The sequence below is a fragment of the Podarcis melisellensis genome (assembly GCF_964234715.1).
Source record: "Podarcis melisellensis genome assembly, chromosome: 18".
Lineage (NCBI taxonomy): Eukaryota > Metazoa > Chordata > Lepidosauria > Squamata > Lacertidae > Podarcis > Podarcis melisellensis.
Window position 1 is genome coordinate 861,176 of NC_138536.1, and position 136,660 is coordinate 997,835.

General features: G+C 52.8%; 10 protein-coding genes across 14 annotated transcripts in view; 6 read left to right on the forward strand and 4 right to left on the reverse strand.

The window, feature by feature from the left end:
- LOC309360889 (tetraspanin-33-like) overlaps positions 1–3,455 on the reverse strand; it is an 8,123-nt gene extending 4,668 nt beyond the window's left edge. Inside the window, exons 1-4 of the mRNA XM_081895856.1 lie at positions 3,211–3,455; positions 2,879–2,936; positions 1,384–1,508; positions 887–961 (exon numbers count right to left, since the gene is read on the reverse strand). Of these exons, the coding sequence (XP_081751982.1) occupies positions 887–961; positions 1,384–1,508; positions 2,879–2,936; positions 3,211–3,267 (315 nt within the window). The 5' untranslated portion in view covers positions 3,268–3,455. The remainder of the gene's footprint in view (positions 1–886; positions 962–1,383; positions 1,509–2,878; positions 2,937–3,210) is intronic.
- A 2,926-nt stretch (positions 3,456–6,381) lies between these two features.
- Positions 6,382–14,779, reverse strand: TMEM38A (transmembrane protein 38A). The gene is made up of 6 exons (XM_081895840.1): positions 14,579–14,779; positions 9,977–10,133; positions 8,657–8,841; positions 7,716–7,803; positions 7,298–7,415; positions 6,382–6,666 (listed from the first exon to the last, which is right to left on the reverse strand). Exons 1-6 carry the CDS (start codon positions 14,700–14,702, stop codon positions 6,445–6,447), a joined length of 894 nt encoding a protein of 297 aa, XP_081751966.1. The 5' UTR covers positions 14,703–14,779; the 3' UTR covers positions 6,382–6,444.
- Positions 14,780–16,725: 1,946 nt separating this feature from the next.
- On the forward strand, positions 16,726–21,004 carry SMIM7 (small integral membrane protein 7; the record flags this gene model as incomplete). 2 transcript variants are annotated; one of them, XM_081895983.1, is made up of 5 exons in its annotated part: positions 16,726–16,837; positions 18,452–18,493; positions 18,863–18,915; positions 20,500–20,590; positions 20,870–21,004. In XM_081895983.1, the coding sequence occupies exons 1-5, from the start codon at positions 16,812–16,814 to the stop codon at positions 20,883–20,885; spliced, it is 228 nt and encodes a 75-aa protein (XP_081752109.1). In that variant the 5' UTR covers positions 16,726–16,811. The 2 variants fall into 2 exon arrangements, with proteins under 2 accessions (XP_081752109.1, XP_081752110.1); XM_081895984.1 differs by lacking the exon at positions 20,870–21,004 and having other exon boundaries at positions 20,500–20,594.
- A 5,634-nt stretch (positions 21,005–26,638) lies between these two features.
- MED26 (mediator complex subunit 26) lies at positions 26,639–36,174 on the forward strand. The gene is made up of 3 exons (XM_081895618.1): positions 26,639–26,831; positions 30,025–30,099; positions 33,211–36,174. The coding sequence occupies exons 1-3, from the start codon at positions 26,757–26,759 to the stop codon at positions 34,873–34,875; spliced, it is 1,815 nt and encodes a 604-aa protein (XP_081751744.1). The 5' UTR covers positions 26,639–26,756; the 3' UTR covers positions 34,876–36,174.
- A 2,854-nt stretch (positions 36,175–39,028) lies between these two features.
- On the forward strand, positions 39,029–48,590 carry SLC35E1 (solute carrier family 35 member E1; the record flags this gene model as incomplete). The annotated part of the gene is made up of 6 exons (XM_081896023.1): positions 39,029–39,479; positions 41,992–42,062; positions 42,889–43,026; positions 43,757–43,882; positions 45,016–45,261; positions 45,538–48,590. The coding sequence occupies 6 exons, from the start codon at positions 39,029–39,031 to the stop codon at positions 45,793–45,795; spliced, it is 1,290 nt and encodes a 429-aa protein (XP_081752149.1). The 3' UTR covers positions 45,796–48,590.
- A 1,716-nt stretch (positions 48,591–50,306) lies between these two features.
- Positions 50,307–66,777, forward strand: CHERP (calcium homeostasis endoplasmic reticulum protein). 2 transcript variants are annotated; one of them, XM_081895447.1, is made up of 18 exons: positions 50,307–50,396; positions 52,467–52,640; positions 53,507–53,691; positions 54,269–54,406; positions 55,409–55,560; positions 56,424–56,535; positions 56,632–56,721; positions 58,375–58,609; positions 58,710–58,894; positions 59,589–60,018; positions 61,267–61,505; positions 61,654–61,787; positions 62,559–62,645; positions 62,905–63,057; positions 63,979–64,089; positions 64,194–64,288; positions 65,392–65,577; positions 66,114–66,777. In XM_081895447.1, the coding sequence occupies exons 1-18, from the start codon at positions 50,360–50,362 to the stop codon at positions 66,116–66,118; spliced, it is 2,748 nt and encodes a 915-aa protein (XP_081751573.1). In that variant the 5' UTR covers positions 50,307–50,359; the 3' UTR covers positions 66,119–66,777. The 2 variants fall into 2 exon arrangements, with proteins under 2 accessions (XP_081751573.1, XP_081751572.1); XM_081895446.1 differs by having other exon boundaries at positions 56,424–56,721.
- Positions 66,778–66,791: 14 nt separating this feature from the next.
- On the reverse strand, positions 66,792–73,312 carry LOC309360758 (uncharacterized protein C19orf44 homolog). Of its 3 annotated transcripts, none has more exons than XM_081895614.1 (8): positions 73,270–73,312; positions 70,836–71,405; positions 70,097–70,397; positions 69,675–69,748; positions 68,443–68,908; positions 68,014–68,112; positions 67,599–67,768; positions 66,792–67,101 (listed from the first exon to the last, which is right to left on the reverse strand). In XM_081895614.1, the coding sequence occupies exons 1-8, from the start codon at positions 73,273–73,275 to the stop codon at positions 67,018–67,020; spliced, it is 1,770 nt and encodes a 589-aa protein (XP_081751740.1). In that variant the 5' UTR covers positions 73,276–73,312; the 3' UTR covers positions 66,792–67,017. The 3 variants fall into 3 exon arrangements, with proteins under 3 accessions (XP_081751740.1, XP_081751739.1, XP_081751741.1); XM_081895613.1 differs by having other exon boundaries at positions 73,192–73,286; XM_081895615.1 differs by lacking the exon at positions 73,270–73,312 and adding an exon at positions 73,185–73,259.
- A 246-nt stretch (positions 73,313–73,558) lies between these two features.
- CALR3 (calreticulin 3) lies at positions 73,559–80,739 on the forward strand. Its single transcript, XM_081895730.1, is given in 11 exon segments — positions 73,559–73,713; positions 75,133–75,234; positions 76,004–76,207; positions 76,788–76,882; positions 78,228–78,437; positions 78,754–78,867; positions 79,464–79,607; positions 79,912–80,004; positions 80,359–80,454; positions 80,456–80,462; positions 80,465–80,739. Coding segments are annotated over 11 exon segments (1,245 nt in total). The 5' UTR covers positions 73,559–73,610; the 3' UTR covers positions 80,542–80,739.
- Positions 80,740–82,741: 2,002 nt separating this feature from the next.
- EPS15L1 (epidermal growth factor receptor pathway substrate 15 like 1) lies at positions 82,742–121,054 on the forward strand (the record flags this gene model as incomplete). The annotated part of the gene is made up of 25 exons (XM_081896024.1): positions 82,742–82,786; positions 89,817–89,858; positions 90,428–90,517; positions 91,030–91,077; positions 91,948–92,043; positions 92,224–92,283; positions 92,660–92,785; positions 93,660–93,719; positions 94,758–94,997; positions 96,600–96,757; positions 97,607–97,763; positions 97,999–98,061; positions 99,178–99,266; positions 99,424–99,496; positions 101,563–101,724; positions 102,642–102,839; positions 103,572–103,739; positions 105,143–105,269; positions 105,367–105,432; positions 106,469–106,608; positions 106,753–106,822; positions 107,177–107,271; positions 109,516–109,645; positions 117,477–117,685; positions 120,618–121,054. 25 exons carry the CDS (start codon positions 82,742–82,744, stop codon positions 120,762–120,764), a joined length of 2,859 nt encoding a protein of 952 aa, XP_081752150.1. The 3' UTR covers positions 120,765–121,054.
- A 6,935-nt stretch (positions 121,055–127,989) lies between these two features.
- Positions 127,990–131,338, reverse strand: KLF2 (KLF transcription factor 2). Its single transcript, XM_081895765.1, has 3 exons — positions 131,226–131,338; positions 130,091–131,006; positions 127,990–128,579 (listed from the first exon to the last, which is right to left on the reverse strand). Exons 1-3 carry the CDS (start codon positions 131,280–131,282, stop codon positions 128,404–128,406), a joined length of 1,149 nt encoding a protein of 382 aa, XP_081751891.1. The 5' UTR covers positions 131,283–131,338; the 3' UTR covers positions 127,990–128,403.
- Between the last annotated feature and the right edge of the window lie 5,322 nt (positions 131,339–136,660).

A 136,660-nucleotide genomic window follows, 5' to 3' on the forward strand; every position in this document is an offset into this window, starting at 1 on the left:
TCATCTATATCTATCTATCTATCTATCTATCTATCTATCTATCTATCTATCTATCATCTATCATCTATCTATCTATCTATCTATCTATCTATCATCTATCTATCTATCGTCTATCTATCTATCTATCTATCTATCTATCTATCTATCATCTATCTATCTATCTATCTATCTATCTATCTATCTATCTATCATCTATCTATCATCTCTATATCTATCATCTATCTATCTATCTATCATCTATCTATCTATCTATCTATCTATCTATCTATCTATCATCTATCTATCATCTATCTATATCTATCATCTATCATCTATCATCTATCATCTATATCTATCTATCTATCTATCTATCTATCATCTATCATCTATCTATCTATCTATCTATCATCTATCTATATCTATCATCTATCTATCTATCTATCTATCTATCTATCTATCTATCTATCATCTATCATCTATCTATCATCTATCTATCTATCTATCTATCTATCTATCTATCTATCTATCTATCATCTATCATCTATCTATCATCTATCTATATCTATCATCTATATCTATCTATCTATCTATCTATCTATCTATCTATCTATCTATCATCTATCTATCTATCTATCTATCTATCTATCATCTATCTATATCTATCATCTATCTATATCTATCATCTATCTATCTATCATCATCTATCTATCTATCTATCTATCTATCTATCATCTATCTATATCTATCATCTATCTATCTATCATCTATCTATCTATCTATCTATCTATCTATCTATCTATCTATCTATCATCTATCTATATCTATCATCTATCTATCTATCATCTATCTATATCTATCATCTATCTATCTATCATCTATCATCTATCTATCGTTTTGTTTTCCTTACCATGCCAGAGAAGAGGAAGCCCAGAACGGCGGCCACCACCTGAAGGACGAAGATGACCAGCAAGAGCCAGGCAAACTGGGGAGAGGTGAGCAGAGAATCAGGACCGTGGAGTTGCAATGGGACACCTGAGGGTCATCTAGTCCCACCCCTCTGAAACACAGAAATCTCAGCGGAAGCATCCCGGACAGGTGGACATCCATCCATCCATCTCCACTTAAAAACCTCCACCGCTTCCCGAGCGAGGAGACGCTGCTGGAACATCTCGCTAAGATACCCCTAGGGCAGCTGTTCTGGCACCGATATAATAAAAGCCAATTTTTGCAGGTCGCAAATATAAGCCGCACTTTTCACGGTTGGAATTTGGGGGGGGGGTGAGTGTTAACGGAGAAATCTGAGGGCTCCCTTGGACCAAAAACAAGGACACCGGCCAGGAATACCAGAGCAAAACAGCGGCCAGTTGGAGGGGGGGGCGTCAGGGGTCCCTTTGCCGTACGTACCACCTTCAGGAGCAGGGTGATGTCACGCAAGGCCCCCAGGCAGCCGACGAAGGTGACGCTGAACACCAGGATGCCCACTGCCAGCAGGACGACGGAGGGGTCTGCCAGCAGGGAGTCCACAGTGCCTGGAGGGAGGCAGAAAGGAGAGGAGAGGGTGCCCACCCACCCAAGGGTGCCCACCATAGCTGCCAACTTACAGATTTGAAAATAAGGGACCAGCAGCCTCGGAAATAAGGGATCAGCAGCCAAAATAAGGGATTTTGCTGTTGTAAAGAGTTACACACATTGGTAATAATAATAATAATAATAATAATAATTTATTATTTATACCCCGCCCATCTGGCTGGGCCTCCCCAGCCACTCTGGGCGGCTTCCATAAAAACCAAAAATACAGTAAAATATCTCACGTTAAAAACTTCCCTGGTAGGATTGAGAGATGCTGTCAATCCAGAATGAGGTGGTTGCGGCGCGGCGGCCGCCGCTGAAGCACTGCCCCTCCCCTCCTCTTCCTCCTCCCTCAGGCCGCTTCCTCAGCTGCCACCACAGCTGCCGCCTCCGGGCTCGCGGGCAGCGTGGGTGAGTCTCTCTCCCTCCCCTCCCCTCTCTCGGGCGGGGAAGGGCCGATGGAACTCCTCGCACCAGGACGACGGCGCCAGCGTGCGTTCTCTCTCGCGGTGGAGGATCCCGAGCCGCTGCTTCCCTCCCGAGCCGGGCGAACATGAAACCAGGGGCATCATCAATAAGGGACAGCAGCGGGACACGGCGCTGGGATAAGGGAGTTTCCCGCCAAATAAGGGACGGTTGACAGCTATGGTGCCCACCCACCTGCCAGGTGAGAGACCAGCCCAGAGGAAATGCCCAGCAGCCTTTCTCAACCTGTGGGTCCCCAGATGTTGTTGAACTACAACTCCCATCATCCCTAGCTCGCAGGACCAGTGGTCAGGGTGGATGAGAATTGTATCCCCCAAACAGCCAGAGACCCAAGTTTGGGAAACAGCTATAGGCCAAAAACCACTGTGAGCAATTGAGGAAAGGCACTCCACACATGCTCAGGAGCTATGCAATATTCATCTCACATGCAGTTTTCCCCCCCTTTAAGGGCCAGCAGGGCTGCCTAGGCTTTACCTCTAAACTGCCGTCCCCAATCTAGTGTTCCTAGACCCCCCGAATCCCCCCTTCAAGTGAAGCCCATTGCCCCACTGAAGATGGAACAAACACAAAGGAAATATTGCGGAGTTTTAAAAATCTGGTACAACTTTAAAAAACCGGGGGAGAATAATTGGAGACGAACAATCCGGTTTCTTACCGGGCAGACAGATCCAAAATAATTCAAGGATGGTCATAGATATTATAGAATGTTTAGAAATTAGACGGGACAGAAAGGCAGCCCTAAGGTTGGCAGATGCCGAGAAGGCGTTCGACAATGTATCGTGGAGATTGACTTTTCTGTGAGCCACAAAACGCCAGTGCCAAGCAGGTGTCTCCCCCCACTCACCCCCTTCCTTGGAAAGCCTGGCGTAGATCCCGACGGCTACCATCAGCCCACCGGCCACCTAGAGAAGAAGAACGAGCCGTTCGTGGCATCCTGTTTTTGCAAAAAGGGCGCCGCACACTCATGCCCATGGCTTGCTGTGAGCAGGGCAGGTCGGAGCTGCGCCAAGGGAGAGGAGCCGGCCCCGAACTCCCCGTGGCCCCGAGGGAGGCCCTGGCAAAGACAGCCCAGCCTCTGAGAGCTGGAGAAAGCAGCCTTAGGTGAACTCCTAAGCCCTCGGAGGCCCGCTGCCAACACAGGAGCCGGCGCCAGGCGTGCCAAGGCTCTCGACTCACCCAGAAGAGGTAGCAGGAGGCAAACAAGGTGTACTTGATGACTTGGTTGGTGCGCATGGTTCATGCCCGGCCCTCTGAGCCGGGGGCCACCCTCGGGCAAGGCCTGGTGGCATGCGGGGCAGTGGTGGGCAGAGATCTCCAGCCCCTCGGCTGGGTTTGCATGCCAGGGGAGGAAGCTGGCGGGCGTGGAATGCATAGAGCAGGAAGGGAGAGGCGAGACAGTGCGCTGGCTGCGAAGGGCATGTCAGAGGCAAGTGCCAGCTTGTTCCCCTGCCTAGCGCAAAACAGCAATGACCTGATGAAGAGAGCACAGAAGGGGTTATATTTTCTGACAATCCTCCGGAAAAACCATCTCTCAAAGGACCTGTTGATGGCATTTTACCATTGTACTGTGGAGAGTGGTCTGTGTTTGTGGTTTGGGAGCTGCATGGCCAGGGAAAAAACAATGCTGTCCAGGGTTGTGAAGACTGCAGGGAGAATAATTGGGTGCCTTCTTCCCACCTTGGATCAAATCTATGCTTCCAGGTGCCATAAGAAAGCTGCAGAGATAGTACAGGACAGTGCGCACACCAGAAATGATCTCTTTCAGCTTCTGCCTTCTGGGTTATAAAGACTAGGACTAGCTGCCTGAGAAACAGTTTCTACCCAAATGCGATTTTGGTTTTAAATGCAATGTAAGCTAGTCTCTGGGACGCGGGTGGCGCTGTGGGTTAAACCACAGAGCGTAGGGCTTGCCAATCAGAAGGTCGGCGGTTCGAATCCCCGCAATGACGGGGTGAGCTCCCGTTGCTCGGTCCCTGCTCCTGCCAACCTAGCAGTTCGAAAGCACGTCAAGGTGCAAGTAGATAAATAGGTACCGCTCCGGCGGGAAGGTAAATGGCGTTTCCGTGCGCTGCTCTGGTTCGCCAGAAGCGGCTTAGTCCTGCTGGCCACATGACCCGGAAGCTGTACGCCGGCTCCCTCGGCCAGTAAAGCGAGATGAGTGCCGCAACCCGAGTCGGCCACGACTGGACCTAATGGTCAGGGGTCCCTTTACCTTTTAAGGTAGTCTCTATGGGAGTATATTGTATTCAATTATGGGGTATCAGAGTTTTTAGGGGGCTAAGTAGGTTGGGATAGCTGGGATAGCAGGCTTGTTGGGGTTTGAATGTCTGATGTAGATTTTTCAATTTCTTTGTTCTGTATGGGACAATGACATTAAAGATTCTCGTATCGTATGGCATTCGGAGGCCCTGGGCATCTCCTTCAAGAGAGGAGGGGTTTCCTCAAAAGCCTCTCTGCACACCAACATAAAACATACAACAACTGGGAAGTCGGGAAGCCTTTGCGAGTCTGGATTTGTGCAGGGATTCAGCCGGTCGAAGGCGTTCCCGGGATCGGGGCCGCCGCCATCACAGGCCGGCAGCTTCATGGAGAGCTGAGGGCCGGGAGGGGACCAAACATGAGCAACTGGTCCCCAAACAGAGGTAGCACCCCGTAAGTGGTGTTATTATTTATCGTTTGTAAGATTTAATAATCATGATATTTTATTTATATCTCGCCTTCCCCAGCCGTAGCTGGGCTCAGATTTGTCTCGAAGTGCGGTGGAAATGTGGTTGACTCAACCGAAAACCCACCCGCCCGCCCGTCAGAAGATGCCCCATGGGGGGGTGTCTTTTCCCCCTCTCCAAATTGCAAACAGGAGAAAAACACACAACACACCAGACGGAGAATCGCTTCTCAAAGGCCCTTTATTCCCAGGTCGGCTGTCTGCCCCACGCCTCAAATCTTGCACGGTGCCCACCGGGCATTTATTTGGGCGAGTGAGGGGTGTCGGGGAAAAGGCACTTTCTTGCGGGGAGACTGGGGGTGCCTCCTTTTCATGCCATGGTGGGGGCCGAGGAAGGGGTCGGGGTCTCCGCCCCCCCCCAGGTCTTCCGTTTGGGGCGAGGGCAGCCAGTTCTCTCGCCAGGTCTGAACCCACACAACCCAAGCCCAGGAAAACCCGGCTGGCATCTTCCTGGGACCCAACTGGCCCTCAGCCCGGCTCTCTTAAGCCCAAGGATGCAGGAAGGAGATAAAAAGCACTTTGCGTGCGCTCAGAGACCCCTCTGCGAAGCACAAGCCAGGCCCGGGGTTTTCCGCAGAAGTTCACCGGCGGGTTAGAGCCTGGTGCTGGTAACGCCAAGGTTGTGGGTTCGAGCCGCACACGGGACAGTGGCGTATTCCTACGTTGCAGCGGGTTGGACTAGATGACCGTCGGGGTCCCTTGCCACTCTGCAACTCTATGAAATCTGCTCCGCTAAGCACCCAGTGGGTGAGGCTGCCAAAGGGCACAGGGCCTTCTCAGTGGTGGCGCCCTCTCCCACCAGATGTCAAGGAAATAAACAACTGTCTGACTTTTAGAAGACGTCTGAAAGGAAGTTTATAATGTCTGGTGTTTGATTTTGCTTTTAATCTGTTGGGAGCCACCCAGAGTGGCTGGGGAAACCCAGCTGGATGGGCATGGTAAAATATATTATTATTATTATTTATACTCCACCCATCTGGCTCCCCAGCCACTCTGGGCGGCTTCCAAGAAAAGACTGAAATACCGTAATGCATCAAACATTAAAAGCTTCCCTAAAGTTTTATTCTATTTGGGGAATAATCATTCCCTAATAATAATAATAATAATTAATAATAATAATTCCTACTGGCGGCAAGGAGGGGCAACTGAGAGAGGTGGAAAGGGCAGCTCTGAAATTCCCCGAGCAGCCAAAAACGGATCGATAAATAGATAATTTATGTGGGATTCGGGGCCCCAGGGCTCTGCACGCTCCCCATTGCTGCAATTGCAGCTAGCTCTGGGGAGGGCATACACACACAAACACACAGGCACAGCAATGGCATGCGAGTAGGACGGTGGAAGCCCTTTGCCCAGCGATTCTCGCAGGAACCAGTCGGGGGGGGCTGGAGACGAGTCATTGCCCCACATAATAATGATGGGAGTCCGGCTGGATTCCAGAGGCCCCCCCAAGCGCAGCTGAATCCCAGGCCGCTCTCTCTGTGCCAGGACAGCGACTCTTCCATGGGGTCAAGAAGGGGGGGAGCGCGAGGGTGGGCTGCCCGTTGCAAAAAGGGGTCCTTGTTTTTTCGCCAGGTGGGAGTCCTGGAGCAGCCTCTGTGTCCTGAGGAGTGCCCCCCCCACACCGGGAGTCAGCCGTGGGGTTGGAAGGGTCCCCCGTCCCCCAGTCTCCTTCCTCCTGGGGGGTCTCACTCAGCCTTCTTCGCCTTCCTCTTCCTCGTCCCCTCGTTCAGCTCCTCCCGCGACTTGGCCGGCAGCTGGGGGGGCTGCGGAGGGGGCATTTCGTGGCCCCCTCCGCCGTGGTGGTCGTCGTGGTGGCCGGAGGGGACGGAGCCGAAAAGGATGGGGCAGGCGACCCCTTCGAAGGGGGCAAAGGGGGAGCCGTGGGAGTGGGTCGCCGTCATGAAGACCTGGGGGGGGGGGGAGTCGCCGTTAGCGGTTCCACACCAGTCGCATCCCCTCCAACGTTTCTCCCCTGAAAATAGGGACGTCCTATTCCATCCCCTCCAACGTTTCTCCCGTGAAAATAGGGACGTCCTATTCCGTCCCCTCCAACGTTTCTCCCCTGAAAAGAGGGACGTCCTATTCCATCCCCTCCAACGTTTCTCCCCTGAAAATAGGGACGTCCTATTCCATCCCCTCCAATGTTTCTCCCCTGAAAATATTGATGTCCTAAGGAAAAGCAGGATGTTCTGTGATCAATTCAGAAACCAGGGCAGCTTCTGTAGATCTGATGCTGTCCCTGGAAAATAGGGGCACTTGGAGGGTCTGCCCTCCCTTCTCTGGGGGTCCAGGGGACAATGCAACCCACACTCTTCACCCCCCTGAGCTCAGCTGTAGGTGGGGTCTAATGGTCCCTTTATCCCAGCAAGGTCTGTTTTTTACCAAGATGGCGAAACAAATAACGTCTGTATTACCTTCAAAATTCGCCAAATACAGCCCCGCTTTCGCTAAACCCGGGTGCTATCCCTTCTACCCAGCGGAAAGATTTAATTCTTTTCCTCTTGGCCCCCCTGCCCTGCCCCATGGCCGGAGGCTCACCTTGCAGACGATCATGAAGAGGGTGAAGAAAAATATGAGGGTGGCTTTGGAGACAGGAAGCCAGTGAGCTTGTTGCAGCGTGAAAAGCAGCGCCCCGTACAAGCTGGCTTTGGAAGGGCTGCAAAGGCAACAGAAATTGAATTTATTTTATTTTCAAATACAGTTTCAAATGCCTTTTTCCCCACCGCCGAGGGCCGCATTGCCTTCCGGGGGCCACACAGTGGTGGTGGGCATGGCCAGAGGCAAAGGAAGGTGATGCTACAAAGACTTTGGAACTCCCCGCCTCTTGACGGTCTCCCTCCCTGTGCTTTGTTTCGTACAAAAGCGCCTGCATCGAATCCCTCTGAGGTCTTTGCTCCGTCCCTACCAACCCAGGCAGGCAGCAGCCGCGCCCAACAGGCAGCAGAGCTTTACTCACAAGGTCATGTGCAAGAGCTCGTTTGTTTCCGGTTTCCAGATGCCTCGCAGAAGTTGCTCAAAGTTGGACATGAGAGCGACTCCAGATCCTGAGGAAGGAAGGAAGGAAGGAAGGAAGGAAGGAAGGAAGGAAGGAAGGAAGGAAGGAAGGAAAGATGGAAGGAAAGAAGGAAGGAAAGAAGGAAGGAAAGATGGAGTGAGAGAGAGAGAGAAGGAAGGAAGGAAGGAGGGAAGGAAGGAAAGAGAGAAAGAAGGGAGGGAGGAAGGGAAGGAAGGAAGGAAAGATGGAGTGTGTGTGTGTGTGAGAGAGAGAGAGAGAGAGAGAGAGAAGGAAGGAAGGAAGGAAGGAAGGAAGGAAGGAAGGAAGGAAGGAAGGAAGGAAGGAAGGAAGGAGAGAGAGAGAGAGAGAGAGAAAGGAGGGAGGAAGGAAGGAAAGAGAGAGAGAGAGAGAGAGAGAGAGAGAGAGAGAGAAAGGAGGAAGGGAGGAAGGAAGGAAATAAAAAAGGAAGGGAGGAAGGAAAGAAAGAAGGGAGAGAGAGACACTTAGTGTTTCATTAAAAGTTTTTAAGCTAGAGGTTGGATAACTCTCTGCCAGGGATGCTTTGGTTCTTCTCCTGAGGAGTCCCTCCCAACTCTATGATTCTGCAATTTATTTAGAAAGTCCATAGCCCACCTTTCAGCGGTTTCGGCGGAGGGAAAGGGGACTCTTTGCGGGCCGGACATCCGGCAAGGATGCCTCTCCCCACCCTTCATGAGGGAGCTGTTTGCCGAGGGGAACGGGACTCCAGAGTTTCCGACCCCGCAGGTGGAATCTATAGCATTCTGCATGCCAAGCAGGTGTTTCAGCCGTGAAGCTACAACCTGCCCCTAAGATTAAAGTTTCCAGACTTCATGATCTGATTTAAGAAGGAATTCGCGCAGGGCGGGGCAGTGGCGTCCCACCTTTGACGAACCCGACGATGACCATGATGAGCCAACCGTTGTGGTACTGGTGGTGAGCGTGGTGGACCCCGGCCGCGATCTTGCGGACCCTGACCACCTCCTTCATCGCCACGAAGACCAGCTTGACCGGCAGGAAGCTGACACACTTGTAGAAGATGTTCAGAGGGCAGTAGAAAGTCAAGTACCTGGGAGAAGGAAGAGCGGGAGGTGAAGCCGGCGGGACTCCCTGCCACAAGGCGAAGGGGTGAGGTCAAAGGAGGTCAGGCCAAAGCTCCTGGACCAGTTTCTACACCTGAGCCTCCTTCGACCGTTCCTCATCAGGCTTGGTTTCCGCACCCTTTATCATCTAAGTCGCCCTCCTCTGCCCACCTTCCAGCTTGGCCACCTCCTCCTTCAGCTGTGCTGCCCAGAACGACCCAGCAAGGCAGAACAGAATGGGCATAGCTGTCAACTTACAGATTTTAAAATAAGGGGCCAGCAGCCTCGAAAATAAGGGGTCAGCAGCCAAAATAAGGGATTTTCCGAGGGGCACAGGTTTGTTCGACTTCTGAGCCCCTCCGAGCCAAAGGCAGAAAGCCCAGCCAGCAGCCAAACGAAGCCTCAAGCAGTGGTTCCCACAGCGCAGCAACCCGGCAAAGGGGATGCAGCAAGGAAAACCACCGTCACCTCTCTGCTGGGAAGCGCTGAGCAAAGGCGAGTCCCCAGGCAAGGCGGCCGATTTGATCAGCACAAGGCATGCAAGCTCCACCCCCCAGTCGTTCTCAGACTCCTTATTGGGTGAGCAACGCAGCCAAGCAACACAGTTGGAGCCTCCCTCTGCCCGGGCCGGCAGGGAGGGAGGGAGGGAGGGAGAGGAGCTGCTTCCTTTGAAACCCGGGAAATTTAAGGGACATCATCAATAAGGGACAGCAGCGGGACACGGCGCTGGGATAAGGGACTTTATCACCAAATAAGGGACAGTTGACAGCTACGCAGAATGGGGCACAAAATTGTTAGGGGTGCCAAATTTCAACACCCAGTGCCGCTTCAAGAAAGCTGCATGCTTCTGCCTGCAGAAAGCGGCTTGCGAACCAGGAAGTGACCTCTCTCCCGACAACGGGGCGGCTCTTTATTTTCTTATCTCTGTGGCCGCGATCTCCCGGGCACAGGCAACCCCACACTATGCCACTGCCCCCCTACCCTCTGTGCTCATGCAAGAGGGATTTTCTGCTTGGGGATACAGAACCGTAGGACTGTGCAGCTGGAAGGGACCCCGGGGGGTCATCTAGCCCACCCCACCCCCCGCAATGAGGGGTAGGGAAGGCAGAGACGTGGCCTCACCAGACGGCCGTGGCCAGGAGGACGCTGGCGTTGTTGCTGAAGTAGTCGAGGGGGGCTTCTCCCAGGAGCAGGTCGGCCAGGATGTAGCTGCCGAAACAGTAGAGCATGGCGCAGACCCAGGAAGCGAAGGGGCTCTGGCGGGACAGTTCCACGGCACCTGCGGCGGGGGGGGGGGGAGGAGAGAAGCAAGGCCCTTTAAACATGGGCATCGGATGAAGCTGAGCGCCAGAAGATCGGGGACAGAGTTCACCCGGGGAACTCCTTGCCACAGGAGGCGGCGACGCCCACCCCCGACTTGGGTGAAGAAGAAGAAGAAGAGTTTGGATTTGATATCCCGCCTTTCACTCCCTTTAAGGAGTCTCAAAGCGGCTCACATTCTCCTTTCCCTTCCTGCCCCACAACAAACACTCTGTGAGGTGAGTGGGGCTGAGAGACTTCAGAGAAGTGTGACTGGCCCAAGGTCACCCAGCAGCTGCATGTGGAGGAGCGGAGAAGCGAACCCAGTTCTCCAGATTACGAGTCCTCCGCTCTTAACCACTACACCACACTGGCTCCTATACAACCAAGAATAAATAAGGTTGAATTCTGGATGCAAAGGATTACAGTGGTGCCTGGGTTTCAGAATGTCTCCGTTGACGGACGTTTCGGTTTTCAAACGCCGTAAATGCTTCGGTTTTCGAACGCGCCTCGGAAGTCGAACATGCCACGCAGCTTCCGCTGGGTGCAATCGATCTGTGCCTTTGCAACCAATTTATTTTGTGGCTGTCTGCACCTCGGTTTTCGATTGTTTCAGAACACCGGGACGCATTACATTCGAGAACTGAGGTACCGCTGTATCCTAAAAGATGTGGGAGGAAGGACCCACAAAGGGGAGGATGGAAGTCTGGGAGATTCCTTGGAATCTTGCTTTTATTATTTATACGTGATATATCTCTGTAAAATTTTAATTTGAAAAACCATATGTGTGTGTGTGTGTGTGTGTGTGTGTGGTTTTTCAAGTTCAAATTAAAATACACACACACACAAAGAGCTTGAGAACTTGACCCCTTATCACAGGCATAGGTCAACTCCGGCCCTCCAGATGTTTGGGAATACAACTCCCATCATCCCTGACCACTGGTCCTCTTAGCTAGGGATGATGGGAATTGTAGTCCCAAACATCTGGAGGGCCAGAGTTTGCCTATGCCTGCCTTATCACCTCTCTGTTCTGCGCAACACCTCTCGGCTCTGTCTCTAGTTTGATGCAAAAAGGAGATTTTTTTTGTGTTACTCCTGTGGGCCATTTATTGTGGGTTCGAATCCATGAACCAGGGCGGCGCTTAGCGCCCATGAGCAGCTGCAAGGGAAGGAAGAGGCCCCCTCTCTCTGTGAACCGGATACCCCATCCGCTATCTAAAAATAAATCAGGCAGGGGCCTGGGCCTCTGCTCTCCTCCACGGACACCAGGCCACAAAAGCCCAAACTATCCTTTTCCCGCTTTGCAGAGACGATCCCAGGTCCCCCATTTTACAGGGTGGGGAGGCAAATGCAGGCCTAGATGATGATGAGGTTTGAACCCAGGTACTGTTATGAGAAAAAGGGATGCGGGTGGTGCTGTGGGTTAAACCACAGAGCCTAGGACTTGCCGATCAGAAGGTCGGCGGTTTGAATCCCCGCAATGACGGGGAGAGCTCCCGTTGCTCAGTCCCTGCTCCTGCCCACCTAGCAGTTCGAAAGCACGTCAAGGTGCAAGTAGATAAATAGGTACCGCTCCGGCGGGAAGGTGAACAGCGTTTCCGTGCGCTGCTCTGGTTCGCCAGAAGCGGCTTAGTCCTGCTGGCCACATGACCCGGAAGCTGTACGCCAGCTCCCTCGGCCAATAAAGCGAGATGAGCGCTGCAACCCCAGAGTCGGCCACGAGTGGACCTAATGGTCAGGGGTCCCTTTACTGTTATGAGAATTATAAGGTCTAATATATAAAATAAATGTTCACAAATGTACAAGGCAAATGCATACGTAAGTATATAAACCACGTGTCTGGAATATTACAGGAGAGCAATCCTGAGGCCATTTGGACTCTCCCAAATTGACCTCAAATATTTCTCTGCAAGGAGGAAGGAAATGGAGAAAGCTTTCCAATGGTCTTTGGACTGTAGGGACTTACACCTCCTTTTTCAAACACAGTCTGGCAAGTATCTGTTATCAATATGCGTAAGAGATTCAGGAACTAAGTATTGACCGTCTCCAAGGAATGGCCAGGTCACCCAGAAAAGGCAATTGATAAGGCATGATTGATCAGGTCTCCTGGCAGACAGGAGAGAAGCAACACATTCCCATTTCGGCTGGGGACCACCTCTTTCTGTGATGTATGCGTGATGTTTTGGGGGGGTGGTCTTGAGCTACAGGGGAGGCAATTTCAAAAGTCTATATAGGGGCTTGTGCACCATTGTTCTGGGTTCCTCCAGAATGTGGGGAGTGGGGACCCTGTTGCAACAGTTCAATAAAGACCAGGCTTACTAGCTGCTTTGCTTCTCAATATTCTCTGCTTGGCCTCTGTTATTTTCTCCTACCGATAGAGAACCTACTTAAGGACTCTACATGGGCCCATAAGGGAAAGAGAGCAGTATTTTTCTTCTAGCAGAGCTTGAACAGAGCGGGCCGCATTCTGCACCAAACCCAGGACCCTCCTGCCTCTCCAAAACCCTCCTGTTCATTCCAGGCCGCAAGAAGCAAGCCGTCCATGGTTTCTGGGGGGGAATGCTCTGCCGACGAGGGTTGTGCCCTAGAGAATCCCATCCTTACTGCCCCCCACCAGTCTTGCTGGGTCCTCAGTGCCGAAGTCAAGCAGCTGCAAAGCCTGCTTCTAATTTGGGAAAGGAATGAGGACCCAGGGAAGGGAAGCCGGCGAGAAACTGGATATCCCACAACGGCCAAGAGGCGAGGGCTTATTTTGCCCCCGAGAGAAAACATTGGCGGCCCTCGCAAAGCCGTCCCTGACCAGAACCGATTCTGCGCTGTTATAAGGGGGGGGGGACACTGCTCCTTTCCCCTGATTATTGCTTTCACTTCATGGACCAATGGTCTCGTTAGGGAGTAAAATCTATGGTAAATTGCTATTTTAGGGGTTGTTTTTTAAAGTCTGGAACGGATTAATTAGTTTTGCATTCCTTTCTATGGGAAAGAAGCGCGCCTTGGTTTTGGAACGCTTTGGTTTTGGAATGGAATTTCCGGAAGGGATTAAGTCTGAGAAGTACGGTGGTACCTCAGGTTACATACGCTTCAGGTTACAGACTCCGCTAACCCAGAAATAGTAGGTTGGGTTAAGAACTTTGCTTCAGGATGAGAACAGAAATCGGGCTCCAGCGGTGCGGCAGCAGCAGGAGGCCCCATTAGCTAAAGTGGTGCTTCAGATTAAGAACAGTGTCAGGTTAAGAACGGATCTCTGGAACGAATTAAGTACTTAACCCGAGGTACCACAGTATTCCCTTGTGAGCTGAGGATGCTGGGAGCATCTCTGAAACAAACAGGCCTCCTTCCTGATCGTGACCCTGTGGCCTGAGTCTCTCTGTTGCCCAGGCTGGTCCAAAGTGGGTCCGGTTTCCTCCGCAAGAGGAGCTGGGTGTTAGCTGGGGATCGCCTCTCCCGCTCCGCCCCTGGGGCATGCCCACACACTGCTGCCGACCCACACCCAGGCCCCCTCTGGACACCTGGCCTGTCCTTTCAAGGAAAAAGAGCCCCAACTGCCTCCATCCATCACACCCCAGGTCTCAGCCTGGAGGGTCTCAGGTTTCCCCAAGCCAAGGTTGTCTCTGGCTCCTTGGCGCTGCTGACTGTGTTTCTGTGGGACATTCCCACCCCACACGTCTTTATTTAGAAAGTGCCGAGCTTGGGGAGAAGAAACCCGGCACAGCATCGTCGCCGCCACCCTAAATACACCCCCACCCCAATACAGCAGCCCCCCATGACTGAAATACAGGCTAGACCCTTGGGGTCCCGTTGTATGGGTCTTCCCCCCCCCAAGTCTTCCCCCTCCCCAACTTGGGAACACATACAGGAATCAGCACAAAGCCAGAGGAAGGTGGGTGATTCAGTCTCCAAAAAAATCCATGGCAGGGAAGGAGGTACTTAACTCCAGATAAATAACCCTGGGGTTACAGCACTTGGGTGGGTGGGGGGCGAGTCTCCCTCCCCTCTTATTTCACAGCCCCTGGGATTTATGTTAGTGGGTGCAGACCCTCAGTTGGTTAAGTATTTTAATCGGTTTTTTATTTTTTTATTGGGGAGCTGTCCGCGCCCCCGCTATGCCCATGCCCCCTCCTCTTCCTTAAGCCCCCTTAATCCTCCAGTACAGCTCTGGAGGTTGGGGGGGGGGAGGCTTGGCAGGAGGGTAACTTTAAATCCGCTGTGGGGCGCGGGGATTTGGCACGGGGAAAGATGGTTACAGATCCTTAATAAATCCTTAATAAATCACGCGCCCACCCCCCGAAAAAAAAAAGGATGAATGGGGCTGTTCTGAGCCTATGGTCGGTGCGGGGGTGGGGGTGGCACGGGGAGGGTGGCCTAACCCCGTGGGAGGAAAGGGGGTCGCGGGAGGGGGCGCGCGCGAGGAGGTGGTCTCCTTGCCTTTTTCATATTTGAGGTAGAGAATGGAGACGACGAAGTAGCCCAGATCGAAGACGGGGAAGACGGGCAGGCGGGCGAAGGCGGCGGCCAGGTCGCCCACGTCCAGGGCCCCCACCAGGTCCATGGCGGCGGCGGCAGGTGCAAGCGGGGGAAGCAGGCGCGGAGAGGCCGGGAGCGCACGGGAGCGCAGGCGGAGAGGCCGGGAGCGCACAGGAGCGCACGGAGCGCACGGAAGAGGAGGCGGAGGAGGGGGACGCAGCGCCGGGGGGAGGGGTGGGGAGGGGAGGGGGAGGGGAGGGGGACGCCCCCGCCCGCCCCCCGCAGCGCCGCCCCCGCACGGCGGACCTCCCTCCCTCGGTGGGGCGGAGGGGGGGCACATAGGAACCTGCCACCTTGGACAGTGCCAAACGCCTTGGCGACTATCCAGGAGAGGCGCGTTTTCCCCGGACTGACAGCAGCGCCTTCTCCGGGCGTCCAGCTAACAGGTGAATCGGAGGATGCTGCTGAATTTGGGGGGGGGATGAACTTGGGGGGGGCTTCTGCCCTGGGAGCCCCCCAACCCACCCTTGACAGCCCAGAAACCAGAGCCACCCCTCTCGGAAAGAAAGGGAGAGAAAGGAAAGGGAGAAAAAGAGGGGGTCGCTAAGTTCTCCAAAGGGCGAAGCCACAAATGCGCTCCACGGGAATAAGTGGCTTTGATTTCGATTCTAAATTGATGCTTTTCAAGTTTGTGCATTTCACCAATTCGCTCATTTTCAACGATTTTGCATTCATTTTGACATTTCAAAACCTGACTTCCTTCTTGCCCCGCTTTCTGCGGCTCCTGAAATTAAATTTTCATATATTTTGCATGTCCAGATTAGCCTAACTTGCTCGTTTGCTCATCTTCTTTAAATATATTGTTAGGGGATACGTGGCTTTGCGACCAGAGGCGGCGCTCTCGCTCGCCTAATAATAATAATAATAATAATAATAATAGGCTGATAGGGAGAAGGGACGGGCAATGACTTTGCTGCCACAGGAAGAGAGATAACTCTTCGGATCTGGGTTTCCTGGAAGAAGCGTGTCGTTGGCCACGTGAGAAACAGTTTCCCCGCTTTGGCCTGACTCAAGTGCACGCCTCTTCGGTTCGCATTCTGCAGGGGGAGTGGGACTCCAGATCTTCACTTTGCTTAATTAATCCGGATTAACTTTACCCCACCTCGGATGGCTATTCCACAACTCCGCTTTCGACCCCTGTCGCCGGTCGCGCCAGCCAGGATCCGAATGAAAGCGAGCTGGGGGGTTTTGAACGCGGGCAGAGGCTCCTCCCCGCATACCGGATGAACTCCGGCTAGGAACCATAGAATTGCAGAGTCGGAAGGGACCCCAAGAGCCATCTAGTCTGACCCCGCCTCGCAATACAGGCAGGTGTTTAGAAAGTTGATGCGGATCTTAATCTGTTTAAAGTACGGTGATTTTTACAAAACGGATTTTACTGTTCTGCTTTTTTGTAAACCGGTTGCAGGATTTTTATTTTTTAAGGTTTTTTTAACTATTGTATCCAGCGGCGCGTGAATTTTATGAAATAAGTAAATTGTGAAAAAATATGAAGTAAGTAAATTGTGAAAAATTTTATGAAATAAGTAAATTGTGAAAAAAATGATGAAATAAGTAAATTGTGAAAAATTGGAGCCCGTTAGTCATCTCACGGCTCCCCGACCCTGCTTTGAGCTTTCCTCGTTCGTAGATTCATCTAATCCCCCAGCCATTCAAAAACCCCGCCGTGCATTGGCCACCACCTGGTAGCAGGGAGTTCCACAGGTTAACAGAAATAGACACAGAAACCTAGTGCGATGGGGCTTTTTGCTCTGAGCCAGCTGCCCTTCTCCCCAGTTGCCCTTCCCGTCCCCCAGTTCCCCTGAAACAATCTCCCTTCCTGATTCCTACTTTTAACCGTTTATCATCAGCAAAATCTGAGTTTCAGAAAGGGCATGTGGCTTCACAAGCTGCTACTGAGCGTGCGCAGGCTGCGGGCTGGGCTCCGGCGGGTGGGCGGGGCCTGCGGAGGGGCGTGTCTAACGCGTCATCGGGGCTCCTTCCCGGAATGGGCGAGCGCCACCTGGCGGCCGCGGCGGGGAGATTTAAAAACAAGGGAGGGGGATGCCGCTCGCTGATTGGCTGCGGCGCTGATTGACGTCACTAGGCCTGGGGGAAGCCCTTCTACTTCCGGGTGGAGACTGGCAGCAGCAGGATGCTGGGCGATTTGTTGCTCTTCGGGTAAGTGGGGCGGGGGGGGGAGGGGAAAGATGCAGGGTTGCTAAGCAACGCCTGTCCCAAAAGGAGGGGGCAGGGCAGGAGAGGATGAGCCCCCCCTTGCAATTTGGGGGGTCAATAGGGCGCCCCTGCAACAGGAGCTGCACCTGACGGATTCCTGCCTGCCACGCAGATAGGAGCAGGGGAGGCCAGGAGGGGGGCGATCTTCTTTGAATCATAGAAGAGTTGGCAGAGACCCCAAGGGCCATCGAGTCCAACCCCCTGCCAAGCAGGAAACACCATCAGAGCACTCCTGACATATGGTTGTCAAGCCTCTGCTTCAAGACCTCCAAAGAAGGAGACTCCACCACACTCCTTGGCAGCAAATTCCACTGTCAAACAGCTCTTACTGTCAGGAAGTTCTTCCTAATGTTTAGGTGGAATCTTCTTTCTTGTAGTTTGGATCCATTGCTCCGTGTCCGCTTCTCTGGAGCAGCAGAAAACAACCTTTCTCCCTCCTCTATGTGACATCCTTTTATATATTTGAACATGGCTATCATATCACCCCTTAACCTCCTCTTCTCCAGGCTAAACATGCCCAGCTCCCTTAGCCGTTCCTCATAAGGCATCGTTTCCAGGCCTTTGACCATTTTGGTTTCATTCCCTCCCGACATCTGGCCCTCCAGATGTTGCTGCGCTCTTTGCCCCCCCCCCTCGGCAGCCAGCAGGACCAGTGGTTAGGGATGGTGTGGCGATGGGAGGTGCTAATAATAATAATAATAATAATAATAACACATTTTTATTTATATCCCGCCCTCCCCAGCTGAAGCCGGGCTCAGGGCGGCTAACAACAATAAAATAAGACAACATTTTAAAATCATTTCATTAAAAAATTACTTCAAATCAAATTGATGGCAACCATTGGGTAGCGTTCTGTGAAGATTGCCAGAGGAGGGAGTCAGGCTGTGCCCTGGGCAAAGGCCTGGTGGAACAGCTCTGTCTTGCAGGCCCTGCGGAAAGATGCCAAGTCCCGCAGGGCCCTAGTCTCTTGTGACAGAGCATTCCACCAGATTGGAGCCACAGCCGAAAAAGCCCTGGCTCTGGTTGAGGCCAGCCTAACCTCTCTGAGGCCTGGGACCTCCGATATGTTTTTGTTTGAAGATCGTAAGTTCCTCTGTGGGACATACCAGGAGAGGCAGCCCCGTAGGGTCCTAGGCCTTATAATAATTTATTTATACCCCGCCCATCTGGCTGGGTTTCCCCAGCCACTCTGGGCGGCTTCCCACAGAATATTAAAATACAATAACATACTAAACATTAAAAGCTTCCTTGAACAGGGCTGCCTTCAGATGTCTTCTAAAAGTCCGGTAGTTGTTGTTCTCTTTGACATCTGGTGGGAGGGCGTTCCACAGGGCGGGCACCACCACCGAGAAGGCCCTCTGCCTGGTTCCCTGTAACCTCGCTTCTCGCAGGGAGGGAACCACCAAAAGGCCCTCGGAGCTGGACCTCAGTGTCCGGGCTGGACGATGGGGGTGGAGACGCTCCTTCAGGTATACAGGATCAAAGCCGTTGAGAAAAACCCCATCCCTTGAAAGCTGCTCAGTTTCTCCTTTTCCTTCTCTCTTCCCCCCCATGCAGGACACTGTTGGTCAACGCAGGAGCAGTGCTAAACTTCAGGCTGTAAGTGCTCAGAGGTGGGGGGAGCAGCTGGGCTGGGGAGGGAGGTGGGGTTCAGCTTGGGAGGAGGATCACAGTTCTGGCTTGGAAGAAGGGGTTTCAGGATTTGGGTGCTCAGGAGAAACCACCTTCCGGCCACTTGTTCTCGCAGAAAGCGCCGCGTTCAAGTCTCCAGCTGCTGGGGGCGTGCTCCATTGTCTTCTGAGACGGATGGATGTTGGGACGAACGTAGGTGTTCCGTTAAGCCAGAACTCATCAGTGGAGCTCTCGTCTTCTGTTCATTTGTCCAGATCCCTTTCAAAACGCTTCTGTTTCATGCCAGTTGTGAGATGCTTTGGCTTGCTGTAAATCCTCCTCTCTCTTGCCTCTTAGGAAGAAGAGAGAGAGCCAGGGCTTTGGTGAAGACGTGAGGGAACCCACAACAGGTAAGACCCTCCAGGCAGGCGTGGGGTTGTAGCTGAGGCCTCCATTCTGCGCCCCCCCTTGTTGTTTAGTCGTTTCGTCATGTCCACCTCTTCGTGACCCCCTGGACCAGAGCACGCCAGTCTTCTACTGCCTCCTGCAGTTTGGTCAAACTCATGCTGGTAGCTTCGAGAACACTGTCCCACCATCTCATCCTCTGTCGTCCCCTTCTCCTTGTGCCCTCCATCTTTCCCAACATCAGGGTCTTTTCCAGGGAGTCTTCTCTTCTCCTGAGGTGGCCAAAGTCTTGGAGCCTCAGCTTCAGGATCTGTCCTTCCAGTGAGCACTCAGGGCCGATTTCCTTCAGAATGGGGAGTTCTGATCTTCTTGTAGTCCATGGGACTCTCCAGAGACTCCTCCAGCACCAGAATTCATAGCTTTGGGATACCCCCATGCCAACCATGGAGAAGGGCTTTGAGTCACAGGTGGTGCATGCAATTGGGTGCTGAAGCCTCAAGGTTCTGTCATGTCCAGGAAGAGCTGGCAGAGGCTCTCTGGCCTGAAGCCCTGGACAGCTGCTGCCGGTCAGTGTAGGCTGTTCTGAGATCGGTGGCTAATGATCCGACAGCTTCTTCTGCAAGAGAACCCTTGCATGGCATAGCTTTGCCCTCCGCTGAGCCAACAGGAAACCCGACGCCAAACCACACCGCTGCCTGGTATTCCAGACCGCTTGGCTCCACATTGGTTCTGCAGTTGCTTTATCTAATTCCTCAAGGACGGCTGCGAGTTCCGGACACTTAAGGATCCCGATTAATTCTTACGCTAGAGCCTGAACGTTGACCATTAGCAGTGCCTGGCCTCTCCCTTGAGCCTGGTTTCATGGAGATTGTTCTTAAGAACAATCTTGCAATAAAGAATCCGTATTCAAACAACAACAAATCTTCCCAGCTGCCAGGCGCTTCCCATTTTTCAAACGCATTTCCTCCTGCGTTAACTGCGCCTCGTGGCGTTTCAAAAAAGCGCCTAGAATTGAACTCCAAAGTCAGAAAAATGTTCTAGTGCTGCTTTTAAATTGCATCTTGTTTGATAAACCGGAGAGTCACCCTGCATAATTTTCTCTTCTAACTTCCCCTTTCAGGATTCATATGATTGAATTACTTCTAAGGATTCCCACCAACGCATTACATCTATTGTCCACTTTTTTATATAAAAAGAATGAATTGCAAAGTGCCTTGCTCACCGCTTTGGTGCTTAAAATTTAACGATTGCAAGCAGCCTCAAAGCTGGGGCTCAGGGTTTCTTCAAAACTTAAAAACCAGTGCAGCTTTTAAAGTTTGGTCTCCCATCTTGATTTGAAATGGTGCCCCATTGTACCCCAACGCCGGCAATAAAATCCTCTTTGATCTTTGCAACCGTTGTGCAAAATCTGGTTGTGATCTTTAGCAAGCAGAGAAACAAACAGCTTTCCAAATACTTGTTAGTAGATTAATTAGTTCCCGTTATTGTGCACAAATGTCGTTGTGCATGAAAGGAGTATAGCTTGAGAGGACTGGGGCAGCAATAGGGACACCTGCCATTTTATATTGTTTTATTTTATTTGCACCTAGGTGATAACATCAGGGAGTTTCTGCTGAGCCTGAGATACTTCCGGATTTTCATCGCCCTGTGGAATATCTTTATGATGTTCTGTATGATTGTGTAAGTCAGTGGGGGGGAAAGGGTGTCATCTTCCCGGTTGCGCGGTTGGTTTTGGGGCATTTTACGTTCATATTTATTACTTTCAGCCCCGTACCCGGCACTGCTCAGGAACCGAAGGGCTATGGGGAAGCTGGATTTGAGCCAGTAAGAGGTCCAGATTTCACCTCGGCCATTGGCACACCATGGCTCTTTCTTTTGCAATATTGGGGACAATAACCTTGGGCCTGTTTATAACCGAAATAATCCGTTGTCCATTTTCTCCCTGCTTTTGTCTTCTAGGTTATTTGGGTCTTAAACCATCTTTGGTGGACTTTGCTGCTGGCTATAACAACCTGGGGGGGGGGGTGACTTTCAGCTGGAAGTAATGTCTTGTCCATGAAGTTTAAAAAAAAAAAAGAGCCATGTTTTTAAGCACTGCAAGCGTCTTGGTGTCTTATTTCTTCAAAAAAGAGAAATCTCATGAAATTGCGGTTTCTTTTTGTGTCCAAGCATATATAAAGACGATTTATTTCGCCTGTGGTGGGGGTTATTTAGACCAGTTGTTAAACTGGTTTATTTGAACCATGGTCAGGCCTGAAATGTGCGAAACCTGCCCAGCAGCTTAGCCGTGGTAATTTTGCGGCCAAGAAACCCCAATCTGAAGCCATGGTTTGTTGTCGGCTTTACAAAACGCTTGGTTTTAACCACGGTTTGGTGTGATGGGATTCCTCGGCCGTGATCGGTTCGGCTAGGGTAGCTGGACACTCAAATCGAACTCTGGAGAAGCCAAACCATGGTTTGCCTGTCTCTGGAATGATCCATGGCTTGTTCAGCAAACCATGGTTCTGTCTTCTTCTTCGATCCCTCGTAGCCGAGTCAGATTGTCTTCCATGAACACGGTTTTAGCAGTGAGTCCGTAAGTGACTGTGGAGGCCAATTCTGGATCCACATGTCCTTCCACAGTGGGGACATAGGTTTCCGGGCAGGAGTTGATCCCGGTGAGGGTTTGCCAAGCGTGCCTTCCTCTTAGCACGTTTCTCCCTTGCGTCCTGAGTTCGAGTGTCTCCAAAGCCCATGACACCTTTGGGAAAGGCTGTTCTCCAACTGGAGCGCTCGCAGGCCAGTGTTTCCCAGTTGTCAGTGTTTATACTACATTTTTAAAGATTTTCCTTGAGAGAGTCTTTGAACCTCTCTTGCTGACCACAAACATTACGCTTTCCATTTTTAAGTTCGGAATAGAGTAGTTGCTTTGGAAGACTATAATCAGGCATCTAAAAAACATGACCGGTCCAACTAAGTCAATGTTGAAGAATCATTGCTTCGACACTGGAGATCTTTGCTTCTTCCAGTACACTGGCATTAGTTCGCCTGTCTTCCCAGGTGATGTGTAAAATATTTCGGAGACACCGTTGATGGACTCTTTTAAGGAGTTGGAGAGGAGTTGTTCAGCAAACCATGGTTCTGTATTTTGAAAAGGTTCCTTGCAGCAAGGGGAGTTCGCTTGTCCAAGACTCTTACATAAAGGAGGCAGCCATGACGGGTTCAAGGGAGCTGTCCGGAGCGAACATTCCCCCATTCCACTTCCCCCACCCGGATTATTCCTTTGCCAAGTGACAACCATAACCTGCGTCATTTTTAAAAGCAAACACACCTTTGTAAATCACATATGATTTAATGTTCCCAGTGATTTTGGGGGATTCACAGAAGGGTTTCCTCCCTTTTTATTTTCAGTTCTGCTTGACTGCTAAAACTGAAGTGTCTACTGTCACATACATTTTTATTTTTTATTTTGAAAAAGAAGCCAGGCCTGCCTTGGTTTACTTCAGCGGCAAGGCCAGCGGTGGGTGGGGGGTGTACTTTAGACATGCCCAGGAACACCACGGCCCCTTCTGAATGCTTTTTTTACCTATTACTGATCAATGGGGCACATGTATTTTAGCTTCGGTTCTGCTGGATCAAAAAGTTAAAAATGCACCTGCAACATAATGGATTCATAGCTCTGAGGGAACATCCTGAGAGCAATCGTGGAGAGGGGGCCAAATTTTTCAAAAACGTTGCGGTTTGGCTGGGCCAACAGTTAGGTGGTGTGTTGGAAGTTTAGATTTCTGTGCTGTATTCCCCACCCAAATTGATTTTTGAATTCTGAATTTATTGAAAATATGTTAATATTAATATATTGAATATATATTAAAATTCTTATAACATATATAAAGGTAAAGGGACCCCTGTTAGGTCCAGTCATGACTGACTCATCTCACATCGCGGGGATTCGAACCGCCAACCTTCTGATCAGCAAGCCGAAGAAGCTCGGCGGTTTAACCCACAGCGCCACCCGCGTCCCATATAACATATATAATGCATTAGGATGAACTGCAGTTCTCACTCAGGTCCACCAGGACTGAGAACTGTCGCTCACTGATTGGTCAGTTAGAAGTTACTTCGCATTATATAAAGCAGCCGGGGAGGCTGCAGTCAGTCTGACTCCAGGAGCTACTGCAATAAAGAGCCGTGAATCTAAAAGAGCTGAGATCTTTGTCCGTCTTTCCTACTATTTAACACACACACACACACATATATATATATATTACAAACTATTGAATATATTTCATAGTTTTTAAACGGGTAAATCTGAAGGACGGGACCAACTATTGAATACATATTTCTTTTATACATATATTTTATATTGCGATTAAATCTGAGGGACGGGCTATTGAACATATATATATATTAAAAACTGAGATCTTTCATGTTTAAACAGGTAAATCTGAGGGACGGGACAAACAAAGACATACTGCTTTTATACATATATCTTTCACGTTTAAAATTACGTAAATCTGAGGGACTGGCTATTGAATATATACATCATAGTTTTATATATATGGATTAATGGAGAGGGGTTCCTGTAACTATATATATATATATATATAAAACTATGATATATCACATTTAAACAGGTAAATCTGAGGGACGGGACGAACTATTGAATACATATTGCTTTTCTGCATGTATTTTATATTTTTCACGTTTAAACTGAGGTAAATCTGAGGGATGGGTTTTGAATACATATTACAACAGTAATACACACACATATATAATATATACACATATATATATGTGTGTGTGTGTGTGTGTGTGTGTGTATAAAACTATTGTTATGTAGTGTAGTTTCGCCCTGGGCCAGCAGGGGGATACTGTATATAGTTTTCACTCAGGTCTGTAGATAGTTTTCACTCAGGTCCACGTCAGTTATTTTAGGCAGGAACTCTGGGCTCCCGCTTTGTCAGGAACTGGAGGATGCCTCCTCACTGCTGGCCTCTTCATGATGCACCGGAACTGGCTCCCTAGCAAGACACGGGCTGCTGGACTTGCGGATCTCCTGGGCGGAGCGTTCAGCAGCTTCTGAGGCCACAGCCTCCTCAATGGCTTTCTGCAGCGTGAGGTCTGGCTTGGCGAGGAGGAGATGCCATTGCAGATGGATGTCCTGGACCCCGCAGACGATTTGATCCATCAGGGCATCGTCTAAGTCTCAGACCTCGCAGTGCATGGCAGCCTGGCACAGGGCGGCGGTGTAGTTGCTGATTGACTCCCCCTCTGCCTGGTTCCGGTGGTAGAACGCATGGCGGGCAGCAATCTTGGACGGCTTTGGGGCGTAGTGGTTGCGGAGCTTCTCTTGGATCGTGTCCCACGGTGTTGCCTGGACTGCTTCGGGCGCAACCAATGCTCGGGCCGTCGTGAACACCTCAGGCCCACAGAGGCTGAGGAATAGGCCCCGCTTCCGGTCCTGTGATACTGCTGTCAGCTCGTTGGCTTGGAGGTAGCAGTCGAACCGAGCGAGGTGGGAGTCCCAGGATTCAGAGGCTGACACAAACGGCGGTAGAGGCACAAGTGAAGCCATGATTCCGATGCCGGAGAGAAGGGCGATGGAGGGAGCACAGTGCTCTCGCCAGAACGGTCAGCTCTGAACTGGTTCTGCCCAGTGATTTCGCTCCGTGATTCCGCTCTGTGATTCAGCTCAGTTCAGAGGCTGGCCGCGTCTGGTGTCCATCCATCCCACCTTCGTCGCCAGTGTTAGATAGCGGGTAGACATGGCAGACAACACAGCGATGTCTCCAGAGCAGCTCTTTATTTCGTGAGCTGGAACAGAAGACTGAACAGCCAACAGCTCAGCCGGCCGGCTTTTATAGGCAGCCGGCTGTCAACATGGTAGCAGCAACAACCCAGAGTTCCCGCCTAAAATAACTGAGGTGGACCTGAGTGAAAACTATCTACAGACCTGAGTGGAAACTATCCACAGACCTGAGTGGAAACAGACCTGAGTGGAAACTATCTACAGACCTGAGTGAAAACAGACCTGAGTGAAAACTATCCACAGACCTGAGTGAAAACTATCTACAGACCTGAGTGAAAACTATTTACAGACCTGAGTGGAAACGATCTCCAGTATCCCCGTTGGCCCAGGGTGAACTACACTACATAACAGCCCTCCCCACCGAGATAAGGCGTTAGTTACAATCGTAATGGTTTCCTTATATACAGCACTACGCGTAATGGTTCAATTAGGCACAAAAGCATATCGGTTACATTTCCCATACATAGACCAACAGTGATACATGTCCAACAACATAGTCCTTTAAATAAGTTGGGCGCTTGGAGGTAGCAGTCGAACCGAGCGAGGCAGGAGTCCCAGGATTCAGAGGCCGGCGCAAACGGCGGTAGAGGCACAAGGGAAGCCATGACTCCGATGCCGGAGAGAAGGGCGATGGAGGGAGCACAGCGCTCTCGCCAGAACGCTCAGCTCTGAACTGGTTCTGCCCAGTGATTTCGCTCCGTGATTTCGCTCTGTGATTCAGCTCAGTTCAGAGGATGGCCGCGTCTGGCTGTGCTCTGGTGTCCATCCATCCCATCCTCGTCGCCAGTGTTAAGTTGTGGGTTGACATAGCAGCCGGCACAGCAATGTCTCCAGAGCAGCTCTTTATTTTGTAAGCTGGAACAGAAGACTGAACCGCAAACAGCTCAGCCGGCCGGCTTTTATAGGCAGTCGGCTGTCAACATTGTAACAACAACAACCCAGGGTTTCCTGCCTAAAATAACTGAGGTGGACCTGAGTGAAAACTACCTACAGACCTGAGTGAAAACTATATACAGTATCCCCCTGCTGGCCCAAGGGTAACTTCACTATATAACAACTATGTTGCGTCTTTCACGTTGAAACAGGTAAATCTGAGGGACGGGACGAACTATTGAATACATATTGCTTTTCTGCATATATTTTATATCGCTCACGTTTAAACTGAGGTAAATCTGAGGGACGGGCTACTGAATACCTATTTCAATAGTAATATATACACACACATATATATACATATATAAGATACAGTATAGGTATGTGTGTGCATATATATATATATCTTTCACGTTGAAACTGAGGTAAATCTGAGGGACGGGCTATTGAATACATATTTCAATAGTAATACACACACATATATACATATATAAAATAAACATATATATATATATATATGTATATGTATGTGTGTGCATATATATATATATCTTTCACGTTTAAACTGAGGTAAATCTGAGGGACGGGCCCCTTCCCGCCAAACGCCTCCCTCTCTTTTTTTTCCCGCCCTTTCTCCCCCTCCCTTTCCCGCCGCACTGCGCATGCGCGCCCGGCCTGCGAGAGCGAGAGAACGGCGCCGCCGCGCCCCGACGTCACAGACGCGACGTTCCTCCTCCTCCTCCTCCTCCCGCCCCCTCCCCCGTGCGTGCGTCGGCCTGCGCGCGGCGTCACGGCGGCGTCGGGCGTGTCCCAGGGTGCACCGCGCGCGGCTGCTGGCTCTTGCCCACAGTTGAGCAGCTCGGCCTCCGCCGCCGCCGCCGCCGCCTGGACGGAGGAGCCCCGAGGAGGACGGGCGGCCCGGCCCGGAGAGAAGGGGCCCCGAGGAGGAGGAGGAGGAGGAGGAGGAGGAGCCCGGGCCAGGCCCAGCCCCGGCGGGAGGCGCCCCCCCCCAGGAACATGCGGCGCGGCCGGCGAGTGAGCTGAGGCGGCCCAGCGGCGGGGCAGGAGGAGGAAGAGGAGGAGGAGGCCCGGCAGGAAGCGGGGGGAGGAGGGCGGGGGGGCTCCTCCTCCTCCCGCCGCCGCCAGCGCAGGGCTCGGGGTCGCCGCCTCGACGGGGGGGGGGCAATGACAGCGGCTCCGGGACCCTCCCCGCAGCAGATCAGGGACCGGCTGCTGCAGGCCGTCGACCCCAACAGCAACGTGAGTCGGGGAGGCGGGGAGGGAGAGGGTTAATGGGAGGGAGAGGGTTAATCCAGGGGCTGTATTTTAGGGGTTTGTTGGGAGCCGCCCAGAGGGGCTGGGCGGGGTATAAGTCATAAATTATTATTATTATCATTGTAATATTATGAATGGGAGGGAGAGACAGGGAGAGGGGAGGGTTAATGGGAGGGAGAGACAGGGGAGGGAAGGGTTAATGTGTTTGTGCGGCCGGGGGGGGGTGTAGCGTTTTTGCACGTGGGGATGCGAGTGGGGGGAGAAGAAGTCTGGTATATATATATATATATATGTGTGTGTTTATATATATATATATATATATGTGTGTATATATATATATATGTATGTATGTATGTATGTATGTATATACACACACACACATATATGTGTGTGTGTATCTATCTATATATGTGCACATATATGCATATATATATATATACACACACCAGCCCATGATAATCGCTGCTGCCACCATGGGGGGGGGCGTCTCTCGCCTGCTTTTCCTTCCTGGTTTCTTGGCTTGGGCTCTTAAAGGAAGAGTTGGTCCTGAGCAAAAAAAACCAAAACAAAAAAATCCCACCCCACTCATGCAATAATAACCATGCCCCCCCAAATCTGGGGGTCTCCCACCTAATAATGATAATCATGTCCTTCAAACCTGGGGTCTCCAACTAATCATATTGATCTTAATGTCCTCTAAAGTTGGGGTCTCCAACTAATAATAATGATGCTGATAGCGTACTCCAAATCTGGGCTCTCCCGTCTAATACTAATAATAGTGATAATCATGTCCTCCAAATCTGGGGTCTCCCAACTGGTGTTTTGTGCCCCTGGTCCCCTGCCAGGTGGGTCGCCGTGCAGGTCTGTGGCGAAAGCGTTGAAAAGTGGGTACCCAGATACACGGTTTGGTTCAAAGCAGGCCCTGGGTGCAAAGAGCTGGAAGGCCCCTGCTGAAAGCAGGGCAAGTTGCAAGAGAGGGAAGGGCTGGGGGTGGGTAGGGAAGGGCTTGTTGGTACGGTGGATCACTTGCTTTGCATGCAGAAGGCGTCCAGTGAAGGCTGGGGAATTATTTCCTGCCTGAAGCTCTGGTCAGCTGCTGCCGGTCAGTGCTGAGCTATAGGGGCCCAGTGGCCTGACCTGGGAGGAGGTGAAGGCTGCAGCTCAGAGGGCCTGCCTCCTATGTAGCATGATCTCCAGGTAGGACCTGTGAGCCCTAGGCCCTGCAGTCAATGTAGGCAACGTCGAGTTGGCTGGAGCAATGTCGTGACACAGTGTGAGGCAGCAGCTTCCAGCTTAAATGAGAGCCACGAGGTCAGGAATCTTGCTTTTATTTTTAAGGAAAGGGCCATTGCTCAGTGGCAAGGTATCCCCTTTGCTTGTGGAACTACGCCAGTCTCAACCACCGGTGTCTCCAGCTGCGGGTTTGGGAGACCCCTGGGTTGACATCCTGGAGAGTGCTGCCGGTCTGTGCAGGGTGTGCCAAGCTGGGTGGACAACATGGTGTGCATCACTGCAAGGCGTTGCTCTGGGGCGTTGGGCTCTCCTTCAACGGGTTTCCTGCCGCCTCTGCCAGCTCCTCCTCTCTGGGCTTCTCACCTGCTAACATAATTTCCTCTTTTCTTTCTTCCCATCGCATCCTGCAAAAGTAAAAATCTCCCTTCTGCTGCAGAAATGTCCGGTTTGTTGGCCCTTGGGCCTCCTTTTCCCTCTCCACCCACCCAGGTCTGCAAAGAAGGGGACCACATGTATCCTCTGGGCTTGAGCTTCCTCTTGCAGTTGTTCCCCCCCAGCCCATTCCCCTGCTTTATTAAGCCAGCAGGTGCCTCCCCACATCTCCTTGCCTGTGGGTCCTTTCCCGTGCCCCCGCTTCGGGCCCCAGCACATGCCAGCCTGGCGCTCTTTCCATGTTACTTGGCCCCGGCGGCTTAGATCCTAGCTGTAGACTGCGGCACCTCCTTGCCATATAATGCTGCACCCCCTTTCCCACACGTTCCCCCCCACCTGTCCGTGGTGGCACTTGTTCCGTGCCCTGAGTTTATGGTGTTCACTTTGTGGAGTCTTGCTATTGGGGAGCACTACCTTGGGCTTGTATAGGAGGCCCTGTTTTCTCTAGGGTGGGGTAGACATGTCTCCTAATAGTATAAAGCCGGGGGGTGTTGGCCTCCACATCACCCCTCTGCTTGCGCCTTGACGGCTGCTGATCTTTTGGAATGGGCACCACCACCCTGGCCGCACTTGGCGCAGAGGGGCTTAACCCGGCCACTCCCTCGGGCTTGCGTCTTTCTGAACGACTGCACCTCTTGCACGTCCGTCCCCCCCGCCCTCCAGACTTCCCCCTTCACGCTTTCTGTGCCTGCTGCCTGCGCTTTAACCCCCCCAATTCTCCTCAGATCTTTTGCACGGGATGAAATCGTGCAAGATGCCCAGGGACACAGGAAGATGCATTGTGTGAAGCTAAGCCCTTGGTCTCTCTGTCTGTCTTTCTCTCTCTATTGCGCCTTCTGACTGGCAGTGGTCCTCCAGGGTTTTGGCCTGGGGGGGGGGAGTCTTTGCTCCATCCCAGCGCTGGAGTTGTTGCTTCAGGGGGTTGGGCCTGACCCGAGCCCTCCTGTATGTATGCAAAGCCCCTTTTGATGTGTCTTCGTGTGGTGACGCCTAAAAGAGCCTTGAGCGAAAGGGGGAAAGTTTTTCTCCAGGTGAGCATTCTTGGGGAGGGAACACCATTGGCGAGGTACCTTGGTAGAGAAGGCCCTTCCTCTTTGGTGACCTTTAAGGAGGCTAAGGGCCGCAGTGGCCAGTTTTCGTATCCAGTCGGGCTATGGCAGGAAGAGATGTTGGCTTTTAGGGTCTCCTGGCAGAGTGTCTTCAGGGCTGATTTCTGCCGTTCTCGCTGTGGCTTTACGATGTGTGGGGTGTCACTGGGAGCCTCTTAAGGACCCCGGCCGGTGAATGCCACTGGTGATTGAGGCACAAGTCCAGAAGCAAGGGGTGGTTGTCATTCGGCTTCTGACTCGCTGGGTGGCGGAGGGAGTTGGGGCAGCCTTCAAAGTTAGCTGGATCCATTCATTTCAGCGGGTCTGCGCTGAGCTCTTCTAGCGTCACACGGCGCAGGGTGCATGGTGTTTGGCGCACGCTCCCGCCCAAAGCCTCACGTTTAACTGTTCTCTTTCTCTTCCAGATTCGTAACATGGTGGCAGTACTGGAAGTGATCTCCAGCCTGGAGAGGTATCCCATCACCAAAGAGGCGCTCGAGGTGGGTTGGCATTCACCTCCCGATGGAAATAGCAAAAGCTGCACGGCGCTCATTTTTATTTTAAAAAATTTGTTCCCCATTGATGGTAAAAACAAAAAAGAAACCGCTGAAGAGGTTTACAAAAGATAAAAGGGTGAAGCCCAGAACAAAATGCACAACCGTGCTTTAAAGCGCGTAAAGGTTAAAGCGCAGAAACAGATTTAAATCATCTCAGCTTTCTAAGCATCTGAGCGGGCTTGCCTAAACAGGACCGTTTTTAGCAAGCGCTGAAAAGAGTACGGCGAAGGCGCCTGCTTGATTTCAATAGGCCAGGGAGTATCCGCACTGCCTCTCTGAAAAACAGGGTTCTTTCGGATGCAGAACAGGCACCTGCAGTTGTGCCAATTCCGCCTATCACAGCGTTTTGAGTGGGACCACCTGTTGGGTAGGGTGATCGCACAGCTAAAGTGGTCCCAAATTGTTAAGGTAAAGGTAAAGGTACCCCTGCCCGTATGGGCCAGTCGTATCCGACTCTAGGGTTGTGCGCTCATCTCACTTAAGAGGCTGGGAGCCAGCGCTGTCCGAAGACACTTCCAGGTCACGTGGCCAGCGTGACGAAGCTGCTCTGGCGAGCCAGCGCAGCACACGGAAACGCCGTTTACCTTCCCGCTATAAAGCGGTACCTATTTATATACTTGCACTTAGGGGTGCTTTCGAACTGCTAGGTGGGCAGGAGCTGGGACCGAAAGAAGGGAGCTCACCCCGCCGCGGGGATTCGAACCGCCGACCATACGATCTGCAAGTCCTAGGTACTGAGGTTTTACCCACAGCGCCACCCGCGTCCCATCCCAAATTGTTAAAGGGCTCCATATGCCAATAGCAACACCTTGAACTTGGCCCGGTTGCAAACGGGCAACCAGAGCCCTGGAGTTAAACGCTGACAAGGCCTCGCTGACGTTCAGCAGTCGTGCTGCAGCTTCAGGGTCAAGTGCAAGCTCCTCAGAGAGCACATCGCAGTTAACCCAGCCTTGAAGCGGCTTAGGGAAGTGAGCTCGGGTAAGCACAAGGTTTATGGTCTGCAGGAGCTCCCGCCTGGCCTTATAGCAAACCCCAAAATTGTAGTTGCCTAGACCTTTGCTGGTTTGGCTTCTGTCTAAAGGGTCGGCTGTGGCGTGGCCTGCTTTCTCGCACCCCTCAAAATAAGACTGCTTCGACGCGTCCACCATTTTGCAGCTTTAAAAGCAAGCGTGGTTGCTGTATCCCGTGACAGCGGACTTGTACGGGCTGCGCCTTCTCGGCTGCCCTGGTCTTCCTCACGCAGCTCCTGGGTTTCCAAGCAGCTCTGCAGTTGTGTGACACCCCCTTCCCCAGAACTGTGGGTTCTGACTCAGCTTTGTGGACTAGGATGGGGCTCCCTGTGAGCGTTGGCCGCTTGTCTCAACATGTTTCAGCCCACCTGCCTCCTCCAAACGGGGGAATCCCGTGGAAGCGTCCCCAGCACTCCCTGTGCCAGCGTTGGCCGGAGATACGGAGACTGATTTTCACAGCTGCCTCGCGTTGCTGCGATCCTTAGCCGCTCTGACCGTTTCTGCAAATGCCAGGTGGCTCGCAGTTCTCTTTCCATGCCTCGCGGGCTTGCGATTGTCTCAGTCTTGAGAGGCCTGCTCTGTGTAGGTAGCTGAGGAGACGTGCAAACTGGCAGGAGGGTTCTCTGGAGAACTTAACCCGCTGCCCTGATTTGGTGGGTTTGATTTAGTTGGCTGAAATATTTAGCATGACAAAGCTGAGAGTTTGTCTTGTTCATTTTATGAGCTCAGTCCCCACGCTGCCCAAACGAACTGAAATGTTTGTTTCAGCAAAAAGACACGATGTGTTGATATTGTAGTCAAACTGAAAGCTTTCTCATATTATTATTATTATTATTATTATTTAGTACAGTTGTACCTTGGTTTGTGAACGCTGTAAACTTGGAAGTGAGTATTCCGTTTTGCAAACGTTCTTTGGAACCCGGACGCCAGGCGCAGCTTCCGATTGGCTGCAGGAGCTTCCTCTTGCAGCCAATCAGAAGCTGCGCTTTGGTTTCCAAACGTTTTGGAAGCCGAGCGAACTTCCGGAACGGTTTCCGTTCGACTTCCGAGGTACGACTGTATTAACGGTGGGTTTTAAGACAACACAACAGCAGGTCCTTCCTTTACACTGCGTAGATTTTGAGAAGTGGAAGTGCTGAGAGCTTCCAATTCTAGTATGGCTGTATAAATAATCTGTGGGAAGAGGTGGCAGCAACTTGGATCCTGACTTATGATTGCTTCCAGTTGTCTGTTTCTCTTTTCCATTCATTAGGTTATAGAGTAATTTTCTCAACTGAGGTGCTCCTTAGAATTGGGGGGGGGGGAGGAATCCACAGGGAAAATAAGGCAGCAGCTAATTTCTGGCAAAATCTCCACCGCACCAGTGTGCATATCAACACACTTGTACAACCATTGACCCTTCTTGGTAGTGCGTCTCCCTGCTCATAGCAGTGGTTTTCAACCAGGGTGCCGTGGCACCCTGGGGTGCCTGGAATTATGGTTGGGGTGCCATGGGCAACACTAGCCGCTGTCCTTTGCTCCTCGGGTGCCCTCTCTGCCTTGAGGAGAGGAGGCAGAGGGAACACTCCCCAAGGGAGGGTGTTTGGAAAAGGGTGAGGCTGCCAGCTCTGCAGGCAAGGGGTGGCATAACTGGGCTACTGAGCCCCACAAGGGTGCCGCAGAAAGAATGTTGTTGCTCAAGGAGCCATGGACTCAAAAAGGTTGAAAACATCTGTGCTGTGTGTCCATGTGTGTCACAGGTACCCACCCACTCAGACCCCAAATTCCTCTTATTGGAGGGAGACCTTCCTTGGACAGGAGAATCAGCCTCCTTTTGACAGGTTCACGGGAGCCTTTGCCCGCCTGGCACCTCCCTTGTGTTTTGAAGTACGACTTCCATCAGCCCCGGTTCCATTTGGCCACACCGGCTGGGGACGATGGGACCTGTAGTCCGAAACATCTGGCTGCTGAAGGTGGGGTGATGTGGTATGCAGATATCTTGCAAAGTAACGTCCCCTCCCCACTTTTCTCTCTTGTTCCTTTCCCCCCCAAAAAAACTCCACAGGAGACGAGGCTGGGGAAACTCATCAACGACGTGAGGAAGAAAACCGAGAATGTGGAACTGGCCAAGCGGGCTAAGAAGCTGCTGCGGAACTGGCAGAAGCTGATTGAGCCGGGGGCGCCCAGCGAGGGGGCCGCCAGGGGCCCGCCCAACCCGCCGGGGTCGGCCAATGGCGGCGGGGCCCACAACTGCCGGGTGGAGACTCCTCCTGCGGGGGTCGGGCCGAAGCCCGCGCAAGATGCGAAGGTCCGGAATGACGTCCAGAAGCTGCACTCCCCGAAGCAGTTGGCGGAGAAGCCGGCGGCTCGGAAGAGGCGGGGAGAGCCACGCGATGGCCTGGCGGGGGCGCCTCTCCTGCCTTTGCCGAAGGCTTCCAAGGCCTGCTTCGAAGTGTTACAGAACTCCTCGCCGCCCCCGACGAATGGGATCGGGGGCAGCAGCCCGGACAGCTTCCCCAGCCCGCCGGACGCCGGCCTGCCCGCCGAGCTGGTCGAGGGCGACAAGCTCAGCAAGATCCCCATCAACGCGGTGCGCCCCCACACCAGCTCCCCGGGTCTCTTCAAGCCCTCTGCTTCGTCCCTGCTGAAGGTGGCGCTGTTGGTCCAGCAGGAGAAGGAGGTGGCGCCCGCAGCCAGCCAGCCCAAGAGCCCCCGCTGCTCCTCTTTCAGTCCCAGGCACGTTCGGGCGGAAACGTTTTCCCGGCAGCACACCACCTACTCGCCCAAGGGCTCGCCGCCTGCCCCTTCCCCGACGAGGCCTCCGCCCGCCCCGGACGCTCCCACCGGGGCTCCCTTGTCGCCCCCTGCCCTCGTGCAGCCGGCGCTGGAGAAGCGGCTGGAGGCCCATGCGCCGGCGGGGCTGGAGACGCCCCTGCACGGCATCCAGGAGGCGCCGGCGGGCCGGCTGACGGCGGGGCCCCCTGTGAGCAGCGGGCCGGGCGCCCTCCTGGCGGAGCCCTTGCTGGCGGGCTTCTCGCCGGACGCAGGCCGGGCGGACAGCGACGGCGCCGCCTCGGGGTCGGACAGCAAGAAGAAGAAGAAGTACCGGCCCAAGGACTACGTGGTCAACTTGGACGGGCAGGCGCTGGAAGGGGGGGTCAAGCCGGTGCGGTTAAAAAAGGAGCGGCGGCTGACCTTTGACCCCATGACGGGCGAGATCAAGCCCCTGGCGCAGAGGGACTCCTTGCCCTCGGCGGCCCACCCGCCCGCTCTCCCCGAGCAGCAGCACAGGACAGGCTCAGGGGAAGCCACCGAGCCCAAGCCCCCCCTGCAAAGCCCCTTTGAGCAGACCAACTGGAAGGAGCTCTCCCGGAACGAGATAATCCAGTCCTATTTGAACCGGCAGAGCAGCTTGCTCTCCTCTTCAGGGGTACAGACTCCGGGCGCTCACTACTTCATGTCCGAGTACCTGAAGCAGGAGGAGAGCACCCGCCGGGACGCCCGCAAGACCCACGTCCTGGCGCCCCACAGCAAGCCCAAGGACTTGCCCGGGGTGACCCGGGAGGTGACCCGGGGCGACCTCGACAGGATTTGCGGCCACCACTGGCCGGGCGTGAATGGTTGCTACGACACACAGGGTAACTGGTATGATTGGACGCAGGGAATATCCCTCGACCCGCACGGGGATGACGGGCGCCTCAACGTCCTGCCTTACGTCTGCCTGGACTGAGCGCCGGGATGCTTCTGACGCAAGGGGCAGTTCGGTGCGAGAAGGCAGGTGCGGCGGCAACGGCTGCCCACCCCTCCGCCCCCCGTTGTGCTGAAAAAAAGGCTCATCCAGCAGAGAGAAAGAGAGAGGGAGGGGATGGAGAGAGAGAGAGAGCTGGACCCCGGCAGTTCCTTCTTCCCTAGGTTTCTTTCTAATTATTCTTTTCTTTTTTTGTGAAGTGCTGCTACCAGTCTACTAACAAACTTGCAAAGCGGGAGGAGGCGCAGAACAGAGGTTTGATTTAAACGGCGGCAACGGAAAGAGTTCCAAACTCTTTAGCCAGCCAGCTCTGAAAAAAAAACACAAAAAGGAAAAAAAAGTGTTAGGGTTTTTATTTTATTTTATTTTATTTTATTATTTTCGTTTCAAAAAGTGGAAATTCTTTCCAGTGATTGGCGGGTGCCGAAATCCGAGGGCAGGCAGGGAGGAGGCGGGGAGAGCAATGGCGGGAAGCGGGAGGTTTTAACCAAGAGTAGCCGTAGCCTATTTATTTTTGTCCCTATTTTGTTTGTTTTTTCTTGGAAAGGGAGTAAGGATAATAGTAACAGCAGTGGGATGGTTTGAGATGAAACTGTGCAAAAATCCTGTGGTCCGTAGTTCTTCCTGGCGTCACATCTGTCTCCAGAAAAAGGCATGTGGCTTGCGGTGAGGGGTGCCAGTCTGCCAGGGCAGGCAGGCGGTAGTGCCCACCTTCAGGTTAGCATTCCACAAATATCCCTCCCTTCCTTCCTTCCTCCTTTCTTGGTGGGATCTAATCAGATTTTTGGCTTCAGCCTAAGAAATGCTGCACCACTACCCTTCGCCAGCCTGAGTGTGTCTTCCCGGAATTCTTTCTGCACATTTTCTAGGGAGGGGCGAGGGAGGGACCCCTCTCTCCTCCGCTGCCCCCCCCCCCACGTTAAAAAAGACAAAATCCAAACCGTACAGAGGGTGCTACTTTTGTCCTGTGAAAGGAGGGGAGAGATTGGGAAAGCCTGTTCTGCAATGCTGGAAAATACACTTGTTACCATTCCTTTTTAGATAATTTGTTTGCCTTACGGAGATCCATCACAAAAATTTATTAAAAAAAAAGAGAGAGAGGGAGAAGAAGAAAAAGAAGAAGCGCGACTTGCAAAAGCGAAACAGAGCCTTAGTGAATGTACAGTAACTATCCTAGACTTCTGCGTTCCTGGGACGCAGAAGGGAGCAACTTTGCTATTGGTCCTTTAAGTGGACACGTTGTGATATACATGTGGAAATAAAACAAAAATTTGCACAAAAGCACAGGCTGTCGTTTTTGGGAAAAGGGAAGTTCCCGAAAAGTTGGCTGACTTGAGTAAGGCAGCTTCCTGTAGCCGGAGGACTTGAGTCTCCAACTGATTCTGGGCTACACAGTCCCCATCGTCCCTGAACGCCGGTCCTGGGAGTTGTAGTATTCCCACAATCCAGGTGTAGTGTGTGCTTCCTGGGAGTTGTAGTCTGAAGCTGCTGGGCTTACAGCGTGGTGTCAGTGGGCTACAGCTCCCACCCTCTCTTACTGGCTGGGGGTGCTGGGAGTTGTAGTCCAATAACCTCCAGAGAGGGGGACCGTATCAAGTACCTGCGATCTATAGAACTGGGATGGGTCGGAGCCTGTGGCCCTTCTGATATTGGTCCGGGAACATCTTAATCCCTGACCGTTGGCCCTTCCGGCTGGGAGTCCCAATGGTAACATCCAGAAGGTCACTTGCTTCGCCTACCCGCTTCCCTTGCTATTTGTCTGCTTTTAGAAATACAGTGGTACCTTGGAAGTCAGACTGAATCCATTCTGGAAGTCCGTTTGACTTCTGAAAACGTTCAGGAACCAAGGCGCGGCTTCCGATTGGCTGCAGAAAGCTGCGGAAGTCGTGCCGGACGTTCCAAAGAACGTTCGAAAACCGGAACAATCGCTTCCGGTTTTCGATCGTCCGAGAGCCGAAACGTTACACTCCCAAGGCGTTTGAAAACCAAGGTATGACTCTATCTCCTTTGAGCAAGTTTGTGCAAATTTGTTTTTTGACTTCAGTGCCAAAGGAACCGATTTCTTTTTTATTACCGTAATTTTTTTTTTTTTAATCAAAAGGGGTTTGCGATTAACAAGGCTGCTGATTTTCCAAGTAAGCGATTTATTTATTTTTAATGCAAGTGCACCTCACCACCTCCGAGTTTTGTTTGGGGTGGGGAGGGGGACAAGCTTTCCTTGGGACCAGTTTCTGTTCACAAATCCAGCAACTGAAGCTCCACCCCCCCTCATTTTTACCTCCCCGGCAGATTAAGTTTTTCCTCTGTCGAACTTCTGCATATTCTCAGTTGTTAAAAGCACTTCACCTGGGCAAGGAAAGCAAAGAGAGTAGAGCCCCCGCACCTCTTTTTCACCAGTGGGGGGGCTTCTACCCTGCATTGTGGTGGTACCCAGTTCAAGAAGTGCCAGTGGCTATATTTTTGCCCCTTGTGGTCTCTGGCTAATTTTAATTGAACACTGCGTGCTTTGAATCCATTTTTTTTGGGGGGGGGGGTGTCTTTGCACTGCAATGAAGAATGTGGCTGGTCCACAAAAAAGCTGGAGACCCAAGTTTAGGAAACAGTGGAAGGTCCCAGGGCTTATGTCATGAACCGCCCTGAGACCTGCGGATATAGTACTGTATACACACAATATAATAATAATACTTGTCTAAGGAGACGGGACTAATAAAGATAAATGTAAGTTGTATATGTCAAAATATTGAAAATGCCTTAATAATAATACTCGCCCAGGGAAATGGGACTAATACAGATAAATGTAAGTCTTATATCTCCTTTGGCGATCACTCATAGCCGAGCAAGATTGTCTCCACCCCCAACGCCCCATCCCAGATACGGAGGTCCAGCTCCGAGGGCCTTCTGGTGGTTCCCTCCCTGTGAGAAACAAGGTTACAGGGAACCAGGCAGAGGGCCTTCTCAGTGGTGGCACCCTCCGATCAGATGTCAAGGAAATAAACAACAATCTGACTTTTTAGAAGACATCTGAAGGCAGCCCTGTTTACGGAAGCTTTTAATCTTCGCTGCTTTGTCGTGTTTTTAATATTCTGTTGGGGAAACCCAGCCAGATGGGCGGGGTATAAATAATAGGTACATAAGACTCTCGTACCTATGGGCCCGCCTCTCCTGGTATGCCCTGCAAAGGACCTTAAGGTCCACAAATGACAACACTTTGGAGGTCCCGAGCCTCAAGGTGGTTAGGTTGGTCTCAACTAGGGCCAGGGCCTTTTCAGCACTGGCCCCGACTTGGTGGAACGCTATGTCCCAAGAGACCAGGGCCGTGTGGGACTTGACATCTTTCCGCAGGGCCTGCAAGACAGAGCTGTTCCGCCTGGCCTTTGGTTTGGACTCAGTCTGACCCTTATGTTTCCCTCCTCTTCTGGATTTGATCTAGGGGCTACTTTTAAAATGAGGCTGCATTTTAAATTGCATTTTAACCTGTATTTTAAATTGGGTCTCCCCCCCGATTATGTTTCTTACTGTAATTTTATTGGGGTTAGCTGCCCTGAGCCTGGCTCTGGCTGGGGAGGGCGGGGTATACACCAATTATTATTATTATTATTATTATTATTATTATTATTATTATTATTATTATTATTATTATTATTATTATTATTATTTTGAAAATGCATAAGCAAAGAATACTGATCATAATAATAAATAAATTTTATTTATTTATTTTTATTATACTGATAATAATCCTCGCCCAGGGAGACAGGACTAATAAAGATTAAATGTAGGTCATATATATATCTCAAAATATTGAAAATGCATAATAATAATAATAATAATAATAATAATAATAATAATAATAATAATAATAATAATAATACTAGCAGGAAGAGGAACAGCGGCAGGGCATTCCCAGGCCCCGCCCTCTCTCCCCTAGGCCCCGCCCCTTTGTGGGCGCGGCCTCTGACGCCACAACGCCCCTCCTCGATTCCCCGCCCCCTTGTGGGCGTGGCCCTCGGCCTCTTCCGGCCGGCTTGTCCCCGCGCGGCTCCCGTAGCCACGTCCGCTTCCGTCGCCGGGCGGAAGTGACGCGTGGGAGCGCGCCGGGGAGCGAGCGGCGGCCGAGAGGGGCCGGATCCGGCTCAGGATGGCGTCGTCCTCCTCCTCCTCGTCGCCGCTGCTGCCGCCGCCGCCTCCTCCGCCGGCCCTGCTCCCGCCTTCCTCGCCGCCCCTCCCTCCCGGCGCGCCCCCGCCGCCCCCGCGCCCCCGAGGAGGAGGCGCGCCCCCGCCGGGGGTCTTCCGCGTGCCCGCGCTGTGCCTGGCCTGGTACGCGCTGAGCGCCGGCGGCAACGTGGTGAACAAGGTGCTGCTGGGCGCCTTCCCGCGGCCCGTCACCGTCTCCCTCTGCCACGTGCTGGGCCTGGTGGCCCTCCTGCCCCCCCTGCTGCGCGCCTGGCGCGTGCCCGCCGCCAGCCCCGCCCAGCTGCCCCCGCGCGCCTACCCCAGGCTCATCCTCCCGCTCGCCTTCGGGAAGTACCTGGCCTCCGTCTCCGCCCACGTCTCCCTCTGGAGGGTGCCCGTCTCCTACGCCCACACCGGTACGCGGGCTCCGGGGCATGGGCAGAGGGCGGAGGAAGGGTGGGAGGGGTCTCTTCCCTGCTCCTGGGCATGGGCAGAGTGCCTGGAACGAAAGAAGTTGGGGCGAGAGTGGCAGATGTGGGAGGGCACCCCCACGGTCATCTGGTCCAGCTCTATAAAAGGGGAAGGCCCTCTGCTCCTGGGCATGGGCAGAGTGCCTGGAAAGAAAGAAAGAAGTTGATGCTATAATTGCAGAAGAGGGAGGGCACCCCCACGATCATCTAGTCCAGCCCTATAAAGGGGGCAGGCCCTCCGCGCCCTATTGTTCCTGGGCATGGGCAGAGTGCCTGGAAAGAAAGAAGTTGGTGCGAGAGTGGCAGATGTGGGAGGGCACCCCCATGGTCATCTGGTCCAGCTCTATGAAGGGGGCAGGTGCTCTGCTTCTGGGAATGTGCAGAGTGCCTGGAAAGAAAGAAGTTGATGCTATAATTGCAGAATAGGGAGGGCACCCCCCACGATCATCTATTCCAGCTCTATGAAGGGGGCAGGTCCTCTGCTCCTGGGAATGTGCAGAGTGCCTGGAAAGAAAGAAAGAAAGAAAGGCAGAATTGGGAGGGCACCCCCATGATCATCTAGTCCAGCCCTACAACGGAGGCAGGCCCTCCGCGCCCTGCTGCTCCTGGGAATGTGCAGAGTGCCTGGAAAGAAAGAAAGAAAGAAAGAAAGAAAGAAAGAAAGAAAGAAAGGCAGAATTGGGAAGGCACCCCCATGATCATCTAGTCCAGCCCTACAACGGAGGCAGGCCCTCCACACCCTGCTGCTCCTGGGAATGTGCAGAGTGCCTGGAACTAAAGAAGTTGATGCTAGAATTGCAGAATAGGGAGGGCACCCCCACGATCATCTGGTCCAGCCCTTTAAAGGGGACAGACAGTCCCTCCGCGCCCTATTGTTCCTGGGAATGTGCAGAGTGCCTGGAAAGAAAGAGGTTGATGCTAGAATTGCAGAATAGGGAGGGCACCCCCACGATCATCTAGTCCAGCCCTATAAAAGGGGGCAGGTCCTCTCCACCTGGGAATGTGCAGAGTGCCTGGAAAGAAAGAAAGAAAGAAGTTGGTCCTAGAATGGCAGATTTGGGAGGGCACCCCCATGATCATCTAGTCCAGCCCTACAACGGAGGCAGGCCCTCCGCGCCCTGCTGCTCCTGGGAATGTGCAGAGTGCCTGGAACTAAAGAAGTTGATGCGAGAGTGGCAGATTTGGGAGGGCACCCCCACGATCATCTAGTCCAGCCCTATAAAGGGGGCAGGCCCTCCACACCCTATTGTTCCTGGGAATGTGCTGAGTGCCTGGAAAGAAAGAAGTTGGTGCTAGAATTGCAGAATTGGGAGGGCACCCCCACAAACATCTATTCCGGCTCTATAAAGGAGGCAGGTCTTCTGCACCCTGCTGCTCCTGGGAATGTGCAGAGTTCTTCTAGAAAGAAAGAAAAGTTGGTCCTGGAATGGCAGACCTGGGGCTTTTAACGCCACCAGCCCATGACGGGGCCTTCTTGGTGCCAGCCGCATTGAAATAATTGGTTTTGAGGGTGTTTCGTGTTTAAGTTCTTTTTCTGGGGAAAGAAAAAGCATTCTCCTGTTAACCACAGTAATAAATAGTGGGTCAAAGCTAGCATTTGTCAAGCTCTTGAGTATTTTATTTATTAAACCTGTTGGACGTGACCACATTATGCCCATTAACCTCACTGTGTTTGCTCTGTGTAAACGTCTTAGATGGGATACAACCCAAGTAAGGGGCTGAAATATTGGGTGCTTTGGTTTTGGGGTCCCTTGTGAGAGTGAGGACTCACGCTGTGCAGTCATTCTCCCTCGTGTTTCCCATGGGCTTCTGTCCCCCTCTGCGTGCAGAAGTTCCGAGTTCAACCCTAGCCCCCATCTCCAGCTGCGGCTGGCAGAGATTCCTGCCTGAGAACCTGCACAGCCATGGCTGCCAGTTGGTGTAGACAGTCCTGAGCTTGTTGGACCTACAGCTCCCTGCGTTCCTCCTCGCCAGTCTCCTCTTCTAGCTTCTCTTAGAATCATAGAGTTGGAAGAGACCACAAGGGCCATCGAGTCCAACCCCCTGCCAAGCAGGAAACACCATCAGAGCACTCCTGACATATGGTTGTCAAGCCTCTGCTTCAAGACCTCCAAAGAAGGAGACTCCACCACACTCCTTGGCAGCAAATTCCACTGTCGAACAGCTCTTACTGTCAGGAAGTTCTTCCTCATGTTGAGGTGGAATCTTCTTTCTTGTAGTTTGGATCCATTGCTCCGTGTCTGCTTCTCTGGAGCAGCAGAAAACAACCTTTCTCCCTCCTCTAGGTGACATCCTTTTATATATTTGAACATGGCTATCATATCACCCCTTCACCTCCTCTTCTCCAGGCTAAACATGCCCAGCTCCCTTAGCCGTTCTTCATAAGGCATCGTTTCCAGGCCTTTGACCATTTTGGTTGCCCTCCTCTTCTGCCTCTCTAACCTCCTTCTCCTTTCAGTCAAAGCGACAATGCCGATCTGGGTCGTGCTGCTGTCAAGAATCATCATGAAGGAGAAGCAGACAACCAAGGTAAGAGGGAGGAGGAGGGAGGAGGAACGGTGGGCAAGATGTTGCCCTTCTTTCTGCAGACAAACTCCCTGGCCCTGAATGGGGCAACTGTGCCCCTAAAGGACCAGGTGCGCAGCCTGGGGGTCATTTCGGACTCACGGCTGTCCATGGAGGCGCAGGTCAATTCTGCCTCCAGGGCGGTTGTCTAACTTGCCAGAGTGGTTCATATTCTGGTTATCTCCCACTTGGGACTGCTGCAATGTACTCTACGGTGCGGGGGGGGGGGGGGGAGGCTCCCTTTGAAGGTGACTCGGAAACTACCAACTAATCTAGAAGGAACCTCCCAGATCGGTGACGGGGTGCGGCCGCTGGGACCATATTACTCCAGTCCTGAAAAATTTACATTGGCTCCCAGTACGTTTCTGAGCACAATTCAAAGTGTTGGTGGTGATCTTTAAAGCCCTAAATGGCACAGTTTCCCTGAAGGAGTGTCTCCACCCCGGACACCGGGGTCCTCTTCCCGAGGGTCTTCTGGCGGTTCCCTCCCTGCGAGAAGTGAGGTTACAGGGGAGCAGGCGGAGGGCCTTCTTGGTGGTGGCGCCCGTCCTGTGGAATTCCCTCCCATCAGATGTCAAGGAGAGGAAGAACTACCTGACTTTTAGAAGACATCTGAAGGCAGCCCTGTATCAGGAAGTTTTAAATGTTTGATGTTTCATCGTCTTTTTAATATTCTGTTGGGAGCCGCCCAGAGTGGCTGGGGAAACCAAGTCAGGTTTAATAAGTTATTATTATTATCTTTGGGATGGTGATTTTAAGGCGCTTCTTTCCCCCTCCTTCCTCCCCCCAGGTGTACTTATCCCTCATCCCCATCATCGGGGGCGTCCTGCTGGCCACGGTCACGGAGCTGTCCTTCGACACGTGGGGGCTGATCAGTGCCTTGGCTGCCACGCTCTGCTTCTCCCTCCAGAACATTTTCTCCAAAAAGGTACCGTCCACGTTGCCTCTCGCCTTCTGCTCGGCAGGGACAGCTGCGCCACCGGCCTCAGGGACAGAAACCGGAAGGGGTGCCTTGGGCCTGGGAATCTTTTGCCAGCCCAAAACCAGCCCCTGCCCATTCCGGCTAAATCGCACTGGCACTTGGGGTGGAGAAGAACCAATGGTGGTGGTGATTTGTGGAAGATAATAGGCATCGTAACCTAGAGTCTGGAGTGTTACCATCCTTGCCACCCCTCCATTTTTGAGCCTGTAAGATCCGAGGTGCCCCTAATACAGTGGAACCTCAGTTTTCAAGCGTCTTGGGAGCCAAACGATTTGGAACCCGGGTGCCGATAACCCGGATGTAGTGGCTTCCGTTTTCGAACTCGCCTCGGAAGTCAAACTTCTTCCGGGGCGTGTTTTTTTCTCCGTTGGAATTGCCGCCTGCCCATTGTGCCTTAGTTGTCGAACGTTTATTGGAAATCAAACGGTCTTTTGGAACGGATTGCGTTGGATGCTTGACTCTGTTATTCCTAGGAGAAATTCCCCTGGTCCTTTTGGGGGAAATGATCTGTTAGAACATGTTCGTTACAAGCCATCTCCCTTTTCCCAGGGAAAGCGAGCGAGGCAGCGCTCTGTGTGGGGCACAGAGATCGGCCTCTTTTTCCCTGCGGGTGCTGAGCAGGAGGGGGAAGCAAGTCGAAAGCACCCGTCCCTGATCTCTTTCTCGGTCCTTGCAGGTCCTGAGGGACTCCAGGATCCACCACCTGCGCTTGCTGAACATCCTGGGCTGCCACGCGGTCTTCTTCATGATCCCCACCTGGGTCCTGGTCGACCTCTCTGCCTTCCTGGTCGAGAATGACTTGGTGAGTTCCTGGGGCGGGGAGCTCCCTTCCTTTCCTCTCTGTGGGGCTGCCTTTGAAGGTGACTCGGAAACTACAACCAATCCAGAATGCGGCAGCCAGACTGGGGACTGGGAGTGGAGACCACATAACACTGGTCCTGAAAGACCTACATTGGCTCCCAGGACGTTTCCAAGCACAATTCAAAGGGTTGTGCTGACATGGAAAGCCCTAAAGTTCGGGGTCCTCCTCTGGAGGGTCTTCTGGCGGTTCCCTCCCTGCGAAAAGTGAGGGTGCAGGGAACCAGGCAGAGGGCCTTCTCGGTAGTGGCGCCTGCCCATCAGATGTCAAGGAAAGAAACAACTACAGTGGTGCCTCGCAAGACGAAAAGAATCCGTTCCGCGATTCTCTTCGTCTAGCGGTTTTTTCGTCTTGCGAAGCAAGCCCATTGACAGCGGATTAGCACTACAGCGGTCTAGCGGCTTCTAGCGATCAGCTGTTAAGCGGCTTATCAGCGGATCAGCTGTTAAGCGGCTTAGCGGCTTAGGAAAAGGGGGGGAGCGGAAAAAACCCGCGGGGACTCGCAAGATTTTTTCGTCTTGCGAAGCAACCCCATAGGGAAATTCGTTTTGCGAAGCGCCTCCAAAACGGAAAACCCTTTCGTCTAGCGGGTTTTCCGTCTTGCGAGGCGTTCGTCTTGCAGGGCACCACTGTACCTGACTTTTAGGAGACTTCTGAAGGCAGCCTTGTTTAGGAAAGTTTTTAATGCCTGATGTTCCATTGTGCTTTTAATATTCTGTTGGGAGCCGCCCAGAGTGGCTGGGGAAACCGAGTCAGGTGGGCAGGGTATAAGTACAGTAGTACCTGGTTTTGCGACCGGGATCCATTCCGGAGCCCCAGTCACTGGCAAACCCCAGGACGCTGGACAAAGTGTTGCGCATGCGTGAGCGGCGAACCCGGAAGTAACCCGTTCCGGTACTTCTGGGTTTGCCATGGACGTCTGACGGAATGGGCGCTCGACGGGGTGGAGGTGCCACTGTAATAAATTATTACTATTATTTTTATTATTTCTGCCGGAGTCTCGACAGCCCCCGGGAGTGACCGAGGGGCTGGCGGGGAAACTCCCCGCCGTCCCTTGAACCCTGCCTCCCTTGCAGAGCTCAATGGCCCACTGGCCGTGGACCCTTCTCCTCCTCACCATCAGCGGCTTCTGCAACTTCGCCCAGAACGTCATCGCCTTCAGCATCCTCAGCCTCATCAGCCCCCTGAGCTACTCGGTCGCCAACGCCACCAAGAGGATCACGGTCATCAGCGTCTCTCTCCTCATGCTCAGAAACCCCGTGACCTCCACCAACGTCCTGGGAATGATGACTGCCATCCTGGGAGTCTTCTTGTACAACAAGGTAGGTGCCTCTTTTTTTTTTTTTTGGTGGGGAAGGCAGCACTCCCTGCTCGCGATTCCCCAGTATACTGCCTCCGACAGTGGAGGGAGGGAGAGCGTTGCCTTCGTAGCCGATTGCCGTCTGTTACCTTCGCTGTCCTTCGCGTTTTTGTGTTTTCCGTTCTCTTTTTTGATACATGGAATACATATTAATATAGAGGGTTGGGCTGAATGACCTTTGGGGGAGACCTCCTGGTTCTCCGAAAGGGAGCCTGATGGGAAGCTCTTCTCCCCACAGACCAAATACGACGCCAACCAGGAGAGGAAGAAGCAGCTGCTGCCCATCACGACGGGAGACCTCCCCGGCGGCCTGGAGCGCCACAGGAACCCCCCGGAGAAGAGCCAGAATGGACTTTCCTCCTTCCTGCACCACCACGGCGGGGACTTCCAGTACGGCAACCGGGGAGCGGGAGGCGGCGGCGTCCTGGCCGACCACTTCCAGTACAGCCGGCAGAACTACCCCGCGATGTACAGCTCCAGCCGCTACGACATCTAGCGAGAGGCTGGGTCCCGGCCGGCAGAACCCGGGACTCTCCGTGGACGGAGAGGGGTCCTTAAGCACTTGGGGGTGTATGTTTGCGGGCCGGGACTCCCTGTGACCAGGAGGAGAGGAGGACCGTGTGTGCACTTGGAACAGGAGGAGGAGGGCAGCTGCATGCTGATCAACTTTCTGCCCAGGGACACGGGTGCGGATCGCGGCTGAGCCCCCCCCCCCCCCCCCGAGCCCAGCCTGGGCCTCTGAGGTTGTCCCTGCACCCACTGGGGACAGCAGAAAGATGGCCAGTATTCTATTTTTCCTTTTCCCCCGTACGGATTTTTGTTTTGTTTTCATTTGGGTTGCACTTTTTTATTGTTTCGGTTGCTTTGTCTGGCAGCCGTGCCGGCCTTTGCCGACCTGGTGCCCTCGGGGCGCTCCAGACACCTGTCAGCACCCACAGAGCCCCCTGCCAGGCTCCGGGTCGCCTGAGGCCGAGCTCTGCTGCTGTTTTCAAAGTGCAATTTGCAAGAAGCGTCTTCCTCTCCTTCCTGCAGGGGAGCAGGCCGCTTCTTGTATCCCGCAGCCGTTGCGAGGTTTTTTGTGTGTGTGTGTGTTTGTGTGTGTGTGTGCAGTCAAGTTTGTAGCCGCCTTCTGCTCCGGCTTGTGACCGTCGCAAAGAGATACAGAGAGAGAGCGGCCATCTGTTTTAAAATAATAATCATGTTCCGCCGAGCGATGTGTGACAAATTTAGAGATGCGCTTCTTAAACGTTCCCTCTCCCTGTTCGTGCCCCGATCCTGTTTTTTAAATCATGAGGTCTAGGAACGTTATCATGACGTCCCCGCCTGCAGCAAAACTGCTCATTTAGGAAAGGGCTCTTCGTTGGGGTTGAAAAACTACATTTCACCCCTTAAAAATGAATGGATTTCCTGGGCCCGTTAACTCTCAGTAGGACTGGCCGTGCGTCTGCGAAGTAGCACTGGCCAACAGGGAAGATTTGGAGCCCATTTGGTTTCTTCCTTCCAAAGGGGGTCCACTGCGGGTGGGGGCATTAAGACGTCCAAACCGGAACCCCCCTTTTAAAATAAATCCGTGCGTAATTCTCTGCACGGTTTCGTCCCATTCGCACCTTCGCTGTCCGACACAGACCCCTCCTCTGCCTTCTCCTGCGTCCTGGAGCTGTTTCTCCCATCGGGGCTTTGTCTGAAATGAGGAGGTCTCTTCCTCTGAGTTTTGTAATCATGTTTCCGCCTTGGCCAAAGGGAAAAGACGGGGGGGGGGAGCTCTGGAGACCCCGGGACAGGAGGCCTCAAGAGGCCAGCCCCCTTCTTCGGCCTTGGATACAAGCAGGGGAACAGTTTCACGCCTGCCCTCTCAGTTTTGCTTTCTAATACGTACACGCCCAAAAAATGAGAGTCTCATTTCGGCAAGCAGCTCGGAGAGGAGAGGGAGCAAGCCGTAGGCGGGGAGCAGCTGCTCTCCGAGGCAGCGGGGGGTCCCAATGTGGGCAAATTGTGTGCCTTTCCCCACAGATAACAGTCTCTCGCTTCATCTGGTGGCTTTCTTCCCCTCTCTCGGCGATGGCGAGATCCCTTCTTGGGAGAGCAGGACACCAGACCCGGCACCGAGCTTTTCCCATTCAGAGCTCGCCTCTCCCCAAGGCGAGCAACTCTTCAAGAACGGCTTGCCTGCCCCAGTTGCCCCCCGATGTCTCCGCTAGACCCAGATTCAGCTGTCAAAGCCCACGTCATTGCCCCGTCCGGAACGGCGGGGTTTTCCCAGCCCTGCGGCAGTTCCGGTTCTTTTGCCGCCTCTTGGCCCGTTTGCCAGGGAGCGGTGTGTTTGCGTGTTGAGTGTGTTATATCTATAAGGGGAGGGAAGGTGGAGCGCTTGAGTCCTTGTGTGTGTGTATATATATATATATTCCGCCCAGATGTTGCCGTTTTATTTGGTTTGGAGCGTGTCGTGAAACCTCTGCCCCTTCTCCGAAGAAGCAAAACCACCGCCCGGGAGGAAGGGGTCTTGCTCAGAGAAGAATCTGCTTTTCAAAATCTCCGTGTCGACAGAGCATCGTATTTTATTTTATTTTTGCAAAATTAACCGAAGTTTAATTCCCCTCTCTTACTTCATTTCCCTGCCAACCTGGCTGCGAAATGCAACACTTGCTTTGTGGCCAGTTGGAGGTGTGGCCGGTGGTCCTTTCATGGCCAAAGCCGCCCCGTGGTCTCAGGTGGCCAGGAAGAAAGCGATGGGCGAGGTGTAATGGGGTGTGTGGAGGCTGTCAGGTCCAGTACTTGGCCTGGGGGAAAGTGATGGGCGGGATTCCCTCCTGTCTAAAATCAGCATCTTCAGGAGGGAAATGGCAGAGCAGTTTTATTAGTTGCCTCTGCCCCCAAAATGAATACTCCAATCCGTCTCCTGCCTCTCCAGAGGCAACCTGGTGCCTTGCAGCTGTTTTCCGAACTGACTACAACTCCCATCATCCGTAGCTAGCAGGACCAGTGGTCAGGGACGATGGGAGTTGTAGTCCAACCACAGCCGGGGACCGACCCAAGTTTGAGAAACTCCGGACCGGAGCCTCAGTCATTTGTAAATTATGCGGGCGATTTCCGGAGAGAAGTTTCTTAATCGATAGGTGCAGGTGTACATGTTTTTAGCAACAGCGTTCCCTCCTAGCTCTAAGTACGAGGAACTTCTTAACAAGTTTGTTTCTTCTGATGTACAGGAAGCGTGGTTTGTCTTTTTCTTTTTTAAGCCCCTGCAAGCTTAAGAAAGAAAAGTTAATGGTTTTCTTTTTTAAGCCTGCAAACGTAGGGGGGGGGAAAGTTAAAATGGAAAAAAGGGTGTGTTGTAATTATGCTTTTAAAATATCAAAAATGTAAATAAACTCGAATTCTGCAAGAATCGAAACTTTCCCGTATGGAGTCTTCTTGGCTACGCCTGTGGTCCAAACACCTGCATGAAAGACCAGGGCCGGATTTAGGTTTGATGTGGCCCTCAGCTATTGAAGGTAACAAGGCCCTTTCTATGTCCAGCTGTCCTTTGTCAACAACAAATTGTCACTCTTTTTTGTGTTGAATATATGCGATATGGTAATTGATGGACCCACAGGTATTTAAACCCATTTGCACATAACAAAATAGGCGACTACACAACATGAAACACTGTTGCTACATGTAGGTTTTCCTTTATTTGTTTTTTTATATTTTGGAAATGTACATCCAGGGGTTGTTTCCCCTTTAAAAAATTTTTGGGGCCCCAAGAGAGTGGGGCCCTAAGCTAGAGCTTGCTTAGCTTATACAGTGGTATCTCGGGTTACATCCACTTTGGGTTACATACGCTTCAGGTTACAGACCCAGAAATATTACCTCAGGTTAAGAACTTTGCTTCAGGATGAGAACAGAAATCGTGCTCCAGCGGCACGGCAGCAGCGGGACGCCCCATTAGCTAAAGTGGTGCTTCAGGTTAAGAACAGTTTCAGGTTAAGTACAGACCTCCGGAACGAATTAAGTACTTAACCTGAGGTACCACTGTATGCAAATCCAACACTGAGATAGATAGATAGATAGATAGATAGATAGATAGATAGATAGATAGATATTTTGGAAATTTACATCCAGGTTGTTTTTTCCCCCCTTTAATTTTTTTGGGGGCCCCAAGAGAGTGGAGCCCTAAACTAGAGCTAGTTTAGTTATACTTAAATCCAACACTGGCATAAATAGAAAGAAAGAAATATAGATAATTATATTTTGGAAATGTACATCCAATTGTTTTTTCCCCTTTAATTTTTTGGGGGGCCTGCGAGAGAGTGGGGCCCTAAGCTAGCGCTTGTTTAGCTTATATGTAAATCCGACACTGGCAGAGATAGATAGATAGATGATAGATAGATAGATAGATAGATAGATGATAGATAAAACAAAAAAAATTCCTTCCAGTAGGACCTTAAAGACCAACTAAGTCAGTTCTTGGTATGAGCTTTCGTGTGCATGCACACTTCTTCATGCACACGAAAGCTCATACCAAGAACTAACTTAGTTGGTCTTTAAGGTGCTACTGGAAGGATTTTTTTTTTTTTTTTACTATGGCAGACCAACACGGCTACCTATCTGTAGATAGATAGATAGATAGATAGATAGATAGATAGATAGATAGATGTTAGCTAGAAAGAAAGAAAGAAAGAAAGAAAGAAAGAAAGAAAGAAAGAGAAAAATATAATTATATTTTTGGAAATGTCCATCCAGGTTGTTTTTCCCCCTTTAATTTTTTTTTTGGGGGGTGGGGGGCTTGCTTAGCTCATTCCCAAACCCGGCCGGGCATCCCTGCCTCTATATATAACCTCCGCGCCGCTCCCCTCGCAGCCTTCTGAATGAGGCGCCGCTTCCTTATGAATGGAGCTGCGCGCGCAGCTTCCCCTCCCTCGGAATGGAACGCGGCGGGTGGGCGTGGCTCCGGTCTCCACGGCGACCTCGCCCGGCGGCCGCCGTCGCGCGCCCCGCCCCCTTTTTCAGCAGCCGCCGCCGCGCTTGACGGCCGCCCGGGGCCTAGCCGGCCATTCCGAGGCGCCGCTCGAGTCGCCGCCGCCATGGAGCTGCCGCCGCCGCTGCCGCCGCCGCCCGAAGGTGAGAGAGCGTGTGTCCCCCCCCTTGGGGTGGGGGTCGGGGTGGGGGTCACGTGAGGGGTAAGGGTGGGGGGGTCTCCCTCTCCGGCACTCTGCGTATGCTCAGAGGTCCGGTTGGGGGGCAGGAGCACGAGGAGCCCCTCCCCCATTTCCCCACCCCCCCTCGCCTCTTGTGAGAGAGACCCCTGGGGGGGGAGAGGGGAAATAAAGGGGGGTCCCCTCCTAAGCCACGCCCCCTACTCAGAGTAGACCCCCCCCCAAAATAAATGAACCCCCCCCAAGACAACCCCCCCGAAATAAAGATATTATTATTATTATTATTAGAACTTGCATGTCAATAGGTCTACTCTGAGTAGGGGAAAGGAGGTTGGAAGAAATTTAAAGACCATCTACAGAAACACTGTAAAATTAAGGGATGCGGGAATGAAGTTACGTGGTTTTAGCAGCAATCTGACAAAGGAGTAAGTGGAAATGGGTTGTTAACAGGTGAGAAGGTAAAGTTACCATAGATCAAGATAATCAGAATCAAAATGTTTTATTCGGCTTTACGCCCGTCATGGAACACACACAACAAAAAATAAAATAAAACAGCGGACTCGTACAAACCACAAATAATATCTCACAACTCACAAGGGCAGATATTGGCCATTCATAAGAAAAGATTAAGATTAAAAATTTTAGGCACTACATTAAAATCAATATCTGATGTCATTATAGAAAATTCTTATAACTATCAATAAACAGCTAACATGCCGTTCCGTAAAGATAGATGAATTACCAAGATAAAAACAAAGATGGAAAGGATTTGCTGAATTAACTAGTTGAACTAGAACCCAAAAAAGGGAGGTGTGAGGAGGTCAAGGAAACAAGCAAATGAAAGATAAGATACGGAAAGATTGACTTGTTTATAATTGTTTTTATTTTTCTGTATTTTGTAATTTTTGTAATTTTTTGAAATTTCAATAAATATTAATTTTTTAAAAAAATACTCTGAGTAGGGGAGACTGATCGTGGTTGGGACCATCAGGAACAGAGAGAGGTGGAAAGATAACGAAATTATAAAACCCATTAAATTAAATGTTCTGGGGGGTTTTTCCCCAAAAAATTTTTTTATTGGTTTTCACAATATTGTAAACAAAAAAACACACAAGACCAACAAACATAGATCATCACCTTATTGAAAATTACTGTTATTAACTTTGTTAAGTGTCTTCTTCGCTTCCCCTTGGTTGAATTTCATTGCATGTCCTTTGAACGGTTTTCCAAATCCCAATTTTTATGAAATTTAACTTAAACATTAAGATCCTTAAATCTTCACCTTATAGAATTAAACATATGAATTCATCACTGAACAAAAACAAAATCCTAAGCCTATTAAGTATCTGCAAGCTGTTTCCGGTTATTTTAACTTAACAAATTTAACTAAGTAATCATTAAATTTATTCCATTCTTCCTGATATTCCTCCTCTTTCTGGTCGTGGACTCTTCCGGTTAGGTTGGCTAGCTCCGAAAAATCTATCTATCTCTCTATCTATCTATCTATCTATCTATCTATCATCTATCGCCCCATATCTATCTATTTATCTATCTATCTGTTTATTGATAGCCTCATAGCTCTCTATTTATTTATCTATTCATATCTATTGACAGTGGTACCTTGGTTTACAAACTTACTCAGTTCTGGAATTCTGTTCTTAAACCAAAACCGTTCTTCAACCAAGGCATGCTTTCCCATAGCAGCGGGGGACTCAATTTACACTCAGCAGGAAGCGGAACATGTTCTGCTTCCAAGGCAAAGCTCGCAAACCAAAACACCTGCTTCCGGGTTTGCAGCGTTCTTAATCCAAGTTGTTCATAAACTAAGCTGTTCTTAAACCAAGGCACCACTGGGGCTACCAGTAACACTTCGGAAGATGTTATTGCGCGGTTGCAGGGAGGCTCCTGAGGTTTTTGTTCTAGTTTGCTCCCTGTGACCCAGCAAAGAGCTGAAAGCCAAGACCTTTTCTTTGACACAAGCCTTGACTGGTGTCCCCCCCCCCCCAATTTCTCCCCCCCCCCCCCGCAACCCCAGACCAGGAGCTCCGCAATGTCATCGACAAGCTGGCTCAGTTTGTGGCGCGGAACGGCCCCGAGTTCGAGAAGATGACGATGGAGAAGCAGAAGGAGAACCCCAAGTTTTCTTTCCTCTTTGGGGGCGACTTCTATGGCTACTACAAGTACAAGCTGGCCCTGGAACAGCAGCAGCGTGAGTTTGGGGGGCCGGGGGGGTCGCTAGCGGGAGACTTTTTAGTAGCCGCAACCCTGTAGAACATTTCGAAATATCGGTATGGCGTGTATCAGTTTTCAAAGGGTGTGCCCTTGGTGGGATGGAGAGAGGGGCTTCACGGGAATCCTTGGTTCTCTCCCGACTTTTTTTGGGGAAAGAATTTCCTTCCCTTCCCTTTGAAACCCCCCCTTGCAAATTCTGGCCGGCCCTCCTTTTGGCCTGGGATTGGCCAACCTTTGCCAATGGCAAATGTGAGTTTTACTGCAGGGGCTCACGACCCGGCTCATCACGTATCAGGGGAGTTGTTTTGCCATCTTTTCTTTTTTAAAAAAAAAGGATTGGGGCTGACCTTGAAAGCCCTAAATGGCCTCAAAGGCCCAGTAGACCTGAAGGAGCATCTGCCACCCCATTGTCCATCCCGGACACCGGGGTCCATCTCCCGAGGGCCTTCTGGCGGTTCCCTCCCTGCGAGAAGTGAGGTTATAGGGAAGCAGGCAGAGGGCCTTCTTGGTGGTGGCGCCTTCACATCATATGTCAAGGAAATAAACAACTGTCTGATTTTTAGAAGGCATGTGAAGGCAGCCCTGTTTAGGGAATTTTTTTAATCACATTATTATTATTATTATTATTATTATTATTATTATTATTATTATTATTATTATTTCTGTTGGGAGCGCCCAGAGTGGGCAGGGTATAAATAAATTATTATTATTACTATTATTATTATTGGAAGGGGCACCCGCAGCCCACACAACGCCCCGAGTTGGCGCAGGGTTTGGAACTGTTGACCCAAGTGAGTGGCGTCCCTCTTTGACGGTCTCCTATCTCCCTCCCCTCCCTTTCAGTCCTGTGCAAGCAGAGCCAAGATCTGGAGCCCGCCCCACAGATCCAGCCGCTGCCCCAGCCCGCCCTGGCTGCGGCAGCCGCCCCCATCGCCACGCCGCAGGGCACCCCCTCCATGGAGGAGCTGATCCAGCAGAGCCTGTGGAACCTCCAGCAACAGGAGCAGCACCTGCTGGCTCTGAGACAGGTGAGGCGGGTGGAGATGCAAACAAGCAAGAACTATTTCTCATTCTTTTTTGTGTGTGTGTGTTTTACTCTGCGCACTTGCATTTTTGTACTTTTTTCTTTTTTAAAATTTATATTTGGTTTGTTTTAAAAAATTACAAACTTATATAAAAGTCAGTTCAAAGTCAACTTCCCCCCATCCCCTCCAGTGGTCCCAATGTCAGTACAGTGGTACCTCGGGTTACATACGCTTCAAGTTACAGGCGCTTCAGGTTACAGACTCTGCTAACCCAGAAATAGTACCTCAGGTTAACAACTTCGCTTCAGGATGAAAACAGAAATTGTGCTCCGGCAGCAGCAGGAGACCCCATTAGCTAAAGTGGTGTTTCAGGTTAAGTACGGACCTCCGGAAAGAATTAAGTACTTAACCCGAGGTAGCACTGTATTTACAACTGCATACCAGTCTGTTGAGGGACGCGGTAGCCCTCAAGGGGCAGCAAGGTGCCGGGGCCTCGCTCGGAGGTGGGTGCGGGTGGGTGGGCTCTCTCACCACCCAACTCTGCCTTCAAGACCCTTGTTGCTCCCCACCCCACCCCCAGGAGCAGATCACTTCCGCCATTGCGCTGGCCGTGGAACAGCAGATGCAGAAGGTCCTGGAGGAGACCCAGCTGGACATGAACGAGTTCGACAACTTGCTCCAGCCCATCATCGACACCTGCACCAAAGACGCCATCTCGGTAGGCGAGGCTTGGAGGTGGGTGGGGTTGCATCCTGATGTCGCGGGGCGGCTGCCCCAAAAAGGCATCGAAGGCCACGGGTCGTAGCGCTCTGCCCCAGAGGGTGCGCTCTTGGGTCCAGCTGTGGATTCTCCCTAAAGACCAGTGCTGGGGTTACGTATAAGCTAAGCAAGCTCTAGCTTAGGGCCCCACTCTCTTGGGAGCCCCCAAAAAATGTAAAGGGAAAGAAAACTTGGATGTACATTTCCAAAATATTATCTATTTATCTATCATGTATCAGTCCTCTCTCTCCCTCTCTCTCATCTATCTGTGCCAGTGCCAAATTTACGTATAAGCTTATCTATCTATCATCTATCTATCGATCGATCTATCTATCTATCTAGCTATCTATCTAGCTAGCTAGCTATCATCTATCTATCTCTTGTGTATCAGTCCTCTCACACTTTCTTTCTTTCTTTCTTTCTTTCTTTCTTTCTTTCTTTCTTTCTTTCTTTCTTTCTTTCTTTCTTTCTTTCTCTTTCTCTCTCTCTCTCTCTCTCTCTCTCTCTCATCTATCTATCTGTCTGTCTGTCTATCTATCTATCTATCTATCTATCTATCTATCTATCTATCTATCTATGCCAGTGCCGGATTTATGTATAAGCTAAACAGGCTCTAGCTTAGGGTCCCACTCTGTTGGGTCCCCCCAAAAAAATTAAAGGAAAAAAACAACTGGATATACATTTCCAAAATATTATCTATCATCTATCTCTCATCTCTCTCGCTCTCATCTATCTATGCCAGTGCCGGATTTACCTATCAGCTAAGCAAGCTCAAGCTTAGGGCCACACTCTCTTGAGAGCCCCCCCCAAAAATTAAAGGGAAAATAAAATAAGGGAATATATATATAAAAAAACTAATCTCTCCCCAGAGGCATTGCTGCCCCAGGGAACCTCCCTTCTTGACTTTGTGGGGCACTTCTCCCCTTGGCTGCCTCTGACTGTTCCCTTTTGTTATCCTCAGGCCGGCAAGAACTGGATGTTCAGCAACGCCAAGTCCCCGCAGCACTGCGAGCTGATGGCCGGGCACCTGCGCAACCGCATCACCGCCGAGGGGGCGCATTTTGAGTTGCGCCTCCACTTGATCTACCTGATCAACGACGTCCTCCACCACTGGTGAGATCCTGCCTCTACTGGGTCTACTGGGCTGTTTAGGGCTTTCAGGGTCAGCACCAACACTTTGAATTGTGCTTGGAAACGTCCTGGGAGCCAATGTAGGTCTTTCAGGACCGGGGTTATATGGTCTCCACTCCCAGTCCCCAGTCTGGCTGCCGCATTCTGGATTAGTTGCAGTTTCCTGGTCACCTTCCAAGGTAGCCTCGCGGAGAGCACATGGCAGTAGTCCAAGCGGGAGATAACCAGAGATATCTGCAGGCAAGATAGCTGTCGACCGTCCCTTATTTGGCGAGAAAGTCCCTTATCCCAGCGCCATGTCCCGCTGTTGTCCCTTCTCGATGATGTCCCTTAAATGTCCCGGGTTTCAAAGGAAGCAGCTCCTCTCCCTCCCTCCCTGCCGGCCAGGGAGGAGGGAGGCTCCAACTGTGTTGCTTGGCTGCGTTGCTCACCCAATAAGGAGTCTAAGAACGACAGGGGGGTGGAGCTTGCATGCCTTGTGCCAATCAAATCGGCCGCGTTGCCTGGGGACTCGCCTTTGCTCAGCGCTTCCCAGCGGAGAGGTGACGGTGGTTTCCCTTGCTGCATCCTCTTTGCCGGGTTGCTGCGCTGTGGGAACCACCGCTTGAGGCTTCGTTTGGCTGCTGGCTGGGCTTTCTGCCTTTGGCTCAGAAGCCAAACATACATGTGCTTGGAAAATCCCTTATTTTGGCTGCTGATCCCTTATTTTTGAGGCTGCTGGTCCCTTATTTTCAAATCTGTAAGTTGACAGCTATGGGCAGGACCCCCAGAGGGCAGCAAACTGAACCTCCGGCCGAACTTTCTGAAGCTCCCCTTCTTCCCCCCTCTTCTCTCTCCCTTCCCAGCCAGCGGAAGCAACAGCGGGACCTCCTGGCCGCCTTGCAGAAAGTGGTGGTCCCCATCTACTGCACCAGCTTCCTGGCCGTGGAGGAGGACAAGCAGCAGAAGATTGCCCGGGTGAGCCGCCCTGGCGTGGCCTCGGGGGTGCCCAGGGCCCTGCCTGGAGCCCCAGAGCCCAATAACAGCCCCTCTCTCCCTCTTGATTTCCCACAGCTCCTTCAGCTGTGGGAGAAGAACGGCTACTTCGACGAGGCCATCATCCAGCAGCTCCAGAGCCCGGCCCTCGGATTGGGCCAGTACCAGGTGAGGGAGGGGGGGAGCAGGAGGAGGCCGAGGGGGCAGCGGTAAGAGCAAACGGCCAGGTCTTCCCCCAAAGCGGCTCCCTTCTTCAGGAAGAGATTTTGGAGAATAATTATAATTTATTATTTCTACCCCACCCATCTGGCTGGGTTTCCCCAGCCACTCTGGGCAACTTCCAACAACAGATTAAAAATACAATAATTCACCAAATATTGAAAGCTTCCCTAAACAGGGATGCCTTCAGATGTCTTCAGGTACATAATAATAATAATAAATTTTACTTATATCCCGCCCTCCCCAGCCGAAGCCGGGCTCAGGGCGGCTAACAACAATAAAACAGTACAAAAGTACAGCACAAACAACACTCTAAAATCATTCATTATAAAATTAATTAATTCAAGCCACTGGCAACCATTGGGCTAGAGTTCTGTGAAGATTGCCAAAGGAGGGAGTCAGGCTGTGCTCTGGCCAAAGGCCTGGTGGAACAGCTCTGTCTTGCAGGCCCTGCGGAAAGATGTCAAGTCCCGCAGGGCCCTAGTCTCTTGTGACAGAGCGTTCCACCAGGTCGGAGCCACAGCCGAAAAAGTCCTGGCTCTGGTTGAGGCCAGCCTAACCTCTCCGAGGCCTGGGACCTTCAGGATGTTTTTATTTGAAGACCGTAAGTTTCTCTGTGGGGCATACCAGGAGAGGCAGTCCCGTGGGTACGAGGGTCCTAGGCCGTATAGGGCTTTAAAGGTTAAAACCAGCACCTTAAACCTGATCCTGTACTCCACCGGGTACCTCTGGATACGAACAGGATCTGCTTGGCTTTCAATTTGAACTTAGGCTGATCTTTTTATTCCCCTTCCTTCCCTTCCCCTTTTTATGAAGTTTCCCCGCTCTGGGATCCCACAGCTAATTCTCCGCTGGTCTCCTCGCTGGCCCAAACAGGACTAAATTTAGCCAGCTAACTCTGGTGATCATCTAATGTTTATTGGACGGATTTCCCCCCCTAAATTATTCTGAATTTATTGTTATTCACATTTCATGCTGTTTTTTGTTGCATCAGTTAAGTGTTTTAAATCTGTTGTTAGCCGCCCTGAGCCCGGTTTTCTGAACCGCGGAGTGTATTTTATAGTATAGTGTATTTTGAAATGGGGTTTCAGTGTTTTTAGGGGTTTTTGAATGTTTTATTTGGTTTTTCAATTTCATTGTTCTGTATGGGACAATGACAATAAAGATACAGTGGTGCCCCGCAAGACGAGCGCCTCGCAAGACGGAAAACCCGCTAGACGAAAGGTTTTCCGTTTTGGAGGTGCTTCACAAAACGAATTTCCTATGCGCTTGCTTCGCAAGACGAAAATGTCTTGCGAGTTCCTGCAGGGTTTTTTCCTCCCCCCCCCCCTTTTTCCCAAGCCGCTAAGACGCTTATCAGCTGATCTGCTAAGCGCGCTAAGCCGCTAATAGCACTAAGCCGCTAATGGGCTTGCTTCGCAAGACGAAAAAACTGCAAGACGAAGAGACTCGCGGAACGGATTCTTTTCGTCTTGCGAGGCACCACTGTATCATATATCGTATAAATAAAAATTTGTTATCATTTTTTATTATTCTCTGTCCTTCCCCCCTCCTCTCTCTCTCTCTCTGCAAATGCCACCCCCTTCTGTGTGGTCCTGGTAGGCCACTCTGATCATGGAGTTTGGCAGCGTGGTCCAGCCGGTCCAAGTGGCCTTCCAGCAACAGATCCAGACCCTCAAAACTCAACACGAGGAGTTTGTCAGCAGCCTCAGCCAGCAGCAGCAGCAGCAACAACAACAGCAGCAACAGCAGCCGCAACTGCAGATCCCACCTCCGGAAAGCGAAGTGAAGGCCGCCCCCGCCCCCCCTCCACCAGCCGCCCCCATCACCCCCACAGGTAATGTTGGGGTCCCCGTTCGTGGTGGGGGTGTACCCTGCCCTCTTTCCGACCCACAACCCCCCCAGGAGCTTGGCTCTCACGTCCGCCTTTGTTTCAGACGAAGGGAAGCCGCAGCTGCCGCTGCCGGACTCGGCCGAGTACGAGGCCACAGGGGCCGGGGCCGGGGCCGCCGACCCGGCCACGCCTGGACCCCGGGGGCCCGGCCCCCACGACCACATCCCCCCCAACAAGCCGCCCTGGTTCGAGCAGCCGCACCCGGTCACCCCCTGGGCGCAGCAGCAGGTACTTTGGGCGGGCAGCGGGAGGGGAGGGCTTGGCTGGGGACCTTGGTAATAATAATTATTTATACCCCGCCTATCTGGCTGGGTTTTCACAGCCACTCTGGGTGGCTCCCAATAGAATATTAGAAACACAATAAAACATCAAACATTGAAAACTTCCCTAAACAGGGCTGCCTTCAGATGTCTTCTAAAAGTCAGGTAGTTTTTTTATCTCCTTGGCATCTGATGGGAGGGCGTTCCACAGGGCGGGCGCCACCACCAAGAAGGCCCTCTACCTGGTTCCCTGTAACCTCGCTTCTCACAGGGAGGGAACCGCCAGAAGGCCCTTGGGAGAGGGACCCCGGTGTCTGGGGTGGAGACGCTCCTTCAGGTCTACTGGACCTTTGAGGCCATTTAGGGCTTTCAAGGTCAGCACCAACCCTTTGAATTGTGTCCAGAAATGTCCTGGGAGCCAATGGAGGTCTTTCAGGACCGGTGTTATGTGGTCTCCACTTCCAGTCCCCAGTCTGGCTGCTGCATTCTGCATTAGTTGCAGTTTCTGGGTCATCTTCAAAGGCAGCCCCACGGAGAGCGCATGGCAGTAGTCCAAGCAGGAGATAATCTGAGCATGCACCACTCTGGCCAGACAGTCTGAGCGCAGGGAGGGTCTTATTCCTCCCGCCCGCCCGCTAACCAAGGCCTTTTGTCTCCTGCAGCCGCCTGAGCAGCCCCCCTTCCCCCACCACCAGGGCCCCCCACACTGCCCCCCCTGGAACAGCAACCACGAGGGGATGTGGAGCGAGCAGCGGGAGCCCGGCTGGAGCAACCAGCGCGATGCCCCTTGGAACAGCCAGCCGGAACCTGCCTGGAACAGCCAGTTTGAGGCCCCCTGGAACAACCAGCACGAGCAGCCGCCCTGGGGAGGGGGCCAGAGGGAGCCGCCCTTCCGCATGCAGAGGCCCCCCCACTTCCGGGGGCCCTTCCCGCCCCACCAGCAGCACCCCCAGTTCAACCAGCCGCCCCACCCGCACAACTTCAACCGCTTCCCCCCGCGATTCATGCAGGACGACTTCCCGCCGCGCCACCCCTTTGAGCGGCCCCCCTACCCGCATCGCTTCGACTACCCCCAAGGCGACTTCCCCCAGGGTGAGTGGAGGGGGGGGGGCAGAAGGCTGGCCGGGAGGGGCTAAGGCAAGGGGCAAGGGGGTCATTTGCTAGGCCTGGGCGATAATCTGGTTTCCGCGCTGATTATATATCAGCCGCTAAACATCACGATACAGTGGTATCTTTGTTTTCGAACATAACCCGTTCCGGAAGACCGTTCCAATTCCGAAATGTCCGAAAACAGAAGCGTTTACTTCTGGGGAAAACTTTTCAGAAGCCGCGCTTTGGCACATTCGACTTCCGAAAAGCATTCTAAAACCAAAGCGTTTGCTTCCGGGTTTACGGCGTTTGAGTTCTGAAACATTTGTCAACGGAGACTTTCAGAAACCGCCGTGCCGGTATATACCAATATATTGCAGTGTTTGAAATGAGGATGGAACTATAGAGGACATGATTCGCGATGTATTTCCAGGCCTAAAATTGCGAAACGACATGTCACAGTATGAACTTCAAAGCAGTTTTGAGCGATAATATTGGTATGTCGCCCAGCCCTGGTCCTTGCCCAGTTGAAAGAAACTTTTCTCAGGGGAGGTTAATTCCCGTGGGATCCCCTGATCCGAAACCTCAGCTGCCTTATGGGAGGAGAAAAGGCTAAGACAGGCTTCCTCAACCTCAGCCCTCTAGATCTTTTGAGACTGCAATTCCCATCATCCCTGACCACTGGTCCTGCTAGCTAGGGATCATGGGAGTTGTAGGCCGAAAACATCTGGAGGGCCAAGGTTGGGGAAGCATGGGTAGGCAAACTAAGGCAGGCTGGATCCGACCCAATCGCCCGCAGACGGTCCGGAAATCAGTGTGTTTTTACATTGGTAGAATGTGTTCTTTTATTGAAAATGCATCTCTGGGTTGTTTGTGGGGCACAGGAATTCGTTCATTTTTTTCCTCCAAAATATAGTCTGCCCCCCCACAAGGTCTGAGGGACAGTGGACCGGGCCCCTGCTGGAAAAGTTTGCTGACCCCTGGGCTACGGAGTAAACCCTGCACAAATTGAGAGCGGAGTCCCTAAGGCGGGAGGATGGCGCCGTGTCCGCCTCCTGGTGCCAAACTTCCTTCCTTTGGACCCCCGTCAGCGAGGCAGAGGGGGGGGTGTGCCTTGTCATCTGGGCAGCCCAGGACCCCCAGAGACACTGCCCCCGCTTGCACCCCAAGAAGGTAGCTCCAACGCGTTGCCCCGTGCTCAGATCCTGCAGCTACTCGGGACTGTTCTGAAGCTTCTTCCTTCCTTTGCAGAGATCGGGCCCCCACACCACCACCCGGGCCACCGCATGCCGCACCCGGGGATCAGCGAGCACCCTCCCTGGGGGGGCCCCCAGCACCCTGACTTTGGGCCCCCACCCCACGGCTTCAACGGGCAGCCCCCCCACATGCGCAGACAGGGGCCTCCCCACGTCAACCACGACGACCCCAGCCTGGTGCCCAACGTCCCCTACTTCGACCTCCCCGCCGGACTGATGGCCCCCCTGGTCAAAGTAAGTGGCCTGGGGGGGGAGCTGCCCCCCCAAAACTCCAGAAGGGCAGGAGGCCCCCGTGGCCTCTCCTTCGTGGTCCCAGGGGCGCAGGGAATTATTTTCCAGCCGGACTGTGTGCCATGACGGCTCCTTCCCCCTCCTCTCCTAGCTGGAGGATCATGACTACAAGCCTCTGGACCCCAAGGATATCCGCCTGCCGCCCCCCATGCCCCCCAGCGAGAGGCTCCTGGCAGCCGTAGAGGCTTTCTACAGCCCCCCTTCGCACGACCGGCCAAGGAACAGGTGAGAGGCGAGGCCCAGAATGGGCTCCTTTGGCCGGCTTGTTTTTTATAAAAATGCCCCCGGGCTCGATTGGGCCAGAGAAAGCGAAAATGATGATAAAATTGTTCACGCGTGCAATGGCGGCGGCGAGGGTTTTTATATATGAGCAGAAGTGGAAGGAAGCAGCAATCGCCACAAAAGAAGAATGGATTAACAAACTGATGGATTGTGCCGAAATGGCAAAATTAACTGCTAGAGTTAAGAGGCTCGAAAAGATGACTTTCTGACTTCTGTTTAGGGACGCTTTTAACGTTTGATGTTTTATCGGGTTTTTAATATTCTGTTGGGAGCCGCCCAGAGTAGCTGGGGAAACGCAGCCAGATGGGCGGGGTATAAATAAATTATTATTTTGTTTTGTTTTATTCTTGTTCAATATAAGATGGATTTATGACTTGAGCAACGGAAGAACGATAATATGTTATTTTCAGCTTTACATTTTATACTTTGCGTAGTGTTAGAAACAAATGGGCAGTTTGGGGAGTGGAGACAACATCTTATCGAGTGATATGCGATGAGAAAAATAAGAATAGTAACCTATGATGATGGTGATGGATTGTTGTTTTTTTATTATGTCTTTTGTGGTTTTTACATCTTGATTTTATTCCGCGAACCACCCGGAGACTCTCCAATTATAGGGCACTATATAAATTAAATTAATAATAATACTAATAATACATTACATGAAAACCTAATGATATATTTTTTAAATACCCCCCCTTCTTTTTCCTACAGCGAGGGCTGGGAGCAGAACGGTCTGTACGAGTTCTTCCGGGCGAAGATGAGGGCCCGGCGGCGTAAGGGGCAGGAGAAGAGGAACAGGTGGGCACAGGGCTCCGGGGAGCGTGCAGAGTGCCGCCAGCAGGGGGAGGTGCAGAGGGACCCCCTCCTTGTATCCAAACCGAGCACGGCCCTCACCTGGAGGGAAGGGGATTCTGCTCTCTGGGCTGTGGGGGTCTCCTAGCTCAGCTGCTGTCCGGGGGCCAAAGGCCAGCCGAGGTTCCTGGGCGCTTTGGCTGCAGAAGTCCAGGGCGATGGCACAGCGCCACTCAGGAACCCCCCCCCTTTTCTCCCTGCCCAGCGGCCCCTCGCCATCCCGCAGCAGCCGGTCCAAGAGCCGTGGCCGCTCCTCTTCGCGCTCCAACTCGAGGTCGTCCAAGTCCTCCGGCTCCTACTCCCGATCCCGGTCGAGATCCTGCTCCCGGTCGCGGTCCTACTCTCGCTCCCAGTCCAGGTGAGGAGGAAGGGCAGGGCAGGAGGGCCTGGGTCTCGCTCGCTGGCGCGGGGGCAGGTTGGCAAGACTGGGGGGCGGCTCTGGACGTTAGCTTTGTGGCTGGCTGGCTTCTTCAGCCCACTTGCCTTTGAAGCTTTTTGGGGAAGGAACTGGTCGTTTTTCACGACCTTCGGCTAGCCGGTGGAACTCACCGCCATAAGGTGCCGCGGCAGCCAAAAATGAATGAATGAATCTTTGCGCCAGCTGTCGGCTGCAGCAATAAAACAATACGATATACCAAGAATAGAAATAAAAAGTCAATTATATAAAATACATTTTAGAGCTTTGAATCAAATGGTCAAATGGTGGATCTGATTCTGACTGCCCCAGCTAAAAACCTTGCCACCTTTGCCGTCACCTGCTCATCTTGATCTGCCAAGAGAAAGGACTCTGGGGCAGTGGCTGGGCGACCCGGAATGGACAATAAAAGAGGGGTGATAATCTCATTCCTCAAGTCTTTGTGAAGAAGGCAAGCCAGAAGGGCATGCGCCGCAGATTCGGGACTGCCGTCTCCACAGGGACGTTTTTTGTGTGGCATTTGTTGGCATCGTCCTTCAGATCCAGCCGAGGGCAAGACATTCAACCTCGCGAGAGTCAAAGCGTGTCTGTATTTTGGAATTGCTCGGTTATGCAGAGAGGGTGCCAGGGAGTTGAAATGGGAAGGTGGAAAACAGCCATGCCATGGGCAGAAGTTCCTTACTGTGGCCAAGCTGTTCTGATGCTCAATATCATTTAGGCGCTGACAAATTAGACTGCTGGTTTTACTAAAACCCAAAGTGAGTAGCCGTCATTGTGATAAAACACAAGAGGATAGACAATTTTAGGGTGGTCTCTTCCCAAGAGAGGGGCTGACTTTGCTTCTTCCCCCATCCGTCTTCCCAGGAGCAGAAGCGGCTCCCGGTCCTCTCAGAGCCGCTCTCGGTCCAGGTCCAGGTCGAAATCCTACTCCCCCGGAAGGCGGCACCGGTCCCGATCCCGCAGCCAGACGCCTCCGTAAGATTTGACTCGGCGAAGGGGCTTGGGAGGGGAAGGTTGGGGGTTGAGGGACTGGCACGATAATCCTCACTTCTCCTCGGTTTCTCCCGCCCCGTCTGTAGCTCCTCGGCCGGATTGGGATCCAGTTCGGGGCCCCCCATCCCCGAATCGAGACTCGGAGAGGAGAACAAGGGGCACCAGATGCTGGTGAAGATGGGTAAGGCAGCCTGGTGCCCGTTGGCTCTGTCCAGGGGTGGGGTCAGTCTAGGGGGCCTGTTCAACTCCTCCGGTGGTTAGAGGGTGTCCGGCTAGGAAGTTGTTTTTGTTTAGTGGTGTCCCCCTCTTTGTGACCCCCTGGACCAGAGCACGCCAGGCCCTCCTGTCTTCCACTGTCTCCCGCAGCTTGGTCAAACTCATGCTGGTAGCTTCAAGAACACAGTCCCACCATCTTGTCCTCTGTCGCCCCCTTCTCCTTCCGCCCTCCATCTTTCCCAGCATCAGGGTCTTTTCCAGGGAGTCTTCTCTTCTCCTGAGGTGGCCCAAAGTCTTGGAGCTTCAGCTTCAGGATCTGTCCTTCCAGTGAGCACTCAGGGCTGATTTCCTTCAGAATGGAGAGGTTTGATCTTCTTGCAGTCCATGGGACTCTCAAGAGTCTCCTCCAGCACCACAATTCAAAAGCATCAATTCTTCGGCATCAAGAAGCAGCTTCCGGCTAGAAAGACTTGGGTTCAAATTCCCACTCGGCCAGGAATTGGGCGGCTCCAAGGCTGGTCATTGACTCCCTGCCCTAATGCCTACCTTGCAGGCTCGTTGTGAGGGTCATATGGGGAAAGGGAGAACTGTGTAGGCCACCCCTGGGAGGAAAGAGTGAGGGGGAGATACAAAGGTCCTAGTAACGTGGAATTAAAAGCCTTCCAAAGGAACCGCCTTCTCTCTCTGGGGCAGCTCAGTCAGTAAGAGCACGGAGCTCTTAATCTCAGGGTTGGGGGTTTGAGCCCCACGTTGAGTGAAACATTCCAGGGGTTGGACTGGATGAGCCTCTACAATTCTGAGGGTCTGCCTGCCAATGTAGAGTGTTTGAGGGCTGGGCAGAGAGCTGCCACCCGCCAGCCACAGCTGGGGTGAGTCGCTGCTGTGGTGCCTGGGTCCAGCTTTCAGGTTTGGGGTGCCTAGTTGGCCGCTGCCGAGTCAGGACCCTTTGGGTCCGATTCTGCTGCTGCTGGGCTCCTCCGCCATTGGGTCAGAGGTTTCCGGAGAGAGGTGCTTTGACGCCGCCTCCCTCCCTCCTTCTGCCAACCACCTGCTTTTCCCTTTCCCCAGGGTGGAGCGGATCCGGGGGTCTGGGGGCCAAGGAGCAGGGGATCCAGGACCCCATTAAAGGCGGCGACATCCGAGACAAGTGGGACCAGTACAAGGGCGTGGGGGTGGCCCTGGACGACCCCTACGAGAACTACCGGAGGAACAAGAGCTACTCCTTCATTGCCCGCATGAAGGCCAGGGACGAAAGTAAGTGGGCAAGCTGCCAGGTCTGACCCCCGGCTGCGGGAGGAGGAAGCCCCTCGTTCCATTTCTGGTTCGCTTTCAATCTGTGTGAGGGCGTTACTGCCGGTGGGCTGCCAGCGACCGCCTGGCGAGGACGGCAAGACGTGGCTCTGCCCGTCTCCCCGAGACGCTAAGGCAGAAGGGCTTCCACGAGCCGTGGGGCAAACGTGTGGGGAGCCGGCAGGCTGCTTGGCCCCAGGGCTTTAGCCAAACCCTTCCCTTTGGCACGGGGAAAGCTAGAAAGGGGGAAGGGTCTCTTGAGGTTGCCAGGCCAGTGCAAAGGAGGGCAGGAACTGAGGCAACCTCTCGTTCAGGTGGGGGCAGCCCTGCCCAGTGGGGACCTAAGGGTACCCGCCTCCCCACTGGCTGCAGGAAGGGCCTGCTTCCTCTTATCATTTCATTAAGTGTGGCATGCAACCCCCCCCCCTCCTGCTAGCCCAGAACCGTGGGCTTCTGCTGCCCCCTGCATCCCGCCTGACTCTTCTTTTTTCCTCCCAAAGCTTAACGCCGCTCAGAGCCGAGGGAGCCCAGCCGGTCATCCATCAGCAACCAAGTCCTGGTCTGGCCACGTGAATTGAGGCTCTCTACTGTACCTCTTGACCCCCACGCCCCAGACGACCCCCCCTCCACTTCTGCCCATCGGGATACAGAGGGCTAACCTGCTCCCAAGAGTGTCTTTCCAGGCCTTGCGAGAAGAGAAATTATTTGGGCCTTTTCTATTTTTGTACATACCTTTCGGGCAAGATTGAAAAGGAGCTAGGGAGGCCGACTTTTCTGTAGTGTCACTCCCTTGCCCAGCCCACCCATTTCGAAACACGAAGCCGCCCTCCTTTCCTGCCCAAACGCCCCAAGAGGGGGGTGTCTGGAGACCACCAGCGCCCCGAGGGGGGACACAGCCCCCTCCCTGTACAGTAGGCCCACTTTCACAACCGCCCGCCCCCAGCATGGTGTAGCGACTGTTGAAGATTGACTTCTGTACCTGTGAAACTTCTTGGGTTGCTCCGAGTCAGCTACCTGCCTCGTTCTTACTGTTGCCTTCCAATAAAGAAAGTTTTCCCCTCCTTCTATAGAGTTTATGAGATTTATTTGGGTGGGGAGGCCTGAGTCCACATTCATCCATGTACAAGTGGTTTCATCCCAGGCACAACTGAATTTTGCACGCTCGTCTCCCTCCCCAATTCAATCTCCGCTGAGATTTGAAGCTGTATGGTCCTGGGGGGCTGTGCAGGAGTCGGTGGGGCAATGGCCTCTCCCCCCTCTCTCTCTTCTGTGATTTGTAGGGCCTCTGCTTTTCTTGTTCCGAAAGAGCCCAGCTCTTCATTCCGGTAAAAGTGCTGGCTGGTTCCTGAGCGGTTTCTTTCTCGTTCCAGAGGGCCAGCTCTTAACGCTCCTCCCGCGCGCTTTTCAAAAGGCAGCTTGCCCTGGGCGCTCCAGTTCTCGCAAAGCTTGCTCCACCGTCAGAGGCGGGGGCTTGTGGCGCTCGATGTACTGCAAAGGGGCAAAGCGGGTTGAGACCCACAGGGATTTAAAATACAGGTTAAAATACAATTTAAAATGCAGCCTCGTAAAAGCAGCCCATAGATCAAAACCATAAGGGTCAGACTGAGTCCAAACCAAAGGCCAGGCGGAACAGCTCTGTCTTGCAGGCCCTGCAGAAAGATGTCAAGTCCCTCAGGGCCCTGGTCTCTTGGGACATAGCGTTCCACCAAGTCGGGGCCACTACTGAAAAGGCCCTGGGCCCTAGTTGAGACCAATCTAACCACCTTGCGACCTGGGACCTCCAAAGTGTTGTCATTTGTGGACCTTAAGGTCCTCCGCGGGGCATACCAGGAGAGGCGGGCCCGTAGGTACATTTTGGACTTCATCTCCCACCCTCCCCCAGCCAGCACGGCCACTGCGGTCCCAAACGCCTGCCAGGTGCCAGGCTGGCCGCAGCTGCCCTGGGCAGAAGGAGCAGGGCCTGTGAGCGAGCGAGCGAGCCTTACCTCCTTGGCTTCTTCCAGGGTGTGATAGTGGAAGCCCCTCTCTTCCTCCAGAGACGCCACCCAGGAGGCGTGGAGCTGGCGGGCGGCGTCTGCAAACTGCCGGATGAGCAGCACGTTCTGCTTCAGCAGCTCGTTGAGGGCGAAGACGGCCGGGCTGTAGGTGGTCAGCGCTGCGGGTGGGAGAATGGGAGGTGGGTGTGGGGAGGAAGAGAGGCCTGGCAGGGCCAAGGGCTGCCTGGGTCCCCAGACTCAGCTCAAGGGCAGCCTTTACTCAGACCCCATAGGGAAGGGACCTCTCTTCTGGAGGTCTCTGCCGCCCGTTCCTGCGCCCTTCTGCATGCCATGCAGCTGAAAGGCAGGCAAAGGCTGGGGTGAGGTGGTGCTTGGTTCAAGGATAGCGGGAGGAGAGGCGTACCTTCCAGCGTCTCCAAGCTCACGACGTGGCTGGCGATGGGCGGGGTCTCCAGAAGGCTCCCGGCTCCCATCGTTGGGTCCAGAGCTGCAGGAGCGTCGCCTGGAGGCGGGGAAGGAGGAAACACTCTTGGGAGACCAGCAGGCACACCTGAGGCACCTAAACATTAGGAAGAACTTCCTGGCAGCAAGAGCTGTTGGACAGTGGAATTTGCTGCCAAGGAGTGTGGTGGAGTCTCCTTCTTTGGAGGTCTTGAAGCAGAGGCTTGACAACCATATGTCAGGAGTGCTCTGATGGTGTTTCCTGCTTGGCAGGGGGTTGGACTCGATGGCCCTTGGGGTCTCTTCCAACTCTATGATTCTATGGGCCAGGCCTAGAAGGACGTCGGAGCTCTGCACGGATCTCGGCCAGTCTCGGCCGGGAGCAGCTTACCTTGCAGCCAGCAATAGGCTAGAGAGGAGCGGCCTGTCTGGACGGCAGCATCCTTCACGAGGACCCTCGCTGGCAGGCAGGCGGTCCTGGCGCCCCCTGGAGGGCAGGTGAGGGAGGACGAGGCAGGATGCTCAGAAGGCGCCCCGGCACCCGAGGGGTCCCTGGAGGAGGGTCGCTCCCCGGATGCTGCCGAGGATTCAAAGTCCTCCGAATACTCTGCGCTGGTGGGATCCTCTTCCTCTTCCTCCTCCTCCTCCTCGGGATGGGAGCTCCCAGCAGAAGTGCCGTTTAGCCGCTCGGAAATCTCAGTGTCTCCTGGATCATCGCCTTCCTCCGTCTCCTCCTCCTCCTCCAGGGAAGCAGCTTCTCTCCTGGGGGGGGTCTGGGCTTTGAAGGGGCTCTGGCTGACGGCAGCAAAGGGGGAGGCTCCCAGCTCCTCCTTTGACTCTACAGGCATCGCAGGTGCCTAGAAAGGACGTTTTTCTGTGAGTATAATGTGAGACGCGGAGGCGACGAGGGTCTCTGAAGCACAGCACACACCCCCCCCCGCAAGCCGCCAGCCTTGGAATGGCAAACTCCATGCTAGCAACTCGAGTCGCAGCCCACCCCTCAACCCCAGGCAGGCGGCTCCAAGCCCATCTCCAAGCTAGTCTCTTGCAGGGACAGCAAGACTTTCGCCCTGCCTGCCCCCCACTGGCCTAGCACCCTGAAAAGGAAGAGGAGCTCTGCTCCCTCAGGCAAGTTTTTTTTTGGGGGGGCGCCTCTATTTGCCTTTGCGTAGGAGGAAAATGAGCACGTTTGGCTCTTTTAGTTTTTTATGAAAGGTTACATTGTCTTTACATTTTTCTAAGTTGCACTTTTTCTTTCGTAATTTGGATGTTGGATTTTTTGAGCCCCCTCGTGGTGAACCTCTTTTGGCCAGAAGCTGGCAGAGGAAAAAAAAAACCCTGGCAGCAATAATAATAATAATAATAATAATAATAATAATAATAATAATTGTTATTAAGGCTCTTGGTTGTGGTTTCCTTGCAATGCTCACACCACCAGAAACAAACAGACGTGGCAAACGTTTGGCTCATGCTGAGGACGGGGCGAAATAACAGCAATATTAATAACAATTTATGACTTATACTCCGCCCATCTGGCTGGGCCTCCCCAGCCGCTCTGGGCAGCTCTCAACAGAATTAAAAGCACAATAAAAAATTAGACGTTGAAAACTTCCCTAAACTTACCTCTCCTGACACTTCGGTCTGGCTGGCTGCAGCGGGGGCCAAGTCGTCCAGGCTCAACACGTTCACTCTGAAATCTGCAGCAAGGAATGAGACGGACATTCAGCAACGGGGGGAGAGTCTCTCTCCACCTCCGAGGGTCCAGGGGCTGCTCCCGTTTTTCCTGCAATTCCCCACAGGAACTGTATGAGCTCAGAGGCTGCTCTTCTCACCACAGCAGCCTCCAGAGTCGTTTGCCAGCCAAGGAGTGCCCAGGCCAGGGCAAGGACCCGGGTCACCTCATTCTCACCCTCGACCAGCCCCCCTCGAGCAGATTCTGCCCACAGAGCTCCCTCCACTTGCTTCCTGCTCCCTTTCAACTTGGCTCTCCCTTTGTCAGAGACATGCATTCCTCTGCTGGCACATCTCTCGCACAGGCGACTCACCACTGCTGCTGCTGGAGTCGTCGTCGCTGGGCCCGCCGCCCGCCGCTAAGAAGAGCTCGTCGAGGGACCGCACCACGCTTCGCTCGGAGAGAGACGCCTCCCTCAGGGGCACAGAGCTGGCGTCGGGGGAAGAGGAGCCTGCGGGGGTCGAGGAACGAAATGCTCCCCTGCTCGGCCGTGCCGGGGGGTGCTTGCCGGGTGGGGAAGGACTCCTGGGCGTGGGCCTCTTCAGGAAAGTTTTGCCGGGCAAAGGAGACCTCGGGCGGGAAGAAGGTGGGGTTGCGGAGGACCGGATCCATTTCTTAAGAAAGCAGAGGGGAGGGAAAGGGTTAGGTCATTGCGGCTCTGAGCACCCCCAAATGATCACTACCACCACCACCACCTCCTCCTGCAGCTGAATGGAACCCGCCACAGATGCTGTCCTTTGCAGAGGCCAAGTCAGCCCCAATCTGAGCAGGAGCAAGATCTGCTCTTCTCATCTGAGTTAGGGAGAAACCAACACCTGAGGGGCCACTGCCTCATGGGCCAGAGCAGAGGGCCAAGCGGGAAGTTGCTGAGCGCCCCCACCCTGCCTTTTCCACAAACACTTTTTCAGACAGAAGCGCTGTTGGGGTTCAAAGCCCAATATGCTGTGGGCTCAGCCTGGACGGCCAATAAAACCCAGACTGCCACTGTCAGTAAAACAGGACCTTCTTTTCCCCAGCAGTGTTGTGAAGCCTAGGCATGGCCCCCGAATTACCTTCCTGCCCAGCAGGTCCTCCTGCTCCCCCGGTTCCTTGGGAGGGGCCTGCCTGCGTCCCTCTGTGCCACCCTGGCTGCTGCCTCGGATAGGGGCCGCGGTCTCCTTCAGCCCCGTGGCTTTCCCCAGGCTCTCTCGTCCTCCCGGCCTCGGCTCAGGGCTGCGGCTGAAGTCGCTCAGGGAAATCTCCTCGTCCGTCGTGGGCGCTTGGCTGACGTCCCGCCCGGCCTTCCGGCTGCGGATCTTGCTCTCGATCTGCGCCAGCTTCCTGAGGACGGCGCTTGACCTCTCCCCTCTGGAGGCAGCGGCAAACCCTGTCCTTGTGGCAGGACTGGGCCTTGCCTGCTGGGTGTCTAGGACCACCTCCTGCGGTTTCTGCTTGACAAACCGGCGGCGGGGACCAGTCTGCGGTGGTGCTGGGGTCTCTGCCAAGCTGGACCCCTCCAGCTCCCTCCTTCCCAGGTCGGAGAGGTCGCTCAGGTCACTGGCCATGTGGATGTCAGACAGGCCAGGGCTTCTGCTGGGCTCCAAGGCCGCCAATCTGTTCCTGGGAGCCCCGTCCAGCTCCTCCTGCAGGGAGAAGGACGGAGGGTTAAGAGGTGTCATATTAGGAAGACGGTTGGGGACGACAGGAAAGCCAAGGTGGCACAGTGGTTAGTGTCAAAATAGGAACTGGGAGAAGAGGGTTTCAAATTCCCACTTGGCCATGGTGCTCAACAGAGACGCAGGTGGCGCTGTGGGTTAAATCACAGAGCCTACGGCTTGCCGATCAGAAGGTCGGCGGTTCGAATCCCCGCAATGAAGGGGTGAGCTCTCGTTGCTCGGTCCCTGCTCCTGCCAACCTAGCAGTTCAAAAGCACGTCAAAGTGCAAGTAGATAAATAGGTACCGCTCCGGTGGGAAGGTGAACGGCGTTTCCGTGCGCTGCTCTGGTTCGCCAGTAGCGGCTTAGTCCTGCTGGCCACATGACCCGGAAGCTGTAAGCCGGCTCCCTCGGCCAATAAAGCGAGATGAGCGCCGCAATCCCAGAGTCGGCCACGACTGGACCTAATGGTCAGGGGTCCCTTTACCTTTACTTATGATGTTTAATGGGTGAACTTTGGGGCCATACACCGGCTCTCAGCCTAATCAAGCTCTTTTCTCCTCTCTAGGCTGGGTTACAAATGCAGTAAATAAAAACTGAGTAACAGGGTTCACCTGGGTAGGGTTGCCACCTGTCCTGTATAATACAAAAGTGTCCCATATTTCATCCTGTTTTGATATAGTTTGGTCCTGAATTTCAGGTCTTCTCTCTCTCTGTCTGCCAAGTTAGGCATCCTCTCTAAATGCATGTGTTTGAATGGGTGTATGAAACGTCATGTATTTAAGCTCTAGGTAGCCCAGCACAGACAGATTTACAAATTCATGTGTGTATGTGTACATGTGTTACAAATTCCAGAGGGGCCATACTGCTGGGCTGCAAGAGATTGGAATGGATTGCTTTGAATTTGCTTCAACATGAGATGGAAATAAAAATAAAAATCGCCCCACCCCACCCTGTCCTGTTTTTTGCCAGAACAAAGGTGGCAACCCTACCTGGGTGTGTCTTTATCATCACTACTGATTTCAATTCCTTTCTCTGAGGCTTCCTGAAGCGACTTGCAATAAAAAACAGAATTACGCATACAGATTTTGAAATAATTACATATGCAATTCTGCGTTTTAACTACAGCCGCGCTTTCAAAGCCAAGCATCTCCTCCAGGCTCCATAGGAGAGGACAGTCTCCTGCAGGTCCCTAAAAGCTGCATTTGCAAAAAACGAGGTTTATGATTTAAATTGTTTATTGTTTATGTTTTTATATATGTTGGAAGCTGCCCAAGAGTGGGTAGGGGAACCCAGTCACATGGGCGGGCTACAAATATTATATTTTATTATATATTATTGTTGCTATTACTATATATTATGTATTATTGTCATTATTATTATTTTATTAAATATTATTAGGCATATATTATTATTCTTCCTGTTCTCCATGCGTGGCTTTTAATTCCACGTTACTAGGACCTTCGTATCTCTCCCCCCCCCCCTTTCATCCCTTACAAATAATAGCAATTGTATATCATATATTATTGTTACTATTATTATTATTATACATGTATATTATTATTATTGCTGCTCTCCGTGCGGGGCGCAGAGTAGCGACGCCTAACAGGATAAGCGCTCTTCACATGCTCAGAGACACCCTCCACCCTCGGAAACCCCTTGGGGTGACGCGCGTGACGTCACGCTGCTGTTTTTTCCCCTCTGACGTCACAGCACCGGCGACGTAAGACGTCACGGCGACGGCACCTTCATTTTTAAAAACCAAACCCTTTACCCTCCCAGGGAGGCGCCTCCCCGTCAGCTGGGCCTGAGCCCGGGCGAGCGCCGCGCTCCTGCCCTCCGCCCTCCGCACCGCCATGGCCGCCGCCGCCGCCGGAAGGCCCTTTCCCCGTCGCCTAGCAACCGCCCCGACGTGGCAACATCCTCCACCCGGATTGGTCCGGAGTCGCCGCTCGGAGCCTCTCTCTCTCATTGGCGAGAGGCGGCAGCCAATCCGCGAGCTCGAGGGCGTCGGCGCGTGAGGCGGCGAGGGGGGGGGGAAGAGGGAAAGCACCAATCGGAGCGCAGCGCGAGTGGGACGCGGACCAATGGGGCGCGAGGCGGGAAAACAGGCAGCCAATAGGGAGCGCCCGTCGACCGGCCGGCGGCGCTGGCAGCTTCTCCCCTCAGTGGCCGTTGCGCCTCCGCCTCGCCATGGGCCGCTTCGCCCGGCTGCTGCTGCTGGCTGCCCTGGCCGTGGCGCTGGCCCGGCCCGCCCGAGGCACCGTCTACTTCCGGGAGCAGTTCCTGGACGGAGGTGGAGGAGGCAGGGGCGGGGCCTCCCCCTTGACACGTGTCTGGGGGTCCATTCACACGTGCACTCGCGAGTCCAGCCTCTCCCGGCCTTTTCCCCAGGCTGTGCTTGGAGGGAAGAAGCTTGGCGCGTCGAGGGCGGTGTTTTCCTCCTTGACACGCCTCTTGGGCCCTCGTTCACACGTGCACTCGCGAGTTCAGCCCCTTCCCTGCCTTTTCCCCAGGCTCTTGGAGGGAGAAGTGGAGCGGGGGTGTGGTTCTCCCTCCTTGACACGCATCTGGAGGCCAATTCACACGTGCACTAGCGAATTCAGCCCCTTCCGGCCTTTTTCCCAGGCTTTGCATGGAGGGAGGAGAAAGAAGGAAGCCTGGCGCGGCAGGAAGTGTTCTCCCCCTTGACACTCGTCTGGGGGCCCATTCACACATGCACTCGCAGGGTCAGCCCCTTTCTGCCTTTCCCCCAGGCTGTGCTTGGAGGGAGGAGGAAGCCTGGCGCAGCGGGGGGCGGTGTTCCTCCCCTTGACACGCATCTGGCGGCCCGTTCACACGTGCACTCGAGAGCTCAGCCCCTTCCGGCCTTTCCCCCAGGCTCTGCTTGGAGGGAGAAGTCGAGCGGGGGTGTGGTTCTTCCCCCCCTTAACATTCGTCTGGGGGCTCGTTCACACGTGCACTTGCGAGTTCAGCCCCTTCTGGCCTTTCCCCCAGGCTCTGCTTGGAGGGAGAAGTCGAGCGGGGGTGTGGCTCTTCCCCCCCTTAACACTCGTCTGGGGGCCCGTTCACATGTGCACTCTGGAGTTCAGCCCCTTCTGTCCTTTCCCCCAGGATCAGGGAGGAGGAAACCTGGTGCCAGGCGCTGCACAAAAACGAAAGGGGCCTTAAAACAACCCATTTGGAGATTAGAAAAGATGGAAAGGGCAATAAAACTGTGTTTCTTTAAAATCTACCAGAATTAGAAAACAACAGCGACACCATTTATTTAATTTAATTAACTTTAATTATAACCCACTCCTTTCCTCCAAGGGAGCCAAGGTTGGCCTGCCCAGTTCTTGTATACCCCCATTTTATCCTCATGACACCCCTTTGTGGTAGTCTGAGAGTCCCCCTGGCTCCCTGTAACTTCACCCCTCATAATTAATTATTATCTTTATTTATTATTTATCCCTGCCCATCTGGCTGGGTTTCCCAGCATAACATTATTATTAATAAAAACACCAGTGTGTTGTGCAATCAATACACAAATACAGACACACAGGTACACAGTTTGAGTGCATTGCATGAGCACCCGGGTGTGTTTTGCTCGCCAGCTTCCTGACGTGTATCGCTGAACAATTCGCCTTTTGGGGGGGGGTTGCGTTTTTCCAAGGGTTTTAAGGCTTTGCGTTTCCACCTGCCGTGACGAGTCTCCCCTTCTCTCTGTCAACAGCAAAATGGAAAGAGAGGTGGGTCCTCTCTCAGCACAAATCCAACTACGGGAAGTTCCGGCTGACGGCCGGGAGCTTTTACGGAGATCGCGAAACGGACAAAGGTTTGGGAACGTCCTCCAAGGACGCCTTAGCGACACAACATCAGCTTTGACTTATTCCTGCTGTTAAGCTTTTTAAAGCCGAGGGCCACATTAGCTTCTAAGCCATTTTCCAGGGGCCACATACCTGTGGGGTTGGACCAGAGGCAAACGTGGGGTGGGGCAGTTACTGTTAGTTTTATTGTTTTTAATTTGGTTTGTTTCTACATACACCAGGCATAGGCGAACTCGGACCTCCAGATGTTTTGGGACTACAACTCGCATGATCCATAGCTAACAGGACCCACGGTCAGGGATGATGGGAATTGTAGTCCCAAAAACATATGCTGAAACATTTCTCTTTATTCTGCGCACAAATTTGTTTCAAGAATGCGGCTTCAAATCTTAGATAAGTGACGATAAGTGTGTTCTCTATTTTCATTATAGTCCCCACAAAATCAGAGCTGTGCTCATTGGGAAGAGGGAATAAAGTACAGTGGAATCTCGGTTTTCAAACGTAATCCGTTCTGGAAGTCCGTTCGACTTCTGAAACTTTCAAAAACCGAGGATTAAAGGGCGGGCTTCAAAATCAATTGGGGGGAATGAAAAACACGCCTTCAAAATCCATTTGACTTCCGAGGCGCGTTTGAAAACTGAAGCATTCACTTCTGGGTTTCCGGCGTTTGGCTTCCAAAACATTTGGCAGCCAAGACGGGAAACCGAGGTTTGACTGTACTGGTAAGGCTTCACATTTATCACCTGTGGGTCTGAGACGTTGCCTCGTGCGTTGCAGGTCTGCAGACGACGGAAAACGTCAGGTTTTATGCCATTTCGTCGCGGTTCAAGCCCTTCAGCAACAGGGGAAAGACCTTGGTCATTCAGTACACAGTCAAGCACGAGCAGAAGATGGATTGCGGTGGCGGATATGTGAAAATCTTCCCCTCCGACCTGGACCAGAAGAATATGAGCGGGGAATCCTTGTATTATGTCATGTTCGGTGAGATGGCTGCGGTGTTCTAAAAAAACAAAAGTCTGTCCCGAAAAAAAAAGTCTGTCCTGAATTTCTGCCCCCCCCAAATACCGTATTTTTTGCTCTATAAGACGCACGAGACCATAAGACGCACCTAGTTTTTGGAGGAGGAAAACAAGAAAAAAAATATTCTGAATCTCAGAAGCCAGAACAGCAAGAGGGATCGCTGCGCAGTGAAAGCAGCAATCCCTCTTGCTGTTCTGGCTTCTGGGATAGCTGCGCAGCCTGCATTCGCTCCATAAGACGCACACACATTTCCCCTTACTTTTTAGGAGGGGAATAGTGAGTTATACAGAAAAAAATACGGTGTATTCAAAACCTCTCGAGAGCCCCTTCGCATTCTGTGGTTTCATTAGGGATACCCCCCCCTCCCCACTTTTGCAAAGCTCCTGTAACCTGCTGCGTTTGGGCGTAGGTGCTAGGAACGGCTAGAAAACTGTTCCTTAAAATACCCAGCATCGTATCCGATGTGTTTCGGGAGGGGAGCCAGTTTCTGAAAGCTTCAAGTAGCTCCCGAGAGGCAAAACCCGACTCTTTCTCTTTTAAGGGCCTGACATCTGCGGCTCCGACATCAAGAAGGTCCACGTCATTTTAAACCACAAGAACAAACTCTATCCCATTAAGAGGCAGATCCGCTGCAAAGTAAGTGCGGGAAGCGTTTTCGAAATATCCTTCTTGAAATATCCGTTACGTTTTGAAATATCCTTCTTGGCAGCCAGTTGGGGAGCGGCTTGTGGAGAACGGGGGCATGTCCTTGGAAGGGTGATAGGGAGCCCTGAGAGGAAAGTGGCGTTGTGGCTACCTTTCGCTGCCTCTCACTTCTCCCTGCCTTTTACCTGAAGAGCAGCCTTTCCTGTGGCAGGGAAAAGGGCAGCTTCTCATACGTTTGTAGCTCTAACCTCCAGTAAAGTCTTGTGGGGAACTGAGATCATATTGGGGAAAACTTGACCAACTACTCGAAAGTACAGACTCTCTGTCACCCAACCCTTGCCTTGTCTTGGGAGGTGACTGCAATGCCCGGATCAGCCTTGTTTCCCCACGAAATACTGTATTATCTGGACTAAACTTGGAGGATAAACCTGAAATCAGAGGACAGCAGTGGACACCACCTCTAACCGTGCTGGGAAATATCTTTGTGAACTTATAATTAAGCATAACCTTTTGTTATACAATGGGCACGATCAAGGGGAACAAGAGGGTTACTTATTTTTTTACATATGAGCACACATGACCCTTGTTGGGTCCAGAGAGTTCATTAACAATAATAATAATTTATTATTTATACCCTGCACACCTGGCTGGGTTTCCCCAGCCACTCTGGGCGGCTCCCAATCAAATCTTAAAAACACAATACAGCATTAAACATTAAAACCTTCCCTAAACAGCATTAAGCATTGGTAAAGGTAAAGGGACCCCTGACCATTAGGTCCAGTCGTGGCCAACTCTGGGGTTGCGGCGCTCATCTCGCTTTATTGGCCGAGGGAGCCGGCATACAGCTTCCGGGTCATGTGGCCAGCAGGACTAAGCCGCTTCTGGCGAACCAGAGCAGCGCACGGAAACGCCGTTTACCTTCCCGCCGGAGCGGTACCTATTTATCTACTTGCACTTAGACGTGCTTTCGAACTGCTAGGTTGGCAGGAGCAGGGACCGAGCAACGGAAGCTCACCCCGTCATTGCGGGGATTCGAACTACCAACCTTCTGATCGGCAAGCCCTAGGCTCAGTGGTTTAGACCACAGTGCAACCCGTGTCCCTTATTAAGCATTAAAATCTTCCCTAAACAGGGCTGCCTTCAGATGTCAAACAGCGACAGTTTGTTGTTGACAAAAGGATACCTGGACATATAAAAGGCCCCGTTACCTTCAGTAGCTTAGGGCCTCATCAAGCCTCAATGCGGCGCTGAGTCCAGCTACACAGCTGGAATGCATTTTAGCAACGTCAACTGTGATAGAAAACCGCGTTTCTCTCCCCCTCTCGTTTGGGTTCAGGTGGACGGATTCACTCACCTGTACACGCTGGTTCTAAGACCCGACCTCACGTACGAAGTGAAAATCGATAACAAGAGGGTAGCGTCCGGCGACTTGGAAGACGACTGGGATTTCTTGCCCCCGCGGAAGATAAACGACCCGACGGTGAGGAAGCCGGAGGACTGGGATGACGTTGCCGAAATTGACGACCCAGAGGACACCAAGCCGGAGGTGATTATTACTGCCTTGCTCTGCTGTGGGTGAGCCGTGCCCTAGAGCTGCTATAAGGCCTCGCATGCAGGAAGCCCAGAGAGCCCACCCCAGGCAGAACAGGTGTGTCTTTATAGCCTCTGATCCCCCTTTGGCCTGAAGGTGGAGGCAAACAAGGAGCTGGGCCTCTCAATCCTCCCCTTTGTCACCTGCTAGCATTTCAGTCACCTTAACGAACAGCTGAGTCGCATCCCTTGTGGCTTTCCCTGAGACCATTGGTTGCTAATTTTGCTTATTTTCTCTCCCCTGCTCCACTCTCTTTCTCCCTCTGCAAAAGGACTGGGACGTCCCCGAGTACATCGTAGACAACAGCGCAGAGAAACCCAAGGACTGGGACGCCGTGGCGCAAGGCCCCTGGGAGCCCCCCCAGCTCAAGAATCCACTTTACCGGGTAGGGCAGCTCCTTTTCCAGTCACTGGGGGGCCCTTGGAGATGGAAGCTGGGTGGCTCTTTGCATTTGTCTAACTGTTGGTTTAGCTTTTAAACTCAGTAACTGCCTTTCGTTTCTAAATCGCATTTGTTTCCGCCGTGCCGCAGGTCGTTTTGAGAGGCCTCATAAGTGAAATTAAATTGCAAGAAGAAATGGCTAGCTTGGTCCACGAGTGCTGAGGCCATGTAATAATAATAATGATAATTAATAACTAATAATAATTTATTAAGTATACCCCACCCATCTGGCTGGGTTTCCCCAGCCACTCTGGGCGGCTTCCAACAAAACACTAAAATACAATAACCTGTTAAACATTAAAAGCTTCCCTAAATAGGGCTGCCTTCAGATGTCTTCTAAAAGTTTGGTAGTTACTGTTCTCTTTGACATCTGTTGGGAGGGAGTTCCGCAGGGCGGGCGCCACCACCGAGAAGGCCCTCTGCCTGGTTCCCTGTAACTTGGCTTCTCGCAGGGAGGGAACCGCCAGAAGGCCCTCAGAGCTGGACCCCGGTGTCCGGGCTGGACGATGGGGTTCTCTAACATCCTGTGGCTTCTTCCAGGGGGAATGGCAGCCCCGGAAGATCCCCAACCCCAGGTTCAAAGGCATCTGGCCTCACCCGCAAATCGCTAATCCGGAGTACCTGCCAGACGCCACCATTTCCATCTACGAGAACATCAGCGTCATCGGCCTGGACCTGTGGCAGGTCAGTGGGGTTTCCCGTTTTCTGTTCCCCGCAAAGGCTAGTGAGGGAGAGGGACTAGCCTCCAGCTTCTGCTCAGCTCCTCTCCCTCCTTGGTCCCAGAGGTCATCTGCAGTGGGCTCTGTGGCCAGGAAGGGCTGGAGAGCCAGAATGAGGGCAGGCCGGGCCGCCAGGGCAACCCCACAATCGAACACGTTTTTTTTTGTTCTGGTGGCCTTTCAAAACGGGGCATGGACGTCCCAAATAAATGGGAACCTTTGGCTGGGAGCAAGGTGTGCAGGGTCTAACAAGAGACACTCTCTTGCAGGTGCGATCGGGAACCATTTTCGACAACTTCTTGATCACGGATGACGAAGGATACGCAGAAGAATTTGGGGACGAGACCTGGGGAGAAACAAAGGTATCAGAGGTCCTGCCCGACCCAGCAGGGCCCAGGGGAAAAGGGGGCAGCTTCCTCTCCTGGGTTTATCTATCTCTGGGCATCGCCCGCTCTCTGAGACGGGTCGCTGGCCCTGGCGTGGCCACCAATTGACCCAGCCTCTCTGGTCCCTGACCAGGGGCTTCTCTGCCTCCTGAAATGAGGCTCTTTCCAGCTCAATGGAGACTGGAGGGCCGTGTTTGGGGGGCTTGGGCCGGCCGGTTCCCCCAGGTGCCCAATTTCCTCCAGGTGAGGTGGGCAGCGGAGAGGATTCTCCCTCGGACTTGTTTGCTGGGCGGAAAACTCTGCAGGTTTTGATCCGCAATCCCCTTCCAGGAGCCCGAGGAGAAAATGAGTAAGCAGCAGATTGAGGAGGAGAAGCAGCGGGAGCGAAGGGAAGCCGAGGAGGAGGCCAAAAAGAAGAAGAAGAAGAAGAAGAAAAAGAAGGAGAAGAAGAAGAAAAAGAAGAGGGAAACCGTCCCAGAGACAAGGGTTGTGGCACAGAAGGAGGAGCTCTGAATCTCCTTCTCAGACCTGGACTGGGAAATTTGGGGCTGGGGGAGGGAAGAGGCAGGAAAGGGTTGTATTTATTTTTACGCTGTTCAAATGTTCCTGGAAAAGTCTTATTGCGAAGAGAGGGGTGCAGAGAGGGGGGGGGAGGGCTTTTCAGTGAACTTAGCTCTGGAAAAGTTCAATAAACAGGCAATGTTCCCCTGCCCCGTCCAAATGTTCTTTGCTTTCCTGGGCAAAAACGGTGTGTATTGGGGGGGCCACACTAACCCAAACCAGGGAGCTGCTCCGTCCTGTCTCCCCTCTAGCGGCCCCTTCCTCTCTTCCACTCCCCACCCCACCTGCATGTGGCCCAAAGAAATCAGGTTTCTTTTTTGGGGGGGTGAGAAATCCCACTCCTGCCTTCACTTGTCCAGGGAAAGGGCATCCTTTATCTCTGCATCATCTTGGGCTGACAGCAGCTGCAGCCCAGAACGCTTTGGGGGGGGGGCCTGCTCAGCAGAGGTTGCCTCACAGCTTGCTATTAGAATTGCAGAATCCTAGATTTGGAAGTGGGACCCCAAGGGTCATCCAGCCCAACCCCCTGCAGGGCAGGAATCTTTTTGCCCAATGTGGGGGTTGAACCCACGACATGGGCTTAGCCAGGTTTTTTTTTTTTTGGTAGGCAGGCTTTGCGGGGGGGGGGGCATAACCTCAGATTTGTATTGATTCTGATTGGGGGGGGACACAGCTGCCCCCCTGTCCCTCCATTGGCCATGTCTATGACAGACGGCCCTGAGATTGAGAGTCTCGTGCTCTACCGACTGAGCTATGCCAGACCCTCCGAGGGTCCCTATTTTTCAATCCCAGATTTAGAGAAGCCGTCCTGGTTTCTGATTTGATCCCGGAATGTCCTGCTTTTCCTTGGGACGTCCCTATTTTCAGGGGAGAAACGTTGGAGGGGATGGAATAGGACGTCCCTATTTTCAGGGGAGAAACGTTGGAGGGGATGGAATAGGACGTCCCTATTTTCAGGGGAGAAACGTTGGAGGGGATGGAATGTTGTTGAGTCGTTTATTTGTGTCCGCCTCTTTGTGACCCCGTGGACCAGAGCACGCCAGGCCCTCCTGTCTTCCACTGCCTCCCGCAGTTTTGTCAAACTCATGCTGGCAGCTTCGAGAACACTGTCCCACCATCTCGTCCTCTGTCGTCCCCTTCTCCTTGCGCCCTCCATCTTTCCCAACATCAGGGTTTTTCCAGGGAGTCTTCTCTTCTCACGAGGTGGCCAAAGTCTTGGCGCCTCAGCTTCAGGATCTGTCCTTCCAGTGAGCACTCAGGGCTGATTTCCTTCAGAATGGAGAGGTTGGATCTTCTTGCAGTCCATGGGACTCTCCAGAGTCTCCTCCAGCACCAGAATTCAAAAGCATCCATTCTTCGGCGATCAGCCTTCTTTATGGCCCAGCTCTCACTTCCATACATCACGACTGGGAAAACCAGAGCTTGAACTATATGGACCTTTGTTGGCAAGGTGATGTCTCTGCTTTTTAAGATGCTGTCTAGGTTTGCCATCGCCTTTCTCCCAAGAAGCAGGCGTCTTTTAATTTCGTGGCTGCTGTCACCATCTGCAGTGATCATGGAGCCCAAGAAAGTAAAATCTCTCACTGCCTCCATTTCCTCCCCTTCTATATGCCAGGAGGGGATGGGACCAGTGGCCACGACCTTCGTTTTTTTGATGTTGAGCTTCAGACCATATTTTGCGCTCTCCTCTTTCACGCTCATTAAAAGGTTCTTTAATCCCTCCTCACTTTCTGCCATCAAGGTTGTGTCATCTGCATATCTGACGTTGTTGATATTTCTTCCGGCGATCTTAATTCCGGCTGGGGATTCACCCAGCCCAGCCTTTCGCATGATGAATTCGCTCTCCTCTCTCACCCTCATTAAAAGGTTCTTTAATTAAAAGTTAAAAGGTTCTTTAATTCCTCCCCACTTTCTGCCATCAAAAATGGAATGGGGATGGAATAGGACGCCCCTCTTTCCAGGGGAGAAAGGCTGGAGGGCATTGCATCCCCGGCCTCTGAGCATGTGCAAAGAGCGCCGCCTCGCGCGGCTGCTGCGGCGGCGCCTCTTCCCATCCCGGCCGGCAGGTGTCGCTGCTCGGCCTCTCCCTTGGCTCCGCCCCCTGGAGGCCCCGCCCCCCGCCCCGCCCTCGAGGAGGAGGAGGAGGAGGAAGATGGCGGCGCTTGGCCCCCTCGGCGGAGGAAGCGGCGGAGCGCAGGTAGCCGGCGGGGAGGGGAGGGGAGGGGGGTGTCCCCTTGGGGGCCAGGAGGGGCCCTTGTGGGGGGGGCGAGGGCAGGGAGACCCCTCCCCACCGGAGGGGAGGGGGCAGCAGCTGGGGGGCGCCCCCCACCCCAAATTGCAGCGGGGGGGGGCTGAGCCAGGCAGGGAGACCCCCACCCCACCCCCCCAAATTGGAAGATCGCCTCATTCCCCCCCCCATTATATGCATTGGAGGGTTTGCTGGGAGGGAGGAGGGGCGCCCCCTCCCCCCACCAGAGGGGCTGAAAGGGCTGAGCCCCCCCTCTCTCCCCCCCACCCACCCAGTGGGTCCCCCTCCCACATCCCAAGGGCATGGGGAGGGAGGGGGGCTTCAAAAATTCCCCCCATCTCTCCCCCACCCCACCCACTGGGTCTCCCTCCTCCCTCCCACCCCCCACCAGAGGGGCTGAGCCCCCCTCTTCCCCCCCCTACCCAGTGGGTCCCCCTCCCACATCCTAAGTGCCTGGGGAGGGGGGGCTTCAAAGCTTCCCCCTTCCTCCCCCCACCCCCCACTAGAGGGGCTGAAAGGTCTGGGCCCCCCTCTCTCTCCCCCACCCAATGGGTCCGCCTCCCACATCCCAAGGGCCTGGGGAGCGGAGGGGGGCTTCAAAACTCCCCCCTTCCTCCCACCCCCCCTCCAGAGGGGATGAGCCCCCCCTCTCCCCCACACCCAATAAGTCCCCCTTCCACCTTCCCCGCTCCCACATGCCTGGGGAGCAAGGGGGGCTTCAAACCATTCCCCCTTCCTCCCCCCACCCCCCACTAGAGGGGCTGAGCCCCCCTCTCTCCCCCCCACCCAATAGGTCCCCCTCCCACATCCTAAGTGCCTGGGGAGGGGGTGCTTCAAAGCTTCCCCCTTCCTCCCCCCACCCCCCACTAGAGGGGCTGAGCCCCCCTCTCTCCCCCCCACCCAATAGGTCCCCCTCCCACATCCTAAGTGCCTGGGGAGGGGGTGCTTCAAAGCTTCCCCCTTCCTCCCCCCACCCCCCACTAGAGGGGCTGAGCCCCCCTCTCTCCCCCCCACCCAATAGGTCCCCCTCCCACATCCTAAGTGCCTGGGGAGGGGGGGCTTCAAAGCTTCCCCCTTCCTCCCCCCACCCCCCACTAGAGGGGCTGAAAGGTCTGGGCCCCCCTCTCTCTCCCCCACCCAATGGGTCCGCCTCCCACATCCCAAGGGCCTGGGGAGCGGAGGGGGGCTTCAAAACTCCCCCCTTCCTCCCACCCCCCCTCCAGAGGGGATGAGCCCCCCCTCTCCCCCACACCCAATAGGTCCCCCTCCCACCTTCCCCCTCCCACATGCCTGGGGAGCAAGGGGGGCTTCAAAACATTCCCCCTTCCTCCCCCCTCACCAGAGGGGTCTGAGCCCCCCACCCTCTCCCCCCCACCCCACCCAATGGGTCCCCAGGCAACAGCTCCCCCCACACACACCCCAAGTGCCTGGGGAGGGAGGGAGATGGGGCTTCAAACCTTCCTCTCCCTCTGACTGCCCCTCCCTCTCTCTCACCCCCCCACACTACTAGGCCTGGGGAAGGGGCTCAGGCAGCACCCCCCCTCTTCCCGTGTCTTGGGGTGGGGGGTCTGGAAGGTCCCCAGGGTCCAGCAGGCAGCTCCAAAGTCCCCCCAACCCCATCTTGCACCCCCCACCCACCCTCAGGGGTGACTCAGGCCAGCCTCCCTTGCAGGGCTGTTCCCAGGGGGGGGAGTGGGGGGGCAAAGGTGGGCCCAAGACCCTCCCGGCTCTTGGAGGGGGGGTCACCCTCAGCCAGCCCAGGTCTCGGCCGCCCGGATTTGCCTGCCCGTCCATCTGGCGACATGGGGTGGGGGTCATCCGCCAGATGGGCTCCATCTGCCGCAGGGGGGTGGGGTGGGGGTGTATTGACAGGGTCTCCCCTTGCAGAAGACCCCCCCCCCCCGAGAAGTTCCTGGAACCAGCTGTTAGTGTGTGTGTGTGTGAGAGAATGATGGAAGCATGGACCCCCCCCCCGGAGGGCCTGATCCAGGGCCTTTCTTAGGAAGAAGCTGAACACCTCCCCCCCAAATAAGAATAATTGGACCCCCCCCAAAAAAATTGGACCCCCTCTTGAGAAATAAGGGCTGGAGAGGAGTCAGACCTATGCCCCCCAAGCCAATAATAATAATAATACCCCCCCATCTGACTGATTTGACCCGAGCCAGAAGCAGGAGAGGGTGGGGCACGCGCACACCCCAAAGACCCCCCCTCCTGACTCCTGGGAATTGTAGTTCTGCGAGGGGAGAACTATAGTTCCCAGTATTCTCTGAGGGTGGGGTATTTTAAAAGCTGCGTTGTTGGGGGTCGGACTCAATGGCCATGGGGGGGGTCCCGGTTCCACGGCACGTCCCCACGCGAGGCCAGGCCCGCTGGCGCAGGGAACCACAGCGCCTCTGAGCGGGTGCAGAGGCCCGCCTCTCCCCGGGCGACAGCGGGGCTTGAGTCTCCCGGACCCCCGTGGGGAAGGGGGTCCTATTCCCCAGGTACCTGCAGGGGCACAAGGGTCGAAGGGGGCTCCGAGAAGGAGCCCTGGGGGGACTCAGTGCCGCCCGCACAGGCTGGCAGCAACTCTCAGGAGCCTTTTTGCCTGGAGATGCTGTTGAGGACTGAGCCTTCTGCAGGCCAAGCAGGTGTCCTTTCCTTAAAAATAAACCAGGATTCTAGTCCTCAAGATTCTGCATTCAGCAGAAGCCCCCTTATTTCTCGGCGCTACCCGGCGCCGCCATCGCAGGATTGAACCCGGAGCCTTCTGCAGGCCAAGCAGGCGCCCTGCCCCCATGCTGCCTGCCCCGCCTGCTGTGTCACCAGTGGGGCGGGTTATTGCACAATTTCTCGTGTCACGGCTCCCCAAAGGGCCGGGTGCGAGTGCCGGGTTCACGAAGGCCAGAGGAGCTTCCTCAGCCTCTACGTTGAGCCCAGAACCTGCTAGCTGGTTTCGGGGTTGTGGGTTCGAGTTCCTGCCTCGAAGGGGGTTGGACTAGATGACTCGTGGGGTCCCTCACGGCGCTGTGGTCCTTTGACTCCCCTGTTATGTGACTCGAAGGGATCTGTCTCTCTTGCAATCTGTAGCGGGGAACTGGAGCAGATCGCTGTTGGCTGATCGTCAGAATAGGTGCAGGGATCTCCCTCGAGGGATCGTGGACCCGAGTGCGAAAGCACCCACCCAACCTCCCCCGTAGCTTCTAGTGAAGTCCTTAATTTTCAGTGTTTTTGTACGCTTCTACATTTGTCGGAAGCCGCCCCGAATTGCTGTGGCGCCCAGCCAGATGAGCAGGGTACAATTATTATTATTATTATTATTATTATTATTATTATTATTATTATTATTACTATTATTATTATTCCAGCGTTCTGGAGTGTGGCAGCTCTGTTTGGCTAGAAAGCAAAGCTTTGGCCATGTTCAGGGAGTAGAGAGAAACTGGCGACTTTCCTCGCCACAATTGCATGCCTTTCCTTCGCCCAGGCTACTGTTTTTGAACGAACCGGCACAACCTGCATATTTCATGCTTTTATTTCCGGTATCTTGACGTTTCAAGCGCTCGCTGGAAGCCAATCTGGGCCGCTGCGGTGACCCGGGGGCCTGACTCTGCAGAGGGCAAGCTCCCTGGCGGGCGCTGCAGCTAGGAGGGAGCTCTTTTGCCTCCTGAGGGTGGGGGCGCCTGCCGTCCAGACCCGCTGGGCGCCGAGAGCCGCTCGCCCGGCCTCTCCCTCCTTGGACGCCGACCCAAATCTCGAGAGCCCCGTCTGCCGGGGGCTGATTTGTATTCCTGCAGAGCGGCCGGCCTGCTGTCGAGCAGAGAGAAAAGGCCTTCTTGCAGTTGGCAGGGGGAAAGCCTGGGTGCCCAGATGGTGCACAGGAGTGCATGGCGTTAAGACGAGGGATGTGGGGGTGATGCGGGGAAGGGGTGGGGCGAGGCAAGGAGGGCACGGTGCTCTGCGTGCGTGTGGGGAGGGGGTCTGCGCCTGCCCCCCTCGTGCTGGCAAAGTCCTGGCGCCGCCGAGCGAAAGGTGGGCGAGGCAGGAGCTGCCCAACTTGTGTGCCCAAAAACGCAGCTTTTGGTCCTTTGCGCAAAGGGGCGTTTGAAAGGTGGGCAAGGCAGGACTGCCCAACTTGTGTGCCCAAAAACACAGCTTTTGGTCCTTTTTGCAAAGGGGCGTTTGCCCCTCTTTCCCATTTTAAGCTGCACGCCTGGTCCTTGAAGGGTACAATTGGGGTGAGGGAGGCTGCCGGGCAGGCAGCGTTTACCCCGAGGGAGTTGCGTGCCCTCGAATGCTCTCCCCGCCACCAGATTGCAAAGGATCAGGTTGTGCAATTCGCCTGCGGGGAGAGGCAGCCCAGGCTGTGGAAGGAAGTTCCTGGCTGCGTCGGTGGAGCTTGCCCAACTTCTCCAGCCAGCCTTCCGCTGTTTCATAAAACCGTACAGTCGGAAGGGGCCACTCCGAAGGTCGTCCAGGCCAACCCGCCGGCGAGGCGGGAATCTCGGCCGCAGCACCCAACAGCTGGTCTTCAGAATCGTTTCTGCTTTGTCTTTGAAATATAAAGCGGCATAGAAATGAAATAATACTAAGGATCGGTGCCGGATTTTATGTATAATAAGCTAAGCAAGCTCTAGTTTAGGGCCCCACTCTCTTGGGGGCCCCCAAAAAATTAAAGGGGGAAGAAACCCTGGATGTACATTTCCAAAATATAAGATAAAAAGCAAATAAAATAAAACCTACATCCAGCAACCGTGTTTTATGTTGTGCAGGCTCCTACGATGTAAGTCATGGGCCCCTCCTGCTCGCCTGCTCCCTCAAATATCCCTGCTTTGCCCCTTTCTATATATAGGGTGCCGACATTCTGCATGGACTGGTTTTAGGGCAAGATGTGCAAATGGCTTGAGATACCTATTCGGTCCATCAATGACCATCTAGTACAGGCATGGCCAAACTAGGCCCTCCAGATGTTTTGGGACTACAACTCCCACCATCCCTATCTAACAGGACCGGTGGTCAGGGATGATGGGAACTGTAGTCGCAAAACATCTGGAGGGCCGAGTTTGGCCCTGCCTGCCATAGAAGCATATATTAAACACACAAAAACCAGCGGCAATTTGTTGTGGACAAAGGACAGCTGGACGTACAAAGGGCCCCGTTACCTTCAGGAGCCGAGGGCCGCATTAAACTGAAATCCGGCCCTGCTAAGAATGATAAACCTCACTGGGGTGGGAGGAGAAGGAAGAATGGCTCCTGGTCGTTCCCTTGTGGCGATCGCAACCCAGATTTCAGAGTTAGACCCCAAGGATCGCCTCGTCCCCCCTTGCAACGCAGGTGTATGCAACCTGTTTCACCATGTTTTTAATATTGGGAGCCGACCAGACTGGCTGTGGCAACCTGGTCTGTTGGGCGGCGTGCAAATAATAATTACTATTATTATTATTATTATCGCCATGCTCTATTGGCAGTTAGCTTATCTATCCGAATTTCTGTTCCCATTAGGTACACCCTTTTGCTTCCGATGTACAGTGGTACCTCGGGTTACACACGCTTCAGGTTACATACGCTTCGGGTTACAGACTCCACTAACCCAGAAATAGTACCTCGGGTTAAGAACTTTGCTTCAGGATGAGAACAAAAATCGGGCTCCGGCGGCAGCAGCAGGAGGCCCCATTAGCCAAAGTGGTGCTTCAGGTTAAGAACAGTTTCAGGTTAAGAACGGACCTCCGGAACGAATTAACTACTTAACCTGAGGTACCACTGTACAGTCATACCTCGACTTACAGACGCTTCAGATTGCGTTTTTTTGGGTTACGGACCGCCGAAACCCAGAAGTACCGGAACGGGTTACTTGCTTGGAATTTGGACGTTTCCAACATGAAATCCTTTTGCTTCCCGGGGTCTCTTATTTTGGGGTGGCTGCTTTTATTGGGGGGGGGGAGTTTCTGTTCCCCCTTCCCTTTGGAAGCCAAGCTTTGCCAGGAACTGGGGGCCGACCTGCCTTGGTTCCGCAGGCGGATATTGTTCCAGCCTGACCTTCGGCGTCGTGGAGGGCAGGGAGCGGCTATTTCTCGTGCCGCTTGTCCTTGAGGCCGAGGAACCAAGGAACAGGCTCCTTCTGTTGACAATAGTCCAGGGAGGACGGCATAAAGACGAGCGGGGAGCTCAGCGTTCTTTGCTCTGAGGACCTGGCATTGCACGTCCATAAAAACAGGAAAATCGCAGCCAGGCAAAATAGTCAAAATCAATAAATGCATTGCAGACGCCACGTCCGAAAGAGGGGGGCAGGGAGAACAAGCCTAATAATTTCGCCATTTGCGCCCCGCCCGTCTGGGCTGGGGTGCCGGAATCCCTGCTTTCCGCCTACAGTGGCAGGGAGTTCCCCAGGCACACCCGCCCCTAGGAACGGCAGGCAGGACCTCGGAAGTGACGGGCTCGCCTTTGCCCAACCTGGCACCCTCCAAAAAGTTGTGTGCCGGCTGGAGCCGTTGGGGATTTTAATTCCAAATTACTGTATTTTTCGCTCTATAAGACTCACTTTTCCCCTCCTAAAAAGTAATGTGTGTGCGTCTTATGGAGCGAATGCAGGCTGCGCAGCTATCCCAGAAGCCAGAACAGCAAGAGGGATTGCTGCTTTCGCTGCGCAGCGATCCCTCTTGCTGTTCTGGCTTCTGGGATTCAGAATATATTTTTTCTTGTTTTCCTCCTCCAAAAACTAGGTGCGTCTTGTGGTCTGGTGCGTCTTATAGAGCGAAAAATACAGTGCCGGTATATGGAGGGGTGGAAAATGCCCTTTCTCTGCTTTGGGGCTTGCCTGCCCTCTGTGGCCCCGATCCCTATTCCCACAAACCCATCCCTCCGCTTTCAGACGAGCGTGGAGGGAGGGTCCTTTCTTGGGGGTCTCAATAGGGACTGGATCCGCTGAAGAGAGGGGCTCTCTGTATCTGAATACGTGCTTCACCTTGCTTTTCTCCCCACCCCTCTTTTCCCCTCTCCTGTCTAGCTCTCCGCCGGGACCCCCCTCTACGAGACGTATTACAAACAGGCAAGTGCCGGGGGCTCCCTTCGCCCCCTTCCCCTGGAAACCCCTGGGGAGGAGGCAAGAATTGGGGTCGGGGTCGCCAGCACGGGCCGGCAGCAGCAGCAGCTCTCCCGGGTCTCAGGCAGGCAGCCTCTCCCAGCCCTGCCTGGGGATACCGCCAGGGAGATTCGAACCATGGGCTTTTGGCTAAAAATAAGTACCCCAACCTCCCTGACTTTCCGGATTTTCCTTCCCACCCCACGGTTGCGTGCGGAGAACCTCGCCCAAGCAGGCAGGGCTGGTGGGACCCCAGGCATCTTGGGGCCCCCAATCGGGCCCCGTCAGAAATACCCGGGGCAGGACGTCGAGTGGAGGAGCTCGCTTGGCATCCCGACAGCCCCCCCAAAAAACACCTGGGGGTTGCAGTTGGCTTGCGGAGGGCGCTGTCCCTATTTAGGAATGTTTTAAATGATGTTTTATCGTGTCTTTTAATATTCTGTTGGGAGCCAGCCAGATGGGCGGGGTATAAATAAATCTATTATTATTATTATTTATTCTATCTCAGCTCAGGTGTGGCTGTTTGTTCTCCACAGGTGGACCCAGCCTGCACGGGCCGGATCGGGGCCGGCGAGGCCGCCCTCTTCCTCAAGAAGTCGGGACTGGCCGACGTCATTCTGGGGAAGGTAAGTTGAGCTCGGCCGGGGATTTCGGGGAGAAGGAGTTTGGGGGGGCAGCGCCCCAGCCTCCTCCGCCCCCCTTTTAGTCGCAGGGGCCGCAAAGCCATTCCCCACTCCGGAAAATGTTGCAGGAACAATCGGCCCGCGAGCCCATTTCACAGAAGTGTACAATTGCTGGAAGGGACCCCGTGAGTCTCTGGAATTCAAGGCTAAAGCAGCACATCTGAGAAAAGCAATAGTGCCAGATCAGAGTGCTGTCCGTGTAGAAAGACGGAGCCATTATAAAGAGAATTAGTGGGGATTTTCGGTAGTGCTGTGTTGTATTATTTATGCAAATGGATTGTCTCTGGAGTCAAAGATCAGGCTGGGACAAACCTTGTTATGTTGAGCTCGTATTTTGCACAATTTGTATATGGTGCCTGTTTGAAAACATGCCTAATAAAGGAGCTTGATTGAATAGCACTGGATTGGGGTGTGGTTTTTATTTTCCTTCTCTTTGGTGTGTGTTTTTTTTTTAGATCTGGGATCTGGCCGACCCGGAGGGCAAAGGCTTCCTGGACAAACAGGTACGTGGCGATGCCCAGCCTAGGAGTTTAAAGATTCCTACAGCTGTTTAGGGACAGCGGGTGGCGCTGTGGGTTAAACCACAGAGCCCAGGGCTTGCCGATCAGAAGGTTGGTGGTTCGAATCCCCGCGGAGTGAGCTCCCGTTGCTCGGTCCCTGCTCCTGCCCACCTAGCAGTTCAAAAGCACGTCAAAGTGCATGTAGATAAATAGGTACCGCTCCGGCGGGCAGGTAAACGGCGTTTCTGTGTGCTGCTCTGGTTCACCAGAAGCGGCTTAGTCATACTGGCCACATGGCCCGGAAGCTGGACGCCGGCTCCCTCGGCCAATAAAGCGAGATGAGCGCCGCAACCCCAGAGTCGGCTGTGACTGGACCTAATGGTCAGGGATCCCTTTACCTTTATTCTAGCTGTGGTCTCAATCACAGAGCCTAGGGCTTTCCAATCAGAAGGTCGGCAGTTCGAATCCCCGCAATGACAGGGTGAGCTCCTGTTGCTCGGTCCCTGCTCCTGCCAACCTAGCAGTTCGAAAGCACGTCAAAGTGCAAGTAGATCAATAGGTACCGCTCCGGCGGGAAGGTAAACGGCGTTTCCGTGCGCTGCTCTGGTTCGCCAGAAGCGGCTCAGTCCTGCTGGCCACATGACCCGGAAGCTGAACGCCGTCTCCCTCGGCCAATAAAGCGAGATGAGCGCCGCAACCCCAGAGTCGGCCACGACTGGACCTAATGGTCAGGGGTCCCTTTACCTTTAGGCTTGGAAGAGGGACCCCAGACTCATCTAGCCAGTTCACCTCCAATGCCAGGACCCGGATACGTAGGCTATAATGCCGTTGGTTTAATTAAATACATTATTTACTCTGTTGCATTTGAACCAGGGCTTCTTTGTGGCACTGCGGCTGGTGGCCTGCGCGCAGAACGGGCACGACGTGAACCTCACCAACCTCACCCTGGCGCTGCCTCCGCCAAAATTCGTAAGTGCGCCGTGCGATTTACCTGTTTGCTTTCCAAGACCTTCCTCCGGGGGGGGAGGCAACCCCTTTCTGCTGGAGCTCCGGCTTCCGAATATTCGGATTTGGGGTGCCGGAACGCGCCGGCGGAGACGTTTTGGGGAGGGGGTCTTGACGGTGCGCTCCGTTTCTCCTTCGTTCCAGCCCGACAGCACCAGCCCCCTGCTGATCTCCTCCTCCTCGGACGCTCACTGGGCCGTCAGGGTGAGTCTCCCCTTGGGGCATGGGGAGGGAAACGAAGGCCCGGGGGCCGGATCTGGCCCGATCCCCTTCTCAATGCAGCCCGCAGACGGTCCGGGAATCAGTGTGTTTTTACATGAGTAGAATGTGTGCTTTTATTTAAAACTCATCTCTGGGTTATTTGTGGGGCATAAGAATTTGTTCATTTTCCCCCAAAATATAGTCTGGCCCCCCCCCACAAGGTCTGAGGGACAGGGGACCGGCCCCCTGCTGGAAAGGTTTGCTGACCCCTGCATTGGGGGGGGGGGGTCTCCCCCTTGGGCGAAAGGGGGTCCTCTTCCTCCTCCTCCTCCTCCCGCAGTGGGGCCGCCTTTTCCCATAGCTCCCTTTATACTTGCAGATGGAGGAAAAGGCCAAGTTTGACGGCATCTTTGAGAGCCTCCTGCCCGTCAACGGCTTGCTCTCGGGGGACAAAGTGAAGCCGGTCCTCATGAACTCCAAGCTGCCTCTCGATATCCTGGGAAGGGTGAGCGGACCTCTCTTTCTCTCTCTCTCTCTCTTTCTTTCTTTCTTTCTTTCTTTCTTTCTTTCTTTCTTTCTTTCTTCCTTCCTTCCTTCCTTCCTTCCTTCCTTCCTTCCTTCCTTCCTTTCTTTCCTTTCTTTCCTTCTTTCCTTCTTTCCTTCTCTCTCTCTCTTTCTCCCTCCCTTTCTCTTTCTTTCTTTCTCTCTCTCTCTCTCTCTCTCTCTCTCTCTCTCTCTCTCTCACCTTTTTCTTTTTCTTTCTCTTTCTTTTTCTCTCTTTCTCTTTCTCTCTTTTTTCTCTCTCTCTCTTTCTCTCTCTCTCTCTCTCTCTCTCTCTCTCTCTCTCTCTCTCTCTCGTATCCTCCCCAGTTTTTAATTTCCTGCTCCAAACAGCGGAATTTGCCCCATCACAGGAGCATAATTAAGATTACAGTGGTACCTCGGTTTACGAACTTAATCCGTTCCAGAAGTCCATTCTTAAACCGAAACTATTCTTAAACCGGGGCACGCTTTCCCTAACGAGGCCTCCCGCCGCCGGTGCCCTTCCACCGTTCGGCTTCCATTCGTAGACCGAGGCAAAGTTTGCAAGCCGGAACACTACTTCCGGTTTTGCAGAGTTCGTAAACCAAATAGTTCGTTAACTGGGCTGTTCGTAAACCGAGGTTCCACTGTACTCCAAGGCATTCTACGTCGGGCCATAGTTTTTAATATTTAAAGCTGTATTGTGTTTTTAATATTCGGTAGGGCAGGGTATAAATAAAAAATTATTATTATTTTAAAAAACAACAATATGGGGTAGTTTTTTGGGGGCGCCCTGATGTCTTTCTGGTCTCTTTTCCTCTCTCTCTCCTTCCCGCTGCCTCCTAACGGCTGCGAAGGTCTGGGATCTCAGCGACATTGACAAGGACGGCCACCTCGACCGAGACGAGTTTGCCGTGGTACGTTTATCCAGCACTTGGTTGCCCGGTCTGTGCTCTCTCCGATGGAACCTCCAGCTGCAGGCGCAATCTATCTCAATTGCTGGGTACTCATTTGCCCACGGTGGAGGGGAAGGTGCCAAACTTTCCCAGGGCCCCCCCCCCATCTTGGCACAGCCTCTCTGCCCACCATTCTTCCCTTGTTGCCCCTCTCCCCGCAGACATCTTTTCCCTCTCTGGGCCCTTTCAGGATTTAGCCTTCCGTTGGGCCTGTAAGACAGAGCTATTCCGCCCGGCCTTTAATTTGATCTTTTATTTCCCTTCTCTTCCCTCCCCTTTTATGAAGGTCACCCGCTCTGAGACCCCACAGCTAAGTCTCCCCTGGTCTTCTCGCTGGCCCAAGTAGGACCAATTCAGCCAGCTAGCCCTGGGGATTATCTAATTGATTTTTGAATTTTATTGTTATTCCTGTTTTTATACCTTATTTTATGCTGCTTTTATAATTAAGTGTTTTAAATTTGTTGTTGTTGTTGTTTTCCCCCCCAAATTTTTTTTATTAGTTTTCCAAATTTATAACAAACAAATAGGAAAAAAAGAAAATCAAAATACAAACCAACAAATATTTATCCTGATTGTAGTAGTTCCACTTTTGTTAACATTGTTAAGTGACTTCCTCAAATCCCCCTGGCTGAGTTTCCATATAAATCATTATAACAGTTTTCCAAAACTATTTCCACATAAAATTTGCTTCGTCAATTAACATCTTTCTTTCTTTTCGCTTTTAACATAGTATTATACACATCACATTTTCAAATCCTAGGCCTATTTGGTACTCGCAAGTAATTCTGTTTATATTATCTTAACATATTTAGCTAAATAGGCTTTGAATTTCTTCCTCCCTCTGGTCACGGACCTTTCTGGCCAGGTCGGCTAGCTCCCAAAAATCCATCATCTTCATCTGCCTAAAATGTTTTAAATTTGTTGTTAGCCGCCCTGAGCCCGGTTTTTGAACCGGGAAGGGCGGGGTATAAATAAAAAAAAATATTATTATTATTTCAGGCGATGCACCTGGTCTACCGCGCGCTGGAGAAGGAGCCCGTTCCGCCCGCCTTGCCCCCGCCCCTGGTGCCCCCCTCCAAGCGGAAGAAGGCGCCCTCCCTCCCCGGGGCCGTGCCCGTCCTGCCGGCCAGCCCCCCGCCCAAAGACAGCCTGCGCTCCACCCCTTCGCACGGCAGCGTCACCAGCCTCAACAGCACTGGCAGCCTCTCGCCCAAGCACAGTCTCAAGCAGGCGCAGCAGGTAGGGATCGGGGCCTCCCCACACCCCGGGGGGGCGGATCCGGTCCTCCAAGCTGGAGGGGGGCGGCGAACTTCGGTGCGGTTGGACTGCGGAACTCACTTCCACTTGAAGGGCGGCGGCAGCTTCCCCGCTGAATAATTTCGTGGGATTTGTGCGCTGCTAGAGGGACATGGGTGGCGCTGTGGGTTAAACCACAGAGCCTAGGACTTGCCAACCGCATGGTCGGTGGTTCGAATCCCCGCGGGTGAGCTCCCGTCGTTCGGTCCCTGCTCCTGCCCACCTAGGTGTTCGAAAGCACCCCTACGTGCAAGTAGATAAATAGGTACCGCTCCAGTGGGAATGTAAACGGCGTTTCTGTGTGCTGAGCTGGTGCCGGCTCGCCAGAGCAGCTTTGTCACGCTGGCCCCGTGACCCGGAAGTGTCTCCGGACAGCGCTGGCCCCCGGCCTCTTAAGTGAGATGGGCGCACAACCCCAGAGTCGGACACGACTGGCCCGTACGGGCAGGGGTACCTTTACCTTACCTTTACTAGATTGCAAAAAGTGCCCCACCCCGGAATAAGAGATCAAGAAGAACATAGGAAGATTGGAAAACCTTTATTGAATACAGCGGTACCTTGGTTCTCAAACTGAATCCGTTCCAAAACCAAAGCGTTCCAAAACCAAGGCGCTCTGCTCTTTCCCCTAGAAAGTCATGCAAGACGGATTAATCCGTTCCAGACGTTTAACAACGACCCCTAAAACAGCCATTGAACGTGGATTTTACTCTCTAAATAAGACAGCATTGTATTTAATAAAAATGAAAATTATTTTTTCTTACCGGCACTGATGACGGTCATTGTTTGGATGGGGGGCTTTTATCTATGTCCACAGTCACACAATCAATCAATCAATTAGTAGCTGAACTGACCCAGCCGCTGCGTCAGGGTTCTGTCGATTCCCCGGCAAAGCCTCCACAGGCAGGGCCAGTCTACCTTAGAATGGCGGACAACCAGAGCCCATTTCTCTCTCGTTTGGGGGGGGTATATTGTTGGCTCTCGGGAGGCCAGACCCAGATGAGGCCCCCCCAATCGGGTTTTTTTAAAATAATATTTTTAATTAATTTTTAGCATACAAATTTTTTAAAGACATACCACACAAATTATTCTACATGTGTCCTTGTTTGGACTTCCTTCAGCATCTCTGATAGCCTTCCGTCGTGATTATTTCCCCTGCAATTCTTAACTTAATACTGCCTTTACCTTTTCGAACGAATCGTTTCTCCCTTTCCAGTTTTACAATATTTCTTAAATTACTCCTCACAGAACTTCTTGTAGTCCTACAGACGTAATCTGATCATCACAAATACTCAGTAAATTTAGTCCAGTCTCCGGTAAACCTCTGGTAAACCCCCTGGTCTCGGGTCCTTCCTGCTAGCTTATCTAATTCTGCGTAGTCCATCAATTTCATCCTCCATTCTTCCAATGTTGGTAGTTCTTCTTGCTTCCATTTTTGGGACAATAATATTCTTGCTGCTGTTACTTGCTTCTGTTACTGAGCACCTCCCAAGCGGTTTTTTAGGGCGCCTGGGGGTCCCACGCCAAAGTCCGATTTTCTCATTCCAGCCGCCTGCATCCTGGGTGGTCCCCCTGACCGACAAACTCCGCTACGATGAGATCTTCCTGAAGACGGACCTGGACTTGGACGGCTTCGTCAGTGGCCTGGAAGTCAAGGACATCTTCATGCACTCGGGGCTGTCTCAGAACATCCTGGCGCACATCTGGTAATAATAATAATAATAATTTATTTACTCCTAACCCATCTGGCTGGGTTTCCCCAGACACTCTGGGTGGCTCCCAACAGAATATTTTAAAAGCCACAAAACATCAAACATTAAAAGCTTCCCTAAACAGAGCGGCCTTCAGATGTCTTCTAAAAGTCAGATAGTTGTTTATCTCCTTGACATCTGGCAGGAGGGCGTTCCACAGGGCGGGTGCCACCACCAAGAAGGCCCTCTGCCTGGTTCCCTGTAACCTCGCTTCTCGCAGGGAGGGAACCCCCAGAAGGCCCTCGGGAGATGGACCCCGGTGTCCGGGGTGGAGATGCTCCTTCAGGTCTACTGGGCCGTTTAGGGCTTTCAAGGTCAGCACCAACACTTTGAATTGTGCCCGGAAACGTCCTGGGAGCCAATGTAGGTTTTTCAGGACTGGTGTTATATGGTCTCCACTCCCAGTCCCCAGTCTGGCTGCCGCATTCTGGATTAGTTGCAGTTTCCGGGTCACCTTCAAAGGCAGCCCCACGTGGAGCGCATGGCAGTAGTCCAAGCGGGAGATAACCAGAGCATGCACCACTCTGGCCAGACAGTCTGCGGGCAGGGAGGGTCTCGTCCTGCGCACCAGATGGAGCTGCCCTGGACACATTCCTATTCACACACCCCTTGTTTTGGAGACCCATGAGGACTAGTATCCTAGCAGCGGGCTAAGGGTAGTTGCGCACAGAATAAAACAGAAAGTCTGAAGCCATACTGAGCTGGGTTGATGGAGGCAGCTTCGTACGAGTCTCCTTGGAGGGGAGGAAAAAGGTGTGGGATAAATATAATAATAAAGGATGATTGACGGCTCCTCACTTCCAGGGCCTTGGCGGACACGAGGCAGATGGGGAAACTGAACAAGGACCAGTTTGCCCTGGCCATGCACCTCATCCAGCAGAAAGTCAGCAAGGGCATTGACCCCCCGCAGGTCCTGCTGCCGGACATGATCCCCCCGTCTGAGAGGATCGCACCTGCCCAGGTGAGCTCCTCCAGGATGGCCGCTCCCCGGATAAACAAAACCACAGTCCCCTCCTGCGCTCCTGGCCCTAGCAGGTCTCCGACAGAGCAGGACCGGGCTCCCTTCTTAACCCCCTTCTCTCCGTCCCGACGCCCCCCCATCCCGCCCCCCGAGAAGCCTTCTTGCCCGGTCCTCCCCACCCCGGCGCTGACTCTTTCCCCCCCTCCGCTGCCCCCCCCTTTGCCGCCCTCTCCAGACCGTCCCCGGCTACTTGGCTTCCGTGGGAACCGAGGTCTCGACGCTGGCGGAAATGCGTCGTGTGAGTAGGACCGCGGGGATCCCCGGAACGTGGCGCTCCCACCTCCTATTTTCCTTTTTTGCCTGCTCCGAGAACCACGAAGGACCCTGTGGATGTGGGGCTGGGGAAAACCTCTGAATCTCTCCTTATCCATCTATCTATTGATCTATCTGTATCTATCTATCATCTATCTTTCTATCTATCATGTCTGTCTGTCTGTCATCTAGCAATCTTTATCATCAGTGTTTCTATATCTATCTATATCTATCTATCTATCTATCTATCATATCTATCTGTCTTTCTATCATCTATCTATCTCTCCATTATGTTTGTGTGTCTGTTTGTCATCTATCTATCTATCTTTATCATCTCTCTATCTAAATCTATCTATCATAGCTATTTGTCTATTATCCATCATCTATCTCTATCATATATCTAGATAATCATATATAGATAATCTATCATATCTCTCTATCTATCTGTCTGTCTATCATCTGTCTATCTATCTATCTATCTATCTATCTATCTATCTATCTATATCTATCTATCTATCAATCAATCATCCATCATCTATCGTATATCTATCTATCACCTGTCTGTCTGTCTGTCTATCTGCTTTCTCTCTCTTTCTGCTTCTTCTAAACGCATGTTCTTCTTGCTCTCTTATTCTCTACCCGGCTTCCTCAACCTCGGCCCTCCAGATGTTTTTGGCCCACAACTCCCATGATCCCTAGCTAGCAGGACCAGTGGTCGGGGATGATGGGAACTGTAGTCTCAAAACATCTGGAGGGCCGAGGTTCTACACATTAAGTCTGCAAGCTGTGCATATTCCGCCGGCTTAAGCCAGGCTTCCACAACCTTGGCCCTCCAGATGTTTTGGACTACAGTTCCCATCATCCCTGACCACTGGTCCTGCTAGCTAAGGATCATGGGAGTTGTAGGCCAAAAACATCTGGAGGGCTGAGATTGAGGAAGCCTGGCTTAAGTCGCCCTTATGCTTTTTAATTTCTGCGTCGACACTGTGTTTGCACCCCGGACGGTTTGCATGCTTCCCTGGCTGTATTTTCTAGGGGGGTCTGTGCGCTCCCCAATTTTCCCGGCCAGGGTGTAGCCTGACTTGTTTGGGCTCCTTAACAGGACAGCTCCAGTTCCGTCGGCTCCGGGGGCGAATTCACCGGCATGAAGGAGCTGGACGACATCGGCCAGGAGATCGCCCAGTTGCAGAGGTGGGTGGCGTTTGGGGTGCTGGGGGGTCCTGGGAGGGGTTCAGCTGGCATGAGAACCCTCCAAAAAAAGCGCTGCTGACCGGGGTGGATTTAATTTAAGTCCAACCCCCCAAATCAAAGAATTTGACTCACACGACCTTCCTCCTTTTTTTTGCAGAGAGAAGTATTCCCTCGAGCAAGAGATCCGAGAGAGGGAAGGAGCGATTCGGCAGAAGACCAATGAAGTACAGGTAAATGGGTTTGGGGTTTTTTTCACCCACCCAGCGATACTGCGCTCTCAGAGTAGGCCTGTTGGGGTACCCCAAGGGTCATCCAGCCCAACCCGCTGCAACGCGGGAAAATCCTTTGCCCAACGTGGGACTCGAACCCAAGACCCCGAGATCAAAGAGTTTCAGGCTCTACATTTCGAGCTTATCCCAGCCGTCAAACCCCAAGAGAGTGGGGCCCTAAGCTTATACGTAAATCTGGCACTGGCAGAGATGGATGGATAGATGATAGATAGATAGATAGATAGATAGATAGATAGATAGATAGATGATAGATAGATAGATAGATAGATAGATAGATAGATAGATAGATAGATAGATAGCTGGATAGATAGATAGATGATAGATAGATAGATAGATAGATAGATAGATAGATAGATAGATAGCTGGATAGATAGATAGATAGATAGATAGATGGATAGATGATAGATAGATGGATAGATAGCTGGATAGATAGCTGGATAGATAGATAGATAGATAGATAGATGGATGGATAGATGATAGATAGATAGCTGGATAGATAGATAGATAGATAGATAGATAGATAGATAGATGGATAGATAGCTGGATAGATAGCTGGATAGATAGATAGATAGATAGATAGATAGATAGATAGATAGATAGATAGATAGATAGATAGATAGATGATAGATAGATAGATAGATGGATAGATGATAGATAGATAGCTGGATAGATAGATAGATAGATAGATAGATAGATGATAGATAGATAGCTGGATAGATAGATAGATAGATAGATAGATAGATAGCTGGATAGATAGCTGGATAGATAGATAGATAGATAGATAGATGGATAGATGATAGATTACGGTCCAGAATCTTTATTACGGTCCAGAAACCCAACAAATCATTACAAAGCAATACACAATTCCTACAGCCTACCTCCAGGTTAAGCAAGCATTTTGTTCAGAATGTAGGGATCATTTGTTCTTGCAACCGCCGATAAGATAAATAGTGATAGATGATAGATAGATAGATAGATAGATAGATAGATAGATAGATAGATAATATTTTGGAAATGTACATGCAGTGGTTTTTTCCCTTTAAATTTTCTGCAGGTTCCCAAGAGAGTGGAGCCCTAAACTATAGCCTGTTTAGCTTATACGTAAATCTGGCACTGGCATAGATAGATAGATAGATAGATAGATAGATAGATAGATAGATAGATGGATGGCTGGATAGATGAGAGAGAGAGTGAGAGAGAGAGAGATATGCATAGATGATAGATAAATAGGTGGATAGATAAATAGGTGGATAGATAGATAGCTGGATAGATAGATTAGATAGATAGATACAGTGGTGCCTCGCAAGACGAAATTAATCCGTTCCGTGAGGCTCTTCGTATAGCGGTTTTTTCGTCTTGCGAAGCAAGCCCATTGACAGCTTAGCGGATTAGCGCTACAGCTGTCAAGCGGCTTCCAGCGATCAGCTGTTAAGCGGCTTATCAGCGGAACAGCTGATAAGCGGCTTAGCGGCTTAAGAAAAGGGCGAAAAAAGCGAAAAAACCCCGCGGGGGGATGCAAGATTTTTTTCGTCTTGCGAAGCAACCCCATAGGGGAATTCGTTTTACGAAGCGCCTCCAAAACGGAAAACCCTTTCGTCTAGCGGGTTTTTCGTCTTGCGAGGCGTTCGTCTTGCGGGGCACCACTGTAGATAGATAGATAGATAGATAGATAGATAGATAGATAGATAGATAGATAGATAGATGATAGATAGAAAGAAAGAAAGAAAGAATGCTGGATATATGATCTATATATAGATAGATATATAGATGTATATCTAGATATATAGATCTATCTATCTATCTATCTATCTGATAGGTAGGTAGGTAGGTAGCTGGATAGATAGATAATATTTTGGAAATGTACATGCAGTGGTTTTTTTCCCTTTAAATTATTTTTGGGGCCCCCCAGAGTGGGGCCCTAAGCTAGAGCCTGTTTAGCTTCTACGTAAATCCAGCACTGCCCGCCCCCCTAAGCCGCCTTCTCCTTCCTCCTCCCGCCTCCGCAGGAGCTTCAGAACGACCTGGACCGGGAGACCAGCAGCCTGCAGGAGCTGGAGGCCCAGAAGCAGGAGGCTCAGGGCCGCCTGGACGAGATGGAGCAGCAGAAGGCCAAGCTCAAGGACATGCTGAGCGACGTCCGGCAGAAGTGTCAGGAGGAGACCCACGTGGTGAGCTGGGGGGGGCGGGAATTGCCCACGCCCCTTGTGCCCCCACGCAACACGAAAACAACATGTGGGAAACTGGCGGAACTCCCTGCCACAGGATTCCCCCCTTTTCCCCTTCTGTTTCTAAGAGTTGGTTCCCCCAACTGTTTTATTGTTTTATTTACTGAAGCTGTATAATCCATCTTGCTTGTGGTTTATCAGTTCAGTCAATAAAGCAGATAAAATATAAACAGAGAAGTTATAAATTCAATCAACAAAGTAGATAAAATATAAACAGATAAATTATAAATTCAATCGATAAAGTAGATAAATTATAAACAGATTATTTATTTATTCATACAAACATACCGTGCTCTGTAGGGAGATTTTACCGGTCAGGGTGTGTGTGCATTTGCCTTGCAGAATGGCTGCCTATCCGTAATTTTGGGGAGAGCCTTGCATCATCTGTTAAAGCGTATGCTTTTTCCCAACCCCATAATGTTTATTAAATTTTCTGTTTTACGTTTTGGAATGTTCATTCGCACAACCTTAAAACGCCAACAGCTTCCCCTCTTGTTCGTTTTGCAAAGTACAAATCCCTGTGTATTTTATGCAAGCTTAATAATAATAATAATGATAATAATTTATTTATTCATTCATACCCCACCCATCTGGCTGGGTTTCCCCAGCCACTCTGGGCGGCTTCCAACAAGAGATTAAAAATACATAAAAATATCAGTCATTAAAATCTCCCCTAAACAGGGCTGCCTTCAGATGTCTTCTAAAAGTCAGAAAGTTGCTTCTTTCCTTGACATCTGACGGGAGGGCGGGTGCCACCACCAAGGAGGCCCTGTAACGCGTGTAAATTCTCCGCCCTCCTCCTCCTCCTCCTCTCGCGAACCGGGTCGCCCCTCCCCTCAAGACCGCCTTTGCCCTTCCAGATCTCGTCGCTGAAGATGCAGATCCAGTCTCAGGAGTCGGACCTGAGATCCCAGGAGGACGACATCAGCCGGGCGAAGTCCGAGCTCAGCCGGCTGCAGCAGGAGGAGTCTCAGCTGGAGCAGAGCATCCAGGCCGGAAAAGTCCAGCTGGAAACCATCATCAAGTCTCTGAAGTCCACTCAGGAGGAAATCAACCAGGTGGGGACCCCAAATGGGAACAGCCTTTGGGGGACACCCCCTCTCCCCCCCAGGGCCAAGACCTTGCTCCCAAATTTCCGCAGGTGTTTCCTTGAATGGCGGCTGAGCCTGGGATGGGGGGCAGAGACATGGGTCTCTGTGCTAATGGGTCTTTCCTATGTTATATATTTTTAAAAACTGTGCCTTTTCCCTTATGGGGTATCCAAGAGCCCATCTAGAGTCCATAAATGGGTATGGGGTATTCCGGAGCCCATATAAAATCCTTAAGTGGGTTCCCCGTCGGTAGGAGGAAACGACGGAGGCAAGCAGACAGCACGAAAGGAAAGAGGGACGAGGAGGGAAGAGGAAACCAAGCGAGCTCAGGCTCCGACTCTTCAATTTGTCGATGTAATATTTGGTTATGCAATGTGAGAAACGTGAGGCTGGACCAGGCAGATTTTTCCGACGAGTTACTTAGGAAATAGAGGACATCTTTGCATGCTCTAGTTATAAGAAAAAAACTTCTCCTTTTCCCTTATGGTGTATCTGAGCACGTCTAGAGCCCTTAAGTGGCTTCCCTATCAGTAGGAGGAAATAGCAGAGGCCAAGCAGATGACACAAAAGGGATTTCAAACCGCTTTATACATTGCACACCTATGCTTACAGACCACCCTATTTTTCGGTGCATAAGACTATGTTCCCCCCTTTTTTTAAAGTTTATCATTGATTTTTCTCCGCCCTGTCGCCCCGCAGGCGAGGAGCAAACTGTCCCGCTTGCAGGAGAGCCAGCAGGAAGCCCACCGGGGCATCGACCAGTACAACGAAGCCCTGAACGGGGTGCTGGGCGGCAGCATGACCAACCTGGCGGATCTGAACGAGGGGAACCCCCAGAAGGAGCGGGGCGGCAGGTTCGGGACCCTGGTGAGGCGCCGGGCCGATTCCTCGCGGGAGCAGGCTTTGCTCAACAATGGCAATAATTTTTTTATTTGTATCTCAACCGCCCAGCTACTCTGGGCAGCTTCCAGCACATATAAAAAGCTTAACACCAAGCGTTGAAAACTTCCCTATACAAGGCTGCCTTCGGATGTCTTCTTAAAAGTCAGATTTTTTTTTTATCTCCTTGACATATTGTGGGAGGGAGTTCCACAGGGCAGGGGCCACCACCGAGAAGGCCCTCTGCCTGCCTCCCTGTAGCTTCACTTCCCGCCCCGAGGGAACCGCCAGAAGGCCCTCGGGAGATGGACCCCGGCGTCCGGGCTGGACGATGGGGTTGGAGGCGCTTTCAAGATCGGCACTGACGCTTTGAATTGAGCTCAGAAACGTACACTGGGAGCCAAGGTAGGCCTTTCAGGGGAAGTTTTGAATGTTTGGTGTTTTATTGTGCTTTTAATAGTCTGTTGGGGGCCGCCCAGAATTGCTAGGGAAACCCAGCTAGGTGGGCAGGGAATAGATAATAAATCGTTATTTATATAGATTACTATATAAAGTTCAAGAAGGACACTGAGAAACTGGAACGTGTCCAGAGGAGGGCAACCAAAATGGTCAAAGGCCTGGAAACGATGCCTTATGAGGAACGGCTAAGGGAGCTGGGCATGTTTAGCCTGGAGAAGAGGAGGTTAAGGGGTGATATGATAGCCATGTTCAAATATATCAAAGGATGTCACATAGAGGAGGGAGAAAGGTTGTTTTCTGCTGCTCCAGAGAAGCGGACACGGAGCAATGGATCCAAACTACAAGAAAGAATATTCCACCTAAACATGAGGAAGAACTTCCTGACAGTAAGAGCTGTTCGACAGTGGAATTTGCTGCCAAGGAGTGTGGTGGAGTCTCCTTCTTTGGAGGTCTTTAAGCAGAGGCTTGACAACCATATGTCAGGAGTGCTCTGATGGTGTTTCCTGCTTGGCAGGGGGTTGGACTCGGTGGCCCTTGGGGTCTCTTCCAACTCTTCTATGATTCTATGATTCTATTATTTTAAGGCTGAAGCAGGGAGGGTGTCCCTGGAACCAAGAATATTATAATCGCCATTATTATTAAGTCTTCTCTCCGGCCCTTCACCACGACGTCCGCGGCGATTTAGAAACACGAAGCCAGTTAAGCAAATTAGCTGCCATTGCTGCCTTGCCGGGGTTGGGCTAGAGGACCTCAAGAGGGCCCTCCCGGCTCTGGACACCTGCAATTCCATGATTCTTTGGGGGTTTCTCAGCAGAGTGATCCTTTAGCCGGGGGCCCCGTCCAGCTCTGACGACTCAGGCGTGAACCTGGCGGGGTCTTTGGGGGTCTGTTTTGTGTCTGACGCCCTTCTCTCCCCCCCCTCCCCTCAGCAGGACGACCCGTTCAAGAACAAGGCCCTCCTGTTCAGCGGCCACACGCAGGAGCTTCCCGCGGACCCTTTCCAGGCCGAAGACCCCTTTAGGACGGACCCCTTCAAGGGCGCGGACCCCTTCAGAGGCAGTGAGTGGCGACGGGGGGCAGCGGGCCCGTCTCCCGCCACGAGCCTGGCCTGGTTCCTCCTTTTAACCTCTCCCCTCTCTCTTCCTCCCTCGCCCAGGTGACCCCTTTCAGAACGACCCCTTTGCGGAACAAGCCCCCGTGGTTGCGGCAGCAGTGGCAGCAGGTGAGATAATAATCAGAATAATTTATTATTTCTACCCCGCCCATCTGGCTGGGTCTCCCCAGCCACTCTGGGCGGCTTCCAACATAAGATTAAAAAGACATTAAGACATCAGTCATTATAAACTTCCCTAAACAGGGCTGCCTTCAGATGTCTTCTAAAAGTCAGAGAGTTGTTTAGTTCCTTGACATCTGGTGGGAGGGCGCCACCACCGAGAAGGCCCCCTGCCTGGTTCCCTGTAATCCTCTCTTGAAAGTCGTTTAGGTTTGCGGCCGTCTCTACCTCCCATGGCAACAGGTTCCACAAATTAACAAATAACCCTTGGGGCATGATTTAATGGAAGCTGCCCTTCAACATTCAGGCCGGCTCCTGGTCTTTAAGGAGTGTGTTGTGTGCCGTAATTATCTCATTCACCAAATGTGATTATCATTTAATGCGGGTGGCGCTGTGAGCCAAACCACTGGGCCTCTTGGGCTTGCCGATTGGAAGGTTGGCGGTTCGAATCCCCGCAATGACGGGGTGAGCTCCCGTTGCTCAGTCCCTGCTCCTGCCCACCTAGCAGTTTGAAAGCACGTCAAAGTGCAAGTAGATAAAGAGGTACTGCTCCAGCGGGAAGGTAAACAGCGTTTCCGTGTGCTCTGGTTTCCGCCATGCACCAGAAGCGGTTTAGTCCTGCTGGCCACACGACCCGGAAAGCTGTCTGTGGACAAACGCCGGCTCCCTCGGCCCGAAAGCGAGATGAGCGCCGCAACCCCAGAGTTGCCTTGGGCTGGACTGAACCGTCCAGGGGTCCTTATAATTTATCCCCCTTAGCGGAATCGATACTGATACGTGTGCCGGTCTTCGAATCACTGCTCCGGCGTCGCCTTTGCTTCCCCTGCTTGCGCACGAACCCCAAATTTAGTCTTTCACCCCGGGACCCCAAAAGGCCTCTGCAGCGGTGTGGGGACGGGTGTCAGTTTCTCGCCTCCCGGAGAGGCCATCTGCTTCCCTCCCTTCCTCTTCAGTCTCTGGTGAACGATTCGCTCTCTCCCCGCAGATCCCTTCGGCGGAGATCCGTTTAAGGAAAGCGATCCCTTCCGCGCTGCAGCAGCGCCCGACGATTTCTTCAAGAAGCCCGAGAAGAGCGATCCCTTCACGGCCGACCCCTTCTCCAAAAATCCCACGCTGCCCTCCAAGGTGAGGTCGCTTCCAGGAGGGGGGGTGGGGCTTTTCCCTTGACGGCTTTGTTCCGTTCGGGGGGGGGGTCCCTCGGTTCCATTTGGAGCCACAGGATCCTAAGCCCAGCTGCTTGGAAAAACCCTCGTTCTCCTGCCCCTTTAGGCGAACTTATTTGAAAATAGCGACCCCTTCCAGTCTCCGAGTGTCGTCGCCACCGCTCTGAAAGGGCCAGGTAAGCCCACGGTGGGGGGCTCATCGGGTGTCCGTCCACCCCCCTGCCCCCACCCTCCAGAAATTCAAACTCTGGTCCGATGCTTCGGTTAAGCTGCCCGGCGTTAATTTCTTGCAGAAGAAACACCGGTGGGGTGTGAATTCTGGAAGGGGGGAGCCTGTGCAGGAGGGCGGTTGTTTGGTTCAGGGGTTGGGGTGGGGGACGGCTTGCAAGTTACGGGGGGGGGGAGAACAAGGGCTGCCTACCGGAGGGTCCCAACAGGGACCCCCTCCAGCCTGCGTTTTTAGAAGCGGCAAAGTCTAGGAACGGGAATCCTGGCCGGGACCACTGATCACCCCCCCCTTTTGATTTCAGATCCTTTTGGGACACTAGATCCCTTCGGGAGCAGCAGTTTCAACAGCGGCGGCAGCGGCAGCGAAGGCTTTGCCGATTTCAGCCGGATGTCGAAGGTAAATCTTCCTCCCTCGCCAGATTTGTGGCGGCCACTTAGCCCCCCTCCCCCCCCGACTTACAAATCCCCAAATTCCTTCCTCTTGAGTTCCCTCCGCAGGGGCAGAATCCCACCCCCCCAGGCAAATCTTGCCCAGCCTGTGGCCTGTAACCCTGGGGTTTTTTTAGCGGGTGGGGTGAAAATAAAACACTACAAAACCACTCACAAAAGAAAAAAGGGGAGGTGAGCCATCGTGTCTCCCCTCCTATCTCTGGTTCTGCAAATACAGTCGTACCTCGGAAGTCGAGCGGAAAGCCCGTCCGACTTCCGAAAACGTTCGCGAACTGAGGCGCTGCTTCCGATTGGCCGCGGCGAGCTCCTGCAGCCAATCGGAAGCCGCGTCGGGCGTTCAGGTTCTGAAAAACGTTCGCAAAGCAGAACGCTCACTTCCGGGTTTGCAGCGTTCGGGAGCCGAAATGTGTGAGTACTACGGCGTTTGACAACCAAGGTGCAATTGTACTGGAAACTTCCCCCCCCCCCCCAGACTTTGTGGAGGGCCGGACTATATTTTAAAAATAAAAATGAATGAATTCCTTAGCCCCACAAGAGATGCATTTTAAATAAAAGCACACATTCTACTCATGTAAAAGCACGCTGATTCCCAGACTGTCCACGGGCCAGATTGAGAAGGCAATTGGGCCGGATCCGGCCCCCAGGCCTTAGTTTGTCTACCCATGATCTAGTAGAAGAGAATCTGCAGTCTTAGCGGCTGAAACGCTTTTCTGCCACAGGGTGGCGTGAGAGAACCTTCCCCGCAGCCCCGTTCCATTTAAATTAAGAACATTAAACCCCTGCTTTTCATTCAGAAATCCAGCCCAAAATAAACACACAGTGGTCCCTTGCTTCTCAGACTTAATCCGTTCCGGAAGTCGGTTCCAAAACCAAAGCGTTCCAAAACCAAGGCGCTCTTTCCCGTAGAAAGTCCTGCGAAACGGATCAATCCGTTCCAGACTATCAGTAGCTGAACTGGGTTCCACGCAGTCACAAAAACAAATGAACCGAAAGAGCCTCAAAATACAAAAGTATAAAACAAACAGCAAAAATAAAAGCGCCAGACTTTGACTTCCGAAATGTTCGGAAACCGAGGCGCGGCTTCTGATTGGCGCAGGCGCCCCGGAAACAATAGCCGACAGCCGTGTGGGACGTTCGGCTTCCGAAAAACGTCCAAAAACTGGAACATTAATTTTGGGTGTTTGGCGATTGGTTATTAGGGAAGAAATAAATGGCCCCAAGATCTGTTCTTTGTTTGCATTTTGTGAAATTCATGCACACTGCCATCGTTGTGAAAACAACCCAAAACGCCTTAAAGTAGTTTGCGAAAGGACGAGGCGATAAAAACCAAGGAAGGTTTTGCAGCAGCGCTTTAGAAACGTACAAAATTCAAAACAATGAGACGGATTGAAATTGCGCCAACTTTTGAAAGGACGTTAGAGGGGGTTTTAGCGACAGGTGAGAATTTGATAGTAGAAAAGAGCGGAGGTGGGAAGTCAGTACAGGAAACGACTTCGCTATTTGATTTGTGAAAAAAATGGAAATTGGGTGAAAATTATATTGGGGTAGGGTGGGGGAAACCATTCAAAAGTTGAAATATTAGAACAGATTAAAATTGCGCCAACTTTCTTAACGTCCTGGGGGGCTTGTCTGAACGAGAACGCCTTTAAGTGGGCGCCGGAAAGAATCGGTGTCATGAGGCAGGGAGTTCCGAAGGGCTCATACTGGCGCAGTCCTTAAAAAAGCGAGGCGGGAGTATTTTTTGTAAAAGAAAATTGGAAATCCCGTTAACAATTTTACCGAATCTAAACCCATTTCAGTGGGCCTACTAGTCGCTGAGTTTGGGGGCGGCCTGTGGAAGTGGATGTCCGCCGGGTCTCCTCTGGTTGGGACCGGCCTGTGTCGGCCTGGCCCCCCAATGTCAGACGATTGACGGGCGGGGGGGGGGGTTTATTAGCTGAGGACCCGAAACCCCGCCCCCATTTCCTCGTGGTTTTGTTCTGTTTTGTGGGGCAGCCCTGCAGCCCTTTCCCAGCTGTCGCAAAGCTTGGCTCCACCCGGTTCCTTTCTTGCTTGCAAACCAGCGCCTCTCTGGGTCTGCCTCTGCGCCCCCCCCGCCACCCCAGAGCCCCCCACTTCCTCCTTTCCTGCCCCTCCCTCTCTCTGCAAGCCCCCTTTCCGCTTCTGCCTCTCTCTGTCTCTCTCTTTGCAGCCGCCGGCTTCCGACCCGTTCTCGGCCTCCTCTTTCGGGGGCTTCCCGGACGACCCCTTTAAGGGCAAGCTAGACACCCCCGCCCTCCCTCCGAAGAAAGGCTTGCCTCCCAGGCCCAAACCGCCCAGTGGTGAGTCTTCTCTGCGGTCCTCCCCCCCACCCCACCCCCACTTCACGCCGGGCTCTCGCCGGGGAAGGGCTGGCCGGCCGTCATGGAGGGGGGGGCTGGGGTCTGCCTTCGTCTTGGACTTTCCATGGTGGGGGGGTTGGCCTCTCTCCCTCCCTCTCTCTTTCTCTTTCAGACATGCACTTGCCCCCCCATTGCACTCTTCCCCCCCCTTGCTTTTTACTAGAATGCTTGCCGGTCCGCAGCCAAACTCTGGGGCAGTGTGTTGGGGTTTTTTGGGGGGGGGGGATATCAGGCCAGGGTGGGTTTGATTTAAATCAAATCGGTTTGAATCACGGTTTAAATCAAATCGGTTTAAGTCACGGTTTAAGTCAAATCGGTTTGAGTCACGGTTTAAATCAAATCGGTTTATATCACGGTTTAAGTCAAATCGGTTTGAGTCACAGTTTAAATCAAATCGGTTTATATCATGGTTTAAATCAAATCAATTAAATCACGGTTTAAGTCAAATCGGTTTAAGTCAAATCGGTTTAAATCACAGTTTAAATCAAATTGGTTTAAGTCACAATTTAAGTCAAATCGGTTTAAATCACGGTTTAAATCAAATCGGTTAAAATCATGGTTTAAATCACTAGTCACCAGGGATTCATTTGAATCATTTTTCTACAGAAAGGCTCATTCTTGCTGGTGTAATCTTAATATTTGCAAGCAGTTTAAGATTTCCTTTTTTGGAATAGTACATTTTTACAGCTATATCCAAAATAACCGATTTGGTTGTACTGTTAGAAACACAGAGACTGGTAAACATGAATCTAGATTCGGGTAGGTAGCCGTGTTGGTCTGACGCAGTCGAAATAAAGAAACAAATTTATTAAAAATTGTCCAGCAGCACCTTAGAGACCAAGTAAGTTTGTTCTGGGTACAAGCTTTGGGTGTCCGTGGTGGAGATGCTCCTTCAGGTCTACTGGGCCTTTGAGGCCGTTTAGGGCTTTCAAGGTCAGCACCAAGACTTTGAATTGTGTTTAGAAGCCCCCCAAGGGAACCTCCCCCCCCCCAGGCAGTATCCGAGCATCATAAAAGGTATTCCCCACACCTGCAGTTCCTGATTTTCAGGAGCATCCAGCTTCCCTGGCCAGTAGCCATCGATGGCTTTCTCCTCCGTGAATTATCCGGGTCCCCGTTTAAAATTTGCGGCCACTAGCGTTATAACTTACTTTTTTTTCCCAACTTCCCTGCATCCTAAAGTGACAAACCTTTGCTCAGGAAAACAAAATAATTCTTCTCGGTTTCAGGGAAGGGAAAAGTCACCCTGAAAGTCGGAATCGCCGTGACGTAACGTCACGACTCCTCTAAGTATTAGCGCTTTTTAAAAAAGCTTTGTGGAGCTTTTACAGCTGCCTGGGGACTTAAAACAGTCCGAGAATGTCCTAGATGAATCCAAAATACTGGGAAAAGAACACACAATGTAAGGGATTTACTATTAATATTATGTTTGTAGATATGCTGTAAGCCGTCCAGAGCGGCTGGGGAAAGCCAGCCAGATGGGCGAGGTATAAATGAAAAAAGTATTATTTTTATTTTATTTTATAATTTATAATTGATTGATTGATTCTGCTTGCGGCAGAAACAAAGTCAAGCTGCAACCTCGCTTTATTCTAAGGGACGTGCAATTGACAAAACGCCAGACAAGTCTTAGAAAACCTGCGAGCTCAAATGTTTTTCCTGTCTCGTGCAATAGTCGCTCTGCGTTCGACACTCTACAGTTCCATAGACAAAAATCGATTGGTTCCGGGGTGACCTTCCCCCGCCCCCCAGGTTTGGGAAGTGGCAGTTCACGTCTTTGCTTTTGGGCAGAAGTTCATCTGGCTAAGCTATAGGAACAGGAGGTGTGAAAAAAGACCGTATTTTTGCTCTATAAGACTCACTTTTCCCCTCCTGAAAAGTAAGGGGAAATGTGTGTGCGTCTTATGGAGCGAATGCAGGCTGCGCAGCTATCCCAGAATCCAGAACAGCAAGAGGGATTGCTGCTTTCGCTGCGCAGCGATCCCTCTTGCTATTCTGGCTTCTGAGATTCAGAATTTTTTTTTTTCTTGTTTTCCTCCTCCAAAAACTAGGTGCGTCTTGTGGTCTGGTGCGTCTTATAGAGCGAAAAATACGGTGGCTTTAACTAGTGTCCAGACCCTGCGGGGCACTGAAATGCACCAATCCTGGCTCCCCTGTCGGAGGCAGGAAACCCCACCTGCTGAAAACAGCAAGAGGGGGGCAGTTGGTGTTAAACTTGGGGGGCACCTGGCCGGCCGTGGGGAGGAGTGTGGCCCCAGGGGCCTGATCCAATTGCTGCTGCAGCCCTGGCGAGGAAGCTGCACCGGGGCTGGCCGAGCCCAGAGAGTTCAAAAGCGGTTATTAGGGGTTACCGCCTCCTCCTCCTGCTCCTCCTCCGTTCTTTCGTTCCTGTCTTCCCTCCCTTTCATCTGCTTTTTTGCACCGGCTGCTGATAAGAGATCTCCGTCCTTGCCGCTAACTAGCTTCTAGGTAAAAGCTGTTGAGCCTCAAAAAGAGAAAAACAGATTTTATTTTTCCCCCTCCTCTCTCTCTCTCTCTCTCTCTCTCTCTCTCTCTGGTGTGTGTGTGTGTATTATTCTGGTTCTTTAAAAGGGCAGGAAGTCTCTGTGTGGGTGTCAGTGATTGCGAAGCCTCCCTGGGGCTGCTGCCACCACCATCGTGGGACCATCTTCAGCCGCCCCACCCTCAGCCACTTCCTCTCTCTGCGGTCGGCGCTCACCAGCAATATCGGGGCCCCGGCCTGCGCCGTCAACCAGGCACAGCCGCCGCTGCCTTGGGGGGGGAGGTGGCGGCCGCCTCTTGTGGCCCGGACGGGGCAGGGGCTGCCCGTTCTGCAAAGCACCCCCTGTCCCCAAAAAGGAGACCGTCGGAGTTGGGGGAAAGGGAACAAGAAAAGCACATGGCGTTCGGGGCTTCTTAGTTTCGGGAACAGAGGAGACGGGATAGATATTTGTAGAATTACACACAGCCTTCACTCTCGGCGCTAGAATTCCCGCAGAGCTGGGTGTTGAGGGGTTCAGGGCGGATTGTGTTTGTCTTTGAGGATTTGTGTGTGAGAGAGAGAGCGATACGAAGAAAACGAGCGAGGGAAGACGCATACGGCGTCTCCGTTTTCGATCCGTAAGAGTCCTTTCCGCAGTTTGCATTCGGTACAAGACACTCTTGTAAAGAAGGTGTAGGGTTGGACTGTGGGACTCCCTGCCACAGGAAGCGGGGTGGCTGCCAACCTGGGTTAGACTGATTCGAGGAGGAGGCTCCTAGGTAGAACGACTCGGCCTCCACAGTCGAAACGCCGGTCGCCGGAAACCTCAGGAGGGGAGAAGGCTGCGGTTCAAGACCCCGGGGTCGGGGTGTAGCGCACGGCGTTTGTGCGTGGGATCGGGGCCTTGCTGCAGCCCTGAGTGTGCTCTGCGGCTCAGGCCCACTCTCCGTTTGAGGGACCCCCTTCCTCCCGTGGGCCAGAGAGTCTAGCCGGAGGCGCTTTGACCACTGCTGAATTGCAATCGCGGTAGGCAAATTTGCTCCCGGCTGGCGGGTCGCTTGGCCCAGACGCCTTGGAACGGGGGTCTCAGAAGGTGCTGCCGGTTGCGGGACACTTTGACGGGTAGTTCCGTAAGCTGCTTCTTTGTGGGGGTCTTTCGCTCGGCCGGTTTTCCAAAGCCAGCCTCCGGGGTTCGCGAGTTTGCTTTGTTGTGGTCAGCGTTCGAAACCCGCCAGCCGCGTTTTGCACCCGTCGCCCACCGAGCAAAGATGCCCGGGTGCCGGGACAGTGCCTGACGTCCCCGCCATCTGGGGGGTCCTTGGATCTGGACCCTTTCCACACCCTTAAGACCCCACCCTGTAGCATTCCGTGATATTTTATCCGCACAACCGGAATGGATTTTGGGGACCCAAAAATGCTTTCCCCGGCGTTACAGCGAATTGTCTCTTGTCTTCGCTTTCCCCTTCTGACCGTTGGGGAGAATATTCCTACGTTATGAGTGGTCTGTGTCACAATTTAGAAAAAGGCAGGAATAAGGCAATATCCAGGCAGACTGTCCCTGGATAAAATGACTTTTCTTCTTTTAAGTTCTCAAAGCTCAGCTCAAAGTTGTCCTCTGAACTAGCCAGATGTTTAGGTGAGAATCCATCCTTTGGAAAATTAGATTTCGGAGCCGTCTTGCCCCCCCAAATGGCAATTGGATGTTACATTTTGGCGATGCCAACCCTGGTTTAAGGATCTAACGCTGTGATCTGGGGCAGAACCTATGGAGTTCACCCTTGTTCTGTGCCGGTCTGGCAGAGTCCAGTTTTGAGTGTGCCCCATTTAAAGTGGGGTGGGCCAGGATGGCTGATGGGGGGCTGGAGGCCAAGCCTGTATACACCCCTTTCATTTTAAGTACACCCCTTCCAAGGGGGAAAAAAATAGAATCCTGGAAACTGTAGTTTGTTAAGGGTGCTGGGAATTGTAGCTCTGCAAGGGGCGAACTACAGTTCTCCTCTGAGGAGGGGGTGAAAGAGGGAGGGGTGATATAATTTGGAACAGGGAAGGCCAAAGGGAGCGACAAGGGTGGTCTGCCAAGGATTCTGCCGTTGTAAGATCAGCACAGATTGGAAGGTCAGGTTGGATGGCCTCTGGGGTCCCCTGTGCATGGACAAGCAGCTTCCAGACCCTCCCTTTTTTTTGTCAGCCGTTGGAGGCTTGAAGCCGGCCGACGTCCATTTTCACCACAGCGCAAGGATGTTCCGTGCGACACTACGCTTGGTGAATGAATGAATTAATGAATTAATTAATTAATCTTTATTTGCGCCGGCCGCCGGCCATCGCAATTAAACAACAACGCGATATACAAAGAACAGAATTAAAAAGTCAATTGTATAAAATAGTGGGTCTTATTCCGATTGCCCCGGATAAAAACCTTGCCACCTTTGCCGTCACCTGCTCATTTTGATCGGCCGAGAGGAAGGACCCTGGGCCAGTGGCTGGGTGACCCGGAATGGACAATAAAAGAGGGGTGATAATCTCATTCCTCAAGTCTTTATCAAGAGGGCAAGCCAGAAGGGCGCACGCCACTGATTCGGGACTGCCGTCTCCGCAGGGATGTTTTCCGTGTGGCATCTGTTGGCATCGTCCCTCAAGTCCAATCGAGGGCAAGATATTCAATCTCTCGCGAGGCTAAAAGCTCGGTGGCTTTCCACCAAAGGTCCAGGCAAGAGGTGTGCCTTGTGTTCGAGTTTCCGTCGGTCGTGAGGAGGCCGTGCGGCCGAAATAGAGGCCCGGGGGCGATGCGCTCACAGTCTATTTTCTCGCGTGGGGTGTGTGTGCAGCAGCGGCTGCTGATCTCGAGGCTTTTTCGCCCGGGAGGCATTGCTGAAAAGGCACCCTTTTGCAAAGTTGGCATATCGTCTCTTTCTCGGTGGTTAACACCTCTTCTGCGGAGGACCGGGTACCTGGTTCCCACACCCGCCGGCGAAGCTGGTTCTCAGGGGCTGAAATATTAAAAGAGGAGGCAGAAGACGTTTGCCTGGGGAAGGGGAAAAACAGAGAACTGTTGTCGTTTTTTGCGCCCGAGCTTCGCCGTGTAGCCGTGCCAGCCTTCGATTTCCCTTGCGCCCTCCATGTCTGTTTTTTTTATTTTTAAAATCCATGTTTTTCTGGGAGAATAACGCCTTTGGGGTGGGGGTGAACCCTTGTCAGCAGTCCATTTGACAAACTCCGTTTCCTCCCCCCCCCCCCGCTGCCAGGAACCGCAAGTGGGGCACAGTTGTTCCGCTCCTGCTTGTTAGGGGGCTGGCTTTCCTTTGGGGGGGGGGCGTCCGGTGGGGGGCACACACGAGGCTGGACTAAACGGGCCCCCTTTTGGCCCAATATCCGGCAGAGCCCTTCTTTTTCACGACTCCCAAGCAGAACCTCCATGGACAGAGCCAGTCTATCTTAGAACAAGCAGGTTTTCCTCCGGGCAAATAGGGTTTGGCCGCTGCCCGGGGACAGGACTTAAGAGCGGACCTCCGTGGGCCTGATCCGGCACTGCTGCAGGGCTCCCCCCCCCCTTTTGGGTGGCATCACAACTGGGCTGGAGAAACCTTGCTCAGGCTGGGTTTCCTCTACGCCGCAAACTGGTGCCATACTGCCGGGGGGCCCCAGTCGCTTAAAACCTGCCCCCCGAAACCATCCAGCTGTGTTTTGTGACCAGTGCATTTTTTTCCCTTTAAAAAATGTTATGGGGTACTCTCATTTTGACTCAGGAAAATCGCCGTTTTTAACATTCAAATTGGGACAAATAAATACAGCAAAAGGACAAAGATTCAAAAAACGTTTAGGGGTATGTGCCCCCCTGAAAAAAGCAGTGTTTGTGGGTCCCCTTGTGGCCCCCACGGAGATCTCTGGGGGCCGGGGCCGAGACTGGGGGAAGCGAAGCGCCCCTATAGTATATTGTGCTTTAAAATGGGGTTTCAGAGTTTTTAGGGGGTTTTGAATGTTTTATGTAGATTTTCAGTTTCATTGTTCTGTAGGGGACAATGACAATAAAGATATCGTATACTGTATCATATATATTATAGAAAAGGACCTAGAATGTTTTCCTGCGTAGCTTGAATTTGTTTTAATCCGGGTGGTTTTATCCGACGTTTTGATGTGCTTGCAAACCGCTTTTGAGATCTGTTCTTTGCGGTATAGAAATAATAATAATAATAATAATGATGATGATGAAGATGATGATGTCCCATTGTGGGGAGAGGCCAGCTCCTGGACATTGCATTGTGCCCAGGTTTAAGGCGATGACATTATATATCTGGGATTCTAACGCCGCGTGGGACTCCCTGCTCTGAATTAATTGGCTGATTTTCGGGGTACGGGAGCCACCATCACTGCAGCCGAAAGAGGGTGAAGGAAAAACTGCCGGATGGAGGAAAGGGAACCAGAGCGGCTGCTTTTTTGTGCGAAACCTCGGCCTCTCCCGGTTCCTCTCTGCCAGCCTGGCGCCAGTCTCTCTTCGAGAAAGGGAAGTGGGGAAGAAATCGTCGCCTGGCCAAGTTCCAGGCTTGCGGCTGCAGGGTGGCAAAGAGAGAACCAGGGACGGCTGCGGGCAGGACCCCTCCCTCCAAGCGGGTTGGGCTGGATGCCCTTTAGAGGACCCTCCTGCAATTCTGTGGTGCCACCCTCGTGCCCGAGCCCGCAAGCCGCTAGTCCTCAACCGCTGCCGAAACCCTCACGCGGGTCCTCTGGGCTTTTCGGGGGAGCGGGAGGCAGCGAGAATCCTGTCTCCCCCTCCCCAGAAAAAAACCCCAAAGCTGTCAAACGCCGAAATACGCCTGTCGCTAGCTGCAGAGCTTACCCACCCTCTTAAAAAAAAAACACTTTCTTTTTGCTGGGGTGGGTGAGTCCAAGGCATGTCCTGGGGGGGACTTGGCGCCCACCCCCAGCCGAATTTGGGGAGGCGGGGGGGGGCAACGGGACACATTTGAGCAAGCTAGGTGCCTCAATTTCGGGATTTTTTGGACAGGAAAGATTGTTGCAGATTTGGCTGTGCGAAGCAGAATTCTAGGCAAAAGCTGGGAGGGGGGAGTCCTGAGCTGCCAATTTAGGGTTAGGTGGGCTTCCCTAGACACCCCCCCTCCAACCACTGCCCCCCCCTTGCCCCTTATGGTAAGTAACCTCTCCCTTTCTTCCTCTCGTTTCTCCCTTCTTCCCAACCCCTCCCTCTCCTTTTCTACCTCGGTTTCCCCCCCATTTTTTTTTCTTTTCTCTTTCTTTCTCTCGTTCCCTCTCTCTCTCTCTCTCGACCTTTTCCAGGTAAATCTCCTCCTGTCATCCATGTCGGCTCTTCCGATTTTGACAAGCCCCCCGACCTGTTTCGGCCGTTCGGGGCCGACTCCAGCGACCCCTTTCACAGTAGAAAGGGGTTTGGGGACCTTTTTAGGGGGAGAGACGGATTTTCTCCCCCCTCGGCAAGCAAAGCTCCCAAGGAACCTTCCTCCACGGGATTTGCTGACTTCACCTCTGTAAGTTGACGTTCCTTCGATCTGGATGGAAAAAGGAAAAAAAACTGGGCGGGGGGCTTTTGGGGGTCATTTCCCCCTCCTCATCCTCTTCCTCCTCCTTCCCCTTCCCTCTCCCCCCTCTGGCAATTTCTATCTCTTAGTTCCCCCCCCCCAAATCCCTCTCTTCTCCCATAGAACCATAGAACTGTAGTTAGACGGGACCCCCCAAAGCTCATCTAGACCAACCCGCTTCCTCCATAGTTCTGCATTAGTCCCTCTGTACGTCCCCAGGGTCTTGATTCGCTGGAAGCCACCCAGAGTGGCTGGGGTAACCTATTCAGATGGGTAGCACATCACATTATTATTATTATTATTATTATTATTATTACTGCAGTGGTATCTTGGTTCTCAAACGCCTTGGTTCCCAAACGCCTTGGTTCCCAAACACTGAAATCCCGGAAGGCAATGTTCCGGTTTTCGAATGTTTTTCGGAAGCCGGACATCCGATGCAGCTGTCGGCTATTGTTTCCGGGGCGCCTGCGCCAATCAGAAGCCGTGCCTTGGTTTCCGAACATTTCGGAAGTCAAATGGACTTCTGGAACAGATTAAGTTTGGCGCTGTGGTTTTCGCTCTTTATTTTGCGATTTTGTTTTTGAGGCTTTTTCAGTTCGTTTGTTTTTGTGACTGTGTGGAACCCAGTTCAGCTACTGATTGATTGATTGATTGATTGATTGTGTGACTGCGGAAATGGATAAAAGCCCCCCACCCAAACAATGAACTCTCATCAGTGCAGGTAATTTTAATTTTTATCATCTACAATAATGTCTCGTTTATTTTATAGCACAGCACATTGATTGCTGCTTTCACTTTATGGACCAATGCTCTCGTTAGATAGTAAAATTCATGTTAAATGGCCGTTTTAGGGGTTGTTTTTAAAAGTCTGGAACGGATTAATCCGTTTTGCATGACTTTCTATGGGAAAGCAGGAGCGCCTTGGTTTTGGAATGCTTTGGTTTTGGAACGGATTAAGTTTGAGAGCCAAGGGACCACTGTATTAAGCTTTGAGTCTGGTGCTGTTTGCTTGGGAATGTTGGTCGTGGAGAGTGCTCTCCCTTTCTCTCCTGAGTTGGGATTTTTTTTGGGGGGGGGGAATCCCGTTCCTGGAAATGTTTGGGTTGTAGGAAAACTGCTTTATCGCATTGCTCCGTAAACTAAGACTCTAGTCCTCAAGGTTTTGCAATAAAGGGCTGGTTTCAGTAGGGACTGAAATGTGTGAATCTCCTTCCTTGCAGCGAGAGAGAGCGTTTTAATTATTTCATTCAGCTTATTATTGTTGGAGGAGTGTGTGTGTGTGTCTTTGTGTTAGCAAAAGGAACTCACAGCCACGTTGTGGATCTTTATTCTAACGGCAAGTTTGGCGTTGAGCGTTTGACACAGAGAAAGAGAGAGAGGCTTCAGCTGATAAACAGGAAAACCTGCGCTGCTTTTATTTTTAATTCTTTTTTCTTCTTTTTTAATTTCCGAGGCACCTTCAAACTTTCTCACCTTCCTGGCTTGAGTTTTGGGGGGGGTTTTTTGCTGAGCCGTCCCATCCATTTCCCCCGCGAGAAACCAGACTTTGCAAAAGGAGGAGGAGGAGGAGCAGGCCGGTGAAATCGCCGCTGCAGTTTTCAGTTTATTACGGTCGCGGGCCGGCATTTTAAAAATAGCTAAGATACAATGGTGAAAGCAAGATGCAATAATTTATTTTGCTTTATTTTTTAAAAAAACACACTGAGTCAGAATAAGATCAGGGAGACGAGAGTCGCTGAGCAGGAGGTTAAAACAACTAAAAGAATCGCAAGGTTTTGTAAGCGGAATAGCCTTTTTATGCTGCTATAAGGCTTGCTGTCCTTTAGGGAAATTTTATATTATTATTATTATTATTATTATTATTATTATTATTATTATTATTTATTATTATTCTGTTGGGAGCCGCCCAGAGTGGCTGGGGAAACCCAGCCAGATGGGTGGGGTATAAACAAAATATTATTATTATTATTATTATTATTATTATTATTATTATTATGGCTACCATGCGTCCAGAATTTCCCAGGCATAGCTGGGATTCACCCGTTAAAAATAGCGGAATTTTGTAAAATGGGTTAAAATGTCCATTGACAATGGCAAGTTGCTTTTTTATGAATTTTCTATTTTATTTTATTTTTTAAGTCAAAAACTTTCTTAGGAGTTTTTGCAGAGAAAGCTCAACGGTATTTTTTCTCCGGACTGTCACCGTTTTGAAACAGGGCAAACCGTCCCCTTATGTCCTTGATTTTTGTGTGGGTCCTCCCCTCTTTTATCGGGGGAACTGCTGGCCGCCTTCCCTCCAGAAACAGGGAAAGGGTTTGCAGCTAGTGGCGGGCAGTTCCCCTGGCTCTTAGCTCTGTGTATGTGTGTGAGAGAGACAGAGAGACCATATGTGGTGCAGTTAGGAGTCAATAGTCTGATTCCCACGCCCTTTGTGGCTTTTTGGGGAGGAGGGTTGAAGGAAAACATGGGGTCTCCCTGCGATGTGATCTGCCCTCAATGTTCTGGTCAGAGTTGGACTGGGACACCAGTGGGTCATCTAGACCAACCCCCTGCAAGGCAGGATTTAAACAGGGCAAAGAGCGCCCAGTCAAGCTGAAGGGGGGGCCAGTCCAGTCTTCACAGGGGTCCCCCAGATGCAGCCTCCGTGGGGAACCCCCAAAGCGCTTTAGGTGTGCGACGAGACCGGGAGGGGGCCCTTCCCCGATAGAACCGGGTGCTGCTTTTTTCGGAGGGTGGGGAGGAAGGAAGGGAAAGCGGGAGCGCCCCCCCTTCATCCCTTACCATGATCCGGGAGGCAGGAAGTACGGTGGCCCCTAGGGAGAGATTTGGATAGGGGGCCCTCCAGCGGTCATCCATCCCAACCCTCTCCTTCTCTCCCCAGCTTGGCAATGAGGAACAGCAACTTGCCTGGGCAAAGCGAGAGAGCGAGAAGGCGGAGGAGGAGCGCCTGGCGCGGCTGAGGCGGCAGGAGCAGGAGGACCTCGAGCTGGCCATCGCCCTCAGCAAAGCGGACATGCCCGCCTCCTAGGGGGCTCCGGGGGGGGCCTCCCTCTCCCCCCTTCCGCCGCTCCCTAGACCACCATCTCCGATCCGCCGACCCCGGTCTCCGTTCTTTCGACGCGACGAAGCGAACTGCCTCTCCATGGCGCCACGGGGAAGCCCCTCTCTGCGGGAAAAGGACGCAGGACTCGCACGGGAATGCCGTCTCCTTGCACAGACGGACAGGTGGGGGGCTGCCCCTCCAAGAAGCTGCTCCCCCACCCCCTGGTGAACTCAGCCGGCCGTCCCCCCCCCCCCATTCCTTTTATTTTTTGCCGGAAAAGACTCTCGTCCTCGCCCTGGACCTTGGGTCTTGCTCTGCTGTGCCAGCCCTGGGGTGGGCATAGGGTGGAGGGGGGGGAGAAAGGGGTCCCACCCAGGCCTTTCCCCCACGGCGGGGCGCCAGGAAGACGGACCTCTCTGCCTTTATTTCCCTTTCTTTGCAGCACTGTCAATGTGGATTTCTTTGCACCCCTTTTTCTCTCCCCCCACAAAACCCCCCAGCTGCCCCGATTCCTAACGCTCTCTTTGATCGCCCAGGAAAAACCCCACTGCTAACGGCCCCCGCCCCCCCCAGCAGCCTCGAACGTTCGGTTAACCAGCGCCGATTCATACCGAAACCGGGGGAACTTAAAATACGTTGCAGCCTCGAAGGGCAGGTCGGTGTGTTTATCTCTCTCTCTTCTTTCTCTGTATTTTTGCCTGAAAAACATCCTGGAAAGTCTCGAGAAAAGCCAAGCGGCAGCTTCTGAGCCGTGGGGCAAGAGGGGGGTCTCTGTTCCAGAGCTGGGGGGACAACGCGGGTGAGAGCAGGGGGGCAAATTCAGGGCTGCAGGCGGGTTCCTTTTGGGCACGAAAATCTCCAGCTTCCCAGCCTCTGTGCAGAGATGGGACCCCCTAAATTCTGCCCCCTTGCCCTCCTCCTTCCAGAAGGCCGGCCCTCCTTCCATCTTCTCCAGGCGCCTCTTGACCCCGGTGCCTTTGCCCTGGGGGGCTGAGGGCTCCCCACCTCCCTTCCCCACCCATTATGGGTGGGGTGGGGGCTTCTCTCGCCCTCCCACCCCTTCTCCAAGGCGCCCGTTCCCCCTATGGCTGCGGGATCCGAGACCGGCTCCGTCCTTCCCTCCCAGCTCTGGCCACCCTTTTTGCCACCGCTGTGGGGAGGCACCCCCCACCCCATGGGGGTCCGCCCCACAGGCGGGAGGGTCCCATTGGCCCACAGAAGCACCCAGAGACACCAGCCCCCTTTGCGTGGGGAGGGGTTCGGCCGGCCAAACAGACGGGACAAATTTGGGTGCCTGGAGAGAGTCGGGTCCTCGGCCGGTTCTTCTTTGGAGGAGGAGGAGGACCCAAAGGAGAACCCCCTGTCCCTCCCATACACCCCCCCCCCGGTAGGACCAGATCCGCGCCTTCCTTTGGGGTCCCCATCTCCCTCCACCTTGCGGGCTGAGAAGCTGGGAAATATGCCGCCGCAGCCTCCAGATCTGTTACAATTTTTTTGTACTTTTAATTTTCGCCGCCCCCCCCCCAGTGTATATTGCCCCCATCTGCCGTCTCCTCAGCAGCCCCCCACCCCTCCGGGACGCGACCCACCCCCTTGTGATATAGAGAAATGTAGATATATATAGGAGATTTTATATATGTATATAATGGGGGGTGAACGTGCCGAAGGACCTGGTCTCTGAGCTCTGCCCGCTGCAAAAACGTAAATCCGCCGGCCTCGTGTGTCGCTCTTGTGTGTGTGTGTGTGTGTTTGTGTGTGTGTGTCTGTATATATATATATATATATTTAGTCCCTAAGATCTGGAAATGAAAGAGCGATTCTTGTGGTTAGAATCTCAAGCTTCTGCCAAACAAGAAAGAAAGAGATTTAAAAGTCTGTTTTTCTCTCGCGCGCTCGCTGCAAATTCTTACTTCTCAAATATAGGGGGCACGGGTAAATGCAATTCGCTTCTTGAGTGTGGCGTTTTGGGGTTGCAAGAAATACACACACCCCAAAAAACCACCACCCCCGGGTCTGGACTCTTAATCCTGTACCCATTTCTCTGCATGTTTGTGTGCGAAGGAGACAGAGAGAGTTTTCTTCAGTTTCCTTTCCTGTTGGCAGAATCATCCACGGTTTTCGGTTGACCGGGGGGGGGGGAGCGTGGGGCTCCCTGGTAGCACCCCAAAACTACTCCTAGCCCCCCGGGGAGAGGGATGGGCAAGGCTGCCGCTTGTGGGGAGGGGTGGCCAAACCCAGGCCCTCCATCCTCCGTCTTGGGGGTGGGCCACGGCGCAAAAGAGCAAGCGTCAAAATGTGCCAGAATGTGCATTTAGGGGGGGGGCATTTAGAGCTATCCTGCACCCCTCTTTACAGCCCATGGGGAATCCTGGGAACAGCAGTTTGTAGGGGGGGGGCTTCCTTTGATTCGGGTCCCCCACCTAGGAGCGTTCTTCGGTCATGGGGGTGGCCCTCCAAACCGCCCCCCCCAGCTCCCGATCCGGTTGTCGCAGGGTCTTGCTATTAAAGAGACGCCCCCCCCTTTCCCAGTTTCTCCTCTTGTGTTTCCCCATTAGTGCTTTCCACACTCTTACACCCCCCAAAAAAGCACTCATCTTGTGGCTCTTAATATCCGCGCCGTCCCTGTCCCCCCACCCCAATTCGCTTCTTGTGGGACGCAAACCGGCTGCTGTCTCTTTTCTCCTCTGCCTGCTGCTTCCAAGTCCTCCTTAGAGTAGACCCATTGGCTCAAGTGGTCTCCTGTTTGCAGAGTTTCTTTTTTAAACAAAGTTAGGGGACAATGGCTCTTTATATTTTTATTTTTGGGGAGAGAAATCATTCTCTTTCATTTCCTCTCCTCCCTTCGTTGCTTCTCTCTTTAGAAAATTTTGGGGGGGGGGGCGTTGAGCAGCTGTGCCCCCCCCCCAGACCTCAGGCACCAGAAAAGTCAGTCCTTTGCATCAAATTGAGCTTAGGGGTCTCTCCAAGGGGGCAGAAGGATTTGGAGCAATGGGGAGGGAGAGAGGGGTTTTTTTGGGGGGGGGGAGAGATGTGTGTGTGTGTTTTGCTGCTGCTGCAAGGGGAACCAAGGAGCCCCCCACCCCACCCGGCACATCCTTTGGACCTCGGTCACGCTGCCCCCCCACCAGGAGATCGGCTGATGATGTATTATATATCCAGACATGTACATGACTGTATCTATGCTCATGGAATTACCCTATAGCAAAGGGGGGTGGGGGGTGGGGGGGCAGCGGGGAGGAGAGAAGGTTTGCTGGGAGGGAGGGGGGAATGTTTGAATTTTAACCCATGCTCTGTGTTTTATTGTTTAATATAAGAGAAATGTTATTGTTTAATATAATAAATGAAAAAGTTACTTATTTTGGAGCATCCAAGACTCTGGGATGGCTCTCTCTCTCTTTCCCTTCTTTTTTTTGGTGGGGGGGGGGGTTGGGAGCTGAGTGGGTCGGACCTGCTCATATTTCTGCCCCCCTATGTTTGGGGTCTTCCTCCCGGCGGTTCCGGGGTCCTCTGTGGCCACAGGCAGTCTCCCCTCTCCTGTCTCTCCTCCTCCTCTGTTACGGGGAGGGGGGCATGAAAGAGGCACCCCCCACCTGTTCCTGATTTGGGGGGTGACCTGGACCCCTTGACCTCTACCCCACCGGCTTTCCTGGCTCTTTCCAGTTGCCCAACAGTGGGGCTGGCTTCAGAGGAGGTCCCTGTTCCCCATCTCAAGCTACACAAGATATGGGGGGAAGAGGCTGGTGGTGGGAACTTTGCGGGAAGCACTGGGGGGGCTGCCAACCCCTCCCCCACTTAACTCCAGCCCCCTTGGGCATTGTATGCCAGCGGCCCACCGCATTTTCCAGACACCTTCGTGGCGAGGTTTGGGCAGCCGTGAGGACAGGGAGGAAGCCATGGGGGAAACCCCTGGGGTTGTAAACAGCTGAGTTATGTCGGCGCTTATAGAATCGCCAAATGGCATAGTTGATAAGGGACCCCCAGGGGTCATCCATTCCAGCCCCCTGCAATGTAGGAATGTTGTGCGGATGCCCGATGGTCGCCTTCCAAAGCAACTCCTCTATTCCGAACTTTAAAATGGAAAGCGTTATGCTGGTGGTGGACAAAAGAGGTTCCTCTCTCAAGGAAAATCTTTTAAAATGTAGTATAAACACCGACAACTGGGAAACACTGGCCTGCGAGTGCTCCAGTGGGAGAACAGCCTTTCCCAAAGGTGTCGTGGGCTTTGAAAACACTCGAACTCAGGACGCAAGGGAGAAACGTGCTAAGAGGAAGGCACGCTTGGCAAATCCACACCATGATCCAACTCCCTCCCAGAAACCAATATCCCCACTGTGGAAGGACGTGGGGATCCAGAATTGGCCTCCACAGTCACTTACGGACTCACTGTTAAAATCACACGTATCTGAAGAAGTGTGCATGCACACGAAAGCTCATACCAAGAACTAACTTAGTTGGTCTTTAAGGTGCTACTGGAAGGAATTCTTTTTGTTAAAATCATGTTTATGGAAGACAATCTCACTTGGCTAGGAGGGATCGAAGAAGAAGAATGCAGGAATCTCAGCTAAAGCAGTTGGTTGGAGCATGGTGCCAAGGAACCAGCCAAGGTTGCAGGTTCGATGCCATATGGAGGCAGCTGCATTGCAGAGAGTTGGACTAGATGATGCTGTGGGGTCCCTTCCAACTCTACAATTCTGCCCCTGAGAGGTGACCGACCGACCTCTGCTTAAAAATCAAAAACCTCCAAGGAACGGAGACCACTTTCGGAGGGAGTTCGATGCACCTTGCAGAAGGTCGAGGGCGCGCCTTGAAGCCAGTGGCATTTGAAGAAGGCGGGGAGGGCAAATGATTGTGTGCGTTTGTGTGTCCCCACGTCTCCCGGTCCCCGAGCCGCCCCCTTCCACCCCCCAGCCTGCCCCTTTGGGGTTTGGGCTCTCCGCTTGCTGGTGAACCTGTGCGCTGTGGTCGGAACGGGGGCCGGAAAGGGCTGAAGCCATTGCAACAACAATCGGAGCCCATCATCGCCGCCGCGCTTCCTGCGCCCGCGCGCGGAGCTGCAACCAAGTTGTGCAACCTCGGCTTTCTGCAGAATCTGGAGCCGCGGGGTTGCTTCCTCCAAGGCTCTCCTCTTCCTCCTCCTCCTCCTCCTGCTGCTGACCAACTTTGCAGGACTGCCCTCCTGCCCCCTTTCCAGAAATGACAGCGTTTCGCTTTTTTCGTTGCTTATTTCGGCAACGGCCTTTAAATAGCTCCCCAGTCATTTTCTGCAAAGCGGTCTCTCATTGCGGGGAGAGCTAATTCGGGCAAACCTTTTTTGGGTGAACAACAACCGACCCACCCCACCCCACCCCCCCGCTCCATGCAAATAGCGAGAGAGCCTGTTTTTTTTCCTTTCTCCGCGCTGCCCGGTTAACCCGTGAACGGCTCGCCTTCCTGGGCTCACCAGGGGAGAATTTGTGTGGCGCTTCTACCTGTGCGCAATGCGCTTCCAGAAGGGACCCTTTTGCGGAGCTGGAAGAGGTCTAGAAATGGCGAGAGTCCGGAGCGACTCCCTGAGTGGGGTTGCGGGTTTGGGGGGGAGAGATTTGGAAGATCAGCGTGCGTAAAGGCGCGAGTTTGGAAGTTTTTATTCCTCCTGAGAATACTTAGAAACGCCGCCGGCTATCCAAAGGCAGGCGCGAGGAACGGGATGCCCTGTGGCATTTACTGACCTAAACTGAAAAGGAGAATCGGATAAATCCAAGGCTGTCAGTGGCTGCGATCCTCTTCGGGCAACGCGCAGCCTGTGATGTTCTGCGCACTTGCAAGAGGTGCCCGTTCCAGTTTGCAGCAGGATCAATTTTATTCCACCTCCCACAACCTGGGAGGTTTTAAACTATAGCTCCTTTCCTAAACCAAAGCCTGCGCTTGCTATTAATAGACGAAATAATTCAGAGACAACCTCGGTGTGTTTGTTTCTGTGTGTGTGAGCGCAGCGAAGGGGTCTGAATTCTCTCCAAAGTGCCGCAGTTTTGCTGACTCTCTCAATAAGCTATATTGGGTAAGCGGCTTTGTGAGCACCTCCGAGGGCACAATCCTGCGCCTTTTGCACACACCCATTTCCCCTCTCCTCCTCCCCCACCCCTGAGAAACAGCAACGAACTGCAACCTCGCTCAGCTTCTGCGCGGTTTGCTTTGCGGGAGGAGACGTTGGTTTCTTGCAAAAAGGCTTTGGTGGCGGTGGTTGTTGTTTTTGCAAAAAATCTCTGCAGCCCCGCCGCGTCACCCCGTTTTTGTTTTTTTAATGGCGCTGTGGAAATTGCCAGCCCAGCAATCACAAAGTGTTCAGATCTACAGACCCCTGGAAGGGAAATGGCGGGGGTTAATTTGCAGAGATGCGATAAAGAGGGTCAGAAAACGACCCTCCGGAGCGTGGAGGAAGGTGCGCGCCTCTCACGCAGTTTGTACGCACCGCAAGCGGGTGGCGGGCGCGTTTAAGGATCTAGTTAGAAAATAAAACACCTTTCTCTGTTCCAGTGTCTCCATCCGCCCACCCCCAGCTTTTGGGGAACAGCAGCAGCAGTCCTGCATCCCTCCCCCCTTCCAAAAAGGACTCTGCAATTACTGACATGCCGTGTTTACGTTTCACATTAAAATACCCACACGCGCGCAAAACCAGCTTGCCGCGGGCACAGCTGCCGCAGCATCTGGAAGAGATTTCAGGGCGCTCCCGAAATAGCTGTCGAGTAAACTAAAAATGAGACTCAGATTATAGCCTTGGGTCGCTTTTGGAGAGCCGTTTCTGGTGCAAAGCATTCGCCCTGCTGCGGTCCGTGCCCGGGTCTATTTCTTGCGCGCTGGGGACGTGGGGGGGGGGCAGGCGTCGGATTTTGGGGGAACTGGGAGGGGGTAGGTTATGGGCACCTATAGGGCCAAGAAATAACAACAGCAACAACCATTTTTTTGCGCCCGGAGCTTGCACCTGTCTTCCCCCCCCGCATCCCCTCCAGGCCAAAGGATTTCTAGATGAAAGAATCAGGCTTACTTAGAAAAAGAAATCTTTAATATATATTTTATAAAAGTTTTCAATTCCCCCCCCCAAAAAAAAGTGGACATGGGCAAGAAACGGGCCCATTTCGTCTTTCGCTTGTATCCTCCCAACACTTGTGTATAAAACTATGTACATTATTTATGTATATATTCTTTTCTTTTTAAAAAAAAGGTCGTTTCTTCACACAAGACCTCAAGCCTTGCTAAGGAGCTCTAGTGTAGGTTAAGGCAGCCGGGAGCGTTTTGCGCCAGGCGCCTCCTGCCTCTGCGCGATCCTCAAAGCCAAGCCTTCCGTTCCAGCTGATCTTCTGGGCGGTCGCAGATCGACTATTTACACCCGGACAGCCCCTTCGTCTCCAGAGCCCTATAAATTAAGCCCCATATTCTCCCTCCCGGGGTTGGGGGCAGAGAGCAGCCCGTCAGGTTTCCGCGCAGCCTCCTGGAGAGATGCGCTGGCCGCAGCCCCCCCGTCTCCAGCTCGCTACTACCGGGGCCAGCGCAAGCCTTTCCCTCCCCGCTCATCCCAGGCGCAGGCGGACGTAGTACCAGCTACAGGATCCCGACTAAGTCCTGGAGAGTCCCCCCCCCCTCTCTCTCTCTACATGTGCCTTTTCATGTGCAGCGCCAGGTGGTCGGAGCGAGAGAAGGCGCGGTCGCAGAGGTGGCACTGGAAAGGCCGGTGCCCGGTGTGTTTGCGGTAGTGGCGCGTCAGCTCGTCGGAACGCGCAAACTTCCAGCCGCAGCCGTCCCAGTTGCAATGGTAGGGCTTCTCGCCTGTGGAGGGAAGGGAGCGGGGTAAGTGTCGATTGGAGGAATACCTGGGGTAGAAATGCAATCAAAAAGCTCAAAGAGGCGATGGGCATGGTTCCCCACGGGTTGGGCTGGATGACCTTTGGGGATCCCTCGCAACTACGATTCTAGCATTTGATCCCCACGACAACCCTGCGAGACAGGTTATGTAGAGAGGCAGTAGCCCAAGGTCACCCAGTGAGCTTCGAAGCTGAGTGGGGGAAGGGAGGATTTGAACCCAGCGCTCCCCAAACTTGGGTGTTTTTTTCCCGGACTACAATTCCCACCATCCCTGACCGCTAGCTACAGATGATGGGAGTTGTAGTCCGGGAAAAACAGCCGGAGATCCAAGTTGGGCGAAACGCGGCTCCAACACAGCTGGGCTTGGAGACGCCCTTTGTGTGCGGATAATAATAGCAATAATAATAATGTTTATACCCCGCCCATCTGGCCCCCTGTTCCCTCTAAGATGCAGCCTGCCTCTGTCACTTGGCAACAGCTGCGCCCCCCTCCCACAAGCCCAGAGCCCCACAGCGCTCAGCCCCACCTTAAACGTTGCCAAGCTCTCATGCACTCCCAGCCGGCATGACCAATGGTCACATACATAGAGGACCAGCACCGGCAAGGGCACCGATGTCCCCCCACCCCAATGCCACAAGGCGAGGTGGGTCGGCAAGCCATTCTGGAGAGCCCACAGCTCTCGGGTTGGAGAGTTTTAGTGGTGGCATCGACGGTGGTTTAGCAACAGCCAACGCCTGCCAGATTTTCAGAGAACTGGGGCCAGGCTACAGTAAGCCTCTGCTGTTTTGGAAGACCTTAACGGACGCAGAAAGAAAGAAGAAAAATCTGCTTTTCCCTCCATGCACCTCAGCCTCGCCTCCACCAGGGGCTCCCGAACTGCGGTGGTCCGCAAACTCCACCCTGCGCCCCTCAATATTTGCAATGGCTTTCAATTGTATTGTCGCTTGCTCAACTTTGCGCTTTTATGATTCCGCGGAGTTCGCATCGGAATGCAAGCGGTTAGAAGCGAAAACAGCAAATAACGGAACGCAATTGAAAAGTATCCAGCGCGTAGGGGCGGAGGGGTCTCCTCCCCCCACAATAAAATATCAGAGCCCCCTCCCCCATATAATATATATATTAATGGGCATTGCCATTCCAATTGTGTGTAGTGCCATGTTATCGATTATGTGGGGCGGGGCTTACCTGGGGAACACCCCCCCATTAAAAAAAAATCAAATTGGCACCCAGATCCAGCGCGTGCAAATTGCCACAGCAGGGGGCGGGGGACTCGCATGTTAAATTTGTTTTAATTTGTTTCACCGATTGGAAAAAAAGAAAACCAATAAAGAAGATTTTTTTGGGGGGGGGGAGTTGCTAGGTGGCCTGTCCAGACCCTCAGGTGGGGGCGAGGGCGGGGGGGGGTTGGACTCTCTGGTCCAGACCTGTCTGGTGGGGTCCTTAGCGCCACCTGCCGCGCGCAAGCCTGCGCTTACCTGTGTGAGTGCGCAGGTGAGCCTTCAGGTGGGAGCTTTTGGTGTAAGTCTTTCCGCAGCCGGCGTAGGTGCAGGTGTGGGTAGCAGTCCGTTTGCGCGGCCAGGAGCGGCGTCCGCGCTTGGGCTTGGCTTCCAGCAGCTCCAGCGGCGACGAGGGAGGCGTGAGGAGGCCCCTCGGGGCAGAGGCCGGGCAAGGCAAGCTGTCGTCGAAGAAGGTGAAGGCGGGCGGCGCGCTCTGCTGCTGCTGCTGCGATGGGTGCTGGCGGTAGTGGAGAGGGTGGGCGAAGGGCGCCGGGTAGGGGGGCTGCGCGTGGCGCCCGAGGGGGGCTTGGCACTCGGCGGCGGCGGCTGCCAAGAGGTCGTCGGGGCTGAGCGGAGGGGTCTCTGCCCCCGGGAGCGGCGGGGAGGCAGCCAGCATGCAGTGCGTGGGGCTCGTGCCCTCCTGCTTGATCTGCGCGCAGGATTGGGGCCACGACATCTCCGGCTTGGGCCCCTCCGCGAACGCCGACGTGACGAAGAAGCGGCCCTGGATGAAACCACCGTTGGCCCCCGGGAAAGGAACATAGGGGACAGCTTCCAGTTCGGGCAGGAGGGCAGCGTTGGCGGCGCCGTAGGGCGGAGGGCTGCCCCGCTCCATCTGCTCGTAGCCGGCGCCGCCACCGCAGCCGTCGGGCGAGGGGCTGAGCTCGTAGAAGGGCTCCCGTCCGGCGCCGTAATCCCCGCGGGGCGCGCCGCTGTCAGGGCCGAAAGACCCTCCGTCTGCGCCGCTGCCCATGGAGAGAATCAAGTCCAGGACGTGGTTGAGATCCTCGTCGTCCTTCGACGGCGCGCATAGCCCGTCCAGGCCCGGCCCGGGAGGGCAGCAGAGGTCTCCGCCGCAGGGCAGCTTCTCCGCTGGCAGTCCGCAGCTCCAGCGCTGCAAGAAGGGGAGAAATGGGCCGTGAGCGAAGGGCGCGCGGAGCCCGGATCCCGCCCGACCCGTCGGAGAAAAGCAGCCGGCGCGCCCACTCCCTGGAGAAGTCCCCGCAGCATCCCCAAAGTCTAGACCCCACGTCCCCCAAACCCCTCTTTTCAGTGCCCAGCGCGGTGCCTCTGAGCATGTGCAGAGAGCCGGGTTGGCGAGCGAGCTACTTACTTGGTGGGCCGGTCGGCTGTCCCTGCAGAAGGAGGCGAAGGAGGGCAGGAGCGCCATGATCTCGGACGCTTTTGGATGTGTCTGCCCGGCGCGGCCGGCGCCTTCCTTTTAAGCCGCGCCGTCGAGCGCGCAGGCCAATGGCGGGGGCGCAGGAAGCGCGTCCCGGGAAGGCAGGCGGCGGAGGGACCCGGCGCTGCTGCCTGGAGGGGGCTGGAACTGCCGCTTGGCCCGGCCCCGGGCCGGCCTAAATTTAGCCCCGCTATAAAAGGAAGGCGGACAGCGCAGGAGAAGCAGCGGCGGTGGCGCGCAGAGAGAGAGGCCGAGCCTCTTCTCCTCCTCCTCCTCCGGCTTCGGACCTTCCCTGCTCGGCTGCAGATCCCACAGCCCCCCCCGGCACTCTGCACATGCTCGGGGAACCCCTCGCTTAGCCAGCTGGCTCCTTGTGCGCTCTGCGCGTAAAGGCATTCACGGGTCGTCGTGCGCGCCTGAGCCACGGCACCTCTTTGGGCGTTCTCCCCCTCGCCAATATGTCTGGGTGGCGGGCAGCACCCCCCCCTTGGGTGCTCTTGAAGCGGGTGGCCCGTTTGTGGATGCGGAGCAACAAAGCGGACCCGCTCCTAACCCGGTTCCCCCGCTGACTGCGCGCATTGCTGGTGCCTCTGAGCATGCACAGGGTGCCTTTCCGGGTGTACAGAGCCAAGAAAACAGCGTGGTGTTTTGTTTTGTTTTGTTTTAGCAGAGGGGGGTTATTATGCGATGAATGCTCCCCATGCAAGGCCGTTTTTTCCACAGCCATTGGCATGCAAATCTCTCTCTCACACACAGCCTATTTATTTATGAATTTATTTTCTTCCATTTCGTATGAAACATCGCCCAGCAATTAAGCAACAACATAAAACCACTTCAACGAGAATGGCACGCCTTATAGAAAACATAAATGAAAACAATTCAAAACCATCCTGATTTACTCCTTTCCAGGGGGTGGGAGCCCAATGACCCACTAGTGCTAATTGAGTTTACAGTCCTCATGTGGAAGAACTGCTTTTGGATTTTCCATGGAAAAGGTCTTCCCAGATTCCATGGGGGAAATAATATGGGCCCCAGAGGACGTGCTGAAGGAGGGGGAGGATCCCCCATCCCCACACAAACCCTGGGGGCACCCCCAGGGTCAGAAGGGCCTGTGGCTGGGAGGCGGCGGTTATAACAACAGCCCTGCAATACAGTTCAAACTCTTGAGTGGTTAACAACAGCCCTGCTGTGTTGTCCAGAGGTATTAGACTTCATTCACAGGCTGGAACTGAGAGCAGTAACCTAGCAAGAAGCTTGTATGATCAACAACAACAACAACAATTTAATTATCCGCCACCCATCTGTCTGTGTTGCCCCAGTTCTGCTGGACAGCTCCCAATGGAATATTCAAAACATGATACAAGGTCAAAGAGACATACAAGGCTGTCTTCTAAAAGCCATATACAACGGGTTACGAACAGCCCTGTTAACGAACTATTCGGTTTACGTACTCCGTAAAATTGGAAGTAGCGTCCCGGTTTGCAAACTTTGCCTCGGTCTAGGGAAAGCACACCACGGTTTAAGAACGGTTTCGGTTTAAGAGCAGACTTCAGGAACGGATTAAGATCATAAACCGAGGTACCACTGTAGTTGTTTATCTCCTTGACATCTGACAGGAGGGTGTTCCACAGGGCGGGCGCCACCACTGAGAAGGCCCTCTGCCTGGTTCCCTGTAACCTCACTTCTCGCAGGGAGGGAACCGCCAGAAAGCCCTCAGAGCTCTGTGTCTGGGCAGAATGATGGGGGTGGAGATGCTCCTTCAGGGATACAGGACCCAGGCCATTTAGGGCTTTAAAGGTCAGCACCAACACTCACTCTTTCATTCTGTTTCTTTATTAATGCTTTATACTTTTAGTACATTTCCGAGCACAATTCAAAGGGTTGGTTCTGACCTTGAAAGCCCTAAACGGCCCTGTATCCCTGAAGGAGCATCTCCACCCCGGACACCGGGGTCCATCTCCCGAGGGCCTTCTGGCGGTTCCCTCCCTGCGAGAAGTGAGGTTACAGGGAAACAGGCAGAGGGCCTTCTCGGTGGTGGCGCCCGCCCTGTGGAACGCCCTCCCATCAGATGTCAAGAAAATAAACAACCGTCTGACTTTTAGAAGACAACTGAAGGCAGCCCTGTTTAGGGAAGTTTTTTATGTTTGATGTTTTATCATGTTTTTAATAGATTATTGGGAGCTGCCCAGAGTGGCTGGGGAGGCCCCGCCAGGTAAGCGGGGTGTAAGTAATAAGTTGTTGTTGCTAATGCATTTCAAAAAACCATCCCGTCTCACTGCTTCCCAGTAACATGAGCTTAAAACACACACACACACACACACACACACACACACACACACACACAGAGAGAGAGAGAGAGAGAGAAAGAGAGAGAGAGAGAACGTGAGAACGTTTTCTTATATTTCGACTTTGCTCTGGCCTGTTTAAATAGGGACCCTATTTCCCTGGTCGCTCTGCCCCAAAGGAGCTTACCGCTTCCCTTTCAGAGCAAATGTAACATGAGGTATGGCTGTATTTTATGTTTTCAAGAGAATCCATTAAGAGTGCATATTTTGTGACTTTCAGAGATCCCTAAGTTTTCTGTTTAGGTTATTTCATATATTTCGTATTATATCCAGAGTGTATATTGATATCATGTCGTTGTATTTGGTCGTTGTGTTGCCTTGCATGTTGCATCTCAGTGACATGAAGAATCGGCTGCGCATTACTACTCGAGAGGAGAGGACAACCCTCTCCCAGCCACTGACAGCTGAGCTTCCCCGCTGCAAAGCGCTTAAAAGCGGTGATGCACACTTCAGAGGTTTTTGTCTTCCAGAGTTCAGAGAGAGGAGAAGGAGGGCTCCCTCCTTAACCGGCAACCCCCACGTGAGTCATCCCTTTGCGATGTCGCACTTGTGCAAGGCCTCCTCTTGTCAGTCGCTGCTGTGGGTGGAAAACTTCCCTTCACCAAGGAAACCTAGCTGACGCCCCTCCTGGGCGCAAGGAGGCAAGGGCCTGTGGGTGTCTTTGCGTGACGCACCAGGCCTTCTTGGGGAAGGAGAGAATGTGCAGCCTCACCTCTTCGTGGCTACGGGTAAATATTGTGATCCTCGCCATGTGCAATCTAGGGGAACCACCAGGGACTCCCGGCCTTGGTGGGGATGCGCTGTGTTCCCAGCATGACTCTGAATAATAATAATAATAATAATAATAATAATAATAATAATAATAATAAATATATTACTTATATCCTGCCCATCTGGCTGGGTTTCCCCAGCCACTCTGCGTGGCTCCCAATAAAATATTAAAAACGCGACAAAACATCAAACATTAAAAGCTTCCCTAAACAGGGTTGCCTTCAGATGTCTTCTAAAAGTTGGATAGTTGTTTATTTCCTTGACATCTGATCGGAGGGTGCCACCACCGAGAAGGCCCTCTGCCTGCTTCCCTGTAACCTCGCTTCTTGCAGGGAGGGAACCACCAGAAGGCCCTCGGAGCTGGACCTCAGTGTCCAGGCTGGACAATGGGGGTGGAGACGCTCCTTCAGGTCTACAGGACCGAGGCTGTTTAGGGCTTTCAAGGTCAACACCGACACTTTGAATTTGCTTGGAAATGTCCTGGGAGCCAATGTAGGTATTTCAGGACCGGTGTTCTATGGTCTCCACTCCCAGTCCCCAGTCTGGCTGCCGCATTCTGGATTAGTTGCAGTTTCCGGGTCACCCAACAGACTTGCATGCATTGCATAAGCCAGCTAACATCTGTCCCACCGCTGGAATATAAAACAAGGTTCTTTCAAATCTTAGGACTTTCCTCTTCCCCTCCATGGCTTCTTCAAACACCTATGTCAACTGCATATTTTAGTCCATCCAAATTATAGTCCTCCCTTGTTTCCAAAGTCTTTGTAACATTGCAAGAGTTATTCAAAGCCTGAATTCCCCCTGCACTTTTAAAATAATGTACACAGTATCTTTTTGTTGTTGTGTTGTGTTTTCTATGTGGGTACTGCTGGTTGTTTCCTCTTCTTCTTTTTGAGTGTCTCACTCTGTGCACTTGTAATTTTGTACTTTTTAAATTTTTCTATAACTGATATAAAAAGAACAAAACCACAAAGTTCCAGATTCAATGTAGCGATTTATAGGAGATACTTTACACGCAAAAAACCCCAAACCCCCCACAGAAACAAAGAAGGGCTACATTCAGACTGCGGGTGTAAAGCAGGAACCCTATCAAAGGAAAGGAAAGACGTGCCTAGCCCCCCTCATTGAAAATTTGGGGGTGCGTCGGCTCTCACGGCCTGGCAGAGATAGGGCCCCTGTTCAGGACATTTAGCTGAGCTTTTCTAAAATCAAATTATAACTGCTTAATTTCATTCAACGGTGGCTATTGAGTCTTGTTTAACGTTTAATTTTATTATTATTATTTATATCTCTGTTATGATTTCGTTGTCTAAATTATGCCCAATAAAGGCTGAATGAATGAAAGACAAAGGTTTGCTCTCTCCTGCTCAAATCCTAAATCCACTGCCTGCCCGAGAGCCTAGTATTATGGGATGGCCTAGAAAGCTCGGTTATCAAAAATGGCAGGCCGGTGTTGTTAATCGGAGGAACTAAATCCCAAAGGAAGGAGTCAGTCCTGTGGCGGCAGCATTGGTGCCAGATTTTTTGAGGGCAGCGTCTGAAATGGAGGTCCCTCTGAGCATGTGCAGAATGCTCTCCGGGTCGAGGGAGAAGGCGCCCTGAGATCTTGCCCAATTCGCCCTTGCAATGCTGGGATCTTCCGTGCGGAAAAAGCGTCCATGGTGGCTGAGTCAGGGACCCCTTTTTGCTGGCAGCACCTGCCCGGGCCGTCCTGTTCCCAGCTTGAATTCATGGAAGTGTGATTCAGAGGCTGGCTGGGGGCAGCAGGAGGAAGGAGGCCGATGACCGCATCGCATGGCCTCCGACATTCCTCCCATGAATATAGGGACGTCCCATGCCATAACCATGATTTTTACTATTTATATACCATCTGATTGCCCCGGCACACTGTGGGCAGCTTCCAACATATAGAAAAACAGAATACAACATTAAACATTTTTTAAAACTTCCCTATAGAGGATTGCCTTCGGATGGCTTGGGGGGTCGGATAACTCCATCCCCTCCAACGTTTCTCACCTGAAAACAGGGACATCCTATTCCATCCCCTCCAACGTTTCTCCCATGAAAATAGGGACGTCCTATTCCATCCCCTCCAACGTTTCTCCCCTGAAAAGAGGGACATCCTATTCCACCCCTTTGTGTTTTTTGTGTTGAATATATGCTATATAGGGATGCGGGTGGCGCTGTGGGTTAAACCACAGAGCCTAGGGCTTGCCGATCAGAAGGTCAGCGGTTCGAATCCCCGTGACC

Bases quoted from the DNA above. Each gene is read 5' to 3' on its own strand.
- LOC309360758 (XM_081895613.1), bottom strand. From the start codon at position 73,275: ATGGCGGTGCGGAGGGCGGAGGGCAGGAGCGCGGCGCTCGCCCGGGCT. The intron at 70,398-70,835 runs GTAATTCGGGGG...TGCTTTCTTAAG, and splicing joins AGGACCTGCTGGGCAGGAAG to AAATGGATCCGGTCCTCCGC. The intron at 67,769-68,013 runs GTACGCCTCTCC...TCCCACCCGCAG, and splicing joins GAGCTTGGAGACGCTGGAAG to CGCTGACCACCTACAGCCCG.
- TMEM38A (XM_081895840.1), bottom strand. From the start codon at position 14,702: ATGGACCTGGTGGGGGCCCTGGACGTGGGCGACCTGGCCGCCGCCTTC. The intron at 10,134-14,578 runs GCAAGGAGACCA...CCCCCGCCGCAG, and splicing joins CTACCTCAAATATGAAAAAG to GTGCCGTGGAACTGTCCCGC. The intron at 7,804-8,656 runs GTGGGACGCCAC...TTCCTTCCTCAG, and splicing joins CATCGTCGGGTTCGTCAAAG to GATCTGGAGTCGCTCTCATG.
- MED26 (XM_081895618.1), top strand. From the start codon at position 26,757: ATGACAGCGGCTCCGGGACCCTCCCCGCAGCAGATCAGGGACCGGCTG. The intron at 26,832-30,024 runs GTGAGTCGGGGA...TTTCTCTTCCAG, and splicing joins CCGTCGACCCCAACAGCAAC to ATTCGTAACATGGTGGCAGT. The intron at 30,100-33,210 runs GTGGGTTGGCAT...AAAACTCCACAG, and splicing joins TCACCAAAGAGGCGCTCGAG to GAGACGAGGCTGGGGAAACT.
- CHERP (XM_081895446.1), top strand. From the start codon at position 50,360: ATGGAGCTGCCGCCGCCGCTGCCGCCGCCGCCCGAAG. The intron at 61,788-62,558 runs GTGAGAGGCGAG...TTTTTCCTACAG, and splicing joins CACGACCGGCCAAGGAACAG to CGAGGGCTGGGAGCAGAACG. The intron at 63,058-63,978 runs GTGAGGAGGAAG...CCGTCTTCCCAG, and splicing joins TACTCTCGCTCCCAGTCCAG to GAGCAGAAGCGGCTCCCGGT.
- KLF2 (XM_081895765.1), bottom strand. From the start codon at position 131,282: ATGGCGCTCCTGCCCTCCTTCGCCTCCTTCTGCAGGGACAGCCGACCG. The intron at 131,007-131,225 runs GTAAGTAGCTCG...CCCTTCTTGCAG, and splicing joins ACAGCCGACCGGCCCACCAA to CGCTGGAGCTGCGGACTGCC. The intron at 128,580-130,090 runs GTAAGCGCAGGC...TTCCCTCCACAG, and splicing joins TCACCTGCGCACTCACACAG to GCGAGAAGCCCTACCATTGC.